General features: G+C 44.6%; 1 protein-coding gene across 1 annotated transcript; it reads left to right on the top strand.

The window, feature by feature from the left end:
• Positions 1 to 55,514: 55,514 nt before the first annotated feature.
• Positions 55,515 to 117,291, top strand: KCNJ16 (potassium inwardly rectifying channel subfamily J member 16). The gene is made up of 2 exons (XM_068978669.1): positions 55,515 to 55,528; positions 115,951 to 117,291. Exon 2 carries the CDS (start codon positions 116,050 to 116,052, stop codon positions 117,289 to 117,291), a length of 1,242 nt encoding a protein of 413 aa, XP_068834770.1. The 5' UTR covers positions 55,515 to 55,528; positions 115,951 to 116,049.
• Positions 117,292 to 144,179: the final 26,888 nt, after the last annotated feature.

Genomic DNA, 144,179 nt, shown 5'->3' with positions numbered 1-144,179 from the left:
ACATATATTTTATTTATTTATCAATTTATCCACTGCTTTCAATGTTCCATTATTCTTTCCTCATTCCAGTATTTATGAACCACTGATCTTGTGCTTTGCGCGCTGGGACTACAGTCATGAGCAGTGAAACAAGATCTTCGCTCTGGAGGAGGAAACGTTCTGGCCTGGAGGCACCATAAACAAGAACACAAATAATGCAAGGGCTGTGGATAAAACAGAGGAAAGGGATAGAGTGACTGACTCGTATTGGACAGGCTGTGCAGGACAGCATGGCCAGAGATGGCCTTTCTCAGAAGATACCATGTATACCAGTGTCTGCCAGGTGGAAAGAGCCCGAGTGAGCCTGGAGAGCCCCCATTGGCTGCGACGCCCGGGCCAGGCCCTCCGCGAGCGGGGCTCCAGGCCCTAGTGTGCTTCCGCGTGCATGCTAAGTTGCTCAGTCGTGTCCAACCCTTTGTGATCCTATGGACTGTAGCCTGCTGGGTTCCTCTGTCCATGGGATTCTCCAGGCAAGAATACTGGAGCGGGTTGCCATTTCCTTCTCCAGGGGATCTTCCCAACCCAGGGATCAAACCGGAGGCCCCTATGTCTCCTGTATTGGCAGGTGGGTTCTTTACCACTAGCGCCACCTGGGAAGCCCTAGACCCCCATCTAAATACTTGAAAGTTATAAATCAAGCTCACAAGCCATAATATAATATTTTATACAACCTTGACAAATAAGCCTCCCTAACAACCTGGAAGGCTTGCTTTGTATTTAAAATATCGTGGACTTTCTGGCATTCTTCCCTGGCACATGGAAGCTTGGGGAGAGCCAACCCCATCCCTGGTGTGTTCCTCATCTTCTCACCTGTGGCCCCCTCCCCAATCCCAGGAGCCCCCATGCTCACCTGTGGACCCCTCAGGCCATGCATCCAAGCTCTGTCTACACCCCCGCCGTCTGCCATCATCTGATCACTCCTTGAGCCAGGAGAGTACACGTCAATATTGTCAACCAACCTAACTTTACTGAGAGTCTCCCCTACAGCAAGAAGTTATGGCTCTAATGCTTGTGAGCCGTGACTGTGATTGGGATGTGTCAGAAAAAAGCAGAAAGTTCAGGGTGGGCAGTGAACATTCCTTCAGTGTTCAGTTCAGTTCAGTTCATTTCAATCTTCAGTCATGTCCGACTCCTTGTGACCTCATGAATCCCAGCACGCCAGGCCTCCCTGTCCATCACCAACTCCCGGAGTTCACCCAGACTCACGTCCATCGAGTCAGTGATGCCATCCAGCTATCTCATCCTCAGTCGTCCCCTTCTTCTCCTGCCCCCAATCCCTCCCAGCATCAAAGTCTTTTCCAATGAGTCAACTCTTTGCATGAGGTGGCCAAAGTATTGGAGTTTCAACTTTAGCATCATTTCTTCCAAAGAAATCCCAGAGCTGATCTCCTTCAGAATGGACTGGTAGGATCTCCTTGCAGTCCAAGGGACTCTCAAGAGTCTTCTCCAACACCACAGTGCAAAAGCATCAATTCTTCGGTGCTCTGCCTTCTTCACGGTCTAACTCTCACATCCATACATGACCACAGGAAAAACCATAGCCTTGACTACACGGACCTTAGTTGGCAAAGTAAAGTCTCTGCTTTTGAATATACTATCTAGGTTGGTCATAACTTTTCTTCCAAGGAGTAAGCATCTTTTAATTTCATGGCTGCAGTCACCATCTGCAGTGATTTTGGAGCTCAAAAAAATAAAGTCTGACACTGTTTCCACTGTTTCCCCATCTATTTCCCATGAAGTGATGGGACCGGATGCCATGATCTTCGTTTTCTGAATGTTGAGCGTTAAGCCAACTTTTTCACTCTCCACTTTCACTTTCATCAAGAGGCTTTTTAGTTCCTCTTCACTTTCTGCCATAAGGGTGGTATCATCTGCATATCTGAGGTTATTGATATTTCTCCCAGCAATCTTGATTCCAGCTTGTGTTTCTTCCAGTCCAGCATTTCTCATGATGTACTCTACATAGAAGTTAAACAAGCAGGGTGACAATATACAGCCTTGACGTACTCCTTTTCGTATTTGGAACCAGTCTGTTGTTCCATGTCCAGTTCTAACTGTTGCTTCCTGACCTGCATACTGATTTCTCAAGAGGCAGGTCAGGTGGTCTGGTATTCCCATCTCTTAAAGAATTTTCCACAGTTTATTGGGATCCACACAGTCAAAGGCTTTGGCATAGTCAATGAAGCATAAATAGATGTTTTTCTGGAACTCTCTTGCTTTTTCGATGATCTCGCGGATGTTGGCAATTTGATCTCTGGTTCCTCTGCCTTTTCTAAAACCAGCTTGAACATCAGGGAATTCACGGTTCATGTATTGCTGAAGCCTGGCCTGGAGAATTTTGAGCATTACTTTACTAGCCTGTGAGATGAGTGCAATTGTGCGGTAGTTTGAGCATTCTTTGGCATTGCCTTTCTTTGGAATTGGAATGAAAACTGACCTTTTCCAGTCCTGTGGCCACTGCTGAGTTTTCCAAATTTGCTGGCATATTGAGTGCAGCACTTTCACAGCATCATCTTCCAGGATTTGAAACAGCTCCACTGGAATTCCATCACCTCCACTAGCTTTGTTCGTAGTGATGCTTTCTAAAGCCCACTTGACTTCACATTCCAGGATATCTGGCTCTAGATTAATTAATAATCACACCATCATGATTATCTGGGTTGTGAAGATCTTTTTTGTACAGTAAGGTATTGAACATGATCTGCTGTTCTCCACATCTGTTTGTCTCATATGGACACTTCCATGTGTTACAAAGATGCTTGAGGACTTCAAGGCATACTTTCCAGTCAAACGCCTGGTATCATTCATCCCTGCTCCACCATCCTGGAAAGAAAGACCGCAACTCCAACAGCAGCTCCCTGGAGAGAGGAGAACCAGCTGTGGCTTATGGGTAAGCAGATGAAGCTCAGTGTTCAGTGGGTGGCAGAGCACGAAAGGGTTAGGAGCATGAAGACTGATTTGGGTCCTTAGCGTCCTGTATGCTGGTTGTGTGACTTTAGATGAGTTCATATCTTTACCTTTAGTTCCATCTAAGATATCCTCTAGTCAATGGTGATAATGACAGTATCATCACCCGGCATCATGGATGGAACGTAAACGAGGTGACATATACAGTGCATTTAACAGAAGGCCTTGCCCATCATTTATGGTCAAGAAACTTTGATTTGTTTTCATTGTTACTTCAACTACAGGACAACTACTTCTGCTATGATTATTTACTCAGGGCTGTGTGTGTCGCGTGTGCTAAGTCACTCAGTCCTGCCCAGCTCTTTGTGACCCCATGAACTGTCACCCTCCAGGCTCCTCTGTCCATGGGATTGTCCAGGCAAGAATGCTGGAGCGGGTTGCCAGGCCCTCCTCCGGGGGCTCTTCCTGACCCAGGCATCGAACCCGCATCTCTTACGTCTCCTGCCTTGGCAGGCGGGTTGTTTACCACCAGCACCACCAGGGAAGCCCATTACCCAGGGTTACGTTAAGCAATTGAGAGAACTTAAATATAGGTTTTCTGATTCAAAGACTTGTACCCTGGAAAGCCTTCAGCTATGCTCATTTCATAAAAAAATAAACATAAAGCATAAAACAAGAAAATCAAACAGCACCATTACTTGCAGACACCCACCATCATCCACAATCACAGTACGAAAGGGGGTGAGGTCAGGGCAGCGACATCTCGTCGTCTTGTAAAGGCAGAGCCATTTCCTTTCCTGTATGATCACACTCACTGTGGTGCTGGCCCCGGACCAGCAGCTGGAGGAAGCTCTTGACTGTTCACACAAATGGAGTGTGACAGCTTGGAAAATGTAGAACAATGGGCCGCTCAACCTAATTACAGCTTGGCTTTTGGCTTTAGGGCTAGAGGTTCTAAGTCTCTCTCTCTGCCCTTCTCTGCCCACCCCCCTCTCTTTTCTCCTCCGTCTCTGTCTCCCTCTGTCTCTTTCTCTGTGTGTCTCTCCCTCACACACACACAGAGGTACAGACACACACACAAAGACACACAGGCACACGTTAGACATGTGTGCAGTTTCCCCTGTATTCACCTCTTTGCTCTTGGACTCACCTTGTTGCCCTTCAACTATAGTAGATAACTATTCCTAATCAAAAGCTATACGCAAAATGCCAAGGTCACCTTAAACATCCTGCCGTGTTACACATGGCATGCAGTCAGGGAAGGTTCAGTGAGTTAGCGAATGGTACTGAGGTTGTTTTCCAGAAGAAAATACTTTGTTCTCAAGCTTTGTTACCCGGACTTTGTTCTGCTTCTTGGAAATCTTCTATCTGTGGTAAGAACTTTGAGTTCAGGAGAATGGAGGTCAAATTCTAGCTTTCCACAAGGGATTTCTGCAAGGTTCAATCTCTCCGACAAGGTTAATCATAATAAGAACACTGTTATTATTCTAGCAGGTTCAGCCTCTCGGAACCTGTCCTGTGCTATAAGGTAGACTCTCACAAAGAACTACCTTTGTCATTGTTAATATTTATTATTATGATTATTCCTTGAAATTAGGGCTGAGAGACTCTATGAAGTGTGTAGTGGCCTTTTTCAACCACTCAGAAGGAAAATGTTTGACCAAAAACATCTTAAAGAGCATGTTGTTGGTCGAGGTTTCTTAGGGAAAAAAGCCTGAGGCTGTGTGGGGTGGTTTCTTTGAGGAAGTCGTCTCAGACATGAGGAGGGGTGGACTAGAGAAGGTGAAGCAAGGCGGGTGGGGAAATGGCGTTGCCTCGTCCTTTCGTTGGCTGAGCAGTATTCCATTGTACACGGACACCACACCTCCTATATCCATTCCTCTGCTGATGGACACTTAGGCTGCTTCCCTGTCTTGGCTACTGTAAACAGTCTGCCATGGACATTGGGGTGCACATATCTTTTCCAAGTATAGTTTTCTCCAGATGTATGCCCAGGCCTGGGATTGCTGGGTCATATGGCAGCTCTATTTTCAGTCTTTTAAGGAACATCTGTACTGTTCTCTAGGCGGTTGGGCCAATTTCTGTACCCAGCAGCACTGTAGGAGGGTTTCTTTCTCTCTACACCCTGGAGAGCCACACCCTCTCCAGCAAAGAGTTGGGCACGACTGAGCGGCTCACACGTACATACATACGGCCTACTAAAATAACAGTGTCTCTCCTGTATCCCCTTTCTGTCTACCCGCCCAGTCCCCAACAACTGACCCCTTCCTGTGCCTGTTCCCCAGGCCCAAGTACAAGGGAAAGTGGTTCATCTGTATGGCTGACAAGTGACTTGTACCCAAAAAGATTTTTCTCTGTAGTTCTGTTTACTAGAAGTGCTATTAAAAGCAATGTGATAGAGCCAACACAACTGGTTGCAATCAAGAGCAGTTAAATAAAGGAATCTTCTTAAAAAAGCATCAAGGGAGGACTCAATAGTTTGCTAGGATGAGGTACGCTTAAAAATATTTTGTGTGTGTTTTTCTCCATGTTAAAATGCTCCTCATTTCAAAGGGAATGTCTTCCGTAGCTCTTGAGAATGTTTCTTCCGGTAAGCGCAAACCGGACCAACCAGCAAATTAACAAGGATGATATAAGTCTGTCCAGGAGCAGTTTTTTTCCCTTTCAGACGTTTTTGTCAAACAAATGTTTCATTTTTAGAATAATTTTAGATGGGCGAAGGTAGGACGGACGGTCTCCAGGCACCGCACTCCCAGTTGTCCTCTTATTTTAACACCTTCCACTTGCGTGTCCGTTTGTTACAATTAATGAAGCAACATTGCTACTTTATTAAAAACTGAAGTCGATACTTTACTCAGGGGTCTTCAGTTTTTCCCTAGAGTCCTTTTTTATTCCAGGATCCCATCAGGAGACCACATTACATTTAGTCATCGCGTCTTGCGAGGCAACTCTTGAGCCTGCCACTTTGTATCATCCTTTTTCATCCTGAGTAGCCCTTTAGAGCAGAGCGCCAATGATGGCTATGGATGGGGACGTGTGACTTTGCCTTCTGTGTATCCATAGGGAGTGCTACATCATGGGGATTCCCTGAGCATCAGGACCATTGAACCAGAGACTATAATCTCATAATGATGCATGAGGTTCCTTGACACACGAAGACTTGGAGTGGCTTCATTTTTTAATGTTTTTAAAGATTTTTTTTTTAACATGGACCATTTTAATAAGCCTTTATTTAGTTTGTCAGAATATTTCTTCTGTTTTCTGTTTTGGTTTTGAACCCCACCCAATGCACTGGAAGGTGGATTCATAACCACTGGGCCACAGAGAAGTCCCTCAGTGGCTTTGGAGAGTGGTCCCAGCCTTCCTTTCGGCCCCATGTCTTTTTGCCCCCACCCTTTTCTTGAATCCTGAGACTCAGATGTTCATGTTCGTCCCCATTCTGTGTATCCTTGACTCAGCGCTGGACTCCTCCTGACAAGCCCGTTTGGAGGGTCTTCCCCTCACCTCAGCACCTGTTAACAGCACTCCAACATTCACAGTTACCCCCTCTTATGAGCCTTCCTCACAGGCAGTCAACTTCCCTGTTGACTCAGCTCAGCACAGACCGTTTCTGGTTGGTTACCTGTTTGTTCTGTGTGCGTGCATGCTCATCTGACTCCTTTGTGACCCCCATGGACCGTAGCCCGCCAGGCCCCCCTGTCCATGGGATTCTCCAGGCAAAAATCCTGGAGTGGGTTGCCATTTCCTTCTCCAGGGGATATTCCTGACTCGGGGATCGAACCCGCCTCTCCTGAGGGTCCTGCATGGCAGGCGGGCTCTTGATCACTGAGCCGCCTGGGTCTCCCGCTTGTTCGGTCTAGACGCGTGGGTAATGACAGTGCTCAGAAATTTTCATCCTGTGCAGGCGCTTTCCACACGTTGCCTTGTTTAATCTTGGCGACAACCTTGGGAGGAGGTTCTGCAAAGTGACCTCACCCTACAGAAGATGAGGAGGCGCAGCATGTTTTTCTCTGTCCCGGGCCTCCTGAGTGGGAGAGCGGCGCCTGGAGACTCAGTCTCCCCTGCTCCTGATGAAGGCTGAGGCTGGGGCCTTATTCTTCTCGTTTCTGATTGAAGCACCACTTTTGGTCGCCTGTGAGCTGCTTATACCTGGGGTCCAGTTTATTCACGTCTCCATTCACAGGGCGCTCAGTTCCATACCTTACTTATGGAAGGCATTCCCTAAGAGCTTATTGAACTGGATTTCTTATATTAAAAACAAAAACAAAAACAAACCTGTCCTCTAAGCTTGAACCCAGCAGCTCTGAAAGTGAGCTGAAAGACATCTCATGGGAGGAGAAGAGCTAAAAATCCCTTCCCATTAAAGGGCCAATCCAAACTACCAGTGGACAGTCTCCAGGGTCTCTGGCTGCCCCAGGCTCCAGGGCTGAGGCCTGACTGAGAAAACACGCCCTGCCCAGGGACCATCCTTTGCCCACACTGGGAAAATGACAAGACGGGGTAGAATGCACTTTGCTCTGTGACTCAACAGACCTGGTGTCCAGCCTGCCAGACACTAACTCCGTGACCTCCTGGGAGTTTCCGAACCCCTCAGGGATCCAGCTTCCTCACCTGTAAAATGCGGGGGAAGGACCCCGGCCAAACTCAGAGGACCCCGCCAGCTCTCACATCCTGTGATTTTAGGTGCAGTTATGCAGGTCCTAGAAGCTGAGCTCATCCACACAGCCTTTTGGAAAAAAGGAAAGGAAAAAGGAAAAGAAAAACACTTCCATAAAAGTATTTATAGCACAGCCAGTGACTATGAATCATGGCATAATTAATTCTCTCTTATGCAGCTGCCTCGCTTTCTCTCTTGGTGGGGTCATTCCCGAGCCCACCCCAGCAGCAGCTTCATTGACAGATATAGCATCTTCCTTGTCATCTCTCCTGGAGTAAGTCCAGAGCCCAGACTGAGTTTCTGCCAGTGCCAGATTTCTGTAACTGTATGATTCTAATCTCCTCTGACTAACTGACAGACCTAGTTCCCAAAGGATGGAAGATAACTGTGATCTAGCTTGACTGCAACAAAGTTTGGAATTAACTTCCTCACATCAGTTTTGTCCATCAGTTTTGAGGATTGAGTGCTTTGCCGTTTAATTATGATTTGTCTAGAAAACTTGACCATGGGCTGGTTTGAGATTGCTCTGTGCCCATCCAGTAAAGTAAAATGTTAGTCGCTCAGTCTTCTCTAACTCTTTGTGACCCTATGGACTGTAGCCCTCTAGGTTCCTCTGTCCATGAGATGGTCCAGGCAAGAATACTAGAGTGGGTTGCCATTTCCTTCTCCAGGGATTCTTCCCAACCCAGGGATCAAACCAGACTTCTACCTTGCAGGCAGATTCTTGACTGTCTGAGCCACCAGGGAAGCCTGATTCTGTAGTGAAGAGATAATAAAAACCCTTTTCTGCAAATGGGTTCGACCCTCCCTGTCTTAAATCTGATTCTTCCTGGCACAGCTTTCCAATAACTTGTCTCCTCCCAGAAGAATTGTTTTCTCTAATCTCAGATCCCATCCCAGAATTCTTAAAATGGCATTTAGGGAACTGCCTGCAAGTTTTCCAGCGCAGTCTGGGTTAATCCATTTTTATCTGTCCAAGCTCATTTGTTTCTTAAAATGATAAACGTTCCAGGGCCATTTTAAAGCTTTTGCTTTTTAATCAAAAATCTTATTTTTCAGTAATGTGCTTTTGACGTACCCCTCCAGGGGAATGCTATATAAAATATACGACCACAGGGGTGGTGAATTTATCAGCTAGAAACAACATCATCCTTTTATCACCTGAGGTAGTAATAGAACATTATATGCTGCACTAAACGTCTAGACATTTCGGGATCACTCAGAAAATAATCGGCCTGCCATAAATGTTCCTGAGGAAGATAGCAGTGAGCCAGACAAGAAGTGCAATTCTTGGCAGAAATAACTGCTTTTCTAAAAGCAAGGTCCTTACCATCCACTTGACCCCAAATGGAACAGATTTAAAAACACTCAAGGATTTCCAGCTTAATCTGCCTGTTCACTGCCTTCAACCAATTCTGAGTCCTTAGCTTGCCCTTTGGAGAGCTGTGTCTTTGAATTCTATTTTTAATTTGTAAGCAGATAAAGCAGGAGATGCAGGTTCTATCCTTAGGTCAGGAGGATCCCCTGGAGGAGGAAATGGCAACCCTCTCCAGTATTCTTGCCTGATAAGAATACTGTCCCATGGACAGAGGCGGCTGGTGGGCTACAGTCCATGGAGTCCCAAAGAGTCTGACACAACTGAGCAACAACAACAAGCAGAGAGAGATATTCCTGCAGAAATGATACGGGAGCTCTTTCTTGTTTCAGTGATGATCACTTTCATGAGAAAAAAACAATCTTTTTTACTTTACATCATATGAAGTCCATTGCATACGTTTATAGAGAAATTTTGAGCCTCCATATGACAGCAGTTTAAGACTGGATCTTCTGAATTAACTGCAACTTTGTTTTGTATTCTTCGGAGGGAGTCTCCTCATCTGTAGCCAATCTGATGTCATAACACCGTTCAACACTGACGCCTGTAGAACATTGGAGAGAAGGCTACAGGGTGCCCAGATGCTGTGTGTAGAATTACAGAGGAGATGTTGGCATATGAGCATCCTTGCTGTCCCACTCAGCAGCTCAGCCCTCAGGGCCCTGCGTCAGGACCTGTGATGGCAGAGGGCTGGTGGGTCTCCATCTAGTCTGGGCAACTGTATTTTCCAAGCTTAGCATCTGATTCTCTGACAGGCAGCTGAACGGCAGAAGACAGTCCTGACAAGTTTTTGCCATACAAATTTGCCCTCCTAGTATCCTTAGCACAGTGAGAGAAGAAATCTGTGAGGGAAGAGCTGTGTTCAATGTAGCAATTTCTGGTTTCTGTTCACTACAGAAGTGAACCTCAAGTAGGACTCATTTTGCAACAAGATAAGCATTAATTTCAGGTTGGGTTTGCCTCATATGCTGGCTGACTCCAGCTTTTAGTCTCATGCAGTCGCTGTGATCTAAAGGGGAGACGTGACTGTTTTTCATCCGGGATGTGCTGCTGGCTCCTGTTGTCTTTCTCGAATGTATACTTTGTCTGTTTGGAGCAGGAGAAAATGAGAACAAAAACAGAGGAGAAATAGGGATGGATTTCCTTGTCTCGAAACCAAACCAAAACAAAAAGCTTCTAATTCTGAAATTAAACATGTCGAGTAAAACAACCTCTTCCTCTGCAGGACAGACACACGTGATTGGAAGCTGAACAGAACCATTCTCACGCTGTGTGCGGCCCCTGACAGAGAAGATGGACTTTGCCCCATTTATATCCCATCATTCTTTGAATTGGAGAAGGCAATGGCACCCCACTCCAATACTCTTGCCTGGAAAATCCCATGGACGGAGGAGCCTGGTGGGCTGCAGTCCATGGGGTCACTAAGAGTCAGACACAACTGAGCAACTTCACTTTGACTCTTCACTTTCATGCATTGGAGAAGGAAATGGCAATCCACTCCAGTATTCTTGCCTAGAGAATCCCAGGGATGGGGTGGGGGGGCTGGTGGGCTGCCGTCTATGGGGTCATGACTGAAGCAACTTAGCAGCAGCAGCAGCAGCAGCATTCTTTGAAATAATGCTTTTAGGTCTGTCTTTAATTTTATTAACCTCACATTGCTTTAAACAGTGCTTATTTTCAGTGGATTCCCTTTATTAAGTCAGAGCTTCATGAGGGACCATTCTCTAGAGGAAAGTGAAAGTTGCTCAGTCATGTCAGACTCTTTGCGACCCCATGCATGGACTACACAGTCCATGGAATTCCCCAGGCCAGAATACTGGAGTGGGTAGCCTTTCTCTTTTTCAGGGGATCTTCCCAACCCAGGGATCAAACCCAGGTCTCCTGCATTGAAGGCAGATTCTTTATCTGCTGAACCACAAGGGAAGCCCAGGAACACTGGAGTGGGTAGCCTATCCCATCTTCAGAGGATCTTCCCAACCCAGGAATCAAACCAGGTCTCCTGCATTGCAGGGAGATTCTTTACCAACTGACCTACCAAGGAAGCCCTTCTCTAGAGGAAAGTGAAAGTGAAGTTGCTCAATTGTGTCCGACTCTTTGCGACCCTGTGGACTGTAGCTGGCCAGGCTCCTCTGTCCATGGAATTTTCCAGGCAAGAGTAATGGAGTGGGTTGCCATTTCCTTCTGCAAAGGAGAAGGAAAAAATTCTTCCTTCTCTAGAGGAAAACAGTAGCAAATACTGCTGAAACCTGTATATTATAAGTGAGATCACGTGACTTGCTTGCAAACACTCAGGGCAAAAGGAAATTCCCCCTTTTTTTAAATTAACAGAGGACTGCCCAAATGAGTAATAAAAGCATGATAGAAAGAATCATCAGGGTTTTTCTAATCCATCCCCTCATTCTAAACAAGGTTAGAAGCATCTAAACATTCTTAGAGTGATTAAAATCTCCCCTGTATCAAATCTTTCAAGGAAGAAAATCCATTAAGCAGTACATTGTATAGAAAGACTGTAATCATAGATTATACCTTTATTTTTATTCTTACTTCCCACTTATAGAATATATAACCTTGGACAGTTATGCAATGTTTAGAAGTTTAAATATCTTTCCCCTCTCACTTTCACCTAAAAATGTCTCATTAATTGAAGTTGGTAATAAGTACTATATATATTATTACAGAGATTAAAAATGATAGCATGTATTGCTTATATGTGGAATCTAAAAAGAAGATGATAGAAATGAACTTATTTACAAAACAGAAATAGATTCAAGATGTAAAAAAATAAACATATGGCTACCAAAGGAAGGGAGGAGGGATAAATTAGGAGTTTGAGATTAAAATATACATAAGACTATATATACAGTAAGGTAGGGCTGTAAGGAAATTTTATAGGAGGAAAACAGGACTATGCTGAAGAAAAGGGACTGAGGTCTTAACTCCTCTCTGCAATTCTTGGGTGGTGAAACCAGTTAGACTGGACCTAGATGGTGCCCTCAGTGAAGGTGTCCGTCAGGAAGGGGAAAGTGGCACTGGGATCTGAATCATGGGAAGATGGGCATATTCATAAGTACATAAAAGTACATCCTAGATTTCATATCTTTGCAGACAAAGGTCTGTGTAGTCAAAGCTATGTTTTTTCCACTGGTCATGTATGTGAGAGCTCGACCAAAAAGAAGGCTGAGCACTGAAGAATTGATGCTTTTAAACTGTGGTGCTGGAGAAGACTCTTGAGAGTTCCGTGGACTGCAAGATCAAACCAGTCAATCCTAGAGGAAATCAATTCTGAGTATTCATTGGAAGGACTGATGCTGAAGCTGAAGCTCTAATACTTTAGTTACCAGATGTGAAGAGGCAACTGTTTGGAAAAGACCCTGATACTGGGAAAGATTGAAGGCAAAGGAGAAGGGGACAGCAGAGGATGAGATGGTTAGATAGCATCACCAACTTGATTGACATGAATCTGAGCAAACTGGGAGATAGTGGAGAACAGTGGAGCCTGGCCTGCTATAGTCCATGGGGTCACAAAGAATGAGACATAACTTAGCAACTGAACAACAGCAAGATTTAACATTTCTCCAGTGTTGTCTCAAATGTGCTAAAAACCAGTCAACCCTGGTTCTTTGCATAGAGAGCTTATATTCTTTACAGATTCTCCACAAATAAAGTAAAATTCCATTTCTAATTTCCCAAAGCCTGTTCTCTCTTCGCAGAGCAGACTAAGACTTATAAATCTTACCACTCGTCAGATTGTGTTCAGCTCCTGGACCATTGGCAACCGGCTTCCAGCTTATCTGGAGTGGGTTGAGCAGTGGAGAGGTTGCTCAAATCTGGTGTGGGAAATGGAAAAGATTCAGTCTGTGGTGGTCAAAAAAAATGGGAAATGATACTTTTCATATCGCTGAGAAAAACACTGGCCTTGTTCTTTGGCCTTTGGTTTCATAAATAAGCTTGCTATGGATCAAAATAGTGTTCAAGCCACAAATTCCCTTAGCATCATCTTTTCACTTTATTCTCAACATTTTAAAATTGAATGAGTTTTTGTTTAAGAGATTTCCTATGTAGAGCTGTTTTTTCCTCTCCTCCCTGTTTACCTCTGTCCCAGGTCATCCTTGAGGGCTCTCTTACAGAGGTTCTTTTGTTTTCATCAAGGAAACAATGGTTTTTTAAATAATTGATATTGGATAACTGATAGCCATTTGAAAAAAGATAAACTTGAGCTTATATTTCACAGCACATATCACAATAAGCTTTAAAGGCATCTGAGTTCTAAAGGCAAAAGCCAAACCCATACATAATCCTAGAGGAAAACATGAGGGAATTCTTTTATAACCAGAGTGCAGTGAAACTTTTTAAATTCTTTCTTTTTTATGCTTTCTTTTTCCAAAAAGTGGACAGAAGCTCTAAACATATGTTTCTCCAAAGAAGACATGCAGATGGCTAATAAACACGTGAAAAGATACTCAACGTCACTCAGTATTAGAGAAATGGGAATCAAAACTACAATGAGGTATCATCTCACACCAGTCAGAATGTGCGGTGCTGTGCTAAGTCACTTCAGCTGTGTCCAACTCTGTGTGACGCTATGGGCTGTAGCTCACCGGTTCCTCTGTCCATGGGATTCTCCAGACAAGAATACTGGAGTAGGTTGCCATTTCCTTCTCCGGGGGATCTTCTGTCCAGGGGATAATCCTTCCAGGATCAAACCTGCATCTCCTAGACCATCAGGCAGGCAAGGGACTTACTGCACCGGAATTCTCATCCACGTCTCAAAGTCAGCTTTTGAGAGAAACCACGTAAGAGGAAATGATTGATAAAATACCTTTAATGATAAAAATATATGTGTTTATATTCAGAACACATTTCTTCATCCTTAAATCTGTTCATTCATTTAATCACATTGGAGTCAACCTATCTACCAAGTGAAAGTTGCTGACTATCTGGGATTAAAAAATAATAATAATTTATGACTCCAAGGGGGCCCTAGTCTGGCAGCAATAGGCAAGTGAAAATAATATGCAAGTAAAAATAAATATACAGGATGAATCTTGCATGCCTTCAATAAGGAAAGCAAGGGAGACAAGGCAGGACATTAGGTGCTGTTTTGAGAGAAACAGACCCTCATTTTATGAATGTGGGTGCAGGGTGAGGGAAGGCCACTGGGCTAGTCTGGGGAGAGTGAAGAGAGCAACGCAGGTCTCTCTACTCTAGTCCAGTATTCCTCCTAGCTTCCCATATGGAAAAATGGAAAGAGGTGAATTCCTGACATTTTATGACTTAAACTATGTCCAGAATTGTATGTGATAAGGTGGTAGGTAACCAGTAACTTTTTGTTTCAAATGGATTTAGTTAACTGGAGAAAGAAGTAAGTGAGGAAATTATTTTTTCCACTTCTTAACCCACTTTCATGGGCCAAATTCAGCACTCTTAATATCAGTCTGTAAAAATAGCGAAAAACAAAGAAAGCAAATATAAAACTCAAATTCTATTTAGGTAGGTCCCTTGGACTGCAAGGAGATCCAACCAGTCCATTCTGAAGGAGATCAACCCTGGGATTTCTTTGGAAGGAATGATGCTAAAGCTGAAGTTCCAGTACTTTGGACACCTCATGCAAAGAGTTGACTCATTGGAAAAGACTCTGATGATGGGAGAGATGGGGGCAGGAGGAGAAGGGGACGACAGAGGATGAGATGGCTGGATGGCATCATGGACTCGATGGACATGAGTCTGAGTGAACTCCGGGAGATGGTGATGGACAGGGAGGCCTGGCGTGCTGCCATTCATGAGGTCTCAAAGAGTTGGACACGACTGAGCGACTGAAATGAACTGAACTGAACTGAGGTGCAATGAATTGGGAAGAAACAGGTGGTTTCCAAATAATTTTTTTTTAATTTTATTTAATATAGGAGTATAGTTTGTTAACAATGTTGCATTAATTTCATGTGTCCAGCAAAGTGATTCAGTGATACATATACATGTATCTATTCTTTTTCATCATCAGCTAAATGGACATGAGTTTGATCAACCTCCAGGAGATAGTGAAGGACAGGGAAGCCTTGCATGCTGCAGTCCACAGGGTTGCAGAGTCAGACAGGACTCAGCGACTGAACAACAATTCTTTTCTAGATTCTTATCCCATGTAGATTGTGACACAGGATTGAGCAGAGTTCCCTGTGCAATACAGTAAGTAGGTCCTTGGTGGTTATCTACTTTAAATGTAGCCATGTGTACCTGTACCAAGCGCTTTTTACTGTCTGGTTTCTCACCTTTGATCTTAGAGCATGACTGTACTATAGTTCAGACTTTCTCCCTTGAGCTGGACATGACACGTGATGAAACGCTTGGGATGGTGAATGTTTGGGAATTGATCATGGGTCATGGCTTGGCAATTGCTTGGCCCTGTGTCTTGAATAGCTTCGCCCTATGTCTTGAATAGCTTCTTACAAGGCAGAGCCAAAACGTTGCTTGGGGTCCTAAGTTGTCGTCTGAACAGGCAGAACGTGTCTTACTGTGGTTCAAATTCAAGTCCAGGGCCCTTTATTATTATTCTCTTCAAAAACAGAGCCTGCTCATACTGGTCCAGATCCCCTTGTATTTGTTTCAAGAGCAGTATCAGGTGACCCCCAATGATTTATTTGTTCATAAAGCAAATTAATGGAAATAAATTCTGATTCTCACTAGTCCAGTGAAGGCATTCTGGCAGTTGCATATTGGACCAGCTTGTGACTTCTGCTTTATTATGATGGTACCAGCATTTCATACGTAGGGACCATGGGCTTGCCTGCCCTGGTCTCCTAAATTAGAAAAGTTCAACAAATGCCTTATACACCTGCATCCCCTCAAATATTTATCTTCCTTAGCTTTCTAGCATCCTTTACATTTATCCCCTTCCATAATCCTCAAGCAATTACAAAATCCATTCACTATAATTACAATGCTCCATTATAATTTGATATATGCAACAATTAATATTCACCATCTGTAATCTTCCAAATGAATATTTGTTTATTTCAATACTTCAGCTGTGACATCTAAAAATGAAGGTGAATAATTTGACAAGGGCCTCAAAAGGCTTGAATATTTTCTTTCAGTTGAGAAGTGTATGACTTCTTAAAATATCTCAGCTCTTTATCTTTCATAGAACTTCTGTGAATGCCCTTATGGATTATTTTGTGAGACTATAAAGGGAAAAGATTTGGATTAAAAAACCCCTTGGCTGTTTTTAGAGAAATACTCAACAATCAGAAGATATGTTTTGAGTTTTTCTAAAAAGATTGCTATTCTGTGGTCCATGCAATTCCTAGTTCATAACTGAGGCTCCATCATCACCAACGAGAAGCGTCATCATATTTATCGAAGGAATCTAATATTATGCTACTTTGAGTCAGAGTTCTTGGTTGAAATTTGTTGTTGTTGTTGTTCAGTCACTAAATCGTGCCTGACTCTTTTTGATGCCATGGACTGCATTACACCAGGCTCCACTGTCCTCCACTACCTCCTGGAGTCTGCTCAAATTCATGTCCATTGAATTGGTGATGCTATCTAACCATCTCATCCTCTGTCATCCCCTTCTCTTCCTGGCTTCAATCTTCTCCAGCATCAGGATCTTTCCTAATGAGTCAGCTCTTTGCATCAGGTGGCCAAAATTTTGGAGCTTCAGCTTCAACCTCAGTCCCTCTGATGAATATTCAGGGTTGGTTTCCTTTAGGATTGACTGGTTTGATTTTCCTGCTGTCCAAGGGACTTTCAAGAGTCTTCTCCAGCACCACAATTCAAAAGCATTAATTCTTCAGCCCTCAGTCTTCTTTATGATTGAACTCTCACATCTGTACATAACTACTGGAAAAAACATAGCTTTGACTATAAGGACCTTTGTCATCAAAGTGATGCCTTTGCTTTTTAATACACTGTCTAGGTTTGTCATAGCTTTCTTTCCAAGGAGCAGCTGTCTTTTAATATCATGGCCTCAGTCATTATCTGGAGTAATGTTGGAGCCAAGAAAAGAAAATCAGTCACTGCTTTCACTTTTTCCTCTTTCTCTTGGTTGAAATAGAAACCAACAAATCATCTCTGGGTAACTTATGTGGAAAAAAGATAGTATATGAGCTCTGTAAAGTCTCTCAGATTCAAGCTGGAGAACCAGGCTGACACCAAAATCAAGGATGGAAAGTGTTTTCAATATGCCTTCAGTGAACCTCAAGACATCACTGTTCACCAGATGACCCTTTTTATAGCTACCTCTGGGGTCGAGCAGTGGTTTCAGCAGTATGTGAACTGAGAAATTCCAGATGTCCAAGCTGGATTTAGAAAAGGCAGAGGAACCAGACATCAAATTGCCAACATCCATTGGATCATAGAAAAAGCAAAAGAATTCCAGAAAAAAACATCTACTTCTGCTTAAATGACTAAAGCCTTTGATTGTGTGGATCATAGAAAACTGTGAAAAATTCTTAAAGAGATGGATATACCAGACCACCTGACCTGCCTCTATGCAGGTCAAGAAGCAACAGTTAGAACCAGACATGGAACAACAGACTGATTCCAAATTGGGAGAGGAGTACATCAAGGCTGTATATTGTCACCCTGCTTGTTTAACTTCTATGCAGAGTACATCATGAGAAATGCTGGATGGATGAAACATAAGCCGGAATCAAGATTGCTGGGAGAAATATCAATAACCTCAGATATGCAGATGACACCACCCTTATGGCAGAAAGTGAAGAGGAACTAAAAAGCCTCTTGATGAAAGTGCAAGAGGAGAGTGAAAAAGTTGGCTTAAAACTCAACATTCAGAAAACTAAGATCACAGCATCTGGTCCCATCACTTCATGGGAAATAGATGAGGAAACAATGGAAACAGTGGCAGACTTTATTTTTAGGGCCTCCAAAATCACTGCAGATGGTGATTGCAGCCATGAAATTAAAAGACGCTTACTCCTTGGAAGGAACGTTATGACCAACCTAGATAGCACATTCAAAAGCAGAGACATTACTTTGCCAACAAAGGTCCATCTGGTGAAGGCTATGGTTTTTCCAGTGGTCATGTATGGATGTGAGAGTTGGACTGTGAAGAAAGCTGAGTGCCAAAGAATTGATGCTTTTGAATTGTGGTGTTGGAGAAGACTCTTATGAGTCCCTTGGACTGCAAGGAGATCCAACCAGTCCATTCTAAAGGAGATCAACCCTGGGATTTCTTTGGAAGGAATGATGCTAAAGCTGAAACTCCAGTACTTCGGCCACCTCATGTGACAAGTTGACTCATTGGAAAAAGATTCTGATGCTGGGAGTGATTGAAAGCAGGAGGAAAAGGGGATGACAGAGGATGAGATGGCTGGACAGCATCACCGACTCAATGGACGTGAATTTGATTGAACTCCAGGAGTTGGTAATGGACAGGGAGGCCTGGCGTGCTGCAATTCATGGGGTTGCAAAGAGTTGGACACGACTGAGCGACTGAACTGAACTGAACTGACAAGGCATGGCTCACAGTTTCACTGAGCTAAACAAGGTTGTGGTCCATGTGATCAATTTGGTTAGTCTTCTGTGACTATGGTTTTCAGTCTGTCTGCCCTCTGATGGAGAAGAATAAGAGGCTTATTGAAGTCTCCTGATGAGAGATACTGACTGAGGGGGATACTGGGTCTTATTCTGATGGGCGGGGTCATGTTAAGTAAATGATTAATCCAATTTTCTGTTCATGGGTGGGGCTATGTTCACTCCCTGTTATTTGACCTGAGGTCAAACTATGGTGGATGTAATGAAGATAATGTCAACCTTCTTCAAAAGGTCCCACATACACATCGCCGCACTCAGTGCTCCCGACCCTGCAGCAGGCCATCGTTGACCTACACCTTCCCCAGAGACTCCTGGACACTCCTGGGCAACTCTGGGTCAGTCTCTTGTGGGGTCACTGCTCCTTTCCCCTGGGTCCTAGTGCACAAGTTTCTGTTTGTGCCCTCCAAGAGTCTGTTCCCCAGTCCTGTGTATGTCCTGGCTGCTCTATTGTGGGGTTAATGGAGACCTCCTCTAACAGGGCTTGTGCCATACCCAGGCCTGCTGCACCCAGAGCCCCTGTGGCAGGCCACTGCTGACCCACACCTCCTCAGGAGACACTCAGAAACAGTTCTGGCTCAGTCTTGTGGGTTGGGCATGAGTTTTGTGCCCTTCCCTGATCTGAGCAGCTCAGATGACCAGGTGCTTGTGGGGCACGCTGTCCCAGGAGGGCCGTGGTCTTACTCACCTCCCCGGTCCTGGCCGCTCAGTTTCCTGGGTGTAGCGCAAGAGCGCTGTCTCAGGTGTGCCATGTGTCTCCTCTGGGGAGCTGATCTCAGGCTGCGACCCTCCTGGCAGATGTCAACTGTCCAGGATCCCAGGAAGACATGGTTAGCAGCTTGCAGCCTGCTCACAGTTTGGTGGAGGATGCTGTCTCTGGGGCTGAGATTGCCCCTCGCCTTCCAGCTCTGGCTGTTGCCCACCTGCCTCTCTGCCTCCGGGTGGGCAGGGGCCAGTCTGCAGCTGGCTAGATATCCTTTGGGTTTCGCTCAGTCCTTTGTTTTGTGAGGGCCAGGCTGTGCATTAGGTTGTTAGATTAGAGCCTTTTGCAGGAAATTTCTCTTTTCTACAGTTGGGATTAAGTGTGTATTCTCTCTCTCTGTGTGTGTATGTGTTTCTGCTTGTTATGTTGCCCTCTGAGATTCCAAAACTCCCCACAGACCCACTGGTGAGAGGGTTTCCTGCTGTGTGGAAACTTCTCCTCCTTCACGATGGGTCTCCATCCCTAACTCTTTTGTCTCTCTTTTTGTCTTTTATATTTTGTCCTACCTCTTTTAGAAGATAATGGGCTGCCTTTCCAGGTGCCTGGTGTCCTCTGCCAGTGTTCAGAAGTTGTTTCGTGGAAGTTGCTCAGCATTCAAATGATCTTTTGATGAATTTGTGGGGGAGAAAGTGGTCTCCCTGTCCTTTCCTATCAAGTGGGCCTTAGGAAGCATCACTATGAACAAAGCTAGTGGAGGTGATGGAATTTATGTTGAGCTATTTCAAATCCTAAAAGATGATGCTGTGAAAGTCAATATGCCAGCAAATCTGGAAAACTCAACAGTGGCCACAAGACTGGAAAATGTTGGTTCTCATTCCAGTCCCAAAGAAAGGCAATGCAAATTATGTTCATAGCACTCATCTCATATGCTAGAAAAGAAATGCTCAAAATTCTTCAAGCCAGGCTTCAATAGTATGTGAACTATGAACTTCCAGATGTTCAAGCTGGATTTGGAAAAGGCAGAGGAACCAGAGATCAAATCACCAACATCCACTGAATCATCAAAAAAGCACAAGAGTTCCAGAAAGACATCTACTTTTGCTTTATTGACTACACAAAAGTCTTTGACTGAGTGGATCACAACAAACTATGAAAAATTCTTAAAGAGATGGGGATATCAGACCACCTGTCCTGCCTCCTGAGAAATCTGGATGCAGGTCAAGAAGCAACAGTTAGATCTGGACATGGAAAAACAGACTGGTTCCAAATTGGGAAAGGAGTACTTCAAGGGTGTATATTGTCACCCTGCTTATTTAACTTATATGCAGAGTACATCATGCAAAATGCCAGTCTGGATGAAGCAGAAGTTGGAATCAAGATTGCAGGGAGAAATATCAATAACCTCAGATATGCAGATGATACCACCCTTGAGACAGAAAGTGAAGAACTAAAGAGCCTCTTGATGAAAGTGAAAGAGGAGAGTGAAAAAGTTGGCTTAAAACTCAACATTCAGAAAACAAAGATCATGGCATCTGGTCCCATCACTTCGTGGAAAATAGATGGGAAAACAGTGGAAACAGTGACTTTATTTGGGGGGCACCAAAGTCACTGCAGATGGTGACTGCAGCCATGAAATTAAGTGACACTTGCTCCTTGGAAGAAAAGCTATGACCAACCTAGACAGTATATTAAAAAGCAGCGACATTACCAACAAAGGCCCATCTAATCAAAGCTATGGTTTTCCCAGTAGTCATGTATGAATGTGAGAGTTGGACTATAAAGAAAGCTGAGTGCCAAAGAATTGATGCTTTTGAACTGTGGTGTTGGAGAAGACTCTTGAGAGTCCCTTGGACTGCAAGGAGATCCAACCAGTCAATCCTAAAGGATTCTTTTGAGGGACTGATGCTGAAGCTGAAACTGCAATACTTTGGCCACCTGATGCAAAGAACTGACTCAGTGGAAAAGACTCTTATGCTGGGAAAGATTGAAAGCAAGAGGAGAAGGGGGTGGCAGAGGATGAGATGGTTGGATGGCATCACTGCTCAATGGACTTGTGTTTGAGCGAGCTCTGGGAGTTGGTGATGGACAGGGAGGCCTGGCGTGCTGCAGTCCATGCTGTCACAAAGAGTTGGACACGACTGAGTGACCTAACAGCAACAGCAACTGGATCCAGCAGCCCGGGACACTGGCAATTGCTCTATCTGAATTGCCTTTGGACTTTTACTGCTGTGCCATGGGCATCCCCATATTACACGGAAACTTTCTGATTTTCTGCCTGCATGTCTTTTATATTGGTTTTCCCCTCCAAGGTCAAATGCAGGCTTTCATGTTTCTGGATGCAGGGTTCTCACAATCTTACAAACTAAGTTCTAGCAATAAATAGATTAGGGGTCTTGAGAGAAGATTTATATTTAATACTGCAATAAAGGGGATGAGAACAGTTTTCTTCCCAAAGAGCCTTATTTGCTCCTTGGAAGCTATTGTTCTAAGTTCATTTTAATGACCTTATGTCTTAAGAGTCTCAGTTGTCAGGGACTAAAATGCTGTTCATTATGACTTGTCCTGGTGTTTTAGTTCCCTGAGATGAGTTTGTTTTTCATCAGAGGGAAGTGATACACTGAAAATAGATGCCTCCACAGAGATCATAATAAGTGAGCTCTTTCAAAGGGGAAATTGCTTTTGCCCGGAGAAATGTTCCCACCATTTTAGTATTTTTTTTTTATTGTTCTTTCACACCTTACTTCACATAGGAAGAAGTTTTCTTTAATTACCGTCATCAACTGAGAAGCTTATAGGAAGTGACTCAAAGGAAAAGGTGTAGACTCTTGTGAGCTGATAACATAGAAGCTGGTGGCCACGCAGGAAGACTTTCAATGGGGAAACACAATGTTCATTTTGTGCCAGCATTCCATGGCCTGTTACAGGCCACCGTATTCCCTTATATTTACACAATTTCACGAAATCACTTTCAAGTAAAGATTTCAGTCTGTTCAGTTCAGTCCAGTCACTCAGTCATGTCCAACTCTTTGTGACACCATGAATTGCAGCACACCAGGCCTCCCTGTCCATCACCAACTCCCAGAGTTCACTCAAACTCACGCCCATTGAGTCAGTGATGCCATCCAGCCATCTCATCCTCTGTCATCCCCTTCTCCTCCTGCCCCCAATCCCTCCCAGCATCAAAGTCTTTTCCAATGAGTCAACTCTTTGCATGAGGTGGCCAAAGTACTGGAGTTTCAGCTTTAGCATCATTCCTTCCAAAGAACACCCAGGGCTGATCTCCTTTAGAATGGACTGGTTGGACCTCCTTGCAGTCCAAGGGACTCTCAAGAGTCTTCTCCAACACCACAGTTCAAAAGCATCAATTCTTTGGCATTCTGCTTTCTTCACAGTCCAACTCTCACATCCATGCATGACCACTGAAAAAACCATAGCCTTGACTAGACGGACCTTTGTTGGCAAAGTAATGTCTGCTTTTGAATGTGCTGTCTAGGTCTGTACTACATGTGAATATAGATTACATATTCAGTGAGGTCAAACATTTCCATTTTATTTTATTCAAAAACTATATTTTATATTGGAGTATGGTTTTCCAGTAGTCATGTACGGATGAGAGTTGGACAGTAAAGAAGGCCGAGCACCAAAGAATTGATGCTTTTGAACTGCGGGGCTGGAAAAGACTCTTGAGAGTCCCTTGGACTGCAAGGAGATCAAACTAGTCAATCCTAAAGGAAGTCAGCCCTGACTATTCATTGGAAGGATTGATGCTGCAGCTGAAATTCCAATACTTTGACCACCTGATATGAAGACCTAACTCATTGGAAAAGACCCTGATGCTGGGAAAGATTAAGGGCAGGAGGAAAAGGGGACGGCAGAGGATGAGACAGTTGGATGGCATCACTGACTCAACGGACATGAATATGAGCAAACTCCAGGTCCAGTGGAGGTCAAGGGAGCCCAGCATGCTACAGTGCATGGGGTCACAAAGAGTCAGGCATGACTTAGTGACTAGACAATAACAACCAAAACACAAAACTGTTGTCTAATGGAGAGTTGTCTCACACCCTAAGGAGTGACAGCACAAAGAGATTCCATTGAAAATACTTTCTATGTGTGCTAGTTAAATGCTTCAAATTTGAGATTTTTTCCCCCCTTTTCCCCCCAGTGATTTATTATCTTTTTATATTAGAAGTATCTTTCCAATTAAACAAGACCTAATTTAATTTTTTCAAGAATAATTTACCTTAATCTATCTTTCATGTGGTCACAGAGTCAGTCAACAGATATGTATAGATTTCTGAGCACCTGTGAGACGCTGGTCAGTGTTGGAGACATCTTTGTGAACACGTTTGACATGTGTGTTTCTTCCTGCCTTTCGGATACATCACACTCATTGTGAGAAATCACAAACCTCCATGTGGGGGGGCCACTTTGAAGTTCTGCACAAAAGCAACACAGGACTCCAAAGATTTAAAAAATCATTTCCTTTTATCACAAAGGGAAGAGCTCACACTTTCCTCTCTATTTTGTGAAGAGGAAATGGGAGTTTGAGTAAATCTTAAGTCTTCTTTTTTTTTTTTTTTCAAAACATGGATCATAAAGCAAAAACACACACAAGGAACAAAGAACAAAACCCACAATAATAGAAACAACAACAACAACAAAAAAAAAAAACACCTAGGAGTCTTCCGGCTCAGTCTAAGGCAATAACCTATGTGACAGCTAACAGTGACGATCATTCTATATATTCTCTTCCTATTAATAAAAGAAACACAAAGAAGAAGAAAAAACAGTCATCATCTGGCTTCCTTTGGATGACTGTGACCATATTAAAAAAAAAACAAACTTGAGAAAAGAATAGTTATCTCCTTACTTGATTCATACATGCAGTCATTTTTATTTTCGTAAATACAAAACAAAAGGCTTTCCCCTATAAAATTTTGGATTGTTACTAAATTATCAGATAGTCTCTTCTACTCTACTTCACTGTTGGTGACTATTGCACCTGTGGTCCCAATATCGGCATAAGGCCATGTTCCAAAGGTAAATAACAATAATATTGAGTTGATGCATGCTTTTGAACAGCCATATTCTAAAAAGACAATTTTTTCCAAAACAAGTTTGTTCATCGTGCTTTCTATTTTTAATTTGCACTTAACGCTCCGTTTCAGTCCCCACCATCCATGTGGTCTGTGTTTACTCGCCTCCCTTAAGACAGGTCTGTTTCCTTTTCTGCTTTATGGAAACCTTCACCATCTGTTCCTGATGCCATAATAGCCTGCCCTGAGGTTTAGGGTTACAGCAATACTGACAAATTTGATGGGGAAGAGAGATGGCAAAAAAAAAAAAAAGTAAAGAAGAAAAAAGAGGGACTGCAGCCAATTGAAATTCAAGTTAATTAATGGAAAACTTTCAGGTTAGCAAAGCATTTTTATGGCACACTGTAAAACAAAGTTTACATTTTCTAAAAATGTATTTATTACTGTATCTACTGTTAATATGATTAAGTCCTTTTTTATTTGCAGAGTGCTTCATCTCTGAGAGGTTTATGTTATCATCACATCCATAAGTGGGATCAGTTTAGAGAAAAAAGCATTAAGATCATTTTACGTTAATAATAAACCAACTCAGTGGAAACATCTCACCAAGAAAATATATAGCATTTGTTATTGGGGAAAAGCAAATTTCAGCCATAGTGAGATACTATTTCATATTTATAGAATGGTTATAGAAGGGAATGGCAACCCACTCCAGTATCCTTACCTGGGAAATCCCATGGACAGAGGAGCCTGGCAGGCTACAGTCCATGTGGTCTCAAGGAGTTGGACACGACTGAGAAACTAACTCTTTTTTACCATACAAAACAGAATTTTTACTTCTAGATATCTACCCAAGAGAAATGAAACTGTATGGTCACTCCAAAACATGTATATTCCTAGCAGCATTACTCCTAATAAGCCAAAACTGGAAGCAATTCAAATTGTTTACTAACTACCGGAAGGCTAAGTAAAATAGGTTTCCATACAATAAGATACTATTGGGCAATTAGATTAAACTTCTGATACACTTTCCAATGTGGTGAACCTGAAAGCGTTGTACTAAATGAAATCAAGCAGGCAGAAAAGTCTACATATTGAATGATTCCATTTGTATGGAAATATAAGTACACAAATACAGAGAGACAGAAAAAAAATAGTGGCTACTTTGGGCTTAACTCTAAAGAGGCTCGAGGGATCTTATTAGGATGATGAAATGCTCTAAATCAGGGTTAGAGTGGCAGATGCACCGTTCGGTACATTTACTGAAAACCCTTGAATCGCACACTTGTAATGGGGTTGAGCACCAGCGTGGGTTTCTCTGCAGGTGTTCTGACACCATCTGAAGGTTGGAAAGAGAGATTTGCCCTCATCTAGCAAAGAGAATTGCCAGAATTTGGTCGATTTTGTGTCTCTGTATGTGCCATTTGCTCCCACCAGGAGACCTTTATGGCCAATAAAAATGGGAAGTAGACCATTCCTGGAGCTTGGGTTCTATATTTTCCTGCCCCAAAGGGTGACATAAAAACTGCATTAACCTTAGGTTTTATACCCTTCAGGTGTCCCTAAGAGGGTGTGGTGCAGAATGATGCGGGGCTCCTGAAAAGGAGAGCAGCTGGCCCCAGCGTCCTGTGGTCAGGTGTGGCCAGGAGGAAACAAGACCCCTGGCAGGTAAAGCTCACTGGAGGCCACATGAGCAATAAGTACAGCAGAGAAGCGTGCGGAGTCGCCAGAGTGGGTGAACAAAGGATTTCGATGTGTATCCTGCCATACTGCATGGAAACTTCATGTGCGACTATTCACTTGAAATTTTGAAAATTAGAATCTTTCTTCTTTTTCACTATTTATTAGAGCAACAACTTTGGGGCCCCTGTCTCTGTGATGTGGGCTTCCTCCGTGGCTCAGTAGTAAAGAATCGCCTGCAATTTTAGGAGCTACAGAAGACACGGGTTTGATCCATGGGTCGGGAAGATCCCTTGGAGGAGGGCATGGCAATTCTTACCTGGAGAATCCCAACAGGGGAGCCTGGTGGGTACAGTCCTTAAGGTTGACTTAGCATGCACACATATCTCTGTGATATGTGAGCGCTAAAACAGCAATATCATGCATGGTCTTCCATGAATAAACATCACTTTGGTGTTGGGTCTCCCAGAGAAATGGGTCTTCCTCTAGGTGGACAGATGCAAAGGGTGTTGAATATTGTCTTCAGTGATTGGCTGTTCGGTGCACAGGCACAGATAAATAGCTGCAATAAAACAGGAAAGCAAATGCCAGCAACCAGAGGTGTCGAGAGTGGTAGTTCCTAACGCTTTTCCATGTGGTGTTTCTAGATGGGTTGCATTCAGTTCAGAAGAGAAATGAAAACAGCTTCATAGTCCTATTCTAGCCCCCCACTTCTCAGTGTAGTCTCAGAGCCTCACCTGGAAGCTTGTTGAAGAATGTAGCCCTCGCCCCCCCACAACCCCTTCCAAGACCCACTGAATCAGTTTCTGCATTTTTAATAAGATCCCAGGCTTCTCCTGTGTGTCCCACAGTTGAGGAAGCAGCAGGCTGGGCTATATATTTAGATGCCCCCGATGTGGGATCCTGACACGTGGGTTTTCAACAGACTCCCCCAAGGGCTCTGTGTTCCAGTCATCCGGAGAAGGCAGGGACCCCTGGAGACCTGGGGCATTACAGAGGCCCTGCAGTGGGTCAGAGAGGGGGCTGGATCTGGGTCTGCTGGTGGGTCGAGGGTGGATGGAAAGAGTTGTGGGGCATGACCAAAGGCACTGAGGCAGCACCACACGTGCTCAGTAAGATGAGCTCTCATCCACGCTCCCCACATCTCGATGGCCCTTTTTCTGGTTTCCTATAAATATTTAGACACACCCATACGTACACACATATCCCCTTCTCCTGGATTTCCCTCCCATTTAAGTCCTCACAGAGCACGGAATGGGTTCCCCTGTGCTATGCAGCAGGTTCACAGTAGTAGATCTTGATTTTAAATACTGTGTGTGTGTACCCGTTGGTTGCTCAGTCATGACTATTTGCGAGACCATGAACTGTAGCTCATCAGGCTCCTCTGTCCATGGGAATTCTCCAGGCAAGAATACTGGAGTGGGTTGCCATGCCCTCCTCCAGGGGGTCTTCCTGACCCAGGAATCTAGCCCACATCTCCTGCACTGGCAGGGGATTCTTCACCAGCTTAGCCACCAGGGAAGCCCCTCTTAAAGAGTACCTTGCAGCAACCAACCAGCATTTTTGTTGAGTGTAACGTTCTTTAAAGGTTTATTTAAAAACATAATAAACAAGCAAGCAAGCCATAAAACAACAATACAGACTAAACATTTAGTACTGTCCACCTTGAATTTGGAAAAAGAAAGTCTAAGACACACCAGTTTTCCTAAGTAAAGGTAATTTCCAAATACAATGGGTGCATTTTGCATCAGAAGGCCTGTTGGAATTCACAGCCTATTCTGACTTTCCATTGCCTACATCGGCCAGTAAGAGCAGCTGGAAATAACACGGGCACCGCTGGAAATAGGCAGTTCTTGGATAGATACTCAAACGTGTTCAGTTTTGTCTTTGGTATGAGACTTTCTGGGCTTCCCTGGTGGCTCAGTGGTAAAGAACCCACCTGCCAATGCAGGAGATCCAGGCTCGATCCCTGGGTTGGGAAGATCCCCTGGAGAAGGAAACGGCAACCCACTTCAGTACTCTTGCCTGGGAAATCCCATGGACAGGGGAGCCTGGTGGGCTACAGTCCATGGGGTTGCAAAGAGTCAGACACAACTTAGCAACTCAACAACAACAATAAATGAGAGTATCTGCTCTTAATCGAAACAAACCTGTGATGAGTTATCCTTACTGGAAATTCTGTTCTTCTATCATTTCTACCTTGAACCTCATGTGAGAAATCTTATGAAAAAGGCTCACAGTGCCCTCGTTGAAAGTTTGCAAGCCTCTTTGCTTGCAAGGCATGGTCTCTATAGACTGCCCCGCTATCTGACAGAAACCTGGCCTGGGACTTGCCCTTTCACTTATTGCAGGGGCAACACCGAAACCGCTATCAGGTGCTGATGATTTCTGAACCAGACGAAAACAACCGAGAGACGCGCACACAGATTTCTGCGCTGTCATCTCCTTCCTGGCGATTTATTCACTGAGAGGCACTGTTTGTTTTCAAAGGCGGAGCCGTTAGAGAAGGTCCAGACTCATCTTTGCAATTTCTTAAGATCCTATCAACAGATCGAGTAGTGAGCTGACCTAATTTTCCAGGCAAGGGTTACCCAATAGGTCAGTCGGCTAATTCCAGATTTTGATGTACTGTGAAAAAGCGTGGTCATCAGATGGAGAAGGCGGTGGGGGCGGAGAGCTGCCCTTTAAGAAGGAGATAGCTGACTGGTGACATCACCGTTGGCCCGGCCTTGCTTGCCTTTGAGGGCTGAAGTTTCATAAATTATCACAGATCCATGTTTGTGCAGCATGGGCTATGTAGAGGCAGGAAGATATGATGCACTTTGTGGGAATTACTAGTACTAGGAAAGAATTTACAAAAAGAAAAGAAAGATATTTTGGTTTAAATGAGTCTATAAAATCTTCATATCGATCCATTTCATTTTATTTTAGGGAGGAGGAGTATTGTCTGATAAAAAAATCATTCTTATTTTCATTTATTTTTTAAATTAGCTTTTATTGGAGATAGGAAACAGCAACCCACTCCAGTATTCTTGGGAAATCCCATGGACAGAGGAGCCTGGCTGGTGGACTACAGTCCATAGCGTCTGTAAGAGTTGGACTCAACTATGCGTGTACAAACCTATAGCCCAATACAGTAGAGCACCCTATAGAGATACCTTAATTTATCCCACCATTCTCTTAATGCTGGGCATTCGTATTATTGCAAAAACTTCGTATTCTAGTAAAACTTTTTCATCAAACGGCTCTGTGGTTAAAATTGTGTCTGCGCTTCCAAAATTGCCCTTAGAATAGCTTCCTAGAAGTAGAATTTCTAGGTTCAACGCTGTAAACATTTGTAAGGCTTCCTATTCTTTTGCCTCCTGTGAGGAGTGTGAATTGGTGTGGCACTTGTGGAATGAAGTTTGGCAAAGCCTCACTGATGCCTCCCTAAGATCTCACTGGTTCCAAGGATGAGCCTTTGTAAAGGGAAACAGAGAGAGGTGCATGGACTTCATGTTAGGGACAAAAGCCGCCTCCCTGAATTCATTTTATGTGCATACAGCTTATTACAGAAGTTTAATTTTTTCCAAGTTATTATTCATGTGCACGTCTTCTGTTTAAGTTCTCATTTGCATATTGGCCCCTTTTCTTTTTAAACAATTCTTTATTTACATGCGTTGCTGTGCTGGGGTCTTCACTGGTGCCTGCTAGCTTTCTCTAGTTGCAGCAGGCCGGGCCCCCTCTCTCTCGTGGTGCACAGGCTGCTCGCTGCGGTGGCCTCTCTGCTGCTGAGCACAGGCTCTCGGCGCTCAGGCTCAGCAGCTCTGGCACAGGGGCTTCGCTGCCCCTTGGCACCTGGGATCTCCCTGGAGTGGAGATCAAACCTGCGTCCCCTGCACTGGCAGGCGGGATTTCAACCCCTGGCCCACCAGGGGAGTCCCCTTTTTCCTTTTCTTTCTTTCCTTTTTCTCTTTTACCATTTTGCCTTTTCCGCTTCAGTTTTGCTTCCATCATCCATAGTTTAGGTAGTAAAAATCTGGGAGCACGGGTTCTATAATCAGACAACCCAGGGCCATATTCTGACTCTGCCACTTCTAGCCTTGCGACCTAATTTAAGTTTCCCATATTTCTCAACTTCTGTATTTTGGAAATGGAGTGTGTAGGAATGTGTACATAGTGTGGCTTTGAGAAAAGTATGGAAAACACTTTTCACGTTCCATAACACACAGTGAATGTTCAATGAATACCACCTGTGACAGTGATGGGCAAGGCACAATTCTGTTATTACTTAAATGTTCATTATTCATCTGGTGATCAAATGTAGCTTCACCTGAATTTTCCTTTAACTTTATCTTGACTTAATTAAAAGTTCCCCAGATGCTGTTTTGGTGTAAGTTATGAAGACATGCTCTGAACTGATGTATATTTTCCAAGTAGTCAGCCAATGATTGCAGTAGCCTTTACTAAGAAGTACATTCCTTCCCCATTAGTTTGTGCTGTGACCTTTACCAACTATTTTGCTTTAATACATTTTAGGATCTGCCTCTAGTGTCTTAAATTTATCTGCTGGTTTATTGTGGCCTCTTCATCACTGATTTAATTATTGTGACTTCATAACAAATTTGGGTGGTGGTAGTTTAGTCTCTAAGTCATGTCCAACTCTTGCAAACCCATGGACTGTAGCCCACCAGCCTCCTCTGTCCATGGGATTTCTCAGGCAAGAATACTCTGGAGTGGGTTACCATTTCCTTCTCCAGGGGATCTTCCCCACCCAGGGATCGAACTTGTGTCTCTTGCATCCCCTATGTTAGCAGGTGGATTCTTTACAACTGCACCACTTGGGAAGCCCTTATAATAATTTTAACACCAAATAATACTTGGCATTGCTCTAATTTCCCATTTTTCCCCTGGAATTAATTTTTTCTCCCAGGTGTATTGTATTGTCATGTTTTCTATTTCCAAAAAGAATTATTGTTACTTGAATTTGGATCGTGTACTTATTGACCCCAGAATATTTTATCTGGGCCTTCCATGTACCAGACACTCTGTAAGGCTCTCAGAAAGTTTTAGAGAAAGATTAAGCCACAGCTCAAAACATTGAGAATCTTCTAGTCTATAAGGAGAGAAAAACCTGTACAAATAGGATTGTAGTCCACGATGGTGGGTGTTACAATAAAAATAGCTTAGGAACAAATGGCTGGCATACAATTTACAGCCGTTTTATGGGGGCAGTCCTTCTAGAAGAGCTGATGATTAAACTAAGCATAGAACTGAGGAGGAGAAGAGGGCAACAGAGGATGAGATGGATAGATAGCATCACCAGCTCAGTGGACATGAGTTTGAGCAAACTGCAGGAGATGGTGAAGGACAGGGAAGCCTGACCTGCTGCAGTCCATGGGGTTGCAGAGTCAGACACAACTTAACAACTGAACAACGATAAGAACGCATAGAAAGATGGACAAGAGCTTTCTAGGTTTGCAGAACAGCAAAGGACGTCGTGAGGTCTGAACCTGAGATCTGCCCATGGAGATGTGAGGAAACAGCCTGTTACTCTCTGTGAAGCTGGGGCTCTAGAAAGCCCCCACACGTCCACTTGAGTTCAGAGTCTGCTCAGAGTGGTCTGCTGGCTCCCTACAAGATGCACCACAGTCCCCAGTGTGGGTTAGCAGGCTTTCCAGAGGGAGCCAGTGATGGAGTGGTAAGACGCACTCTGGTTTTTCTCTAAGCTTCCATCTCACATGAGTTTATCCTCCAATATTTGGTGATCATGTGGTCTGCCTGAAGGGGAGAGACTTCATGAATACTGTGTCAGCAGAATATTGGCGTCAGAATTTCATAGTTATCTGGGTTCTCAGGGGCTGACTGGGCTGGACATCAGACTGAGATTCTGATAAAAGGAGATAAGGAGCGGGGAATGGTCAAAGCAGGAACCACGCTTTGTTTAGCCTGAATCAGAAGCAACAGGAGAAATTTAAAGAAGGAGCTAACACCGGAAGTCTTGAGCCTGCAAATAGGTAAGCCAAAACTTTAAACTCCAATAATGTGTAATAATAATAAAAATATTTTTCCTACTTATTGTATTAGTGTTGTCAGCTTTAGTCTAGATGCTTCTGTCATAAGTATGTTGTTTATAAAATTGTCTTTAAAATGTGTATTAACACCTCATGCGAAGAGTTGACTCATTGGAAAAGACTCTTGATGCTGGGAGGGATTGGGGGCAGGAGAAGGGGACGACAGAGGTTGAGATGGCTGGATGGCATCACTGACTCGATGGACGTGAGTTTGAGTGAACTCCGGGAGTTGGTGATGGACAGGGAGGCCTGGCATGCTGCGATTCATGGTGTCGCAAAGAGTCAGACACGACTGAGCGACTGAACTGAACTGAACTGATGATCATTCACTGTATAATATTTTATTTAATGGTAAGCTCTATTGCAATTAATAATCATTCTGAATCTTTTCATTTTATACATAAGGAATCTGAGGCTTAGAGAGAGGAAGTGATTTATTCAAGTGACATAGTTGGTCGAGGTTTGGGGCAAAAATATCCTTTTGGAAATACGGGACTGACATATACAAGTCTAATGATATTTTGAAACTACTGGACTGTGGAACTCATTCCCTGATTCTAATTATTTTCATGATAATCATCAATAAAGAAGTTGATTAATCCTGTTATCTGAGCTAAGTTGCTACACACATCTGTGAGCAGAGTAGATATTAAAACGGTTAATTCCTAAAGACCATGACTTTACAGATGATACAGAGGAAAAATGTATTTGGAAGATAAGAGATAATTTCTTAAGTCAAAAGGAAACAGAGCCTGAATATTTTACCTAAAATCCTCAAACCAAACTCAAAATCATTCTTAATTGACAACCTACATTTTCTTGAATGAGAGTTCAAATTTTATCTCAAGACACCCTTTAATAAATTTCTGATCATGTATTAGCCCATGAAGGGGGAGTGCCCACAATGTTACATTTAGTCACCTCTGTTGCAGATGAGTTTTGCAAGAGGGAATGAGTGGAATAGCATTTAAAGAATCAGAGGAGAAGATGCCAGCCCAAGTAAGTGCGGCCTGGGGAGCTCTCTGTTCATTTGTTTTGGTAAGACTTACCATTGGTAAGCTCCAGATGATGGATGCGAGGATTCCTCCCAAGGCTCTCAGATGATAATATCTTTCGTCCAGATGCATTTTCATCCTCATATTGCAGAAGACCTAGTAATGCTGTGCTGATGACGAGCAGAGCTCAGGTGGTTCACCTTTCTGTAGCCTCTGAATGTGTTTCTCATTAGGCAAAAGACTTGGAGATCCCTGCTCCCTCTAAGTCACTGAGACTGGCTTACCTGAGGCAAATCCATGATGCTTTTTCCTGACAGGCATCACGGCAGTGGTAGGAGGCAGCCTCTGTGGGGTGTTGCCTTTACCTGGCCGATAGCATAATTCATCAGCTATTAGGACATTTACGATGCATTCTAAGTTTTTACTGCCAGAATTGCCAAGACATGCATGTGCAGAAGCTAAATAAACCTTTTTTTATATGACTCTCACTGCCTTTGGGAATACTATAGCCTTGACTTATAATTCAGCAAATAAATTTTATTTTGTAATTGGAGAATGTTTGAAATGTGGCTCCATAATATCCCTCCATTCAAATGTTGGCTTCCCAGGTGGCTCAGATGGTAAACAATGTGCTTGCAAGGCAGAGGATCTGGGTTTGATCGGTGGGCCAAGAAGATCCCCTGGAGAAGGGAATGGAAACCCACTCCACTATTCTTGCCTGGAGAAGCCCATGGACCAAGGAGGCTGGCTGTTTACAGTCCATGGGGTTGCAAAGAGTTGGACGTGACTGAGAAGCTACCTCTAACACTAAACAGAATTCAGAAACTAACTTATGTCAAAGACTAAACACTCAGTTATTACTTAAACAACTCAACTGTTGTTCACTGAAATGTGTAAAGACAGATTCACCTTGGGTTTTTGTTTCTCTTTCTCAGCTGTGTCTCTAGAATCCTTTCTTTTTCAGAGGCAGATCCCTAATGTTGAGGATCCCTTTCCTGGGATGGGGGCAGGGACTGGGAATTAGATTTGTGGACTTTTTCCTCTTAACATGAGCTACTCTGGCCTTGGCGACAATTTTCGTTTTCTGGAATTCCTGCAAAACTGGGAATGATTGACTTTGAAAACTAGACTATCCAATTTAATTATTTTGCTCCTAATGCAATGAGAAATGTTATTGAAGATATACCAACCTAGATTCTAAGTACAATTGAATCATTTAATTAAAAAAAATTCTTTGAATATATCTAATCTCATGACAACCATTGATTTCAATGCCATTCTTTCTTTCTGTTTTGAGTCCTGAGGCTGACTTCATAGGTCTTCAAAGCACCTTCATGTTGAATAGGGTTGATAAAGAATCAAGGTCAGGTTTAACCAGCTAGAAAATGTGGATTCCCTTGTCACAGTGTGTCCATGCCAAGGTCAGAAGCTGTATTTCTGTCTGTGTGCAGAGGTCATGGAGGAGCTGGGAACAGGCTACAGAAGGCCAGTCAAGGGCAAGCACGTTTACTGCTAGCAAACAGGAAGGCCGCAGCTTTTCCTTCATGGTGTAGTCGAGTCAACAGGATCAGGCTGAGGAAGTAATTCAGATCTCCTACCTACCTCCTGATAAAGGAAAGTTGCAAAATAACATATGCCATATTCTCCTTAGGGACAAGGCATTCGTTCATGTGAAGGACAACCAGAGGGGATTTATTGGTCCATTTGTATATTTACCTAAAAAGCCAGTATGGAATGCCCCTTGTCCGTCAGTGACATAAAGGGTTAGGGAGACCGAAGGGTCAATGGTGGATTCCAGCGTGATGGAGACAGGGCTGACCTCAAAGGTAAGAGGAGTTATGTTTTATTCAGCAGGAACGCTGAGGACTTCAAGCTCGGGAGGCAGTATATTGAGGGACCCTGAGAGAACTGCTCTGAGGAGGTTGGGGAAGAAGCCAGGTTAGATAGAAGTTTTGCAACAAGGGGCAGGTACCCTGAAAGTGAGAAGGTTATTGTTAATTAAAGAAAACCAGAGAGCTCAAGGTAAGGAATTTAGTGCTGTACTATGGACGGGAAGATGCAAGACTCTGGGCTCACTGAAATCATTCCTTTGATATTTCATCTCAGCTCTCTGGGGCCTGTATCCTGTGTTTTCACATCTTGCATTTCCTGGGCGGGGGGCGTGGGGGGCGTGGGGTGGGGCTCACCATGAAGAGTGGCTGCAGTCCGATGGCTGCTGGACGGCAGATATACGCTTTCCTTCCTGAGTTCCCTCAGGGCTTGCCAGCTCCCCATCCATGGTTGCTGCCGTTGCTGATGACTCTGACGTCCTTTATTTACCAATATGGCAGGAAATATCCCATCCTGGCTTCCCTGATGGCTCAGTTGGTAAACGCAGTGCACGAGATTCCAGTTCGATCCCTGGGTCAGGAAGATCCGCTGGAGAAGGGATAGGCTGCCCACTCTAGTATTCTTTCAGCTTGTAAAGAATCCGCCTGCAGTGTGCGAGGCCTGGGTTTGATCCCTGGGTTGGGAAGATCTGCTGGAGAAGGGATAGGCTGCCCACTCCAGTATTCTTGGGCTTCCCTTGTGGCTCAGCTTGTAAAGAATCTGCCTGCAGTGTGCGAGGCCTGGGTTTGATCCCTGGGTTGGGAAGATCTGCTGGAGAAGGGATAGGCTGCCCACTCCAGTATTCTTGGGCTTCCCTTGTGGCTCAGCTTGTAAAGAATCTGCCTGCAGTGTGCGAGGCCTGGGTTTGATCCCTGGGTTGGGAAGATCCGCTGGAGAAGGGATAGGCTGCCCACTCCAGTATTCTTGGGCTTCCCTTGTGGCTCAGCTTGTAAAGAATCCGCCTGCAGTGTGCGAGACCTGGGTTCGATCCCTAAGTTGGGAAGATCTGCTGGAGAAGGGAAAGGCTGCCCACTCCAGTATTCTGGCTTGGAGAATTCCATGGAGTGTAGAGTCTGTGGGATCACAAAGAGTCAGATAACACTGAGTGACTTTCACTTTCATTCCATTTTTCAGGGCTTTGAGCAGTTCACAGCATGGTGAGGAAGAGAGTCGTGCTTATAAACAATTATCATTGGCAGTCATCAGTGTGATAGGAGACCCTGAATGATGTGCTGGGGAAGAACATATTTTGCCTGGGAAGGAGGGGACGGTTTATTGAGGATGTACAAATCTCTTGTAAGTCAATGGTACAATATATGTAGCTGTTATGGACTTCATAAACTTTCTCAACTAGACAAATACATGGACCCATTTCCACACTAAAGACACATTCTGCCTCCTATGGATGGCCCTTTGATTGACTGAGTCAGGAGTAGGATGGAGTGGCCGAGACTTTGTGGGGCTGCTGAGCTGTCTGCGGGGGTCTCCTGCGTTGTGGTCTCCAGTGGTCACAGTGGATTCTGTGGGATCAGTGGGAGCAGGAAGCAAGAAGAGGGTGAGGGAGGAGAGTGAAAAAGCTGGTGGAGACTCAGTTCAAAAGCCTAAGGTCATGGCATCTGGTCCCATCACTTCATGGCAGATAGAAGGGGAAGCAATGGAGACAGTGACAGATTTTCTTTCCTTGAGCTCCAAAATCACTGCCAATGGTGACCACAGCCGTAAAAAGAAAGAAACATGGGCAGCGTATGCAAAGCAAAGACATCACTTTGGCAATAAAGGTCCATATAGTCAAAGTTGTGGTTTTTCCTGTAGTCACGTACAGATGTAAGAGTTGGACCATAAAGAAGGCTGAGCACTGAAGATCTGATGCTCTCAGATTGTGGTGCTGGAGGAGACTCTTGAGAGTCTCTTGAAGAGTAAGGGGATCCAACCAGCCCACCCTAAAGGAAATCAGTCCTGAATATTCATTGGAAGGACGGATGCTGAAGCTCCAATACTTTGGCCACCTGATGTGACAAGCCGACTCATTGGCAAAGTCCCTGATGCTGGGAAAGATTGAAGGCAGCAGCAGAAGGGGATGACAGAGGGTGAGATGGTAGGATGGCATCACCAGCTAAAAGGACGTATTGAAGGCGAAAGTAAAGGAAAACAAGATGAAAAAATTTACTTGGAAAGTGAGAAAGCGGACAATTTTTCCAGCGTGGAGCAGACTCTGTTTCCTTGGTCCTCCCAGCTCTTGCTCCCTCCCCCCATTTTTCTGTTTGTTTGTTTGCTTCTGATTATTTGTGGAGCCCATCTTTCTGGAATGCCATGGATCAGAGTACTGTGAGAAAGTAGAAAATAAAATTGAAAGGCCAGAATGAGACCAGATTGCACCTACTAAATGGTAGCTTGGGACAAAACTGTGTCTTTGGTCGTCTGGCATTTCCCTTGGAAGATCTCCAGTAACAGATTTTGGAGACAGAACTGGGGAGGGGAAGAATTACTAAAGGGCTCTTGTGTGCTTTAATGCATGAATATATGAGTCCTTTGTATTTTAAAAATAGCTTTGAACATATGGATTTCAGAATATTATAAGAAATACTGTCACATCCTGCATGCATGCTCAGTTGCTTCAGTTGCGACTCTGCAACCCCATGGACGGTAGCCCACCAGGCTCCTCTCTCCATGGGATTCTCCAGGCAAGAACACTGGAGTGGGCTGCTGTGCCCTCCTCCAGGGGACCTTCCTGACCCAGAGATGGCACCCTGATTTCTTATGTCTCCTGCCTTGGCAGGCTGGATCTTTAACACTAAAGCGCCACTTTGGAAGCCCACCACATCTTACTGAACCCAAATAATGACTTTGACTTGTAACGTAAATGTGCTCCTTACTTTCAAGGTGATAAGTTGTGTTTTGAACTGCTAGGATAATTGAAGTTGCTAAGCCTTTAAGGTTTTTCATAACAGTGACTGTTATTTTTGTTTAATGATTAGGAAACATGCCCCATGACAATGCAAATCAGGTTGTCTAGGGCAGTCTGCCATGACCCTTCATATGCTTTTCAGTAAAGGCAATTCATTAAAAGGATAATCACATTTTGTTTATTCAGAAATAAACTCATAAATCAGAAACATATTCTGCTGATTTTCTTCCACAAAATTTGGTCATTTCACCCATGATAATAATAGCAAAAGTGGCACAGCCTAGAAAATAGACTGTTAAAGAAAACATTCTAGTAAGATTTAAAATGTGGGATGGCTGTTGTTAGAATGGAAATGAGCCTCTGCAGGGGCAGGGAAGGGAGGGACCAAAAAGACCTTAAACCTAAAACACAGTAAAGGAGTGCATGAAATGGAGGGAACTCCTTCAGTAGATTTTGAAATGACGGTAATCCAACTCTTTCCAGCCTCACAATTCTTTGTCTTTGCGGAGATCTTGTCAAGTTCTTGAATTTCAACTTGCTCCTTGTAGTGGCCAGTGAAAATCCCACGGAAACAGTTTGTGACTTTCTCTTTCCACCACCCCAGCGTGGTTTGGGCGCTCGGAATGTCTAGAAACTTCCAGATCGGCATCAGTTTCATGGGCTCAGTTGTTTCAGGAACTCAGCAGAGTCGCTCTGACCGCCAGGAAGTTAGCCTGGCTGTTTTCTCTCGAGGACCTTGAAAATCATGTCTGGGACCAAGGAAGCTCTCTGCTAACACTCAGAGGAAAACAAGTATTTTCATGAAATGGGGAGAATTCAAGGAAGAAAAGTGCCTAACGCAACATCTAGCTCCACAGCATGCACGGCGAGGATGAGGCTAGGACGAGCATTTGGACGTGTGTCAATTCCTAATTCCTTGCTTCCAGGATAATGAACCTTCACTCAAGAGTTGGGCTCTGCTGGTTTGTGTTTCTCTCCCTGAAGAATACCTGTAAGACATCCGTTTTCATTCAAGAAGAGATCTCGCATTTAAAGACACTGAGTTCCCTTGTGATTGGCCCCAAGAACCACAGGCTAAAGTGTGTGTACTAGCAAAAGTCATGATAAAGAGACCCCAGGCTCCTGTCTAGCCACGTGACACTGAGGTTCCCTTCAAGGCTCCTATTTTTATTTGTAAAACAGGACTGATAATTTTGTGTTGACTCCTGAGGTCACACGGATTAAATATGATAACATGCTTCAAACACTTTATATACTGCCAGGCCTTTAGCAAATGCTGCACAGAACACAGCTGCTATTAATAGCTCCAGAGGGTTGTTTTCAAGTGATTTTTTTCCTCCTGCAGTGATTCTCTTTCAAATAGTTGGTAGAAAAGGATTTTTATCTGTTTTGGGGGAAAATCAGAGCATATAGAACAAATCTACTTTTTAATTCCTTTGTTATGATGTACGCTTCCCCTCAGCAAGTATCTAGAACAAGAACAATTTAGATGCAGTAAAAAGGGTCCTCATTCTCAAATGGTCATCTGACTAAAGACCAAAAGAACAGGACACGATGTGTGTAATTGTTTCCCTTGGCTTGTTGGGCTTCCCTGATGGCTCAAGCAGTAACGAATCTGCTTGCAGTGCAAGAGACAGGGGTTCAATCCCTGGGTCAGGAAGATCCCCTGGAGGAGGGCATGGCAACCCACTCCAGTATTCTGGCCTGGAGAATCCCATGGACAGAGGAGCCTGGTGGGCTACAATCCATGGGGTCGCACAGAGTCAGACATGACTGAGCATGCAGGCTTATCTTTTTCTTCCCTCAGTTTACTAGGCTTCATGGTAAATTCCCATTACTAGAATTGCATTATTAGCATATAGTGCGGCCCATGGGGTCGCGAAGAGTCAGACACGACTGAGCAACTTCCCTTTCACTTTTCACTTTCATGCATTGGAGAAGGAAATGGCAACCCACCCCAGTGTTCTTGCCTGGAGAATCCCAGGGACAGGGGAGCCTGGTGGGCTGCCATCTAAGGGGTCACGCAGAGTCGGACACGACTGAAGTGACTTAGCGGCAGCTTTATGTTAGAGAGCTCTGAAGAGAACCCTGCTTCCTAGAAAGTGGGCCCCGTGGCCTTTTACCAATAGCATAAAGATGTCACCATCTGAGCTCTACAATTTCAAGTGATTTTATTTTACGACTTTTAAATGCCCACCGAGTCCTGCTTGATGTAGTGGTACTGATTTCTTCTACACATAGAGCAGGTGCTGCTTTTTGGAAGTTGGAAGGATAACAAGATTAGATTTTCCAGCCCACCTGTAGCACGCAGATGCCGTTCCTGGGGTTTAGGGAGTTGCAGTCAGTTTCTGGCACCGCCACTTTGCTGCGTGTGGCACTTGTTCAGACAATTCTCAGGTTTCACTGAGCTTATGATTTTCCATCTGGTTGTTTTGGAATAACTCCCCTTTGTTCACTGACCAACCCAACAAATAGTAAACCGTGAGGAACAAAAATATTCAGGATCCGGGTGCCAGGATGGCTGTGTTTCTGTGACAGAATTTGGCTTCATTTTTAGAAATAACACACATTTTTTCCACCCCTCCGAATACTACCATCATCATCTCATCCTGAGTTGGGACAAGCTAAGGGAGCAGGTCCATGTGTAAATTCTATTCTCTACTCACTACCATTTGTGTGTGTGTCTTCACTTGCTAAATTGTATCCAACTCTTTGCAACCCCATGGACTATAAAATGCCAGTCTTCCCTCAAACACAAATAATTTCCAACTCACTGTGTTGAGAGACCATATTATTTGTTGCAGGTGAAAATCCCACTCCTGAATTAGACTGTATACACTTAGAGCTCTGTTTACAGAGAGAATTGATTGGCATGTTCTAGGCCAGCAATATTACCGAATATCTGAATCACATATTACACAGCTACCTTTCTGGTAAAGTAATTTGACTTGGTTTATTCAAATCTGTTACAACACTAAAAACTGTATGATAATCAGGTTGTATGTTAAAAAGAAAGTAAGAGAGAAGGAGGTGACTAAAGCTCTAGCTTAAGCTCCTTGAATAATACGTTCCAAATAAATGTCTGGACGATATCATGGAATGTTCACGGAATTTCTAGACTGGAAGAAATCTTAGATTTTACTTTAGTCATCTTCATTTTATAGATGAAAAACAGAGGAAGGAAAGTTAAATGACATCCCAAGGTCACAGTTTAGTAAGTGGCAAAGTTGGGACCACAGGCTAGAGCTCTCAATTGTAAGACCAGTGGTTTTCAAAATATATAATCCGAGTGTGTCTTCAACATTTTCCATTTAATTGTATTTAATATACATCTACTGTTTCCCACACTGATATGTTCATGCATCTCATTTGAACGCTCTGTATAGCCCAGACATGTCAATTGCTTGATGAGATTGAATAAAATGACCCAGAATCTACCTTTTATTATATTTCAGAAATCACTTCTGCAATAGTTATTTTTTACATTTTACTGACAATAACTGTGCATTTGTGTTGTCAACAGTAGTATGCTATTTCTTGCTCTTTTTATGTTCAAATTACTTCCATTTGGGGGTTTCAGCTGGCTGTTCCCACCTCCGGACCCGTCTCATGTTTTGTCTCCTCTTCCCCGGGGACCTGGACAGCCCATCACCTGTCACAGGTTTAGAGCTGATCGGACAGGAGTATTTGCGACTGCTTACTGCTCTCTGCTCTCCTCCAGGTCCTGAGACCGGAGCAGAGCCAAATAAGTGAACTTGATACAGTACTGCCTGGCCCCATATGCTGCCCAGCTCAGTCTCGGCTTCTTGAATTCCTAGGGTCCACTCATCCTGCGGCGCTCTCTCTTTACCTAAGTCATCCCAGGTGGTATTACAGGCAGGCCATGACGCTGTATTCCAATAGCTGGGTTATGCTGGAAATTACAATCATATGAGAGAAATCTCCTATGTAGAATGACACAATGGGAACCCAGAAAGGGTAGGGCATTAGAAATGTGAGTTCCCACTTTAAAAATAATCTGAGTTTTTAAATGTAACGTGTTTCTCTTCTTTGCTTAAAACTTCAGAAATCTAGCGGGGAATGCTGGGAATGCTTGGACAGTTAGACAACAGTGAAGTCTCAGGCTTTGATAATCTCTCATCTCTATGGGAAAAAAAATGAAAGAAGCATGACTCACAGTCATTGATAGTTTACAAAGAATTGTACCATCCTACTCCGAGAAAGCAAAATATACTGGTTCCGTAAAGGGAATGGAAATATTTGTCTTCAAAGAAGTATAGACAAAGGGGTTTAATACCTTTAAAGAAACAGTGTTCTCCTATGAAGTATCTGCCTGTTTCTTTTTCACTCACACTGTAAGCACTGAGTCGTAAGGACTGGACCGCCAAGGAAGTCCCTGGTGATGAAATTTTTGTTTTATGCCTCAGTCCTATTTTCTTCGTAAGTCCTAGCTTTGGGGTTTATTATTATTATTTTGGCAGATTACGGTGATTTTTAAGAACATGCGTGTCATGTTGGAGCAGAGCTAACTGCTACACTGTGGAGGGGGGCTGAACTGCGCCAGCACCCTCTTGCCTTGTTGTTCCCCTGCTGTTCCCTGTGAAGAAGGATCTGCTCTCGACCCTCACCATCAGCACGAACATCTCTCCGTGTTACTTCCTCTTCGTGTCTGAACTTGTCCTCTGGCCATGCCATTCCTCATGGCCCCGCGGCTTCACTGCCCCAGGGTGGACCTCACCAGTTGGCAATGCCTCAGACTCTGAGATGGGCTTTCCAAAGACCAAATGGACTCTTTTCTTGCCTTTTCAAAGAGAGCCACACAGGAAGGAAAACAAGAAATTCAACTTTTAAGCTGGGCTATTCATGGCCTTTGCTAAATCCTGGCAGAGAACCCTGGCTTTTCATTACGATTCATCTCACTGATTTCCAAATGGAATAATGAACCGGCCTTTTGATTAAGGCCATAGCCAAGCCAAGTGGGGTTGCCCAGGTCAGTAAGTGCTGCTGCTATCTGATGAGTGAGAATCGGGTCACTTTTCAGTATGCACTGGGGAGCTCTGTGTTTTCTTGCAGTGGACTCCATTCTGTGAGAATCGGCTCAAGGGGCGGGAGGAGTCCAGTCCTGCCTTCTCTCTTCAGCTAGCATAGTCTATGCCTCTCTGCTCTGTGGGTGGTCGGAGACAGATAGACGGGCTCAGGAACCAGAAGTGGGGTGTTTGGTATCCTTATTTCCTGCCTTCTGGAGAGTCCGCCATCACACCAGCTCCAGAACATTCTATTCCCCAACTGAACTTACTTACCAAGCAGAAATAGGGTCACAGATGTAGAAAACAAACTTGTGGTTATGAAGAAAGAAAGGGAGGTGGGGAGAGATACACTGGGAGATTGGGATTGGCTGGTACATATGACTAGATATAACAGAAAATAAGGACCTACAGCACAGGGGACTCTACCCAGTGGTCTGTAATGATCCACCTGGGAATGCATTTTAAAAAGAGGGCTATATAGACGTGTATAACTTATTCTCTTTTCTGAATAGCAGAAACTAACACAACATTATAAATCAACTACACTCCAGTAAAAATCAATTATAAAAAAATCACCCCCCACAGAAAGGAACATTCTTTTCCTATAAACAACAGGAGTATGATTTCATTAGTTTCTTAGATTTTCAACTGAAGCCAACACACACTCATGCACACACACACACACACACACACTCATGCACGCAAACATATATACTATGATGCTTCTTTTTTCTACCAACCCCCACTCCCTCAAGCCTGGAGGAGGAAATGGCAACCCACTCCCATATTCTGGCCTGGAAAATCCCAAGACAGAGGAGCCTGATGGGCTACAGTCCATGGGGTCGAAAGAGTCAGACACGACTGAGTGACTAACACACACACACACACACACACACACTCCCTACAGATATCATTTTGCATAAGACTGGAGGATAGATTTATTTAAACTCTGTTCTAAATTATTAGGAAATATAACCATTTTTAACACTGAATCTATTAAAATGCTTTCTGGATAAATAATATAATGCTTTCAGTTCAGTTCAGTTCAGTTGCTCAGTTGTGTTTGACTCTTTGTGACCCCATGGACTGCAGCACACCAGGCCTCCTTATCCATTACCAACTCCCAGACTTTTCCCAAACTCATGTCCATTGAGTCAGTGATGCCATCCAACCATCTCATCCTCTGTAGTCCTCTTCTCTTCCTGCCTTCAATCTGTCCCAGCCTCAGGGCCTTTTCCAGTGAGTCAGCTCTTTGCATCAGGTGGCCAAAGTATTGGAGTTTCAGCTTGACATCAGTCTTTCCAATGAACACCCAGGACTGATCTCCTTTAGGATGGACTGGTTGGATCTCCTTGCAGTCCAAGGGACTCTCAAGAGTCTTCTCCAACACCACAGTTCAAAAGCATCAATTATTCAGTGCTCAGCTTTCTTTATGGTCCAACTCTCATGTCCATACATGACTACTGGAAAAACCATAGCCTTGACTAGACAGACCTTTGGTGGAAAAGTGATGTCTCTGCTTTTTAATATGCTGTCTAGGTTGGTCATAATTTTCCTTCCAAGGAGCAAGCGTCTTTTAATTTCATGTCTGCAATCACCATCTGCAGTGATTTTGGAGCCCCCGAAATTAAAGTCTGCCACTGTTTCCACTGTTTCCCCATCTATTTGCCATGAAGTGATGGGACCAGATGCCATGATCTTCGTTTTCTGAATGTTGAGCTTTAAGCCAGCGTTTTCACTCTCTGCCTTCACTTTCATCAAGAGGCTCTTCAGTTCTTCTTCACTTTCTGCCATAACGTGCTGTCATCTGCATGTCTGAGCATATAATGCTTTAGTTTGAGTTAAATTTACTATACAGTTCCTGTAATTTATAAATTATTGAAATGAATGCATTATATTTACTTACTTGGATATTACTAAATGTCATCCTTGAAGATATTATTTTGTGTTCAGTCTTGAAATCATGTCCGACTCTTTGCGACCCCATGATCTGCAACAGCACAGGCTTTCTTATCCTCCTCGGTCTCCTGGAGTTTGCTCAGATTCATGTCCACTGAGTCAGTGATGTTAGCTAATCATCTCATCCTCTGCTGCCCCCTTCTTCTTTTGCTTCAATCTTTCCCAGTGTTAGGGTCTTTTCCAATGAGTCGGCTTTTCGCTTCAGGGGGCCAAAGAATCGGAGGTTCAGTTTCAGCATTAGTCTTTCCAATGAATTTTATTATAGTTTTAGACTATATCATAGTCTTTGGAGTTTTAGGACCCAGTTCCAACCCTGTAGGGGACAGTTTCCCCCACCAATAAGGGGTGATTCTCCAGTCACTGATTGGGTGTCTTATCATTCAGCTCGATTTTGAAATGATGTTAGCATCAGATTCTGCAGGTTAAGTGTTCAGCCCTACAAGACTGGCCCCCTTGCTCCTCGGACACCAGTTATGAGCCCAGGTTGTTAACTGTGTTTCTGACCACCAACTAGCTCCATATTGTAGATTCCAACAACCCCGCTCTGACTCAGAACATCAACCGCGGGTCCAGGTTGTCACCTGTACTTCTGGCCAACTGGCTATCAATCAGAAATTCCCACAACCTTTTCCTCGGGTTTGATTGATTTGCTAGAGTGGTTCATAGAACTCAGAGAAACAGGACTTACTAAATCACCCATTTATTAGAAAAAGACATAACTCAGGAACAGACAGAAGAGAGGCACAGGGCAGAAAAGGTGCAGGGTTTCCATCCCCCACAGGTGAACCACTACCCCAGGCCTGATACACACTCATCAGCTTTGAAGCTCTCTGAACCCCATCCTTTTGGGTTCCTATGGATGCTTCATTCTGTGGTCATGACTGGTTAAATCATTGGCCTGTGGTGGTAGGGATTTGACCTCTGGCCCCTCTCTCCTCCCCAGAGATTCAAGACGGTGGAACCGGTAGTCTCAACCTCTAATCACAGTTGGTTACCTTGATAACCAAAACTCCAACCCTCACCAATTTAGGTTACCTGCAGGCTTTCCAAAAGCTATGTTGTTAGCATAATAAAGAAAACTTTATTGCTCTTATCACAGGAAATTCCAGGCTTTTAGGAGTTGTGTGCCCGGAAGAGATCTTATAAATCCCAACATCACTCTTAGACTGAACTTTTTGCACATCTAATTCCTTACATTATTAACTTTTTTAAAAAGAAAAAATGGTAGTGGGTTAAGGATTGTGATGAGATAGTATATAACTTGTTAGATATATACCATTTAAATATCTTCAGTTCAGTTAAGTTGCTCCGTTGTGTCCAACTCTTTGTGACCCCATGGACTGCAGCACACCACGCCTCCCTGTCCATCACAAACTTCTGGAGTTTACTCAGACACATATCCATTGAGTCAGTGGTGCCATCCAACCATCTCATCCTTTGTCATTCCCTTCTCCCACCTTCAATCTTTACCAGCATCAGGGTCTTTTTCAATGAGTCAATTCTTCCCATCAGGTGGCCAAAGTATTGGAGTTTCAGGTTCAACATCAGTCCTTCCAATGAACACCCAGGACTGGTCTCCTTTAGAGTGGACTGGTTGGATCTCCTTGCAGTCCAAGGGGCTCTCAAGAGTCATCTCCAACACCACAGTGCAAAAGCATCAATTCCTCGGTGCTCAGCTTTCTTTATAGTACAACTTTCACATCCATACATGACTACTGGAAAAACCATAGCCTTGACTAGATGGACCTTTGTTGGCAAAGTAATGTGTCTGCTTTTCAATATGCTATCTAGGTTGTTCATAACTTTTCTGCCAAGGAGCAAGTATCTTTTAATTTCATGCCTGCAGTTACCATCTCCAATGATTTTGGAGCCCCCCAAAATGAAATCTGTCACTGTTACCATTGCTTTCTCATCTATTCACCAAGAAATGATGGGACTGGATGCCATGATCTTAGTTTTCTGAATGTTGAGTTTTAAGCCAACTTTTTCACTCTCCTCTTTCACTTTCACCAAGAGGCTCTTTAGTTCCTCTTCACTTTCTGCCATAAGGGTGGTGTCATCTGCATATTGGAGGTTATTGAGATTTCTCCTGGCAATCAGATAGATTGTTAGAGGTAAACAATATCATCCAGGTATCTTGTTTGTGTTCATGCTAAGTTGCTTCAGTCCTGTCAGACTGTGTGGGACCCTGTAGACTGTAGCCCACCGGGCTCCTCTGGCCGCAGGATTCTCCAGGCAAGAACACTGGAGTGGGTTGCCATTTTGTCCTCCAGAGGATTTTCCCAACACAGGGATCCCACCCAGGTCTCCTGCATTGGCAGGCAGTTGCTTAACCACTGCGCTACCAGGGAAGTCAGTGTAAAAGGGTACCCACTACCTGAATCTGCTCAGTAAGTATTTCTTATTGGGCTTATTGGACTGGCAGCTCAGTCGGTAAAGAAACTGTCTGCTGTGTAGGAGACCTGGGTTCAATCCCTGGGTCAGGAAAATCCCCTGGGGATCTATACTGGGAACCCACTCCAGTATTCTTGCTTGGGAAATCTTACGGACAGAAGAGCTTGGTGGGCTACAGTCCATGGAATCTCAAAGAATCTGAAACGGCTTAGCAACTAAACCACCACCATTTCTTGTTACTGTCATTTTGATTCTGATGATTATTGCCATGGTAAAAATACACAGCTAGAAAATTTCAGGGGAAAAAAGTTATCTTCAGTGTTATTTTTTTAAATTGTGAAGCCATTCTTTATTGTTGTCTGTCTTACAGTGTCTTTTGTTTCTTCTTCTTTGTTTGTTTATTCATTTTTGGACCATGAAGCATGTAGGCTCTAGTTCCCCAGGAGGGCCTGAACCCAGGAGCCCTGCGTGGCAAAGTCACCAGGGAAGTCCCTTCTCTTCAGTTTTAGAGCAATGCTTTTAGTCGCTCATACAGAATCTAACAGGCTGGAGTAGATATCACCTTCATTAAATCAATTCATTTGAAAAGACACTGACATGGATGTATTTCATTCCCATTCTGTACAAATCACTGCCTTTAGGAAATTAAGGTTTTATCCTTTTTGAAATAATCGTTTATTGAAATATTGTGCCTTATGTTAAAAAATGCTAAAATGGATTTCTCCTTGGAATAATAAATTCAAGTTGATTATTTTTCCCTCACCCCCCTCTCTCCACCCCCCAGTTATTGTCACATACGCTCTGGAAGATTTGGAACATAGAGAAGTACACAGAATGTTAGTTTTTTTTTTAAGGAGGAAATGGAGGAGAGGAAGGCAGGAAGGAATCAAGGAGGCAAGGCTGTCTGGCAGGCAAAGCATGGGTGAGCAGAAACTTACTTTGAGTCAGAGTTGTAGCTCTCCTCACAACACGAGGCATTTTGATTTGTGGTTTGTGGGACTAGCTGTGTGAACTTTATCTTTACAAGAGGAAAAATCCCGTTTGCATAAGCAAAGGCATCACATTTCAGTCCTATTCCCTCTGGAGATTCAGAGGCTCTCAAGTTCTCCCACTTCCATAGACAAGCATCGGCTCTGTCAGGCTTCTCCGCAGCCCGCACAGGGCAAGTTAGGAACACGTGACTCTCGTAGACAAAACAAGAAGGTAGACAGACTCACGGGAAATGTCTAGATTTTGAAAAGTACCTGATGTGGAAAAAAATTAAGAGAGACATAGGAATGGAAAATTCCTTTGCTGGCTTCCTGTTCTCTTTCCTGCTAAGGTGGGATTAGTTACCAGCTGTCAAAAGAAATATCACTTTTAATTCTTATTTAGGGGGGAAGGAAAGCATTAGAGGAAAATATGTCTTGGAGGAGAGGGAGGCTGGGAGGACCTCCCTTTTGACAATCTGTCTCTGTAGCTTGAAACAATACAAATGGGAACTTAAGGAGAGCAGAGACAGTTATGTTGCCATATGAAAATTGAAGACAGCTGAGGATGTTGTGTAGGTAAATGGTTCTCTTTCTAATGTTTCCTAATGAGATAATCTAAGAGGTAATGAAGCTAGTGAGGAGTCTGGGGCTTCAAGTACTCAGGTAATTATCTCAGTCTTCCCTTGGACAGATAAAAAGTTCCTAAAAGAAGTATGGTCTTTAGAAGAAGGGCATCTTATGAAATCCAATCAACCAACTTTAATGCAACCCCCAATCCCATAAGGCTTCCTGGAGAATTGTTGCTGAATCACTAAGTCGTGTCTGACTCTTTGCGACCCCATGGACTACAGCACGCCAGGCCCCTCTGTCCTCCACTGTCTCCAGGAGTTTGCTCAAATCCATGTCCACTGAGTCCGTGTTGCTATCTAACCATCTCCTGCTTTTTGGTAGATAAGCACCTCTTCCAGAGAAGCCGAAGCTCCGATACTTTGGCCACCTAATGCAAAGAACCAATTCATTTGAAAAGACCCTGAGGCTGGGAAAGATTGAGGGCAGGAGGAGAAGGGGACGACAGAGGATGAGATGGTTGGATAGCATCACCGACTCAATGGACGTGAGTTTGAGCCAACTCTGGGAGTTGGTGAAGGATGGGGAAGCCTGGTGTGCTGTACTCCATGAGGTCGCAAAGAGCTGGACACAATTTAGTGACTGAACAACAAGTGTTTGGGCACACCTTCAAATGGCATGCTGGAGAGTCTACAAATCTGTCTCAGAGCACAGTTCCAGTTGATACCAACAGCTCAGAGTAAATCCTATCAGTAAACACAGGTGGAGATAGACTGTGGAGTACCAGAAGCCCAGCACCTGTCTCACCAGGTCTTCTTCACCCGCCTTTGTGGGATGTCAGGAATCCCATGATTACTAATGCATTCTTTTGCTTTACGACGAGAGCTCCTTGACAGTGATTAAAAAGCAAGATTCAAAACTGTGAATATAATTGAATCTCAATTTTTTACTTAAAAGCACAGTGGGGAAGAGCGGGAATAACTTTGCCAAAAGAAACTGAGGCTGCTGAATTATTTTTATCAGCTGTTTCACATTCTTATTCATAGCATCTACGGTAAACATACATAACTTAAATATCTGAGAGAGATTCTCAGAGGTGTTCTCCTGCTCCCCCTCCCCGGCTCTGAGAAGAACCTGTTAGCATGATTCATTCAATGTATTGAGCTCATCTGAATGATAGTCAGTTACATCATTCCTGTTTAAATCTCTTGCTGCCATAGTGTGCGTCAGCTTATAAAATGCTGAACTGGATTGCACCTTGAGGAAGCAAGTTCGAGTTAACCTTTTTTTTTTTTTTTCCTTTGCCTCTCATCGTGTAGGGCTTGTTAGTGTCAGTTACTCAGTCATGCCCAACTCTGCGACCCTATGGACTGCAGCCCACCAGGCTCCTCTGTCCATGAGATTTTCCAGGCAAGGATACTGGAGTGCATTGCCATTTCCTTCTCCAGGGGATCTTCCCCACCCAGGGATCGAACCTGGGTCTCCTCCAGTGCAGGCAGATGCTTTACCGAGTGAGCCACAAGGGAAGCCCCATCATGTAGGGCTTGGAGCATGGCAAAACTGAGAGTCCTTCAGGTGGAAATGAGACACAGTGAAGGAAGATGTTGGGAGTTGGGATGATAAAAAGAGGGAAAAGACCCAGGCAGGATCCAGTAATTATGATGCTGGGTGAGTTCAAACAGGCAGCAAGAGAGTCTTGGACTTTCAGAGACACTGAAGATTTGTCCATTTGGAGATGGACAAAGATAGGCCAGCTCAGTCAGACAGCTGAAGAAAAGGGCCAAGAACTACAATCAATCGCTCAAAATGGTTTGGTCTCCAAATATGGTATACTTGCTACCTTTTAAAAAAAAGCCTTCATGCCTAAGCACCTGTTGTGTTGCAGTGTTCTCCTAGACTCTCTGTTGGATTCAACAGTGGCTACATTTCAGTCAATTCTGACCCATGAGTGTATAACACTTGGTGGAGGAAATGAGACATGCGACATAGAGATCAAAGGCAGAAAGCCTTTAAAAAGTTTGTCTTTTTTTCAAAATCACTTAAAAATAAGTTATGAATCAATGCAGTAGGCAAGCATAGACTGAGTCAAAGGAACCTTGAAGGAAAAAATGTTCTTTCAAAAAAAGATTATTTTATAGAGCAGTTTTAGATTTACAGTACCATTGAGGGACTGCAAGGAGATCCAACCAGTCCTTTCTGAACGAGATCAGCCCTGGGATTTCTTTGGAAGGAATGATGCTGAAGCTGAAACGCCAGTACTTTGGCCACCTCATGCGAAGAGTTGACTCATTGGAAAAGCCTCTGATGCTGGGAGGGATTGGGGGCAGGAGGAGAAGGGGACGACCGAGGATGAGATGCCTGGATGGCATCACTGACTCGATGCGCATGAGTCTGAGGGAACTCTGGGAGTTGGTGATGGACAGGGAGGCCTGGCGTGCTGCGATTCATGGGGTCGCGAAGAGTCAGACATGACTGAGCGACTGAACTGAACTGAACTGAACATTGAGGGAAGACACGGAAGGATATGGGGCTTCCCAGGTGGCTCAGTGGTAAAGAACCTGCCTGCCAATGCAAGAGACTTAAGTTCAGTCTCTAGGTCAGAAAGATCCCCTGGAGAAGGAAATGGCAACCCACTCCAGTATTCTTGCCTGGAGAATCCCATGGACGGAAGAGCCTGGTGGCTACAGTCCGCGGGGTCACAAAAAATCAGACACGACTGAAGCCACTTAGCACGCGTGCACATGACGCTATACATCCAGCATTGTTAAATCATACAGAGAATTTTCACGGCTCCAAAAACCCTCTGGGCTTTGCCTGTTTATCTCTCCCTCCCTCTGCCCCTCACCAACCCCTGATCTTTTATTACCTCCATAATTTTAGCTTTTTCGGAATGCCGTGTACTTGGAATCACACTTTATGCAGGCTTTTCAGATTACCTTCTTTCACCTAGTAACATGCATTTAAGGTTTCCCTGTGTATTTTCAGGGCTTGGTAGTTCGTTTCTTTTTAGAACTGCATAATATTCCACTGTCTGGATGTAGCACTGTTTATTCACCTACTGAAGGATGTCTTGATTCCTTCTAAGTTTTGGCACTTATGAATAAAACTTCCATAAATACTCTGTGTACAGGTTTTTGCGTGGACTTAGGTTTTCAACTCTTGGTCTCAGTAAAGACCAAGGAACATGATTGCTGGGTTGGATGTAAAAAAGATAAGGTTTTAAATTCTAGAATTTCAGTTAACTTGGAGTTAACTATGTGTTCATCATTAACCAGGAAAGAGGAACATCATCTTTGAAGAATGCAAATTGCATAGTTTAACTAGCTCGGGGCTCTGCAAACATTTTTTTCTGCAAAGGGCCAGATGCTAAATATGGGAAGTTTTGAGGACCACCTGGTCTCTGCTGAGACTCCGAGGGTCACTGAATTCTGCTGCCATAGGGTGAGTACGGTCATGGATGACTTGTAAATGAATGGAAGAGTGGGACTATTTCAAACAAAAAAAACTTTATGGATACTGAAGTTTGAATTTCATGTAACTTTACATCACAAAATATTACCCCTCTAGTAATCTTCTCTCTGCCACTTAAAAATGTAAAAACTATTCTTAGCTCCCAGGTCTTACGAAAGCAGAAGTAAGGCCGAACAAACAAAAACAGTTCGTCCATGACAGAGCTAGAGTAGGACCAACTCGATTCTATGCTTCGAGTGTCGGACGGTGTATAGGGTTTGTGTGGTGTATCTTCTTTTTAGAGTCTGTCTTCTTTTTAGGCCATGACTAAAATCACTGGACAGCAACAAAGTACAGATTATTGACGAAGGTATCAGCGTTCTTCCACTTGAGTAATGAACCCTTTCATCATCTTGTCATTTGTCAAATCTTAAAACAGGCTTTTTTTAAAAAAAATTTGCCTCAGTTTCTCTCTGTGTTTCTGGGAGGACTGCAGTTCCCCAAAGCTGAACTTCAAGACGTTTAGTTTTCCGTTTAAGGTGGATTTAGGAAGCATAGAATGTAACAGGGAAGCCGATCCAGATGATAATTTTACTTGGCTTTGGCAACTGTTTTTCTGCTTACATGTGAGCATGGGCGTGCCTGGTGTTCTGGGAATTTACTTCAAACAAAGGGCCGAGGCGGCGGCGATGGTCTGACTCGGGCTCCGGAGCCCGTCCAGGTCCCCATCTTGGCTCCTCGTCTCCTGCAGGGTCTTTCCTATGCCGTGCATGTTTGGTTGCCTCATCTCCTCGGCAGTCAGCCAGACAAAGCCACCTTCCCCAAGACTGTCCTTGTAGAGAGAGTCGTGTGTGTTCTGTTCAGTCCTTTCCTATGGACCACTAATAAAAAAAAAATCCCAGCTCCCCGTCCAGGAACAGAGCAGAGTAACCGATAACATTCACTAAGCAATCAGTCTGCCCCGCAACGGAAGTGGCCTCCATGTGTGTGGGCATGCAGACATCTCTCCAGTCTTCAGATTTCTCGGCAGAAAGGCTCACCTCCAGGTCCACTGCCTCCCTGACATGTATGGGTGATTAAAAAGATATGTCCCTTGAAGGCTTTAAGCTCGTCTACTGGGTCACTGTGTAACAGGTTGCAGATCACGCGCTCCTATCAGAATGGCCAAACCTGATGGAGAGCTCTCAGGCTTGGAACACCGAGTACCAGCCTGAGTAGGAGCTGCGGTTGTAGTTGTTATTATTATTATTATTTCCACTTTATAGATGAGGAGACTGGGATACAGAGCTGTCAGGCGGCTCCCAATGTCACAAAGCCAGTAAGAGTCCCAACACTGAAATCCAATCTTGCCTCCTCAAGTGTTCACGCTGTTAAAAATGCAAACACCTAGAGTTTGTCATACAAAGTGAAGTAAGTCAGAAAGAGGAAAAGGTATTGTCTATTAATGCATAGGTATGGAATCTAGCAAGACGGCTCTGATGAACCCATTTGCAGGGCAGGAGGAGACACACACAGAGAATAGGCTTGCAGACACAGCAGGGGAAGGAGAGGGTGGGAGGAATTGAGAGAGTAGCTCTGATACACACACATTTACGCGTGTAAAGCGGGAAGCTGCTGGGTAGCCCAGGAAGCTCAACTGGGTGCTCTGTGATGACCTAGACAGGTGGGATGGGGAGGGGGGAGGGAGGTTTAAGAGGGAGAGGATAATGTGTGCACACAGCTGACTCACCTTGCTGTACAGCAGAAACTGATACAACATTGCAAAGCAACTATACTCCAATTTTTTTAATTAAAAATATTTTTTTTTAATTAAAAAAATGCAAACACACACCCAACAACACCCCAACAGCAACTCTGGTAGGAACTTAGGCACAGCCCCTCAAATTTGGAGGGTTAACCAAACTGGACAGGGCTTCCAGACCCCTGCCTACCAGTGCTCTTCCGAGGAAAGGAAAATGCTGGTTTCCGGCCAGCACAAGCCTCCCTTGGCAACACTCTGCATACAGCCCCGCCCTCCGCCTCCCGCCCCCAGGCTCTGAAGAGCTGGGATTGTTATTTCTTCCCTTTCTTGTGGCTGACTTTTACCTTTTCTGGACCTTTCTCTTGACTCTACCAGCTCGTCACGTATTATTCAATTTTCTGACTCTCGATCAGTCCGCTTGACCCCATGACCGCCTCAAAATTTCATCTCACCCCCGAGGACTGATTGCTGGGGCAGAGGGACCATCAGATTGTACGTTCTAGACTTGAACAACAGCCTGTATTTTCTTTATCATCTCTGTCTTAAACGCTGATACTTCTTTTAAAGATTTTGTTGTTGTTACTGTTGTGGATGGTTTTTAAAGTCTTTACTGAATTGCTACAATATGCTTCTCTTTGCTGTTTTGCTGTTCTGGCCACGAAGCATGTCTTAGCTCCCCAGCCAGAGCTGGAGCCCCTACCTGCTGTGCTGGAGGGTGAAGTCTTAACCACTGGGCCACCTGGGAAGTCCTTTAAACTCTGACTCTTGAGGTTGTGGGCAGGAGAAACCTCCGGCCTCAGTCTCTTTCTTCTGTTTCTCGAGGCTATTTGACTGTGGATGCCTCTGCTTTGGGAGCTTGTGTGCACGTGTGCGTCTCTTTGTGACCCCATGGACTGTAGCCCACCAGGCCCCTCTGTGCATGGGGTTTCCCAGGCAAGAACACTGGAACGGGTTGCCATTGCCTTCTCCAGGGGATCCTCCCAACCCAGAGGTCGAGCCTGCATCTCCTGTTTTGCAGGCAGATTCTTTCCCACTGAGGCACCCGGGAAGCCACAGTTGGAATCGCGCTGCACAGGGTAGATGACCACCGAAAGCACGCAGAGTAAAGGGACGAGTGGCTGCTTAGCCATTGCAGGTTGTCCCGTCTCCGTTTTCATCGGCATCCCGTCTCAACTCTGACCTGCTCAGATGTATGCAAAGAACTCTGACAAAAGAAGCTTCTTTGCATTGCTCAGAGTCTGAAAACTGAGCCTCCGATAGCCCTGTTTGTAAATATTTGAGTCACTTACAGGCATTGCTGAACATAATTCTGGCCCAGGAAATCTTCCTCCTTTGTGTTCCAGAGCAAGTGAACAGTGAGTCAGGGGACACCTGGGTGACCTTCTCCCCGAACCTCCTCCAGGGGTGCAGGGGCGGGGCCCCAGCCGTGATCTCAGCTGACCGGTTGGCACCGGCTTCCTAAGATGCCAAGGGCTACCTATGCATGTTCCCAGGGTGGAACTGTAGGAACAAGCCAGTGTCAATGGTTAACCCAGGTTCTTGGGGCCTGGAGCTTTTCTTGCCGGTATTATTAACTAAAGAACATTTTCACTCTTGCCCAGCTGTGAGTTCCTAGCTCCTAGATCCTGCGTTGGGAGAAAGGACACAGGTAAGCCTGGCTCTGTTTTTGTCCTTATTCAAAGTCATTCGGTCTGCGTTTGCTCACGCTGCCCTCTGATCAGAAAGCAGCAAAGCTCTGTATCCAGCGATGTCAATATCAGTGTGGAATGAGATGCAATTAAGACAATTTAATTCCCTATGTGAGGGCTTTAAGTAGGCATCTTATGAAACTTTGGTAAAACATAGTCTCAAATTGGTCTATAAAGAGCTTATGAAAGAGACCTTATGTTCCATTATATATGTAGATATCTAAAAGTGACTTCTTCAGATCCTGTATTTAATAGCAGATGGAGTATTCCATAAGTTCTATCAAAAGAAAATCATGGCATCCATATATATGTACACATTTATGAATATATGGCTTCAATGAAATGTACATTTAAGCATCCCCTGAAAATACTTCAAGAAAGCAGGTTGATTATTTTCTGAGGATTGTATATGAGAGGATATAAAAACATCCATTTCTCTAGACTGATTTTAACATAGCTTCTAAATAGAGAGTTTCCATTGTAATTTCTATTTCTCCTGTGTGTTCACCTTAATTTCTCTAAAGCTTTTTCTCTTGTCCATTAAAATCTGAGACCTCTTGTCTTTGAGTATTTATTCAGAAAACTATGGACTTATCAATTCTTGCTCTCTGGACACCATGAATTTTTTAACATGTAAAATCAAATTGTTTCCCTTGTTGCTGGATGGAAGTGTATAAGTGGAAAACAAGAACTGTCTTATAAATCCAATGGATTTTGGTCATTTGCATCATATTCTTATATGGTTATAGGAATTGAGAGGTCTTTAGGGAAATGGGACTGGAGTGTTTCTTCCAAACATCTACCCACTCCAGCTATAAGAGACAGCCCTTAAAGAAGAAAAACATATTGATGCCCTTTTGCCACTTTACTTTGGAAAATGTAGACCAACCGCTCTCGGTCAGATTTTAACCAACAAAGTGACTTGAAGTCCTTATGCCACAGCTCTTTTGTTCAATACCACTGTAGAGTTCCGGAAATTAAGCCAAAAATAAGTACAAAAGTGAACAGGGTCCAGAGTTCAGTTCAATTCAAAAAAAGAAGGGAGAGACAGAAAGAGAGACAGAGACAGTGGGGAAACCAGGGTAACTAACAGGTGCAATTCTGTGTTTTTTTAGAACACGTGAGCATCTGCGATAAATCCAAGACATTAGTCCCATGCAAAATAAGACCATGGCAACATCTGAAACTGGACAGAAAGACTGAAGTGGGAGGGGCCCTCAAGTTGCTATTTCAATGCACTTCCCCAAATAAGTATATTTTTAATTGCACAAGAACAAGAGTTTTCAAGGACATTGAAAAGTATGGTTTTTTTTTTTTTTTTTCCATTATACATGTGAGTGGTGAGTCCACATCAAGATTTGGATATAAATTAGCTGAAAGAAATTAGCGAAAAGCATAGTTTGGGGGAAAACAATAGTTATATAAAGAACGAATACTTAGAGTAAATATTTATAACCAGGAGAATCCAAGGATTTAGTTGAATTGTTTATTTTCTGAATTTGTAAAAGCTATCACTTAGCGGACGGTTTAGCTTTTATACTCCATGAATTTATCCTAGAGCACCTTATGTTACTTTCTTTTTCTAGGAAAAGTGGCCTCAAATCTAACTTTAGGAACAGTAGATGGAAAATGTCACTATTTCGGGCATCACATGGACTATAAATATTTCTATGGCAGCATGGGGAAATGGGCATTCACATGCTTACTATGTTCTGGGTGATTAAATCCTATATTCATTGGCTTTTCACTTCAAGTTTGGAAGGATCTACTGTCTTCATTTTATAGATGGAGATCTAGGTTTTCCACTCTAGCTGTGTAATCTGGGGAGAGCCACGTAACTTCTTCAGGTCTCAGATTCAAACTCCCTCCTGTCTGAATTCCAAGATACACATGCTTCCCATTACCAGATGACCTCCCACCTTTTCCTAGTGTGACGTTACCCACAGTTATTAGGCTGATGCAACTGCAAAGAGGAACTGTCTCTAAAGATATCCTGCATGAGGCCACTGTCTGCAGAGTGGCTGAGGACGCGCATGGGCGACCGGCACCCGCTCTGCAACGAATGAGTGAGTGATGTTTTCTCCACGGATATCAGTTTCAACAAACTGGTGGGCTACCTGTCATCGCGCCTCCATCCCTCTACGTAGCAGAAACCTTAACCCTCAAGAATCTACCCAATTCTTTTCATAAGGTGATGACTGACACTGTTCTTTTCCAGGCATTTATGTCACATTCATAAATGCATTTCTTCCAGAATGGAGGGCATCTTGCTGTTTGTCTTTCCTGCTAGTATCATTCTTTTGGATAATGGGAAATAAATATGTTAATGTCCTAAAGAAGACAATGACATATATTTTGTGAGAAAAATGAAAACTCTAGAATTCTAATTTTTTTCTTGCCACCACAGTCTCAAATTCTTCACCTCTGTAAGACAGTGACATGGAAATAAATGGGTCATCTGATCATTTCCCTGACTGGATTGTTACTGCACTTACAAAATAAATCCAATTTTCTGTAATTTATTCATTGATTGATCCTCTCAACAAATATTTACTAAATATGAAAACATGTGAAAGAATGAGGGTTCAGTGGGAGATTGCTTGTTGCAATGAAGCCATTTCCTTAGGAATGTAGGAAAAACAGTTTGCCATTGAGTGATATAATACTTCATGTATTTAACAAATATTTGTTGATTGACTACTCCGAGCCAGGCAGTGATTAGACTTCAAACATATACTAATACAAAGAAAAAGACAAAAGTTTCTGCCTTCAGAAGTCTCATATTTTAGTAGCTGTCTGGGAAGATGGTCAATAAGTGAAATACATTGAACGTTAATGGTGATGTCTTAAAGAAGAAAACATAATACAGAAAGAAATCAGGGGCGGGGGTGGAAGAGTAGAGATTGTGTTAGTTATTTTAGAACAACAAGCATTTGTTATCTCAGTGTTGGTGTTGGTCAGGAAGCCAGTTTATCTGGGTCCTTGGGACCAGCGTCACCCCTGCTGCAGTCAGTCCAGTGGGACTGCAGGCGTCGCCAGCCTTGCCCAAGCAGGGTTCTCCTCCAAGCCTAGTCACACGGTCCCTGGCAGAACTTGGCCCCTCTGGGGCAGCCGGCGGGGGGCTCAGTCTCTATGGCTTGTTGGCTCGAGTCCTCCTCCAGTTCCTGGTCTCTCCATAAGACAGCGCCCAGCATGGCAGCTGCTTTCCATTAGCTCAAGTGAGGGAGTGAGCAAGACAGAAGACAGAGGCTTTCTCCAGCCTCGTCTTGGACGTGACAGCCCCTCAGCTTGGCCACGTTCTATTGAATGAGTCACTTCTTCCAGCCAGCCCTCAAGGGGAGGGATTTCACAAAAGCCTGAAGGAGGCGGGGGTCACAGGCGGCCAGCGCCAAAGCTGCTTGCCACAGGTTTACATGTTTAAGTAGGACAGCCCGAGAGAGCTTCACTGAGGAGGTGATGTTTGGTCAAAGAACTCGAGGTGGTGAGGAATCGAGCGGGTGGATACCTTGGAGCAGAGCAGGCCTGTGCAAGCTCTGACGTGCTGGGCCTGTTTGAGAAGCAACAAGACCAGCGTGGCTGAAGTAAAGTTGCAAACGGAAGAGGGGTCCTGGGGCAAATCATCTACGTGCCAGGGTTGTTTTCCAAGACGGAGAGGATTCTGCAAGCGAGATATGGCTGAGATTTTCTTGTTTGAGATCTTATAAAAGACCAGGGTAGGTATAGATTTCAACAGTTAGACAGGGAGCCAGAATACTGTGTATGGCAGGTAGGCAATGGTGCTAAACAAAATACAGGGGTGGCAGTGAGGGTGGCTGAAGCCCTGCTTCCTGCAACTTGACGGACGGAAACTGCCACCGTGCTCGCCAACTGAGACTCGCAAGGAGTGCCCCGTCCCATCAACAGAAACTCATGCCAGCTGTTGCCAACAGATGGGAAACTACAAGGCAATTGTAGATTTCTTGGGGAGTAAACCAACCCTCGGAGAAGGCAATGGCACCCCACTCCAGTCCTCTTGCCTGGAAAATCCCATGGATGGAGGAGCCTGGTAGGCTGTAGTCCATGGGTCGCGAAGAGTCAGACAACTGAACGACTTCACTTTCACTTTTCACTTTCATGCATTGGAGAAGGAAATGGTAACCCACTCCAGTGTTCTTGCCTGGAGAACCCCAGGGACGGGGGAGCCTGGTGGGCTGCCGTCTATAGGGTCGCACAGAGTCGGACACGACTGAAGTGACTTAGCAAGCAAGGAAGCAAGCAAACCAACCCTGAACATTCACTGGAAGGAGTGACACTGAAGCTTCTGAAGCCCTAATACTTTGGCCACCTGTTGCAGAGAGCCAACTCACTGGAAAAGACCCTGATGCTGGGAAAGATTGAAGGCAGGAGGAGAAGGGGACAAAGAGGATGAGATGGTTGGATGTGGCATCACTGACTCAATGGACATGAATTTGAGTGTACTCCAGGAGATAGTGACGGACAGGGAAGTCTAGAGTGTTGCAGTCCATGGGGTCGCAAAGAGTCAGACACGATTTAGCGACTGAGCAATACGTTTGTTTCCAGTTCAAGTTTCTAGGCCAAAGAGCTCCGCTTTGGGGGAAAGAAAGGCTTGTCTGGACCGTGTAATGATCGCACTGGAGGACCCCTCTGCATGCTCATCTGCATCCCGCTTTCCTAGGAAGCCAGCGTCAGAGGAGAAGTCTTTTTCATCATTTTTAGGTGTGTGCACCCTTGAGTTTGGAGCTGTTTACACATACGGGGTGGATGAGTGGATGACTTGACTTTTCTTATAGCTGTTTTTCAGTAAAGGAGATGGGATCAATTCTTTTCCTCCTGTCCTTCCAGGGGCTTTCTACTCTAAGATCAAGGATTCAGATGCCCCATGCATATAGTAATTTAAAGAGGCTTTGACTTTTAAAGATTTCTCTGGCTCCATATTCACTGTCTTTCAAAAAGAGACTTGAAACTGTCCACAGATGCAAGGGAAAACTGAAAAAAAAGTCAATAATCTGAGCAAGAAAGAGCCAGCCCCCAGAATAGGTTTACCCAAAAGTTCCACATAAAGAAGGTGATTTTTCTGTTAACAATGTCGAGAAATATCACCTCAAGTTCTGATTTTATTTAAACTCTGTGAGTATAATTTTAAAGACTTCAAATGGTTGCAGGGCTTTAGATTATTGTCCATAAGATTTATTCTTTTAACTCAAAAAGAAATATTCAGTTTTTCTTTTTTTTAAAGAAAAAAACTATCTTCCAGCAAACATGACCAAAACCATATTTCATCATGATGAATTTTCATTTTTCATTCTATTCTATCTTAAATTAGAACCATGTTCCCATGCAATCAATAATCATTTATTGGGTCTGTTACCAAGATGACAAAGACCTGGTCCCTATCTTCAGTCTGGCAGAAAAAGGCAGATCTGTAAATAATTAAGGGTAATTCAATGACCTAGTACCACGATAACGTAAGATACAATTAGCACACTGACGAAGTGAACTTTTTTTCATGGAAGCAATACGGTGATAGACCAATGGCCTGTCGCTCCTGTCCTGGGTATGCTTTTGGAATTCAGAACTTGTGCGTGCTGGAATACTGTTTTCTCTATGAACTCTTTTACAAGACTTTTTTTTCCAGAGCTTAGCCTGACAATTATTTCAGAATTATTGCTTTCTTTCCACTATAGTTTGGTAACTGTATAAGGGTTATCCCAAAACAATAGAACCGATATGATACACACACACACGTACACACACATGCACACACACACATATATACATATAAAGAGAGAGAGAGGGAGATGTAGGAAGAAATTTAATGCAAGTTTGGGGTCATATGATTGTGAGGGCTGGCAAGTCTGAAATCTGTAAGGTGGGCTGGCACTCTGGAAATTAAGAGTTAATATTTCAGTCCCGAGTCCCAAATTTTCAGGGCAGACCAGCAGGCAGCTGGTCTGGTGGACTATGTGGCAGCCTCAAGGCAGAATTTCTTCTGTTGCTTCTTTGGAAACCTCACGGTTTACTCTTAACGTCTTCACCTGATGAGACAAAGCCCAGCCTCACTGTGGAAGGCCATCTGGTTGCTCAAAGTCTACAGACTGGAAAGGTGGACCACATCTAGCAACCACATTCACAACAACATCCAGAGGGTGTTTGGTCAAACTGGGTGCCGTGGCCTGGCCAGACTGGCACAGGAAATCATCCCTCCCAGGAGCACAGGGAGCCTTCACCCGGCTTGCATTTTCCCATGTAGCTATCAGACATTCTAAGTTTGCAGCTTTAGTTTCTCTAAAAGGAAATTAACTACATTTTACTTGTTATGCTTTTAAAATTCCACAAAATGGATATGCCTAACAATGCCATCATTTGTGTATAGAAGCATCCAGTATTCGACACAGCACTTTCAGGGCTACCATTTTTTAATAAGGCAATCTAGATGAAGACAAACATTTCTTTTTCTTTTAATTGAGACAAAGAACAAATGTACTTTATTTAAGAGACACCCCAGCCTCCTAATGGCATTGTCTCTTTTTCCATTAACTTCATTTTCCCTACCGTGTATTTCAGCTATTGTATATTATCGCCTAGATTTTTGTGCAGTCTAATTTTCTTTTTATAAAAAATTATTGGAGTAGAGTTGATTCACAATGTTGTGTTGGTTTCAGGTGGACAGCAGAGTGATTTAGTTACACAAATACATGTATTCCTTCTTCTTCAGATTCTTTTCCCATATAGGTCATCACAGGCCGCTGAGTAGAGTTTCTTGAGCTGTACAGTAGGTCCTTGTTGGCTATCTATACATAGCCGTGTAGAGAGCAGTGTGTGGGTGGCTTCTGATTTACTGCCTCCCCCCCCCCCGCCATGCTTCCACTCCTATACCTGTAAGTCTGTTTCTGTTTCATAAATAAGTTCATTTGCATCATCTTAAAAATTGGAGTGCACATATAAGTGACAACATGCGATATTTGTCTCTTTCTCTCTGGTTTACTTCACTTAGTATCATAATCTCCAGGTCCATTTCTGTGCTGCAAATGGTATTATTTCATTCTTTTTTATAGCTAAGTACAGGTAGTTTGTGGGCTTCCCCGGTGGCTCAGGAGAAAAGAATCCGCCTGCCAAGGCGGGACACTTGGTTCAATCCTTGGGTCGAGAAGATCCCTGAAGAAGGAAGTGGCAACCCACTCCAGTATTCTTGCCTGGAAAAATCTCACGGGCAGAGGAACCTGGCAGACTACATCCATGGGGTCGCAAAGAATCGGACATAGCTTAGCAACTAAACAACGATGTGTAGTTTATTTTTCGTATGTATGAGTCCTGCCCCCAAAGGACTCTGTCCACAGGAGCAGCAGCATCTTGGGAGCAATGAGGGGCCACAAGATAAGCAGGATGTATCTTTGAAGCATTCATTTAACTCAGCTTTTTCATAGAGAATAGATGAAGGAAATCATTTAACTGATAAGCCTGGTTAAAAAATTATCTTTGTAATGCAGCATGTATTTTAAAGAAAAACCTTAAGACTGGAATACTGTGAGTTTGGGCCCAGTCCTCTGGGTTATATTTTCAGATGTCCTAGGATTTTAGGCGTCGGGATAAGGGTCGTATACTCATTTCTCTTTTGCTTTTGTTTTTTTAATGAACAATTTTGAGAAGCACTATAAAAGGGGAATTTTTGTGAGGTTAAATACATGGGATAGGTTGGTACTCAGTTGGTTAAAGGGCTCTGCCCACCTTCACCCCCAACAAAAACAGCTCCTCACCCACAAAGTTGGCAGTCTTCTCACAACTGTGTACTTATTTCACGTGAGATTGTCCTAAACAGTAGTTTTCAGGACATTCTGTCTCTACTTCAGGAAAATAATCCAAAGTAACCAGCTTCCCTGGTGGCTCAGTGGTAAAGAATCTGTCTGCAATGCAAGAGACCTGAGTTTGATCCCTGGGTTGGGGAGATCCCCTGGAGAAGCGAATGGCTACCCACTCCAGGGAGTTTTCTTGCCTGGAGAATTCCATGGACAGAGGAGACTGGCGGGCTACAATCCATGGGGTTGCAGAGTCGGACACGACTGAGAGACTAACACTTTCAACCTCAAGGCACGTGCTTAATGGCCAGATCACCCCCCGCCCCCTGCCTACAAAACGTCCAATAGATCTCTGATTCGAAGTTCTGTGTGGAAGCCGCTGCCTTGAGTCTGCTGAGGAAGGACTTAAGACTGACGCATGCATGCTCAGTCACTTCAGTCATGCCCAGCTCTGAAACCCCATGGGCGGTAGCCCACCAGGCTCCTCTTCCACTGGATTCTCCAGGCAAGAATACTGGAGCGGGTTGCCATGCCCTCCTCCAGGGATCAAACCCGCATCTCTTGTGCCTCCTGCTTTGGCTGTTTACCACTGGCACCAGCTGGGAATACCAATGAGACTGGTCAACTTGCATTTACCTGAAAGACACACTCAGCTATCCTGATGAAGTATGAGGTTATTAACTGACCTTTAACGCTCTCATCATGTACCACTGAGTTCTATTTATAGATGGCACAAGAAAATATTTCCCTGGACATGCAATTAAAATTTGAGAAGATGCCGGAGTCTTAGAGGCTGTGTGTGACACACCAGGATTGCCACACCGAGAAGCCTGGTCCTTTTGTTCAGGTCAGGACTGAGTCAGCTTGTGGGTGGTTGGAGAACACTCAGGGAGAAAGTAGCGTGGCTAATTTGAGCAGATGACCTAAGACTTATGAGTTGCACATATTTAAATTTAGGCTTTGTGGGAAGGGAAGGCGTTGCACTTCCTTATGACTAAAATTTTTATTTAACTGTATCAGATAACAATATTGAGTTGGAGATAAGATTACAGCGTTTACACCAGAAGTTTAAAAGCTAAAGAAACAGTCAGAGAAACAAATCTGAATCTGAAGGGAAACCATAAACAAGCCGCCCCAAACCAAACCCAACAGAAGCAAAACATGCTGTGATTTCTGCTCACAGCAGGGCTCAGAACACTTTGGTCTACGCCTTCTGGTGCTGCAGCGGGATATTCCGTGTGGGCTTTTCCTAAACATCTGTGTCACCCCGTTCCCGTTCTTTGTGGGCATACAGAGTGGACCCTGCCTCTGCAGTCGTGCCTGGAGTTTTATGTGGGGAAAAGTGACTGTGTTAATTACGCACAGAGTAGAACCGTGATAACTCTGCCTGGGTCTGGTCACTGCCGCCACTCAGGAGACAGAGCATCTTTTACTCTTTGGCTTCGCAGGTTGAACAAACAGTATCTCTGTTCTTCCAAGTGGGTGTGCGGTACTCATTCCACTGGGCACTAGGGTATACCAGAATAAGCCCATCAGCTCTTTGCCATATTGGGAAAGACAAAAACAAAGCCTCTCCAAGGAGCACAAGGGCAGCAAAATCAACTTTACTGGGAAATTGAGGGAAGTGTCACAGTGGACGTAATTCAAATACTTGTGTTTCAGTGTAAAGAAAAAGGGAATGCCTGCCTGGCTTCCTTTTGCCTTACAGACTTCAAGCAGAATGTTTCCTGTGGCCCACGATAACCTGAAACGATGCAGGAAATTCAGCTCTGGAATGTGTGGCCCCAGGTTCGCTAAACTGATACAATCCAAACCCACCACCCCTGACAGCTGCCGTTTAGAATACAGACCAGCCCTGTGACGGAGTGGTGGGATGGGTGTGGGAGGCCCAGGAGGGCAGGGACACACGTGTACTTGCGGCTGATTCAAGTTGTCCTATGGCAGAAACTGATACAACACTGAAAAGTAATTATGATTGGCTTAGTTGCTAAGTCATGTCAGACTCTTTTGCGACCCCACGGACTGTAGCCCTCCAGGCTCCCCTGTCCAGGGGATTCTCTGGGAAAGAATGCTGGAGCGGGTTGCCATTCTCTTCTCCAGGGGATCTTCCTGACCCAGGAATCGAAGGGAAGCCCACTCCAATTTAAAGTAAATCAACAAGAGAAAAACAAACCAAGACGTGACTGAAGCATAGTTCTTATCTCCAAATAGCTGACTGCGTGGTGACGGAGAGGCCTCGGTCCCTCCGATGCCTGTCTCAGCAGAAGCACTCGTGTGATAGAGCCCGAGCTCAAAGTGAGCCCAGCACGCACAGACAGGCTCTGGGCCTGCCGCGTGGCCAGCAGCTTCGCGGAGCCTTGCTTTGGCCGTTTGATGGTAGATCACCTCTATGTTTTAGAAGGGAAAACTGGAAAACAAACGATATTACAAATGGTATTCCCTGGGATCCTCTCATCTCCATCTTATTTCACCTGGGTGAACGGTGGTGCTAACTGGTCAGCAGCCCCATCCCCACATGGACCCAGCCCTCTTCCTTCTCATGATGCCTGCCCGTTTCAGACGCCGACCATTTTCCCACAGGAATGAGGTTTGTCTTGCTCAAGTATGACTTGCTCCTCTTTTACCTGAGGGGGGAAAACCCAGAGCTATTAAGAAATTCCTGGAACTTCCCTGGTGGCCCAGGGGTTAAGGATCTGCCTGTCAACACAGGGGACATGGGTTCAACCCCTGGTCCGGGACAGTCCCATATGCCGAAGGGCAGCTAAGCCGGTGCTCCACGACTGCTGAAGCCCCCGACCCCTGGCGGCTGGTGCTGGCCCACAGGAGGAACCCCCCAGCAAGGAGCCAGCGCCTGCAACGAAGGGTAGCCCGGCTTCCCGAAGCCAGAAAAAGCCCGCACGCAGCAACGAAGACCCAGTGCCGCCTAAAGAAAACGACTGACTAAATAAATAAAAGAGATGCCTCGGCTGGTGGCAAAATTGCTTGACCATGGATGATAAAGGGAAAAAAAAGCACTGAATAGGAAATAGTTATGCCTATAAAAATGCTATGCCCAAACTGTATCATAAAAACCACGTTTATCATCACGATCCTAAATGGGTTCTCTCTACTGTTTGATTAGATTATGTTTGATATACTCTTTCAGCTTAACCTTAGGCCTGTGTCTCTTCTTTGATGCTGCCTAGTAGGGTGGATTTGGTGTTTTACAAAGACTTCATGTTTTCTCTGTATCATGAGAACAGGTGGCTTCATCCGTTCTCGGAAGGGTTTGTGTCCACAGCCCAGGCTTTCTATTACAAAAGTCGAGGAAAGCGGATGTTTCTGCTGAGTTTCCCAAAGAGGGGAAACTTCTGCAATGTTTCGCCTGCCAAGAGCAGAGGAGCATGTGTCATTTCACAGTGGAAACAGTACTTTCAATTTACTCCCTGCTTTCTTCTCTTCTTTGTTTTTAGTTTAATTTTTTATTAACGTGATGACAATGTTGTGTTTGCTGTAGGTGTACAGAATTTGGTTCACTTACACATATATCTATTTATCTTTGGATTCTTTTCCTGTATAGGTTATTACAGAATGCTGAGAAGACCTCCCTTGCTATACAGTAAATCCTTGTTGATTATCTGTCTTATATGTACCAATATTGGTATATACATGACTCTGAAAAATGTTCTTGGAGCATAGTTCCTTTACAGCACTGTGATAGCTTCCACAGTTAAGCTAAAAGAGTTAATTCACTTTACTCACTGATTTTTATTTAACAATAAAAAGACAGGGTGTTAACTACGTGTGTGCATTGTTCTGAGGGCTTTACAAGCGTTCATTCTTCTACCCCCATGAGAAAGCTCGTTTTTACAGAGAAGAAAACAGGGGCCCAGAGAGGCCATGAAATGTCCCCAAGGTCACACAGCTATTAGTAGTAAATGGAATAGCTGACTTCGGACCAGGCAGCTTTTCTTTCTCTATAGGATGTGTTTTTAACCACTAATCCATGTGCTCTGAAGAACCTCAGTTCAGTTCTGTTCAGTCGCTCAGTCGTGTCCAACTCTTTGCGACCCCATGAACCGCAGCACGCCAGGCCTGCCTGTCCATCACCAACTCCTGGAGTTCACTCAAACTCATGTCCATCGAGTCAGTGATGCCATCCAGCCATCTCATCCTCTGTCGTCCCCTTCTCCTCCTGCCCCCAATCCCTCCCAGCATCAGAGTCTTTTCCAATGAGTCAACTCTTCGCATGAGGTGGCCAAAGTACTGGAGTTTTAGCTTCAGCATCAGTCCGTTCTCCATAAATTTGTATCTGTGTGCTTACTAGGAAAGCTAAATAATATTAACACGTAATTAGGATTGTTCACCTAACATTCGAGAAACCTTTGCACACAACTCAAAGAGAAACCCTGAGAAATGTGCGGGCACGGAAACGACGGAGTCAAACGCTGCCCTCCGGACCCTCTTCTCTGGTCTCTGTTTATTGGCTGCTTTGAAGAATTCTGTTTTGCCTGCCAAGCATTAAATTGTACTTTCTCTATCAAAGACATTCAAAGGATAGAAAAACGGCAAATCAGAAACAGAAAAGAAGGTATCTGTACTCTATTTAACGGGCGGAACCCCAGCCGCACCGGCCCACGGATTTGTCATTTTCATCAAAAGTTAATAAACACAAAAAGAATTTTAGCACCATAAATCAACAAGGATTTCACTCCACTGAGCAAGTATAATATCCAATCTAAGGAAAGTAATATTTCATTGATGGGGAAAAATACAGTCGTTCTTTATGTTCCTAATGACAAATGGAAGTCTGCAGCTTTAATACCAAATATTGAACTAATACCAAACAGGTCATTTGTCTGAGGGAAAAAAAAACATAAATAAAAGTAGAGCCCAGTGGGCCTTGACAGATTTCTTAGTTTACAGTTTGAAGTCTCTAATTATTCAGTATAAGATAGACCCCTTTCTTTTTTTTTGCCAGTGAATATTAACTTCAATAGTTAGAAGTTACTGCTCATGGTATGCAAATATTTCCAATGGGAGTTTTCATGGAAAAAGTAGAAGCTGCCTTTAGTTTTCACTCTTGCATTACAATTATTGCATTGGCCAAAATGTTTGTTTGGGATTTTTCCACAGTATGTTACAGAAATACCCAAATGGAATTTTTAGCCAATGCAATAATTAAGAATAACAGTTATATGAAGTCACCTGTGTTGACCACTTACTGCAGAGCAAATCCTACATTTCACTGGTTCTTCCAGTCATTACAGATGAAGTCAAATTTATATTTTGAAAAAGAGCAGCTGATAGAGACAAAGATCAGTGTAATAGAATTGTGTTTTTAATAGTAAAATATTTTCAGTAGTCCCTGAATGAATATATATATATATATGTATATTTTAAAGAAAGCTGGTAGTATTACATTTTTACTCTTCAAAATGAATTACATGAAAATGTGCTGTGCTACTGGAAAACAGCTTGTCCTGTGCTAAGTCGCTTCAGTCATGTCCAACTCTTTGCGACCCCATGAATGGCATCCCGCCAGGCTCCTCTGTCTATGGGGCTCTCCAGGCAAGAACAGTGGGGTGGGCTGCCAGGCCCTCCTCCAGGGGGGCTCCCCGACCCGGGTCGCTCACATCTCTGGCGTTGGCAGGCAGGTTCTTTCCCGCTAGCACCTCCAATAATTAATCATTTTCTGGCACTCATCACAAGAACGTCTGTTGAAGAAATAGGATGTTCACGTTTTAAGCTGAAAAGAGAACCACTATTGGACACGTTTGGCAGCTGCCCAACCCTTAGGACCTTTTAGTGCACTCGTCTTAAAGACCCTGAGCTCCTAAAAGTTCCAATAAGCCTCTTTGTCGTGCGTGGCATTTCCTTTTACGTAGTCTCAGCTTTTAAACTAAAGACCAGATCCTTCACTTGCCTCTTTTTGTTTTTCTTGTTTTGTTTGTTTTTACTCTTTTCCTGATTCGATCCCTAACGAAAATAACAAAGAGATCTGTGGTAGCACGCCAAAGTTTAGAAAAACCTCTTACAACAATGATCACGTTTTATCTTCAAAACAACTCTGTGAGATCAATGAGAATAAAGGAGCAGAATTCTTTTATTTTTTTATTTTTTGACATTAAAAAAAAATTAGTTTTAATTGGAGGATAAACGCTTTACAATATTGGGTTGGCTTCTGCCATGCATCAGCTCGAGTCAGCCAGAGGGATACACGTGTCCCCTCCCTCCTGAACCTCCCTCCCACCTCCCGCACCTCTAGGTGGTCAGAGACCACCTGTTGAGCTCTCTCTGCTACACAGCGCCCCCCTCCGGCTGTCTCTCTTACATATGTTCCTGTAAGCGCTTCCGGGCTGCTCTCAGCTCGCCCACCCTCTCCTTCCCCCACCTTGTCCGCAAGTGTCTTCTCTGTCTGCAGCTCTACTTCTGCCCTGCAGATAGATTCGTCGGTGCCATCTGCCTAGATTTCATGTGTATGCTTTGATATAAGAAATTTGTTTTCCTCTTTTTGACTTACTTCGCTCTGTATAATACATTCTGGATTCATCCATGTCATTAGAACTGTCTCACATGCCTTCCTTTTTATGGCTGAGTAACATTAGCTGTAGAATTCTTAAGAATAGTGGTGGAAACAGTAAGGATCAGGTCGGTCACGTGATACAAGGCAGACAAGGCAACCCACATCCCAGGGTGTCACCTCCATATCCACGTCCCTTTTGAGCACCATGTGTCTCCTCCTCCTCCATCTCTGCGGGAGAGAAGTCTTCAGAGGATGACAGCTACCTTCTCAGTGGGCAGTCAGTTTGTACCATAGAATCAGACAGACCTCGATTTTAATCCAGATTCTGCCCCGATGCCTTTTGTGACTTATGCTTGAGGTTCTCCAAGTGTGGACTGGCTCTAACAGAGCTCGGATCAGGTGAGAACGTCTTGTTTGTTGTTGTTTTTCAGTAGCTGACGCTTTGTGAACCGGGAGACTGCAGCGCACCAGGCTTCCCCGTCCTCCACATCTCCCGGAGTTTGCTCAGACTCATGTCCATTGAGTCAGTGATGCCATCTGACCATCTCATTCTCTGCCATCCCCTTCTCCACCCGCCTTCAATCTTTTCCAGCATCAGGGTCTTTTCCAATGAGTCAGCTCTTTACATCACATGGCCATATTCCTGGAGCTTCGGCTTCAGCCTCAGTCCTTCCAATGAACACCCAGGACTGATCTCTTTTAGGATGGACTGGTTGGATCTCCTTGCTGTCCAAGGGACTCTCAAGAGTCTTCTCTGGCATCACACTTCGAACGCATCGGTAAAACAGACCTTGTGAAAGACGCAAACTCTCAGGCTCCATCTCAGCTCCTCCGAGTCTGTCGGCAGCCAGGGTTCTTGGCCTCCTGAATCAATAGAAGTTGAGGCTGGACAGGAAGCTCAGGTGGGGCTGCAGCGGGAGGGAGTGAGAACCAGCACCAGGCACCCTTGCCCACTCGCTCCCCAAGGTGGGCCGGTTCCTTATTTGAGGTGATGGGTAGGAGTGTGTCCAGGGATCAAGTCAGGGTGGTTGAGGTGTTTGGCCCAGCCCCTGGAGTGGTGCTGTGCGCAGGAGACACTCACGGTTTTGCATCTGGATCTCCAGAGGGGCCAGCTGGGGGTCTGGTCTCTTTGTATCCCTGCAGTCCAGACTTTGCCCTCACTGCCCACGCTCACTGTTGATTTTAGTTCTGTGCAGGTTCTTGTATTCTGTTGCTGGGGAAGACGTGCGTCCAGCAGCGAGCGCTGCAGCAGACGGTCCCCATCGGCTTTGGGGAGGGAGCCCAGTGCATCTAAAAAAGACTCCAGGTGATCCCACCCACAGTCAGGTTTGGAAATCAGCAGAATATGTGGGCCGAGGCACTTCACCACCATCAGACTTGTGTTTCTCTTTAAATTGGTCAGTGATGGCTGTGATACACAGCTCTTAAGAGTCTCTGTGTCTGTGAGTGTGTTAGTCACTCAGTCGTGTCCGACTCTTTGGGATCTCATGGACTGTAGGCCGCCAGGCTCCTTTGTCCGTGGGATTCTCCAGGCAAGAACACTGGAGTGGGTTGCCATTCTCTTCTCCAGGGGATCTTCCTGGCCCAGGGATGGAACCCAGGTCTCCCGCATTGCAGGCAGATTCTGTACCGTCTCAGCCACCAGTGAAGGCTTTATGAGTCTGGGGGCAACGGACAGGAAACAGCAAGCACAGAGCGAACTGGCGCTTTGGAAATGCAGACATTCCCAGGGGACTGGACTTCATTAAAAAGGTTAATTCTATGCATGACTCATCGAGTGAATCTGGTCCTCTGTGAGAACAGAAGCAAAGTGGCAGCCTCTGCTGGACACAGCATCATTTCTAAACCTGGAAGACGGGACCACTTCTAACTTATGAATAAACTGGATGGTCCTTTGTGACTGTATTCGAAGTCATTAGTGGCTGCCGTGAAAAGAAATCAAAGGAAGTCAAGTGTTTTTTTTTATTTTTGTTTTTGTTTTTTTCTTACTTGGGACTTTAGTAAAAGCTCAGAGAGGCACGCTCTCTGTGTCACCAGCATTTTATTGTTCATGGGATTCTGGCAGTTCTGTCATCATACCTTTGCCCAATGGCCAATTTTAGTTCCATGTTCTTGAATTACTTAAAATGTATAGATTTTAATATGGTTCAGTAAAAGTCTTCAGTTTTTTTAACAAGTATTTGCTGAATACATATGTGTGTGTATATATATATTTGCTGAATCCCTGGTAGCTCAGATGGTAAAGAATCTGCCTGCAACACAGGAGACCCAGATTTGATCTGGACACTCTTCTGGAGAAGGAAATGGCAACCACTCCAGCATTCTTGCCTGGAGAATCCCCATGGACAGAGGAGCCTGTTGGGCTACAGTCCACGGGGTCGAAAAGAATCAGATACACCTGAGTGAATAAGCACACGTATTACATATTCATCTCTATTAATATTTGCTGGATCATATATGAATTGTTATGAATCATGTATGTACATATATGCATAAACACACATGTATACATGTTTGCTGAATCACTATGCTACACCATTTTTTAAAAATTTATTTATTTGGCTGCACCAGGCCTTAGTTGCAGCAGGCAGGATTTTTAGCTGCAGCATTTGACCTCTTAGTTGCTGCCTGTGGGATCTAGCTCCCTGACCAGGGATCAAACCCAGGCCCCCTGCACTGGGCGTGTGGAGTCTTAGCCACTGAACTACCAGGGAAGTCCCCAAAGTCTTCAGTTGAAAATAAACTACAAATTCAATTTGAAAACTCAGTGATGAAAAATGATAGCCTTGTGTCTATCAAAAAGTCTGAAAGTTGCTCTTCTGTAGCTACATATATATATATGTATGTATGTATGTATGTACGGAGTGTAGTGGAGAAGGCAATGGCAGCCCACTCCAGTGTTCTTGCCTGGAGAATCCCAGGGATGGGGGAGCCTGCTGGGCTGCCATCTCTGGGGTCGCACAGAGTTGGACACGACTGAAGCGCCTTAGCAGCAGCAGCAGCAGCAGCATGGAGTGTAGAGGTATGAACAGGCAGAACTTCTGAGTCCTCTAACCTCTTCATGGACCCGCAATAGTTGAGAGCACTTGTTAAAGACCTCAGAAGGGTTCTGTAACAGGAACTGGGTATTGAAGCCATGTCATTTGGCCACCTAAATATTTGTGTCTAGATGGAACTATGAACCTTGCATAATTTGTACATGAATTTTAGCCACCAGCAATGAGACCTCATGCCTGCTTTCACTGAACCCTCCCTATGCCCAGATTCCTGAAGTTGGAAGAGAAAGTGAGAGTGAAATCTCTCAGTCGTGTCTGACTCTTTGTTGACCCCATGCACCAGGCTCCTCCGTCCATGGGATTCTCCAGGCAAGAGTACTGGAGTGGGTTGCCATTTCCTTCTCCAGGGGATCTTCCTGACCCAGGGATTGAACACAGGTCTCCCACCTTGCAGGCAGATGATTTACCCTCTGAGACACCAGGGAAGCTTTCCCTGGTGGCTCAGATGGGTTCAATCCTTGGGTCAGGAAGATCTCCTGGAGAAGGGAATGGCAACCTACTCCAGTATTCTTGCCTCCCCCTCACTCCCTAAAAAAAAAAAAAACGGGCTCTAAGTTGGAAGAGAAACAACCACCTAAAGCCATGGGTTTTTGTTTGTTTGCTCCCAGAGTTCCTAAAGCTGGGATTTTTGACTGGGAGGAGACCGTGAGAAAACAAAACAAACACATGCTTTATGTTACTAAGGTGTAAACCTACAGGGTTTCCATGATTGCGGTAGTTTGTAACCGGAGGGGACGCTAATACATAAACTAACTTCACTAGGAGGAAGGGAAAATATTGAGCTGTAAACTAGGCTTGCCACCAAGTGTAACATTTTTCCCGAAGGTTACCCACATCTCTGTTTACCAAATCTATATGTAGATAAAACATTAAAAGCTAGTTACTTCAATATTTACAGAGAACACACGGCTCTAACTCTGTTTAGAATCTCTAGTTCTATCACACTCCAGAAAAAGGCAGAATGTGATGTTCTTAGCACTCTCTAACCTTGGCAGTAACTGTCTCCATCATCCAACATCTAGTGCTGATGTCCTGGGGAAGCTTTAAGCTGAGAGCTCTGACCGGGACTGGAAGGGTCCACTTCGGTCCAGTTTCAGCTGCCTCTTTGCACAGCAGGAAAGCTGTTCCGTCATGTGCTCAAGCATTTATTTTTTTAGGCTCCACCTTGAATTTAATCACACACTTATCTGCCAAAGTATTTGTGCTGGTAAAACAGGGTGACTGGATCCAGGCAGATCCTGCTGATTCTGCTTCTGTCCAAAGGGTCAGTGGCAAAAAGGCTGATGATGGTGATTTTATAATTGAATGGGGGTAATTGTTCTGGGTTTTTTGTTTTCCCCTTGAAAGAAAATGCTGCAGGCTTGAAAGCTCTAAGATAAGGGGGAAAGTTTACCGCAAAACACTATGTGCTTTCTCACAAACCTCCAGCTAGTAGAAAACAGGTCATCTTTGTTACACTCTGGCTGGGTGAAATTGACACAACACGTGGGTAATTGAGGCCAGTGGAAACCTTTGGAATTTATTTTCCCAGGTACTTTTCTTTTCTGGGCTGAATTATGGACCTCATTCTTACTTACATGCTGAGTTTAATTCTTGGGTTCATTTAGCATATTTGTCTGTTAAAGATACTTAAAAGCCCATGGTTGTCACTGAGAATGATCAAATTCTTCAGTCTCTCTTCAATGATCTGTAGTTTATCTACCTAAGTGACCAGGAATGTATAAAGTACCACGCAATTTTGCTGAGTTTGTCAAACAGAGAATCTGAAAAATGGACATGTCCTCCATTTCATTTGCCTTGATGGCCAGGAATGTAACCAAAACGTTTCAGAAATACTGTTTTGCAGGTTTATGGCTACTGAAAAAAGACTCTAAGTCCTTAGCCAGGCAGGTAAAAGTTTTGCCATTTGGGATCCAAATTCATGTCTTGGACCTCGCTGCCACCATTTCTCTTTTCCACTTGACAAAAATGCGGTGCTATTTCCTCCCATCTGGAGTATGTAAGCCCCCTCCCTCTTATTTGAACAGAAGTCTCAAAGTTAGAACCAAGTCCACTTTTCCCTGGTTGCTCCGTGGTACAGAATCCACCCACCTGCAGGAGACATGGATTCCATCCCTGAGTCAGGAAGATCCCCGGATGAGGAAATGACCACCCACTCCAGGGTTCTTGCCTGGGAAATCCCATGGACAGAGGAGCCTAGTTTGCGATAGCAAAAAGGTTGGACATGACTGAGGCAACTTACATCCACCTTTTACAGGATACCTTTCCAACTGAAATAAACCAACAAGGAGCTCCTTTCGAATTCATGCTGGTTTCCATCTCTTCTGCTTACCCACCATCCTCCATGACAGTTTCCCACTCAGGTGACTATGGAAACATAACTGAAATAAAAATACAAGTTAAGTGATTATTTCCTATTTGTTACATCTTGTCTTCGAAACCGCTTCAGTCAAGTCACTTCAGTCATGTTCGACTCTGTGTGACCCCATAGATGGCAGCCCACCAGGGTCTGCCATCCCTGGGATTCTCCAGGCAAGAACACTGGAGTGGGTTGCCATTTCCTTCTCCAATGCATGGAAGTGAAAAGTAAAAGTGAAGTCGCTTAGTCGTGTCTGCCTCTTAGGGACCCCACAGAGTGCAGCCTACCACTTACCAACTTCCTGTGGACTGGCATCACGTCTTATACATCATAAATTTGCAAGTAGCCTACTTATTATTGACCTCTTGAACTCGTTAATCAGTAGGAATTAAAAAGAGGAATTCCAGGGAGGCTTTACAGAGGGGTTATGCTGCAGCAGGATCGGGTGGGTAAAGTGACCTTGCTCCATCTCTGTGGGGGCTTAATGGGGGCAGACTGGTGGGTCAGGCGGAAGGGTGGCTTGGGTGGTTAGCCCACCTCCTTCCTGGTGCCGTGTGTAGGGATCACGTGTAGTACCCTGCTTTGCTTCCAACACCTCAGAAGTGGCAGCTGGTTTTTATTCAGGCTTTTTGTAACTTGCTCATAATTTGCCCCAACTCTGCCTGCACTGGATCGTTTGTAGCCCTTTATAGTTTCTTTGTATCTGTTGCTCAGGGAGACGTGCGTTCATGCCCAGGCACCGCGGCAAAGGCTTCCAGGTCCCAGGTCTCAGCCTGTCTCATAGTGACCACCTGCTGCTGCTGCTGCTGAGTCACTTCAGTCGTGTCTGACTCTGTGCGACCCCATAAATGGCAGCCCACCAGGGTCCCCCGTCCCTGGGATTCTCCAGGCAGGAACACTGGAGTGGGCGGCCATTTCCTAGCAGCTAGGTTGAAATCATTGAACTTACTCGTCTAACAAGCTGCCAAGATTGAACGGTAGCAGCAGATTCCTCAGAGAGGAAGAGACAGACGGAGAAAGTCCTGAAAGTAGCAGATTCCTCAGAGAGGAAGAGACAGACGGAGAAAGTCCTGAAGGACACAGGAGACGCTCTCAGATCCCAGTGTGGATGTTGATCAGCTCGCGCGACTCCCTTCGCTGGGTGGCTTCACACAACAGAAGCGGACTCTCTCTCAGCTCCGACGCCGGAAGTCTGGAGTCGCGGCTGCGCTCCTTCCCCCGCCCCACAGGAAGCTCCTCCCCTCCCGCGTCCAGCTTCCGGTGGCCCCGGGCGCTCCGGGGTTCGTGGCCGCGTCTCACGGGCTGCCCAGGCGTCTTCGCTCTGCGTGTGGTCCTTCTTTGAAGGCCAACTTTCACACCGGGTGAGGGCCGGCTCTGGTGACCTCATCTTCACTCCATTACATCTGGGAAGACTCTGTTTCCAAATCAAGTGCTATTATTGACAGGTACCAGAGGCTAAACTTCAGAATCTCTCTCCGGGAGGTCACACTTCAGTCCATCAAAGGCAATGACAGAACGAAATGAGAGGCTCCAGACTTTCCTCAGATAAGAGTTGCTGTTTAGTTGCTCAGTGGTGTCTGACTCTTTGTGATCTCCTGGACTGTGGCCCGCCAGGCTCCTCTGTCCATGGGATTTCCTGGAGAAGAATCCTGGAGTGGGTTGCCATTTCCTTCTCCAGGGGATCTTCTTGACCCAAGGGTTGAAGCTGCATCTCCTGCATTGGCAGGCAGGTTCTTTACCACTGAGCCACCAGGGAAGCCCCAGAAAAGAGTAGAGAAACACGAAAGGAAGAGTGGTTTTACTTTCTTTTTCTAGACTCTTTCTACTATTATGCTTTTAGTCGATGTTGGCCAGTATGGAATGGTAAGCTGGAATGAGGTGGAAGCGTTTGTTTTCCTGCTTAAAGTTCTGACTCTCATCACTCTGAAGGTTCGCCCTGACTGTTGGCATTCGATTAATCATCAGTAAGTAGGTAACATTAACACTGTCCTTAAACAACATGAAAAAATGCATTTCACAAAGAGGAAAGGAAAGACGACATAGAAAAGGGAAAATAAAAGGAACATTTAAGTGTGGGTTAAGGAAAGGTGGAAGGCATGAAGTGTTCTCTGAAGTAGTTATCCTGTAAACATGAAGAAAATTGGGATTCGGGTCTTGACACAGTAACTCATGACTCAGATTTTCTTCCATAACTTTTCTCGTGGGCCCCAGACAGCTGCCCTGCTTCTGAAGCTCCGTTTGTATTTTCCAGACTTCCTAGCTTAAAAACAAAACAAAACAAAAAAACAATAGTAACATTTGCATTTACTTAAGGCTTGTTGGGGTGGGATCAAGCTGAATACAGAAGTAACCTTCACAGAGTATCTGCCGGGAAAAACAGGCTCAAATATTTTGGCCAACCTTGTTGTTTGGTCCTTATTTTTCAGGGCAACAATAGCACCTTTAAGTATTGTATGGAAGCTGCAGTTTCATGAAACACATATGTGTAAAGTGGTTTTCCCACATTTCATTTGTCACCAGGTTGTGCTGATTGTTTTGAGAGGTTGAGTAAACAAACGAAGGCCAGTATCTTATGCAACAGAACACCTCTGACCACTGAGTTCTGTAGCAAACAGCCCTGAAAAACACATTTTTGTAGCAATGGAGCCACAATGGTCAAGAATCGGTCATTGACTTCCTACGTCCCCATTTTTTTCCCGTACTTCTAACTTAGAACCAACCAGAGGACTGCTCATCGCAGAAGACACCTCATTCCAGTTAACCTGATTTCAGCTTCTCAAGCCCACAGCCCTGGATCAGAGCATACCTGAAGCCGTTTTGTGTTTGTTTTAAGCTGTAGTTCTTTCCCACGCTTCTGCCTCGGTTTGAGGCTCTGCCAAACATGAGTGATGGTCACAGACTAGCTTGCTAAAGCAAACTGTGAATGACAGTCCCTGCTTGTTCTCATCTCATCTTTATTGCTACAGTATTTATTGCTATTTCTATATGTTGTTGTTGTTTGGTTGCTAAGTCATGTCCGGCTCTTTGCGACCCTATGGACTGTAGCCCACCAGGCTCCTCTGTCCATGGGATTCTCCAGGCAAGCACACGGGAGTGGGTTGCCATTTCCTTCTCCAGGGGATCTTCCCGACCCAAGGACTGAACCTGCGTCTCCTGCATTAGCAGGTAGATTACTTTACCGCTGCGTCAACTGGGAAGCCAAACCTTTAAATGACAGGATGAGCCCTGCCCAAGATTAGATAATCACGTAGGGCCACCGGACATTCAGTGGAGTGCCAGTAATTTTAAAAGCCGGACGGGCTGCTGGAACTGGTTCAAACTTGGGTCAAGACTCCTTTGACCTGGTTCAGATGGATGATAATTCAGCATTTCTCATAGTTCTCTTTCCAGGTCGTTGCAGCAAAGCTACCACTCCATGTGCTTCCTGCACACAATCCGAATGGGGGGGTCATTTTCTTTGGGAAATGACTTCACCTGTGATGAATTTAAGTTTAATATATCTTTGAGTTGGTCTATTTTGCCTTTATTAACTGAAAAGTACATGATCTTTGAATTTTTAGTAGGCTTCAGTTCTTATCCTTCTGTTGAATTTTATTCATAGTGAGAGTCGTCTGTTCTTTGGAAGTCTACGATATGGTTAAGTTTTATTCAAAAACTGCTAGTGACATTAGTACCTATCTTATGGGTCGCCTAAGCGTGGAAGCCTTTTCTGTAAAGTTGCTACCAAAGTTTTAGTACTCATATGTATGTAGCCTATGTGCACTGGGCTTCCCAGGTGGTGCTAGTGGTAAAGAATCCAGTTGCCAGTGCAGGAGCCACAAAAAACGTGGGTTCGATCCCTGGGTCGGGAAGAACTCCTGGAGTAGGAAGTGGCAACCCACTCCGGTACTCTTGCCTGGAGAATCCCATGAGCAGAGGGGCCTGGCGGGCTACAGTCCATGGGGTCGCAAAGAGCTGACATGACTGAAGTGACCCAGCACAGCACAGCACTCATACATGCAATACATAGAAGTCACTCGGTCACGTCCCGCTCTTTGCAACCCCATGGACTGTTTGGTTCAAGGAATTCTCCAGGCTAGAATCCTGGAGTGGGTTGCCTTTCCCTTCTCCAGGGGATCTTCCCGACCCAGGCATCAAACCTGGATCTCCTGTATTGCAGGTGGATTCTTTACCAGTTGGGCCACCAGGGAAGCCCCTATTAATCAAAAATAATGGCTCATATTTCCTAAGGGAATAATCTCATGTGACAGCACAGAACATTTGGAGCAAAGATTTATAGACTGTTGGTGACTGGCTAGTTTTCCAGATTGTGTTAGCCATCAGACAAGCGTGGATACCTAACAATTAAGCATTATGTCATGTGGAGAATAAAGGCAATTCTCATCATAAATCAGTTGATATCTACTTGCTCTTCTGAAAAATATGTCTCTCAGACCTGGGATAATTTGGGGTTAGGGAGGCAGGGCTGTGTTTAACCTAAAGGCTTTCAATGACCTGTGCAGATTGAGCAGTTAATAGCTAGCCACTTGGTTAAGGTTTTTTGATATCAACTTGCCTTTTTAAGTAATTTTTATTGGACTACAGTTGATTTACAACACTGTTAGTTTCTACTGCCCAGTGACATGAATCGCCCATCCATATCCGTGTATCCCCTCCCTTTCGGGCTTCTTCCCAATGTGGTCACTAGAGTGGATTAAGCAGAGCTCCTGGTGCTACATGGTATGTTCTCATTAGTTACGTATTGTATGTGGTTGTTTTTGTTGTTCAGTCACTAAGTTGTGTCTGACTCTTTGTGACCCCCACGGACTGCAGCAAGCCAAGTTTCCTTGTCCTTCGCTATCTCCCGGGGTTTGCTCAAATTCATGCCCATTGAGCCAGTGATGCTGTCTAACCAGCTCATCTTCTGCCGCCCCCTTCTTCTCTTGCCTTCAATCTTCCCCAGCATCAGGGTCTTTTCCCAAGGAGTCGGCTCTTCCCATCAGCTGGCCAAAGTATTGGAGTTTCAGCAATAGTCCTTCCAATGAATATTCAGGGTTGATTTCCTTTAGGATTGACTGGTTTGATCTCCTTGCTGTCCAAACGACTCTCGAGAGTCTTCTCCAGCACAATGTAAAAGCATCAGTTCTTCTGCACTCAGCCTTCTTTATTGTCCAACTCTCATATCTGTCCATGGCGACTTGAAAAACCATAGATTTGATCAATAGTGTATATATGTCAACCCCAATCTCCCAACTCCCCTCTTTTCCTCTCGGTATCCATACATTTGTTTTCTACATCTGTATCTCTCTCTGCTTTGCTAACTTGCCTTTTTGGAGTAGAGACAAATCTACATTTGTCGATCGCACTCCAGAGGTGTGGCAAGGTACATGACCCAGCCAGCGGAAGAAGGCAGGGTGCTCTTTATCTTCTTTTGCATCCTATGACAGTCAGAGAAAATACCTGACATGGGGAAATGCTCCTTTTGCAGACATGACCTGTGTACAAGTTTAATTTCTGAATCAAACAAAGGAAAAATTCCTGGGCATTTTACGTGCATTTTTCTTAATATGATCACAGAATTGGAGTTAGCCATTTAATCCTGAACGAGACATGACCTCACTGGGGTTTGTTCCCCGACTAAATTTCGGATTTCCACACCAGGACGCGTCAAATTGCCTGTACGCTCCCATTCCATTGCTGATGTCAGGGGCTTGTTTGAGGGTGGGGGCGTGGCGGGGTGCTGCCTAACAAATGTTTTCGGAACAAGCATTTGTGGGAAGTTCACTGTTTTTGTCATAAAGTCCATTTAGTGGTCAATCTGGAAACCCAGGCTGGAATAAGTTACCTTGTTAAAATTCTTCAATCCCAAAGCATTGGTTTTTCTTGGTGAATTTCACTGAAAACTAGAGACACAGCTCTTTACAGGGTAGAGGGGGTCCCAAACAGGAGCATGTCAAACAGGGTTTCTAAATGCACATTTTCAACCAGATTGTTTGTTTGTTTGTTTGTTTGTTTGTTTTTTTATTAAATTTTAAAATCTTTAATTCTTACATGTGTTCCCAAACATGAAACCCCCTCCCACCTCCCTCCCCATAACATCTCTGTGGGTGATCCCCATGCACCAGCCCCAATCATGCTGTATCCTGCGTCAGACATAGACTGGCGATTCAATTCTTACATGATAGTATACATGATAGAATGCCATTCTCCCAAATCATCCCGCCCTCTCCCTCTCTCTCTGAGTCCAAAAGTCCGTTATACACAGCTGTGTCTTTTTTCCTGTCTTGCATACAGGGTCATCATTGCCATCTTTCTAAATTCCATATATATGTGTTAGTATACTGTATTGGTGTTTTTCTTTCTGGCTTACTTCACTCTGTATAATCGGCTCCAGTTTCATCCATCTCATCAGAACTGATTCAAATGAATTCTTTTTAACGGCTGAGTAATACTCCATCGTGTATATGTACCAAAGCTTCCTTATCCATTCATCTGCTGATGGACATCTAGGTTGTTTCCATGTCCTGGCTATTATAAACAGTGCTGCGATGAACATTGGGGTACATGTGTCTCTTTCAATTCTGGTTTCCTCGGTGTGTATACCCAGCAGTGGGATTGCTGGGAAGGACATCCCTGTATTTGTTGTACCAGTCAGGATGGTTACAAATTACTTTTCTTTTATCAACGCAATTTTCCAATTCAGCTTTCTCACAATAAAAGAAAAACAGTGAATTAGATATACTGATGCAACTTTGCAGGCAGATTCTTTACCTTCTGAACCACTAGAGAAGCAACTTATTCTAAATACGACGTCTTTTTATAGCATGTTCTGTAGCTTCCTAACAAAGGCTACCACGTGAAAACATGTCAGATTCCTGATGGAACATTCCCAAGGATGAACCCTCAACACAGCACCGCAATAGCATAGTTTCTAACTTCCCTACGTTGATGGTTTCAAATATTTTCCATCCTCTTTAAATCTCAGATCCTGTCTTCTGTACCCACTGTCCACCCCCTTATGGAACCAGGAAATAAAGTCACCAGCTTCTTGCCATCCACCCTGCAGACCTGACTGCAACCGTACCTACCTTTCCTTTGAGATCTTCCTTGACTCTCCCCCAACCCCTCCCTGAGCAATCCTCTTTCTCTTCCCTCTCCCTCCCTGAAAAACTTCTGCTTCTTGGGGACTCCAACCCCCAAATCCCCCTTGAGTCTGTTCCTTGGCTTCTTCCCCTTGCTGTGCTTCTTGTTCAGTTGCTAAGTTGTATCTGACTCTTTGTGACGCCATGGACTCATCACGCCAGGCTTGCCTGTCCTCCTCAATCTCTCAGAGTTTGCTCAGACTCATGTCCATTGAGTTGATGATGCCATCCAACCATCTCATCCCCTGTCACCTTCTTCTCCTCCTGCCTTCAATCTTTCCCAGCATCAGGGTCATTTCTAATGAGTTGGCTCTTCACATCAAGTGGCCAAAGTACTGGAGCTTCAGCTTCAGCGTCAGTCCTGCCAATAAATATTCAGTGTTGATTTCCTTTAGGATGGACTGGTTTGATCTCCTTGCAGTCCAAGGGGCTCTCAGGAGTCTCCTCCAGCACTGTGATTTGAAAAATCAGTTCTTCACTGCTGTCTTCTCTGTGGCCCAACTCTCACATCCATGTGTGACTACTGGAAAACCCACAGCTTTGACTATGCGAATCTTTGCAAACTGGCGTCTCTGCTTTTTAATATACTGCCTAGGTTTGTCATAGCTCTTTTTCCAAGAAGCAAGCGTCTTTTAATTTCATGGCTGCAGTCACTGTCCACAGTGATTTTGGAGCCCAAGAAAATAGGATCTTCCTCACTTTCCTCCCTATCTGTAGTCTGGCCAATCCAATCTCACCATTGCTGCCAGAACACATGCTCTTAAATCCTAATCAAATTGTCTTACTCCCCTGATCAAAGCCCTAGCATCCTGCCTGAGAATAACTGAAATTCTTGGACCTGACTTGCCAGATGCAGTTCACCACTCCAGCTCTGCCTCATGCTTCTCCACATCCTAGAACTGGCCATCAGGCCAGATAAACACTTTGACTTTCCCTGCTAACTCCTGTTCTGTGTTAAGAGACTTTGTTTCCACCAGTTGCCTTCAGGATGAACAGAAGAAGGGTGTAAATTATACACTTGGGAAGGAGTGACTCACAAGTAACTACTGCAGTGTGGATTCCGTAAAGAATGGTCCCAAGCACACCCACAGCTTTAAAGAAGGCAGCTGTCTACCGGAGAGTGAGGAAGGAACCACATGAAAAGAAGTGTATTCATTTGCAGAATTTTAAGTTAAATATTTATAGAGTTTTCTTAATTTGTGATAAGGACTTCATAAGGGTTTACTGAATTATAGGGAAACATTTAAAACTTTTTTTTTTTTTTTGGTGGAAAGGAAAATTAGCCTGCTTTTCTTTTGAAAAAAATTTTTTTTTTAAATTTTATATTGGAGTATAGCTGATTAGCAATGTTGTGATAGTTTCAGGTGAACAGTGAAGGGACTCAGCCAAACACATACATTTTTCCATCCTCCCCCAAACTCCCCTCCCATCCAGGCTGCCGCATAACACTGAGCAGAGTTCCCTGTGCTGGGCAATAGGTCCTTGTTGGTTATCCATTTTAAGTAGAGCAGTGTGTACATGTCCATCCCAAATTCCCTAACTATCCCTTCCTCCTACCCTTATCCTTTGCCCCCTGCAGTCATACTTTTTTTCTCTAAGTCTGTGATTCTCTTTTATAAATAAGTCTATTTGTATCATTTATTTTTAGATTTCCAATCTAAGGAATATCATATGGTGTTTCTCCTTCTCTGACTTACTTCAGAACAAAACAGTTAAAACTTTAAATCACTTTTTGTACTCTCCTCTTAAGAAGCCAGCCATTTAAAATTCAGTTTTTCATTCCATTTAAGAAAATGACAACTTTAATTAGTGGTATCTAACCATTGCTTAGTGATACATATATAATTTAATATATATCAGCTTTGCCCAATTCTATTTCCAGTACAGACACTAAAGGCTAACTTTTTTTTTTCTGACCCAAATATTAGAATCTCATGGCTTTTTCTGGGACTTTGTCTTTCTCTGCCTCCATATCCTCATTCCCAGTAGTTGAGAAGTTGAATTTTGATGAAATTGGATCTTCAAAGTGGAATTTTGGGTGGAATCTGAGCAGACTCTGGACTTTCCAAATAACATCGCAGTAACTGTGACTTAAGATACATCACATTTTAAAAGAGAAGCTTAGAGACGAGCAACTAGGACCTTGAACAGATCCTAAGACAGAGCTTATGACCCAGGGCTCTGATGGAGCAGAGCCTTGTCAGTGCCCAGGAGCCGGTGTGCACCCTCTTACCTCCCCCTGCTCTGACACATCCCATCAGCAGCTGGGCATCAGCAAGGGTTGCAGTCTATACCACAGAGCTAGGCAAACTGTGTACAAAACTGAAATAGAGTCACTGATTTAGAAATATATAGAAAGCTCCATGGGGTTGCAAAGAGTTGGACATGACTGATCGACTGAACTGAACTGAAAAGCTCCTTGAAAAAAAAGCTATGACTAACCTAGACAGCACGTTAGAAAGCAGAGATGTCACTTTGCTAACAAAGGTCCATCATGTCAAAGCTATGGTTTTTCCAGTGGTCATGAATAGATGTGAGAGTTGGACTATAAAGAAAGCTGAGCACTGAAAAATTGATGCTTTTGAACTGTGGTGTTGGAGAAGACTCTTGAGAGTCCCTTGGACTGCAAGGAGATCTAACCAGGCCATCCTAAAGGAGATCAGTCCTGGGTGTTCATTGGAAGGACTGATGCTGAAGCTGAAACTCCAATACCTTGGCTACTTCATGTGAAGAGCTGACTCATTGGAAAAGACCCTGATGCTGGGAGGGATTGGGGGCAGGAGGAGAAGGGGATGACAGAGGATGAGATGGCTGGATGGCATCACCGACTCAATGCACATGAGTTTAAGCAAACTCTGGGAGATCGTGAAGGACAGGGAAGCCTATTGTACTGCAGTCCATGGGGTTGCAAAGGATCGAACACGACTCAGCGACTGAACAAGGTGAAAAACAAACATGGTTTCCAGAGGTGAAAGGCGTGGGGGAAATAAAGTAGGAGATTGGTATTGACATATACACAGTGCTATACGTGAAGTAGATAACTGTATAGCGTATTATACAGTATGTATATTTACTCATTATTCAGTATAGGTTCCCAATACAGTCTATAGGAGAAAAGAACATAGAGAAAGAAAGATACACGTATCTGACTCACTTTGCCATGCACCTAAAATGAATACAACATTGTAAATCAATTGTGCTACAGTAAAAAATTTAAAAAAAAAGAAAGAAATTGGCGAACTCTACGATCAGTGCTTCTTTTCCCCTTGGAGAACCTATCATTAAAACTTGCCTGCATACACCTGCTCATGAACAAGCTGGATATCCCAGCAGTCTTGGTTGACACCTGCTCTCTTGGTGACTCACCATTTTATTACTGGTCCCAACCCTCTTCACTTTCAAACCTGACAAGTTAAATCATCAGTCTGCGTATCAGGATCCTAGGAGGTTTTGGAGGGTTTTCCCTGAAGGATGTGAAATCTGACTTGGAAGGCAAGCAGTAAGTGTGAGATTCTTATCATGTTTGTCGAAAGAACTGGCTATTGGGAGTAGAAGGGGACAGGAACGTCCTGTGAGAGCCACGGAAGACAAATGTTTTTCTGAGTTTAAGGAAGGATGTCCTCATTGAGAGAGGTGAGTCATCACAGAACAGGAAGTGAGCATGAGCTTTGGTCCTTGTCAACGGTGATGTCCCCGCAGAGACCGAGGGCCGCCTTAAGGGGCAGTTGTAAGGTGGGCTCACGGGCTTCTGAGGGTTTAAGATGACCTCTCCCAGGTGGCTCAGTGGTGATGAGCCTGCCTGCCAGTGCAGGCGATGTGACTGCAATCCCTCCGTAGGGAAGATCCCCTGGAGAAGGAAACAGCAATGCAGTCCAGTCTTCTTACCTGGGAAATCCCATGGACAGAGGAGCCTGCTGGGCTGTATAGTCCACAGGTTTGCAAAAGAGTTGGACACGACAAAGAAACTAAACAAAAACAACAACTCTCCTGACAGCACCCAACTTGGTCACGGGGCAGTTCCTACAGGGTCTCTGCCTGGGAATGTGTGTGTTTGGTAGATGGTACAACAACCAGCAGGAGAAGTGATTCATTCCAGTTCAGGGGAAGAAAAAAAATCCAAGTAGAACTTTGTGTGGCACCTCATTAAGTTTTTAAATAGGACAGTGATCACTGATTTGAGAGGAAGTCCTTGCCAATCCATTGACCGCTGATTGATCTCAGTCCAGATGCTGAAATCGATTACCGTCAGCTACTCCACTTTGGTACGGTTTGGCCAGGGAGAGGAAAATGAGTCCGTGAGTTGTAAATAAGCTGAGCATGTAGGTAATGGACGAGACTTCCCTGCGTGGCTGGAGAGGAATGCCCTGTTTAGCAGTGAGAGGTTCAGACACTTCCTCTGTCCTCCTTCACCCTCAGGACTGTTAGAGCAGCAGGAAGCTCTCCGGCCAGCAAAAGTGACTCCTGAGAAGTTTGTCTGGGTCTGTCCAAAGCTATGGTTTCAGCAGGAACTGAAGCTGTGCCAAACAATGTAGGATTTTCCCTTCGGTATGGAAAATAATGTTAAATAATTCTGCCCATTACCTAGTGTCTACATTTGTTTTGTTGTTTTTTAGTTGCGGAGCCTTTTGTGACCCCCTGGACTGTAGTCTGCCAGGCTCGTCTGTCCATGGGATTTCCCAGGCAAGAGTACTGGAGTGGGTTGCCGTTTCCTCCTCCAGGGGATCTTCCTGACTGAGGGTTTAAACCCACGTCTCCTGCATTGGCAGGAGGATTCTTGGATTCTTTACCACTGAGCCACCAGGATTAGGCTGTGATTAATTTGTAGATGAATGTTAGAGCTATTTTAACTAATTTTTACTGAGAAGCTGTTAAAAGGTTTTATATTTTTATAGTTTATATGGTTTTATACAATGATATAAATGATGTTTTATTTAAGATGGAATTAAGCAAAGTATTTTGCATACTGTAGGAAAAAATGGGAGATAAAAAGATTTTTTAAAAACTTGATTACTCACTTTTCACCCACATATGGTTGGTAATGAAACTTGCCTAAAGCAGACACTGTTATTGGTCCAATAATAGTATTTCATTCTTTCCTCTTGATTCTACAATGAAACCATGAGAGCAAATAGGACTGCCCTGATGCCTCAGTGGTAAAGAATCTGCCTGCCAATGCAGGAGACACAGGTTCGATCCCTAGGTCAGGAAGATCCCCTGGAGGAGGGCATGGCAACCCACTCCGGTATTCTTGCCTGGAGAATCCCATGGACAGAGGAGGCTGTCGGGCTACAGCCCGTGGGGTCGCAAAGAGCTAGCAACTGAATGACACCAGATTGTAACTGTGGTTACTTTGGGGGAATTACTAGGTGGTCTGGTGGTTAGGACTTGGTGCTTCCACTGCTGGGGGCTGAGTGCAATCGCGGGTTGGGAAACCACAATCTCCCAGGCTGTGCGGCATGGCAATCTGGGGGGTTAAGCAGACTGATGCGGCAAGTGGAAGTGTGTACATGCACATTCTCATCCGCTCAATCTGTGCCTTTTGTTTGGTGCATTTAAGAACCTGCCTGTCAATGCAGGGGACGTAAGGGAAGCAGGTTCGATCCCTGGGTCGGGAAGATCCCCTGGAGGAGGGCATGGCAACCCACTCTAGTATTCTTGCCTGGAGAATCCCATGGACAGAGGAGCCTGGTAGGCTACAGTCCATGGGCTCGCACAGAATCAGACACATCTGAAGCGACTTGGCACACACAATCCATTTACATTTAAAGTAGTTATCTCTCTGTATGACCCTGTTACCATTTTCTTAGTAGTTTTGGGTTTATTCTTTGTAAGTCTTCTCATTCTCTTGTGTTTAAGACACCTTCTGTAAGACTCTCAAAAGAAATACTTTTTTTTTAAAAAAGACTTTTTTGATGTGGACCGTTTTGTTAAAGGTCGTTATTGAATTTGTCACAACATTGCTTCTGTTTTGTATTTTGCTTTCTTGTCTGGGAGGCACAAAGGATCTCAGTTCCCAGCCAGGGATCGGTCCCACACCCCCTGCACTGGAAGGTGAAGTCTTCACCCTGGATGGCCAGGGACGTCCCAAGAAGTGCTTATTTTTAATAAAAGTGATGCACGAGAGTCATTGGAAGGCATTTACTTAATAAAAATCACTAAGCTGACAGCATCTTATATGGCAAACTGTCTATCTCTCCTGTTAGAACAAGAAAACTCCCTGAAAAATAACCCTCTCCTAAGCCCCACCTTCCTTCCCAGCCCACCACCCCCGTTTTCTACTCCATTTGACAGCAGAGCTCCTCACAAAGCAGACGCATGTGACCTCCACTTCCTCTCACTCCTGATCTAATTAGGCATTTGTCTCCGAGACTCTGCTGAGACATCTTTCATCAGAGCTACCAGACGTCTCCAAGCAGCGTCCCACAGTCAGCTCTTAGTCCCCGTCCAGACTTCTCACTAGCCTCCGGCCAGAGGGTCAATGCCTTTCTCTTGTGTTATTGTCTCCTCCTCATACCACCTCTCACGGGTTTTTTTTTTTTTCTACTGCAAGAAATTCTCCTTTTGAGTCTCTCCTGTTGGCTCATCCTCATCTTCCCAACTTCAGATTGACTCATCTGAGACCTCAGCCACTGGACGCTTGCTCTTTTCTAACTGCCCTCATTCCTTGTGTGGTCTCATCCATGTTCCTGGTAGTAAATGCTGCAAATGTACTCGTAACTTCCAATCCTACACCTTCCTGAAATTAGAGAAGAATACACGTGCGTTGTCTACTTGACCTCATTTCGTTGCCGGTGTATCCAATTACCTCGATAAAACCTCGGCTGCAGAGTCCCCACTTCAAAATTCCTTTTCCCACTTCCATCATCTTACTAATTAGTACTAGCATCCACTTGATTTCTTGAAAATGGCCACATTTTCATGACTAGTTCATTCCAAATTGTAAGACTTCCCAATAGGTGAATAAATGGACGCTGAGTAAGACTTATTCTCTCATATCCCAAACTAAGAACAAAGAGATAAGCCAGAAAATAAAACTGGGTTCTCAGAAAAACAATCTAAATGCTGTCCTGGAAACCATTACTGAGGTTGCCAGTGGTCTTCTGGGGCACACATGTCCTTGGAACCCAAGTGAATGCTCTTTGCCTTGCATGTACGATTGCACAGTGAGACAGGGTGTGTGTTTGCACGAAAAATCCTTACAGCGACAATCTAGGGCACTCGCACTTAAGAAGAACACACTTGGAAGAAGTTGTTCAAGTCCTGGAGCTGTTAGTGAGAAAAAAAAAAAAAATCCCTCCTCTGGGACTATGAGATGTTTAAGGGCAATTCTGGGTTGTTTTGTGAATGGGGGAGAGCCTTGTTAAATAAGTTTAAAAGACAAAGATATCGATGGGCAGGAAGGGAGGGTATTTCTTCTGGACTCTTTCTTTCTGGAAGTCACCATTGGCAAGACTGTGTACTATGGGTAGGCATGGGAACAAGGGAAAGAAAGTGTTGATTCACTGGAGGCGAGCAGAGAACTCAGTGGCCTTTGTGTCTGCTGAATGAGTCCGGAAAGGCAAGGGAGAGCCAGATTCCCCGGTGGGCTTTCTCATCTCCATGGCGGTGGGCGCCGATGGCTGCAGAGAGAGCTCGGAGGAGCAGAGCAGAAAGAACCCCCAAACGCCAGCCACCGCGCTCCCATAAGACGTGCAGGACACGGGGTCTGAGCTGACCTGCACCACCGGTCACTAAGGTGAGACTACATAGTGGGTTCCAGAGGGAACCAGGCTTGAACGAGTTGCTCTTCTGCTCTCGGAAGCTCATTCCCTTTGGGGTGGGCACCTTGCGATGCTTCCTTTGGTTCCGTGGCTGTGCTTTATTGCTGTCCAGTCTAGGGCTAGAAGTAGTCTTGCTTTCCTTCCTATAATCTCTGGCGAGAGCTGAATCAAGCAGATTAGAAAGCAAGCAGCGTGTTTAGATCAGGGAAGTAACCATCAGAGAGAGCATGATGACTCATCCAGCCTAACATGGCTTATTGACGTGGGGCAATGTGGCAAAGAATGAGTCCTCAATTCCCTGTGGAAACAGTCTTTCATGAAACGCTCTTTCGTGTGTCTGCCTCACTCTTCCCCTGCCCCAAGTGACAACAGAGCGTCGCTGAGGTTTCGAGACTGTGTGCTAAGATCTGCTGCTGTTGATTTGGCGTTTATCATGACTTTACAGCTGCTAATACAGACAGGAATACTGTAAAGACTCATTAGGGGAAAAAAAAAAAACAAAATTGCTGAACGGTAACATCGATAAATAGCAAGCTCTCCGGGCATTGACGTCTGATAGGGTAGGAAAGCCCTGGGCTTTTACACTTCTCATGTTCTTCTTCTGCTTGTTCTTGTCTTTTGGTTTGCAACCTGGAGGGTTGCCATGGAGTCAATAACATTGGTTAATAGCTCATGGCTTCAGATTTTGTTTCTGGTGAAGTGAGCAAAGGCTGGTATGCATGTAACTTGTTTACCTGGAAATTCCAATGTTGGACAGATGCAGGTCTCCGGGTTTAGCCATGTTGTCATTACTGTTTAGTCACCGAGTCATGTCTGACTCTTTGTAGCCCACCCGGTTCCTCTGTTGGTGGGATTCTCCAGCCAAGAATACTGGAGTGGGCTGCCATGCCCTCCTCCAGGGGGTCTTCCTTCTCCTGCACTGCAGGCAGATTCTTTACCACCGAGCCACCTGAGAAGCCCAGGTTTAACCATAAATACGTCTTAGTTATGAAACTCTTGAAGCTTTTCATTTTCTTTCGATATGCCCCAGTTTTAAGTCTTTTATTGACTTTGTTACATTATTGCTTCTCTTGTTTATACTATGGGTTTTTGGCCGCAAGCCATGTGGGACCTTAACTCCCCAACCAGGGGCTGAACCTTCACTCCGTGCACTGGAAGAAGTCTTAACCACTGGAGTGCCAAGGACGTTCCTAAGCTTTCCTTTTCAAAAGCCCTTCCCCCTCCTTTATCTTCCGGTGAGCCTAGAAATCGTTCTGAGAATTCAGATGGGCCCGGGGAATATCCCTAGAGGTCCTGAAAGCCCATAACCCTCATGGTACAGCCTGCCCTTCCCACGTGATTCCACTTCAATCTGCCTCCTTCTCAAAAGCCTTTCATAACCTCTCTCTCTCTTAGATATCACTTAATCTCCTTCTGCATGATACCTGGCACACACAGTGAGCACAAACTCAATGGAGACAATTATTATTAGCTTCATTTTAGAGAAGAGGAAAACTCTGATACAGACAGTGATAGTCAGTTATTAGCTAAGCTTAAAGTCGTATCTCAACTCTGAGGCTCCACTCCGAGGAACGTACATCTTATTCTCAGGTTTGAGAAAATTACCAGCCAGTTGCAATTTTGCAGTAAGGAAGGCCGAATACCTGTGATGTCCAAGTTGTGGCAGTTTTTTAGATCAATTTTTATTGGCATATAGTTGCTTTACAATGCTGTGTTAGTTTCTGCTGTTCAGCAAGGTGAATCAGACACGCATATACACAGACCCCCTCTTGTTGGGATTTCCTCCTGTTTAGGTCACCTCAGAGCACAGTAGATTTCACTGAGCTATATAGTAGATTCTCATTTGTTGTCTATTTCATGTTGGTATCATTCAGTTGCTCAGTTGTGTCCAACTCTTTGTGAACCCATGGACTGCAGCACACTAGGCTTCCCTGTCCTCCGCTGTATCCCAGAGTTTGCTCAAACTCATGTCCATAGAGTCAATGATGCCATCCAACCATCTCATCCTCTGTTGCCCCCTTCTTCTCCTGCCCTCAATCTTTCCCAGCATCAGGGTCTTTTCCAAGGAGTCAGCTCTTCCAACAAGTCAGCTTTTCAGACCAGGTGGCTGACGTATTGGAGCTTCAGCATCAATCCTTCCAGTGAATATTAGGGGTTGCTTTCCTTAGGATTTGCTGGCTTGATCTTGTGTCAATAATGTATATGTGTCAGTTCCAACCTCCCAGTTCATTCCACCTCCACCCCTCGGTCCTGGCAGTTTGCACCAGCCTCGACCCGCTACTCACATGATGTTCCGATCAGCAGTATTCCACTGGCCGCTTCCAGACGCCCACATTCCATGGCTGGGCTGCGCCTCTCTGATGAGGCCAAGCTCTTCAGTGGTGCAGCTGGGGTCCAGGGAGGTATGCAGGAGGGGCTGGCATGAGGGGTGATGAGAGTCAAGAGGAAGGTCAAGGGTCAAGAGGGTCAAGTGTACAGGCCAGGGTCGTTCTGTGTGCATGTGATTTAATAAAGACAAATCAGCCATTTCACATTTTGATCTTTTTAAAAATCAAAACGGCTGCCCCTCGGGGGTAGAGACGCAGACGTAGAGAACAGACAGGGAGTGGGAGGGGGGTACAAACTGGGAGAGTGGCACTGACAGGCACGCCACCGTGTGTAAAGAGGGAGCTAGTGGGAAGCTGCTGAGTGGCCCGGGGGGCTCAGCTCAGTGCTCTGTGGCGACCCAGAGCAGTGGCACTGGGGGGCGGTGGGGCGGGAGGCCCCAGAGGGAGGAGACATGTGTCCACATAGATGATTCGTGCTGTACTTCAGAAACTAACACAATACTGTAAGGCAGTTATTCTCCAAAAAAAAAAAAACAAAAACATCAAAAGCATCTACCCCCATCATGACCACCGTGACTGCTTCCAATCAGCCAAGGCAAAATTCCTGTTTTGGTCCAGGTGAAAGCCACTGACATTTGGGGCACACCTATCATTTTTGACCTGATTTCATTCCCATCAGTATCCTTTTAAAGGGGCGGGGATGAAAAAGAGGTAAGATAACTGGTCAGAATTCCCATAGGTAAGTGGTAGAGATGAGATCCCCATAGAAATCAGCCAGACTCCAAAAATCAAATCTAAGTGATTCAGATAAAGACACTCACTTGTTTGTATTACATAAATAATATAAATGGAATAACAGGTTGTGAACGGTACCTGATAAAGACTTTCTGGGACTCAAACCATCAAAACCTGAAGTTGGTTTCCCTGCAAGAGCCCTCACATTTGCATTGAAGGAAAGCCTGGAACCAGCTTCCCTCATGGCTCAGCCATAAGGAACCACCTGCCAATACAAGAGCCTCTGGTTCCATCCCTGGGAGGGGAGGATGTCCCGGAGGAGGAAATGGCAACCCACCCCAGTGTCCTTGTCTGGAGAGTCCCATGGACAGAGGAGCCTGGCAGGGTACACAGTCCATGGGGTCACGAAGGGTCAGACAGGACTTAGCAAGGAGACAGCAAATAAGCAGCCTGGAACACAAGACTACCAGATCCAGAAGCATCTCCTGCCTTTGGAGCTTCCCTGTCAGCCATTCTTCTGGGCTTCTAATTTTTCTCTTAAGAAAAATCTATGATTTGGCCTGGGATTTTTTTTTAAAATTTAGGACACACACAGAAATGCAAAATAAAAGTAAAAACAGATCAGCTAAAACGCTGACGCAATGAACAAGGGCATAAGCAGTACCAAAACACGGGCCAGTTTGATCTTTCCTATTGGCATGAAAGTATGGCTCATAATTATTAGAAATTTAAAAGTAGACCCAACTGTTTTTACTTTAATGAGAAGATGAGGTCTTTCTTACACTTCATTTTTAATCCTCTTGGACTGTCTTTCACCATTGTTCATTTCATAAAGTTGTTCATTTCATGAAGTGCTATTTACTAGTTAGTGAAAAACACCATAAAAACCTTTAAATCTTTGTATAAAAAGAAGCCTTCAGAGTTGCCTAGTTCAACTTGCTAACAAATTCAGGAAATTCTTCTGTATATATATTCTTCAAGTGGTCATCCATTTTCTGAATCAGTAGCCTCGCTCTTCACCAGATTGTTACAGATTCTAAAACGGATGGTGACTGCGGCCATGAAATTAAAAGATGCTTGCTCCTTGGAAGAAAAAGCTATGACAAACCTTGACAACAAGTTAAAAAGCAGAGATAGCACTTTACTGACAAAATTCTGTATAGTCAAAGCTGTGGCTTTCCCAGTAGTCACGTACAGATGTAAGAGTTGGACCATAAGGAAGGCTGAGTGCCAAAGAACTTGATGCTTTCAAATTGTGGTGCTGGAGAAGACTCCTGAGAGTCCCTTGGACTGCACGGAGATCAAACCAGTCAATCCTAAAGGAAATAGTCCTGAATATTCATTGGAAGGACTGATGCTGAAGGTGAAGCTCCAATACTTTGACCACCTGATGGGGAAAACTGACATTGGAAAAGACCCTGATGCTGGGAAAGACTGAGGGCAGGAGGAGAAGGGGAGGCAGAGGATGAGATGGTTGGATGGCATCACTGACTCAATGGACATGAATCTGAGAAACTTCGGGAGACAGTGAAGGACAAGGAAGCCTGGTGTGCCACAGTCCACGGGTTCACAAAAAGTTGGACATGACTTAGCCACTGAACAACAGCAAAGTGGCTCTGAGTCCACGAGTGAATGTCTCCTGCTTCTTCCTCTCTTCTCCGAGGTCTCCTGTACCAGTTCTTCACTGCTGCCATGTCTTCTCCTGAAAAGCAGAACATCCAGAATTGAACATTAGACTTCAGTGACGGAATCTCTCCAGTTCAACAAACTTTTATTACTTTCACAGAAAGTTCTTTGTGGATGAAAATCTGTTTTTGTTGACTCTTGGCCTTGATTTTCTGGGAAAGATTTTTCAGCTTGTTGGCCACCCCTCCTTTCCTCTCTGTTCCTCTTTGCTGACCTCCTGAGCTTGGGGATGGATCAGCTTTCAGTGGATTCATCTGCCTAGATTGCCCTCCTGTGAATTTTCACGGTGCCTGGGGCTTAGGGGATTGGACCCCATGCACACGCCCATCAGCTGCTTGTTCTGAGATGGGTCAATCCCGACTGCTCCTGAGTGGCTCAAAAACACGTCCCAAAGAACTCAGCCAAGTACCCAGTGCTGTTCTGAACAAGCTCCCCAGTCCTAGTGACTGAGCCCCCTCTTTTTTTTTTTTTTTTTGATGAGATCAAATCCAAAGAACCACCTTCACCCTTCTTCTGCCGACAACTCCTTTCCTCATTAAAGCTTAGAACTTTATCTCTGGAAGGAGCTGACTTTCTTATAGTCCTTTTCCCCTCAGCGTTGGCTTTCTTTTTGACTCCAGATAAATCTACCAAACTAGTTAAGCTTTAATTGTTTATCACTTGCATGCATGCAACTCTGCAAACCTATGGGCTGTAAGCCTGCCAAGATCCTGCCATGGGACTCTCCAGGCAAGAATACTGGAGTGGGTTGCCATGCCCTCCTCCAGGGGATCTTCCTGACCCAGGAATCAAACCCGAGTCTCCTGCACTGCAGGCAGATTCTTTACCGATGAGCCACCAGGGAAGCCCCTCTTCATCCCTTGCCAACTATCATGTCTAGAATGGGTAAGCAAAGCCATAATCTATAGCGCAGGTGGTGGCGGCGGTTTAGCTGCTAAATCGTGTCTGCCTCTTGAGAGCCCTGGACTGTAGCCCGCCAGGCTCCTCTGTCCATGGGATTATCCAGGCAAGAATACTGGAGTGGATTGTCGTTTCCTTCTCCAGGGGATCTTCCCGACCCAGGAATTGCCTCTTGAATTGCAGGCAAATTCTTTACCGACTGAGCTATGAAGGAAGCCCAGTTAACTACATTCAATATATGTGATAAAATATAATAGGAAGGAATATGAAAAAATATATACCCCAATCCCCAATTTATCCCTCCCCTATACACACTGTTATATATAGAATGATAGCTGTAAAGACCTACTGTACAGCGCAGGGATCTACTCAATACTCTGTAATGACCTATATGGGAAAAGAATCTAGAAAAGAGTGGGTACATGTGTACGTATAACGGGTTCACTTTGCTGTACAGCAGAAAGTAACACAACATTGTAAATCAACTGCACTCCAGTAAGTTTTTGTTAAAAAAAAAAATGTGTGTGTGTATATATATATAATGGAATCACTTTGCTGTGCAGCAGAAATTAACACGGAGAAGGCAATGGCACCCCACTCCAGTACTCTTGCCTGGAAAATCCCATGGACGGAGGAGCCTGGTAGGCTGCAGTCCATGGGGTCGCCAAGAGTCGGACACGACTGAGCGACTTCACTTTCAATTTTCACTTTCATACATTGGAGAAGGAAATGGCAGCCCACTCCAGTGTTCTTGCTTGGAGAATCCCAGGGACGGGGGAGCCTGGTGGGCTGCCGTCTATGGGGTCGTACAGAGTCGGACACAACTGAAGTGACTTAGCAGTACCAGTAGCAGAAATTAACACATTATAAATCAACTGTACTCCAATAAAATAAATGTTAAAAAATTCTTCATCCTCAAAATGGGGATGGTATTAATACCTAGTTCACAGGCTTTGGAAGGAAGTTAAACAAATTCACAGAGGTAAAGTGCGGGCACATAAGAAGCATTTCTGTTCACGCTAGGGATAGTATGCAACCCTTGTCCGTCCGCAGTCTGGTGCCCCATCCTGAAGCCCAGCTCCACACACAGGTTCAGTTGCTTTTATCCATACCTGTTTGATGTGAGCGATCACCTTCCTCGGTGTCTACCTGCTGCCCACACTCACCTTTCTTTTTTTTTGCATTTTATTTTATTTTATTTTTTTTTAATTTTAAAATCTTTACTTCTTACGTGTGTTCCCAAACATGAAACCCCCTCCCACCTCCCTCCCCATAACATCTCTGTGGGTCACCTTTCTTTTTAAAGTGTGTATTGTTTGTGTTCATCTGTTTCTGGCTGTGCTGGGTCTTTGCTGCCGCCCGGACTCTTCTCTAACTGCAGTGAGTGGGGGCTGCTCCCTGGGTGCAGGGCGGCTTCTCAGGGCCATGGGTTCTCTGGTTTCGGAGCTCCGGCTCCAGGGCACGGGGCTACAGTAGTTGCGGCGTGCAGGCTTAGCTGTGATGCAGAATGTGGGATCCTCCCGGACCAGGGATCGAACTGTGACTGCTGCGATGGCAGGCGGACTCTTGTCCATTGGACCACCAGGGAAGTCCAGCTTCTCCTGAACTGCCCAGCTCTGTATTTCCCTATCCTTGTCGGCCTCTCACTATGTGGCTAAGACATGAACACGAAAGCCCTCTGAGTCCTTCCCCCCACACTACCCTCCCTCAGCCCCGCTGAATCCCTGTCCGTCCACAGTCACTGGGGGGCCTCCCTCCAAGCACAGCCGGTGTTCCACGCCAGTGGACAATCCCAAATCCTTGACCACTGACCTTTGGGCTCTGGCCATCCTATTGCCTCTCAGTCCACACACATTAGATTTGGTTCTTAGAACGGCATCACTAAATATGTGCTTCTCTCTAAATATGTGCTCCCAACCATGGGACTGACCCTCGGAGCTCCCCAGGCCCACAGGCTGCAGCTGTGAGCATAGCCAGCCGTATTCCACCTCCAGCTGCTGCGTCAGGCTTAATGATGACCTCTGAGGCTGCAAGGCTCAGAACATGGCAGTCCTCCATGCACAGGGCTGTAAGGTGAATCTCCGCAGTGGAAGAGGCACTCCTTCCCCTCTAAAAACATCTGGACTGGAACATAGTACATTCTTCCCTCGGGGGCACTTCTTTTGCACTGAAGATGGAAATGTGATTTCTCTCATCCCACCCTTAGATTGCTTTGTATTGTTTTATGAAATGGGCAGTCAGATGTGGCCATGAGTCTCAGGGAAAAATCAAGTGCGTTATGGACTTGAAGGTCCTTGAGGCCCGTGGTGTATGCGGCGTGCAGCGCAAACCATGTGGGGAGGACAGGAGGGGGTGGAGAGGCAGCAGAGAGCAGCAAGGTCAAGGGCAGGTCACAGCTGGCTTCTATTGGGGTTTGCGTGGGAAAGGCCAGACGGCTTTGTATTGGCGAGCTCAAATGACTTAGGAGAACTCTGGGTGATAAGGGTGGTTCCAAGTTGCTTCATATCTGGCCCTGGGATGAGAAGGCAGAGGAATATTACCTTCGGGGGTTTGTAGCCATCTAGAGGAGACGTGGTCCTGGGTGGGTGCGTTAGTTTGTGTATCGGAGTTGTGCTCCCTGCTGAGTTCCTTTCTATCTCTTTTAAGAATTGTCTATCCCTCCCTGGTGGCTCAGATGGTAAAGAATTTCCCTGCAATGCAGGGGACCAGGGTTCAATCCCTGGGTCAGAAAGATCCCCTGGAAAAGGGCATGGCAACCCTCTCTAGCATTCTTGCCTGGAGAATCCCCATGGACAGAAGAGCCTGGCGGGCTACACTCCATGGGGCTGCACAGAGTCAGACATGCCTGAAACAACTGACCACACACATGGGCTCAACAGATGGACCTAATAGCCAAACGTCTGGGCTTCCCTGGTGGCACAGTGGTAAACAATCCACCTGCCAATGCAGGAGACACGGGTTCGATCCCTGACCTGGGAAGATCCCATGTGGTGCAGAGCAATTAAGCCCCTGTGCCACAACTATTGAGCCTGTGCTCTGGAGCCTGGGAGCCTCAACTCCTGAAGCTCACGTGCCCTAGAGCCCGCACTTTGCCACAAGAGTAGCCACCACGATGAGAAGCGCACAAACCACCCCAAGGAGGAGCCTCCACCTGCCGCAGCTACAGAGAAGCCTGCCCTGCGCAGCAGCGAAGACCCAGCACTTAGGAAAAACAAGAGTCACGCTTCTGGTTGCAGAAGGAACTGATGCCCAAACCAGCCTGTGTCCCTTGGACCCGAGCAGCAGGAAGCTTTACCCTCTTCCCTCTCCTCAGGGCGCTCTGTGACGTCACCCATATGGGATTACTTTCCCTTTGTGTTCACACACTGCGGCTCAATTCCAAAGGGAGTCCAGAAGCAACAGGCCTTCCCTCCAACCCACCCGCGGGCCCTGTCATCTCACAACTGGGAACATTCTTCTCCGTGGAAAGGCATCGCCCAGTCTGCTCTCATGGGTGGCCTTACCCCACCCCCAACACAGTGCTGGGCTTCCTCTGCCCTCCTCCCTTGCTGGCCCTCTTTCCATTCTGAGTGCTTCCGTCAGGTGGCTTTGCTGGTTGACCGTCCCTGAGGCTTGTGTGCACATCAAGGGCTGATCTTATCAGTGGAGTGGCTAGACATAGCTCAGGAAAGCACAAAAAACAACCTCAGATGCTCAAGTATTTTCCCACAACCTGCGTGCTTAGAGTTACAGGAATAGCATTGTCATTGTTGTTCAACAGCTCAGTCGTGTCTGACTCTTTGTGACCCCATAGACTGCGGCACACCAACTATTGGCCATCTGTCCAATAGGTCCATCTATTGGCTATCTCCTGGAGCTTGCTCAACCTCATGTCCCTGGAGTCAGTGATGCCATCCAACCATCTCATCCTCTGTCACCTGCTTCTCCTCCTGCTTTCAATCTTTCCCAGCATCAGGGTCTTTTCCAATGAGTATCAGGTGGCCAAAGTATTGGACTTTCAGCTTCAGCATCAATTCTTCCAATGAATATTCAGGGTTGACTTCCTTTAGGATTGACTGGTTTGATCTCCTTGCTGTCCAACGGGCTCTCAGAAGTCTTCTCCAGTACCACAATTTGAAAGCATTAGTTCTTCAGCACTCAGCCTTCTTTGTGGTCAACTCTCACATCCATACATGACTATTGGAAAAACCATAGCTTTGACTATGCAGACCTTTGTTGGCAAAATGGTGTCTTGGCTTTTAATAGGAATAGCACACTTAATTCTAGGAAACCTGCTTCAAGCCTTGTATACAAAGGATCTGTACACCCAAGATGATGACATTCACTCTCATATACCACCTAGAACCTAGCTTTGGAGACCTGGGCTGCAATCCTTTCTTTCACTTTCAACCTCTATGATGGGTAGTGAACAACTCCATTTCTCTAAGGTTTAGTTTGTTAATTTGCAAACCAAAAGAAGGTATAATAAAACAGGAATTTGGGACTTGCTCTTAGGACTAGGAAAGAGTGCCCCAGAACTGAGGACCCTCGAGAAGAGACCCAGCAGGTTGGAGGAGCCGGTGTCACTGGCAGTGGAGGCTGGGAGCGCCTTGAAGGACTTGATGAGCATCGCATGGGGCCTGTGGGTGGGGCTTCCTTGGATGCATCACTCAACCACCTGCCATCACCTATTAGAGGGCTGAGATTTTGATTAATGCTGTTCTATTGAGCTGACAGTAAAGTCTCCTTGTGGAGATGGAATGGGGGTATATGCCTACACATATGGTGTTGCTTCATGACAGAGTGTTCTTAGATTCAGATGACAAGGATAGAGGTCATGCATGGCCCTGCAGGGGACAGGAGGTGGATGCCAGCTAGGCCTGATGGCACAGACATAGATGTTGGGTCTCAGCCCTGGGACCCAGAACCTAAGAAGCAAATGACAGCTCTTGGTTGGTGGTACTGGGGAGTGGAATTCACAAGATTGTGGTGCCAGGTAGCCAAATCCAAATGACTAAGAGAGCAAATATCCCCTCAACCTATTGCATCTACTCTCTTGAATGTGGGTGTGGAAGCTGGCATGAGTATATTCACAAGCTGTTGAATATACTCATGTCTTTGAGGGCAGGCTTCTGATTTTTTTCAAGGGCATCCAGTCTATTTTTCTATGGGAAATTTGCATGAGGCTTGGGAGTTTAAATTGTCAATGATATTTACATTTCTCAGTTAAAAAACCAATAATTCTTCCTCTGGTCCTAGATTCTATGAAGGGGAAACAGTTATTTTAGTTTATAGCATATTCTTTCTGTTAAGATTTTAAACTTCTGCAGTACCGCCAAGGCTCATCAATTGAATGAATTTTTCAGAAATGTTATCTCCCTTACATGGATGCAAGCTGGCATTTTGATTAAGTCAAAGCCAAAAGTTATTTTGTTACCAGAGAAAAGATGCTCTTCATCACCTCCTCCAGTCAGCCTCAAATGAAAGACAGCTACAGTTACATAGTTATGAATGATTTTTAATAAAATCAGTAGCTAAAAATTGTGGAATTTTCAAAACATATTGGAAATCTCTCTCCACGTCGCTGTGCTGTGTACTTTCTTGGCTAAAAATGAATTTTGATTTGGATGAGGGGGATCTATGTATTTGTTCAAGCCTAGTACCTCTTGAATTTCCACAGATTATTTGCTGGATGAATTAGCCCAAGGAATTAAAAATAAAAATTTATAAACCACCTTTTGCTCCACTACCCAGAATGTTCCCCTTGATTACATCCTGCCTCTCTGATAGCTTGAATTCAGGGAACAGAAAGTCATTTTACAAGCCAGCAATGTACAGAAATGGGGCATGCTTTTCGGAGCCTGTGATTTATTCCAAGCCAAATGCAAATCGATTTCTCACTTCTTTCCTCCTGTGGTTTATTTACGCCACCATCTTTCTTCGTTTGCCTAGAAAATCAAGTATTAAGTACAAAAGTCAACCCCTGAGGAGGTGCCTTTTGTGGCTTAAATGCTGGGAGAGGTCTCAAACCTAAACACCTTTCTTTTGGATCTACAACATGACGCCACCTTCATATTCTGAACTCTAGTTGCGGCGTGGGGGTCCAGTTGCTCTTCGGCACGTGGAATCTTAGTTCCCTGAACAGGAATCAAACCCACGTCCCTTGCCTTGCAAAGCAGATTCTTAGCCAGTGGACCAACAGAGAAGTCCCTCAGGGGCCTGTCTTGACAGAGCTTGTGGGGTGTCCTTGGCAAGATTGATATCAGCTCAAGGGCAGTAATCATCCTCATAATCCTTGGGAATATTCCCCCCGTGCCAACCTAGTTAAAGGTTGATTGCATTGAAGAATACACAGAGGCTGTTTTCATTACCTTTCCAGCTCCTTACAGGCATTGGTAGGATAGAGCCTTTTACAGGGCAGAGGAAAGACTGACTTTACATCTTACCTGGAGATTTAAGGGGAAAATGCACCCATCTGCTTTAGACTCAACTCCCCAGTGTTCAACCCAGTGACTATTCCCACCCAAGAAATGCTAGGAACATATCACTTCTTCTTCTTCTTTTTTATTGGGTATAGTTGTCTTGGGGCTTCCCAGGTGGCACTAGTGGTAAAGAATCCGCCTGCCAATGCAGGAGACAAAGGGGACCCAAGTTCAGTGCCTGGGTAGGGAAGATCTCTTAGAGTAGGAAATGGCAGCCCACTTCAGCATTCCTGCCTGGAGAATCCCATGGACAGAGGAGCCTGGTGGGTTACAATCCATAGGGTTGCAGAGTCTGACACAACTGAAGCAACTTAACATGCATAGTTGCTTTACAATGTTGTGTTAGTTTCTGCTGTACAATGAAGCAAATAGCCATATGCATACTTAGATCTGCTTCTTTATGGTTCTCCCTCCCACCTACCCCCATCCCACCCATCTAGGTTGCCGAATCAAAGACAACACAAACAGATGGAGAGATGGCACCATGTTCTTTACTTGGAAGAATCAATATAGTGAAAATGACTATACTATCCAAAGCAATCTACAGAGTCAATGTAATCCCTATCAAATTACCAATGGCATTTTTCATAGAATTAGAACAAAAACGTGTACAATTTGTATGGAAATGCAACAGATCCCAAATAGCCAAAACAATCTTGAGAAAGAAAAACAAAAATGGAGCTGGAGGAATCACTTCTCCTTTTAAGCTAAGTATTGCTAATCTCTAGTGGCTCAGATGGTAAAGAATCTGCCTGTAATGCAGGAGACCCAGGTTTGATCCCTGGGTTGGGGAGATTCCCCCTTATACCCTTCAGAGAAGTATTCTTGCATGGAGAATTTCATGGACAGAGGTGTCTGATGGACTACAGTCCACGGGGTTGCAGAGAGTCGGACACAACTGAGCGATTAACATAACATTGCTAACCTGGGTCTCCCCTGTTTGTACAGGCATTCACAGGTAGTGAAATCTAACCTTCCACCTTAGGTAGGGTGATTTCTTCTTCTTCTGTAGCACTCTAGTGGAAACTGAAGCACAATCAGAGGAGAAGTAGAGGAAATGAAATACATGGAAACTCAAGAGTCTATCAAACGCACTAACTTCTGCCAGCTACCTAAATCTTCTGTTTTCTGTAGTGAGTGGCAATGCTTTTTTGCCAAGTGTCTTTGAAAAGACTCAGGCTAATAGAAAACTAATCTTATGTGACAAGCAACACACAGCTTAAGGTATTGTCTCCATGGCCTGTCTATCCAAATCTTCCTAGAGAAATCATTTGTCTTTTATTTGAAGACCATCTCCATCTGACTGTATCCACAAAGGAAAACAGGAACTGAAATAAGAGCCAATCACAGTTGCTTTGTTTTCCTTCCCAGTAAAGATGTCCTGAGTTTTCATTTTGACAGCTGAGAACAGACACTCAATCATTTAAAGGTCAAAGACACAGTAGGTGCTATCCAAGGAGTTCCTGGTCCATGCGCAAATGACATTTTTGAGTTCAATGATACCCAGAAGATTGAACAGATTAATAAACAGACTCTCTGTAAGTGTAAAAAAAAAAAAAAAAAGAAGAAGAAGATAATTTGCAGATGATTCTCACAAAATGGGAATATAACCACAGAGAGATAAGACATGGTTTCTGGTTGGAATTCCATGCATACCAAGCTTGGAGAAGGTCAAGCATGACAGCACACACACTTCCCATAACACCTGTTTCCTTTGGAACAGGCAGTTAGGTTCTACCAATGCAGCTCCCAAATCAGGCTACATGGGAGCCATCCTAGGTCGGTCACAGATGACCTGCTGTTTAAAAAGCAATGTGAGTGACTAGTAGGAAATGGGTTCTATTCTGAGTGATACTTGTGATTCTTCTGGGCTACTCTGGCATGGCTCCTGGAAGGCTGTGGGCATGCTAAGTCATTTCATTCGTGTCCAACTTTGTGACCCTAGGGACTGTAGTTTGCCAGGCTCTTCTGTCCATGGGATCCCCTAGGCAAGAATACTGGAGCGGCTTGCCATTTGCTACTCCAGGGGATCTTCCCGACCCAGGGATCAAACTCACGTGTCTTTCGTCTCCTGTGTTGGCAGGCCAGGTCTTTACCATTGAGCTACATAGGAAGCCTTGAAAGTTTTATCAAGGCAATTATGTGCTAGGAGGGAACTTTTAAACAAACATGGAAATTGACAATCTAACCATTCTTAGAAAAAGAGAAATGGCAGATAAGTCTCAACCTCTCACTCTTTTTTATTAATTTTATTGGAGTATTGCTGATTTACAAAGCTGTGTTTCAGGTGGACAGCAGAGTGATTCAGTTATACACACATCCATTCTTTTTCAGATTCTTTTCCTCTATAGGTTTTACAGGCTGTAGAGTAGTGTTCCTGTGCTATACTGTAAGTTTGCATTGGTTATCTATTTTATCGACAGTGGTGTATGTATGTTAACCCCAAACTGCTAATTTATCCCTATGCCCATCCCATGTTTTCCCTTTGGTAACCACATATTTGTTTCTGAAATCTGTAAGTCTGTTTCCATTTTGTAAATAATTTCATTTAAATCCCTTTTAATTAGATTCCACATATAAGCAACATCTGTCTTTGTCTGTCTGACTTACTTTACTTAGTTACGATCATCTCTAGGTCCATGCTCCACTCTTTCTCTCTCCTCATTTGGATCGATACTTGAATGGACTGTAGCCATAGTTACGAGCACTGCAGTTAACTCCTCATTAAATACCAGGGACTGTGAAAGCAGGTTTGGGGACATAGCTCGTTTACTCCTCCTAGCAAGCTGTGAGCTGCCGCTTTTCGCGAGGGCAGGCAGAGGCTCAGGGACTAACAGGCAGAAGTGCACAGTCTTGCTCGAGATCAAGCCTCTGGGCTCAGTGTCATGTCTGTTAGAACCCAGCATCTCGGTTCTTGAAATTTCAAGACAGTAGATCTCAGTCGTGAGACTATGTGACGGTCCACGAGGGAGCTGAGCAGGGGATGGAAGCAGAGTGATGGGGGTGGGACCCGGAGATCTGCAGGCATAACAAGCTTCCCTAGAATCTCAGAAGCAGGTGGATAATAGACTACACTTTAAAGAACACACGTCTCCATCTCTGCTTTGCAAATGGGTTCATCTGTACCATTTTTCTATTAATAGAGTCCACATATATGCATTGATATATGATGTTTGTTTTTCTCTAGTGGGATTGGTGTATATACAGTACTACATATACAATAGGTAACTTAAGAACCTAGCATATAGCTCAGGAAACCCTACTCAAAGCTTTGTAGTGACCTAAAATGGAAGGAAACCCAAAAAAGAGGGGATATACATAACCGTGTAGCTGATTCACTTGCTGTACAGTAGGAACTGAGATGACATTGTCATCAACTATACTCCAATAAACATTGAAATGCAAAAGCGAACAAAGAAACAGCCCTCATACCCTTCTGTTTGTAGGGGTATTTGAAGGAGATTTTAGATTCCTGGAGATGAGTTATGAAGAACTGGTTAGGGCCAGCTCTTTAGGCCAATCAACAAGGAGATCAAACCAGTCAATCAATCCTAAAGGAAATCAATCCTGGAAGGACTGATGCTGAAGCTGAAGCTTCAATACTTTGGCCATCTGATGCGAAGAGCCAACTTGTTGGAAAAGACCCTGATGCCGGGAAAGACTGAAGGCAGAGGACAAGAGGGTGGCAGAGGGTGAGATGGTTGGATATGGACATAAATTTGAGCAAACTCCGAGAGATAGTGCAGGACAGAGGGGCTTGGCCTGCTGTAGCTTATGGGCTTGCAAAGAGTCAGACAGGGCTCAGTGAGTGAACCACAGCATCATAAGTATCTAACTGCCTTCTTCAAATTCACCTGTCTCAAAAGGCCATTTCCTTGTGTCTTGAAGATTCATTGACATAGACCTTAAAGTAGTCAAGTTGAAAAATGGCACAATGGTTAACATTTTCTTTCCAAAGCGATTGTTAATATTAGGATGAAAGACGATCCTTTAAACAGACTTGAGTATACCAGCCAAGCAGTGCAGGCATCGGCAGTTTAGTAGGTTTTGGAATGGGGAAGGGAGAGAAGGCGGCACTGAGGGAGAGGAACCACTTCAGATGCCTGTTGAACTTGAACTCTGCTGTGTATAGCCCTGATCTGTGGCCAGCTGCTTTCACGGTTTCTCCAGCAGCCAAATCTGACCCAACTCTCTCTTCCCCCACTTCCTTGTTTTAAATGAGATCTGGTTTTACTTAGATGAATTAAATGTCACTATATTTGTTTCTGTGAATTGTTCCAGCAAAAGTTACAGCATCAGTGTCTGACTTTGAACGTCTGTAATGCTGTCAGCCTCTCTGGGCTATTTATAGTTGCTTTTTTAGAAGTTCTAATAAATGGTTTTAGACAGCGATTGGTTTCCTTTCTCTATAAGGAGCCTCAGAATCGGGATGCTTCAAAGTACCAGCTGAAAATACCTATTGATTTTTTTTTTTTTTTTGCAGAAGGAATGCATGTTCATTGTAAAATTTTAGAAAGTGTAGCTAGACAAATTAGAAGGAAAAAAGGGAGAAAAAGTATATCATACCAGAGAGGGTCACAACCCATATTTTCTTTATATCATTTTGTCTTTTCTCCATGTTTAAATGTATTTAAACTTAAAAAAATTATATTGTACAAGATGTTTTATAGTTCTCTTTCATTTTTTTCCACCAAACAATATGTTTTCTATTTTTTCTGTCATGCTTCTACTCTATCACATTTAATGGCTACATTAAAAGTAATGAGTCATGATACAATTGTAGCATTACCTATGAAACAAGCCCACATTTATTAGATAGTAAGCCATATCCAAAATCTGCTACTACAAAGAGCCCTACAAATGAGCTGTGTCTCTCTGTTCATCATTCATGATGGTTTCTTCAGGATAAACTGTTACCGGTGAAATTGCTAGATCTGAAACTGTGCCAGATTCACATTCTGTTGTCACACGCAGCCAACTCACTTCCAGAAACAGTTCAAATTATACACACACACACATATACATGGGCTTCCCAGGTGGTGCTAGTAGTAAAGAATCTGCCCGCCAATGCAAGAGATGCAGGAGACAGGGGTTCCATCCCTGCGTCAGGAAGATCCCCTGCAGGAGGGCATGGCAAGCCACTCCAGCGTTCTTGCCCGTAGAAGCCCATGGACAGAGGAGTCTGGTGGCCTATAGTCCATGGGTCCTAAAGAGTTGGGCACAACTGAAGCCACTGAGCGGAGAGGGCAATAGTGACCCACTCCAGTACTCTTGCCTGGAAGTCCCATGGGTGGAAGAGCCTGGTGGGCTGCAGTCCATGGGGTTACTAAGAGTTGGACACGACTGAGCGACTTCACTTTCACTCTTTACTTTCATGCATTGGAGAAGGACATGGCAACCCATTCCAGTGTTCTTGCCTGGAGAATCCCCGGGATGGAGGAGCCTGGTGGGCTGCTGTCTATGCGGTCGCACAGAGTTGGATACGACTGACGCAACTTAGCAGCAGCAGCAGAAGCAACTGAGCACACTCATGCATATGCGTGTGTGTGTGTGTGTGTGTGTGTGTGTGTGTGTGTGTGTTTATGCTGTGGTTTATTTGTTAAGTCATGTCTAACTCTTTTGCCATCCCATGGACTATAGCCTACCAGGCTCCTCTGTCCATGGGATTCTCTAGGCAAGAATACTGGAGTGGGCTGCTGTTTCCTTCTCCAGGAGATCTTCCCAACCCAAGGGTTGAACTCACATCTCCTGCATGTCCTGCATTAGTAGGTGGATTTTTTAACAATGCACCACCTGGGAAACCCCTATATTTTATCTTTGAAATAAAAATATAATAGCATGTGTGGAGAACCACATTTCTAATCATTCAATCATCTTTTTAACAAGTTCTAGTAAACACTTTTTAGTGCCAGACATTTTTTGTTTTTTGATCTCCATATCTCCGCCCTCTAACTTCACTGCTGGAGGACTGTATTGTGGAGCTTGGACCATACCCCATTGTAACGGGAGAAGGGTTGTTTACATTTCAGGATAATCACGCTGGATGAAAGTGACAAGAGATGAAGGTCATCGTGGAAACCAGGTAAACCCAGGTTCTTACCTAATCAGGAAAGCTTGAATTCAGCAACAAAAAACACAGATGAGTTCCTGTGGTGGTAGGTTCTTGTGAGAACCAAGAACCAAGAACAAAGGACACTGCAGCCAGCCTACAGCTAGCAATAGTGAGAGCCTTAATAAGGAGAATGATGCAAACAGACAAAAGAGGGCAAGGGGCCTGTGCTGAGAGCATCGTCACCCACAGCAGGAGCCAGGAGGACTGAGGGTCTCTCAGCCCTGGTGCCAACTCCTGGGCCTGACCTGCTCTGCTCCGCTTGGGAAACAGCGCCGCCCCTGGGGCTCCAGCCACTCTCCAGATCCCTCACTCATCTTGCTTTCTCTGTGGTATTTACTCCACACTCTCCGTGATCGTCTCCTTTTATTATTTATCAATGCCCAACTCACAAATGCAAAGGTGGGTGCATGCATACATGCTAAGTTGCTTCAGTCACGTGTGTCTCTTTGTGACCCTATGGACCGTAGCCCACCATGTTCTTCTGTCCATGGGATTCTCCAGGCGAGAACAGTGGAGTGGGTTGTCATGCCCTCCTCCAAGGGATCTTCCTGACCCAGGGACCGAACCCCAGTCCCTTGTGTCTCTTGCACGGGAGGCTCTGTACGATTTGTGTGCCACCTGGGAAGCACCACAAAGGTGCCTGGCTCATTCTTGAAGGTGGGTAGGTCAAGCACGGAGCAGAAGTTCAATTTTTTTAAAAAAAGTAATTCAAAAAAATGCAAAATAAGAAAAAAATACAAATTTTCCACTGGAGAGTTTTAGAGACCACTGGGGAAGGACTTTCCTTATACAACAAGGGGAAATTGAACTGTGGTCTCTCAAAGAGACATTAAGATCTCATGATATCCATGAGAATCTGGGTCCAACTCAAGGTAAACTCTAAGCAACAAGGGCTGACACCCAACCAAGATGGGATGACAGGTTTATTTTCAAGATAAAAACAATAAATACCTTCAGAGATGCCTCAGCAATGCGGGTACATAGCATTTAAAACAGAAGACAGCATGATAAGCTGTTTGAGAATTAACTTGTTAACATTGCTGAGCTTGTCAGTCTTGTTTCCTTTAGGTTGGTTCCTCAGAGTAAATAGCAATAAAATTCTTAAACTGAGCTGTAAGTATATGTACCATGTACATAGGTGTGTGTGTCTGTGTGTGTGAATGTTGAGAACAAGGTCTAGGGGATTTTCTATTTGGCAGTAGTTGTGAACTGATGCTTCTGAATGGTGGTATTGGAGAAGGTGCTTGAGAGTCCCTTGGACTGCAAGGAGATCCAACCAGTCCATCCTAAAGAGATCAGTCCTGGGTGTTCACTGGAAGAACTGATGTTGAAGCTGAAACTCCAATACTTTGGCCACCTGATGTGAAGAGCTGACTCATTTGAAAAGACCCTGATGCTGGGAAAGATTGGGGGCAGGAGAAGGGGATGACAGAGGATGAGATGGTTGGATGGTATCACTGACTCAATGGACATGAGTTTGAGCAAGCTCTGGGAGTTAGTGATGGACAGAAGAACCTGGCAGGCTACAGTTCATGGGGTCACAACGAGTCAGACATGACTGAGTGACTGAACTGAACTGAATAGTTGTGAAAGATGAAAGGAAATGACTCGGCCCCTAGGGTTTTGGGGAAGTGGCGGAAGAACAGAGAAATGGCCCAGGTGGCTTAGCGGTAGGAAGCAGTGATGACATCCACGTCTCTTGGGGACCATGCGTCGTCTGCCTTGCTGTTGTTTACTCGCTCAGTTGTGTCTTTGCGACCCCATGGACCGCAGCCCACCAGGCTCCTCTGTCCATGGGATTCTCCAGGCAAGAATACTGGAGTGGGTTGCCATTTCCTCCTCCGGGGATCTTTCCAACTCAGGGATGGACCCCAAGTCTCCTGCATTGCAGGCAGATTCTCTACCATCTGAGCCATGAGGGAAGCCCAAAGGAAAAGTGGGCTGAAAAAAAGGATCTCCAGATAAGCTAATAGAGATATCATCTGGATTAGATTTTGCATGTTCCCAGCATCTCCCTTCTCAGCTTCTCCTTAAGTTTGCTGATAACATATTATAACAGATGTTATAATATATATGTATTTATATATTTAATATATATATTTAACATGTATGTTATCAGTGAACTTAAGGAGATGCTGAATATGAAACCCCCTCTATTCAGCATAAAAGTTTGTAAATTGATTCAGAAAGAGAAGCTGTAAGATTCCATCTGGGAAGAGGTAAAATCCATGGTTACTGAGAAGCTGGACCGGGGTTGGAGGGGTAGGGGGAGGAGGGGAGAGGGCACAGAGGCGGAATGGAAGCTCAGTATGTAGCCACGGCTACCCTGGGGGATGTGAGAGCAGCTGAGAAGGAACCATGAAATGGTGTGGGTGTGTCAGCAAGGGAGACACTGAAATCAGGCAGACAGGGGGTACGTGGGGGAGGGCAAGCAGCGTCTTGCAGGCAGTGGGTGAAGCAGACATTCAGTGACTGAGTGTCAGGCCCTCCTAAGAGCACCTGAGTGTCTTGTTGATGATTCCAGGCAAGGTCAGGCTCAGGCTTAATTCCAAGGCAAGAAGTTGTGGGATAGAGTTTGTGCAAAATAGCTTCTTGGGTTCTCTCCTAACTCATTAACATCTCTCTTTCTTGCCTCTTCACCAACCAGAGCCCACCTACGTGCCCCTGGATCACACCTCTCCTGAACTCCCTCTCCCCTCTGCAACTCCCCCCCCCCACCCCCGACTCCTACGAGCAGATCCTCAAAGACCATGACCTTCATGGAGAATTCAGGCCACTATTTCTAATCTCTACCCTGTCAACTCTCACGTTTCCACTAAAATTTACCCCATCTAATGGTTTTGCCAGGAAAGTAACTTGACTCTGGACAACTTCATGAAAGTCACTTACGTGGGAAGGAAAGGGCTTGCTCATCTCAAAGGCCACAGATGTGAATAAGTGAATTTTATCAAAGATATTTTAGACTTTTATTGGTTCTGCCTCTCCAATTATACAGATATGATTACTGTTGCTATTCATATATTTATATTAAGTAGATGCTAGTGACTGGATCAAATTTTATTACAAAAGTGACAGAGGATTGTAAAGTCTAAGCCACTGTGTTATACACTCAATGTGCTATTGAGAAGCTTAGGCCTGAAGAACTATTTACAGAGCATTCTGCCTGGTAAACGACTGAGTTTGAGAGTATATAGCAAAATGGCAGAACTGCTTTAAAACTGGTGAGCCTGACTGACGCGCTTCTGTGCGTTGAGAATAGGGGACAGATATGCAGGCTGCTCCTTCCTTTTGCTGAAAATATTCCCTGTCATTTCTATGTGCATGCTCTGAAGCTCAGTCGAGTCCAACTCTTTGTGACCCCACGAACTGTAGCCTGCCAGGCTCCTCTCTCCATAGGATGTCTCAGGCAAGAGTCCTGGAGTGGGTCGCCATTTCCTCCTCCAGGGGATCTTCTCGACCCAGGGATGGAAGCCCTGTCTCCTGTGCCTTGGAAGGTGGATTCTTTACCACTGTGCCAACTTCTGTAGCCCATGCACTTTATTGGTAAAGGTTTCTCCCTGAATTCACACCAAGATCTGAAAAACCTGGGGCCTAACAGCAGATGTCACTAGTCAGAGCAGATCAAGGAACTTTAATGTCTTGACTTAGCACAATGAGCAAGGTTGGAGAAAAGTTGTTATCAAGGTTGGATCTCCTCACCCTTCTAACTTTCTTTCTCTCACCTATGTGTCAGCAGTTCCCTCCTAAGTTTCTTTGTAAATTGCTATGAACTTGGATGCTGTTTTCAGGGAGATCCACCCTCCTCACTGTGTGTTGCCTCCTACTCAAGCCACATCTATAAAAGAACTCCACGTCAGGATAAAGCCCATGTAACATTGAAGAGCCTTTCCTATCTCTCTCATTAATCGCCAGGCAAGGTAGTTTGAAACTGGTGTAGAAATGGGGACCTTAGATCTAGCATTTGTTTTTGAACTTTATAGCCCACCATTTTGTTATTTCAGTGATCAAATTTCCATTTTTATTTTTTTAAAAAAAGGAGTTTTGCAGGCAATGAAATGGCCACCGTTAGTTTTAGGAGACCAAGGAATAAAGCACGCAAAAAGAAAATACAGGCAGGAGCACTGCAGATAGCTTGCTCTCTTCAGTGGTTTGTTGCTCAGTTGTGTCCAACTTATTGAGACTCCATAGGTTGTGGTCCCCCAGGCTTCTCTGTTCAGGGGGTTTTCCAGGCAAGAATACTGGAGTGGGCTGCCATTTCCTCCTCCACGGTACTTTCCCGACCCAGGGATCGAACCCGAGTCTCTTGTGTCTCCTGCATTGGCAGGTGGACCCTTTACCACTAGCACACCTGGGAAGCCCTGAAAATAATTTTTCATGATGGAATTGATGGGGACAAGATGATTTTGAAAGCATTCAGGTCATTTTAAAGCCCAGTTTTAATTCTGAGGAAAACAAATGTTAACTATCGAAACGTTCAGTCAGTCAGCAAACCTTATCCTCTGTTCTTTATCCATAAACTACTAGAAAAGTGCTCAAGTTAACACAACATATGAAACAAGAGACTAAAAATAAAAAACACCTACGTTGTTTCTAGCCATTTGGACAACAGGGCCTTTGTAAACATCTTAGCACATGGTGCAGGCTGAAAAATGGTAAACACTAAATACATCAGTTTGGCTACGATCTAACATTTAGCTTAAAAGAAATTTCCTTTTAGGAAATGTGTCATTCACATGGTGGGAAAATTGAAGGATAGATTAATAAACTGTACACATTTAAACAGAATCTGAACGCTTTTCTCTGGATAAGTTGAAATGAATGATCAGGATAATAAACCACAGTAGAAGACCTGATGGTTTCGGGAACAGAATTTTCACAGCTGTTAACCTGTATCCCTCACATTGTCACATTATGCAGAAATAATTTTTCCACAGATTCACATTTGCTCACTTGTAGCTTGTATTAATTGAAACTTCATTCACCAATTAGCATACTGTGGAAGGTATTTTTAAAAAGGGCTTGTTTATAACAGTTGTTGGCACTACTGAAACTCCGAGCGATGCCAAGTAAATGCCATTTCAAAGGAAAAACTCTCTCCCTCTGGCAGCAGGAAAGAGCAGAGTGTCTCACAGCGGCTCTCAATTTACGACTCTCACGATGGGTGCAGTTCCCTGGAAGGAACTGGGTTAGAAGGGAGCATGGATGAAGAGAAGAGCCCTGTCTCTGAACTGGCTTCTTAATCTGCAGTCCTGTGGGCCTCTGATGAGACTGTCGCATTCTCATGGCTCTAAGGATCAGAGGAGGGAGTAGGAACTGGCAACCTCGAATAGCTTCCTGTCTGTAAGATGTCCATCCGAGGCACATCAGACAAATCTACACAGAACCCCGTATCCTGTGGGCAACCTTTGTGGAAATATATATATGTTTTAATTTAAATGTATTTTTAATTGGAGGATAACTGCTTTGCAATATTGTGTTGGTTTCAGCTGTATCTCAGCATGAATCGGCCGGAGGTACACCCATGACTCTCCTTCCGGACCCCCCTCCCACCTCCAGCCCCAGCTCACCCTCTAGGTTGTCACAAGGCATGGGGTATTTTACCTCCAACATTTCAGGATGTGTTTGCTCAGCCATGGGCCATATCCTGAAAGTATGTGGCTGTCTCCCCAAAATGCAGTTCAAGAGCTGACCAAAGACACATGACTAATCAAGGCAGATCTGAAGGCTGATGGATCAAGCCGCCAGAAGCAGACGGATGGATGGGGAGAACTTGGACATGCCTCCCAGGACATTTTGGCTGTAGACAGAGTGTCCATCCTCACAATGGGCCACCGGACAAAGTGCTTATTGTAAAGTGGGCCTGGTCCCTGGAGAAGAAGAAAAATGATGCCTGTTGACTTGGGAGGTGGGGGGTGGATTAACTCGTTCCTCCCTTTCACAGTGGATAAATACTTGGTGATTAATTTCTTTGGTTGGTTTCAAGGTGGAGGTGTCTCAATGTCTAGAATAGTATTTATTCCTGTGAAATTTTTTATGCAACAGGATCCTCTAGTGCAACGTCTCCCCCTTCCTCCACTCTCCCCTACCTGGCACAGGTAGATGATGTGGAAAACAGGTTCTAGAAACTACTGAACATTAGCCCTGGGCCCCAGGGACTTGGCGTTTTTGGCAGAGAAATAACTAAAGACCATTCAATATTGAATTATTCAAACTTACTTTCAGACTTGAGCTGGGAAGCCGTTGACCTATATTGAAGATGCTGAAAGCAATAATAACTGTATGTATCAATATAACTTGATCTTTTAAAGACCGAATGAATTTGGAGGGAGGAAAACGCCTTTGCTCAGGCAGGGGTGTGAAAACCTTAGGAACACGGTGAAGAGCCGGGGGAGAGGGCCCAACCACGGCACGCTCCCTTTAAGAGGGAAGCAAGAGGAGCGGCCTTGGCAAATCTTCGGCTTCTATTCAGAAAGAGAAGAGCTTCCAGTGTCAGAGGAGAAAAGGAAAGAAAGACAGTAGAAGTAAAAAAAAAAAGGATGGATGTTTTGAAACAAAGGCAGGAGCAATTTTATACTTTATTGAAAGCTTACCTGGGAGTGGTTTTAACTCCTCTAGGGTTAAGAAAGATTTTTTTTTTTTTTTTCCTCCTCTCAAAACTAGAGGAGGAGGCTAGGGTAAAGCAGTTGAGTCTGAAATAGCATCCTTGTCAGCTCTGTTCTGTCCTGGGAAATACACAAGGAAGAAATACCTCCGTGGAAGAGACAGGAGGCTGCACGCACAGAGGGCAGGGACCATCTATGGTACAAGCTGTACGTAAGTTTCGTTGTAACAGTAGCATAGAAACCCCTCTTTCCTTAAGTTACTTTTTACTGGAGCACAGTTGCTTCACATTGCTGTGTTAGATTCTACTGTCCAGCAGAAGGAATCAGTCACAAGTGTACACATATCCTCTCCCTTCTGGCTTCCTTCCCCCTCAGGTCACTACAGTGCATTAGGCAGATGTGGTCATCAGTTATCTATTTTATACACCATAGCAATTGCGTATGTGCGTCAACCCCAGTCTCCCAATTCCTCCCTGCTCACCAACCTTCGGAACACAGAAACTCTTAATTGCCTCCTTTTTCTAAGGAAAACCATCTGACTTAAACAGAAAGCCTCTAAGATGGCTGGACAAATACCTGAATTCTATTTTGCCTTTTTACATTATAGATTGTTTTGTTTTCTAAATGTCCTCAGGCCAGAAGCGTCTACAAAATGAAGACAATTTTTTTTCTTCTTTTTTTAACGTTGGGTCAGCAGAGGCCGTGAGGCCTCATTTGGGATAATCACAGTGTTTGCTGAAGCCTTATGCATATATAAAAATGTTATTTTCTCTAATTGCATATTTTGTTCCTGTAATGACTGAGCTGGATTCTAAACTGAAATGAGTGATCGATACTTAATGTCTCTGCCGTTCAGATGAAGTCTGAGCTGTTTCAGACGGCATCAAATTGCTTCGAATTGGGCCAATTGCTCTAAAGACGGAAATTGAAAGCTAAAGAAGCGTGTGGAATTTTCTGTTTTTCAGATTTGAAGTGAAAAAACCCAAGCTCGCAAATAGCCGCGCTCCTAGGACCCTTGCTTCCCCAGCGGTCGCCCGGATATACCCCCAAGGGCACTGGCGAGCATGAGCTACTACGGCAGCAGCTACCCCATCGTCAGCGTGGACCCCAAGTGCCCGGGGTACACCCCGGAGCACCTTCTGGCCGAGAAGCGCAGAGCGAGGCGGCGCCTGCTGCACAAGGACGGCAGCTGCAACGTGTACTTCAAGCACATTTTCGGGGAGTGGGGCAGCTACGTGGTGGACATCTTCACCACCCTCGTGGACACCAAGTGGCGCCACATGTTCGTGATCTTCTCGCTGTCCTACGTCCTCTCCTGGCTGACCTTCGGCTTGGTCTTCTGGCTCATAGCCTTCCAGCACGGCGACCTGCAGAACGGCGGCCCGGACGCCACGCCTTGCGTGGACAACGTCCACTCCTTCACTGCGGCGTTCCTCTTCTCCCTGGAGACCCAGACCACCATCGGCTACGGCTACCGCTGCGTCACCGAGGAGTGCCCGGTGGCCGTGCTCACGGTCATCCTGCAGTCCGTCCTGAGCTGCGTCATCAACACCTTCATCATCGGGGCGGCCCTGGCCAAGATGGCCACGGCCAGGAAGCGGGCGCAGACCATCCGGTTCAGCTACTTCGCGCTGGTCGGCATGAGGGACGGCAAGCTCTGCCTCATGTGGCGCATCGGGGACTTCCGCCCCAACCACGTGGTGGAGGGCACGGTCCGCGCGCAGCTGCTGCGCTACGCGGAGGACGGCGAGGGGCGCGTGACCATGCTCTTCAAGGACCTGAGGCTGCTCAACGACCAGATCATCCTCGTCACCCCGGTGACCGTCGTGCACGAGATCGACCGCGACAGCCCCCTCTACGCGCTCGACCGGAAGGCCGTGGCCAGGGATAACTTTGAGATCCTGGTGACGTTCATCTACACCGGGGACTCCACCGGGACGTCCCACCAGTCCCGGAGCTCGTACGTCCCCCGGGAAATCCTCTGGGGCCACAGGTTTCACGACGTCCTGGAAGTGAAGAGGAAGTACTACAAAGTGAACTGCCTGCAGTTCGAGGGCAGCGTGGAGGTCTACGCCCCCTTCTGCAGCGCCAAGCAGCTCGACTGGAAAGACCAGCAGCGCAACGGCGTGGAGAAGGCCCCGCCCGACGCCAAGGTCAGAAGAAGGTCGTTCAGCGCCGTGGCCATTGTCAGCAGCTCGGAAAACCCAGAGGAGGCCACCCCCTCTGCCCCCGAGGAATGTAAGGAAGCCCCGTACCAGAAGGCCCTGCTGACTTTAAATAGGATTTCCGTGGAATCCCAAATGTAGTCCTGAATCTTAACGGTGACGGCTACCTACCACCCAGCGTTTCTTTCTCTCTAGCCAATCACCGTAAGGCAAGTAGTTATATATAAACAGAGCTTTTGAAGAATGTGACACCTATCTTTGATGGTGATGAAAGATAAATAGAGCAGGTTAAGCTTGATAAAAGATATCTAAACATTACATTATATACAACTGTTTAATTTTTTTTTTTTTTTTTTTTTGGCTAGCAACTATTGTATTTAGGGAGGCTACCAAGAAGCCTAATTGATTAAATTTCATCTCTTTTAATTATTCCATACACTTGTATTATCAGTTGGAAGTATAATATTTCAGTAATAAGGAACAAAGATAGGCTACGAGGACAAATAATAATTGAGAGTAGAAAGGAAAATAGCACGGACGATAAAATGTTAAACATATCCAAATTGATAGTGTAATGAGCTGCCTATAAAAACCTTATGTCTTACAATCAAGATGTGCAAGGAGCGCCTTCAGAAACGTGTGGTGTTGAGCTGTTTCACTGTGAACTCACCCGACCCATTTGAGTCATCGTGTTTACCCCTCCCAGGGTCTTGGTATCAGCTGGCAGAGAATGTGTCTATAAGAAGTAACCTATCACCAAATTCTGACGGGCCTATGTGCCACTTGCCAGGGAATGATCAAACAGGGCTAGCAGTTACTATTTATCTCATCCGTAAGGCAGAAGAAACGTTGGCATTACTTTTCAGAGAAAGATTTCTCTCTCAAACGCCCTGGGTGATTGACTCTAAGGAGTGGCTCTACGTTGAAGAGCAGAAGTAAGGCAACCACGAGTCTTGTCAGGTCGGTGACGAGGGGGCTTCTTCCACCCACCTGCACCCACCTTCTCTGAGGACAGGAGGACAGACTGGGATCGCAGAGGTGGGCTGAAGAGTTGGAGAGCCATAAACAGTCTCAGACTCTCCGAGAGAAAGCACGTCCCTGTATCTTGAAAGACTGGAGCTCTGGTTACACATGGGATGGGGCCTTTTTTATTTTTATTTTTTGGGCAGTTGGGTGGGGCGTTATAAGTCTTCATTTTTGCCTACGAGCAATTATGTATATTTTCTATCTTGGTCACTTTAGGAAACAGAAACAACTTAAACTCTGGATTTTAAGAAACCCTTCCTTGGAACTTGGAACCATCATTTAAATGAAGGATTTTGTGAAATATAATTAAGGTGAATCACCTTAATTTTGAATGCACATTTTGAAGCAGATCAGCTAAGTGCTTCGGAATTGGTTAAATTGTAGGGCAGGAGATAACTGTGTACACTCTATTTCCATGTTAAGAGATGTTGATCATGATTACTTTAAACACAAACCTGATCACCTAGGAATGAAGAGTCACTCTAAGCTTTATCAACTGAAGAATTATCAGCTACCTTCAGAATTATCTGTGTGATTTTTTTCCATTGTTGCTGAGCTGACATTAAATATATGCCACAGTTCTCTTTTTGTTTATTTTATATAAATATAAATATGTATACACATAGTTTTTGCTTTTTTCTGGAAAATTCCCCCCTCTCTTTAAATTAAAGCGCATAAGTAAATTTTACTGAATCAGAGTACTAGATTACCAATAGAAGTGAAATATATGGGTACATAGCTATTTTTCTTTTGTTTTCTTTTCCTCCCTCCCTTCCTTCTCTCCTTTTCCTCCTTCTTTCTTTTGCCTATGAGCAATAAAGTCATTTTATAAATGCACACATGCAAATCTTTTATTCCTGCTGTTGTATGGATAAAAGATCTCTGAAGGTCACAGGTTGCAAAATTGTCCTGGAGCTTAATGTCAGAGAGCAAAATCATGCAATTTATTTTTCTCATCTTGCTTCAGAAATGCAAAATCCATTTTTTAAATTGCACATGCCCTATCGAGTTGGATTTCAGAGTGGCAATTACTCAGCTAAATTAGAGTACTGCCATCTACCAAGTAGAAAACCACCTCCAGAACAACGAGCAGACTTGCCCCTCTCCCCTTTTATAGCTTGCTTCACACCAGGCTAGTTCTGTTCACTTTACTTTCTGGATGCTGCCTGTCCTGATTTTGCATGGATGTCCAATAAATACATTCTGTCCAGCAAACCCTCTTACCCAGACTAGATGTATTAATATGACCAGCATCCTGTGTAATACATATCTCTCATTTTCTGTTCAGATTGGTAACACATTTTAATGCCCCAATGAGCTGCTGCTACTGCTGCTAAGTCGCTTCAGTCATGTCTGACTCTGTGCTACCCCGTGGACTGCAACCTACCAGGCTCCTCCGTCCATGGGATTTTCCAGGCAAGAGTACTGGAGTGGGTTGCCAATGCCTTCTCCTGTAGCCCCAATGAGTTACTTTATCATAAAGATCTTAAAGTTTACGATCTTTATCATAAAGCCCCAATAAGTTACTTTATGATAAAGATCTTAAAATTGTGTAAAAAGTGTGTGCCTAGGCTGGTGGGAACTCTGTGGATGTGGTCAGCACTGGGACAAGGCACCAAACATGAAATTCCTGTTCCTTTGAATTAGGATGTGTGCAGAATTAGAAACCATTTTTATGGGTTTCTAACAGCTTGCAGAACAGCTCTATTCAAATGAATGGTTAAGTGCTCCTGTAAGCATGAAAGAAACCAGTCTTCAAAATAGCATTTCTAGTTTGAAACACTCTGTCAGTGATGAGAATTTTCTTTTTTCTGGCATGCCTCTTCCCCTGAAAAAATGACATTATTCAGTAGACCTAATTAGACAGAAAATAGATCGTGGCATCAAGGCTCTGCTGTCGTATGCATCTCAGCCTGGGAGGAGGGAACACAGGAGGAGAGAAAGAAAAGCTCTTTCCTGTGCCGCCGACTGGGTGCTCTCTGCAGATGCACCTAATCCCCACGCAAGAACAGCGGGGTGGATATTTTCAATTTCTATATCATCAAATATCCCCTTCTTGACTACTTCTTGACTGACAAATTTCTAACTGGGATAACCAAGTGCCTAGGTTAAAACAGAAAATTCCAACTGCGTTTCCCAGTCTCTCCTGCAGTCGAGGGTGGGATGGAGGGCGTGCTTCTGTGACGTAGTTCTGGTTCCTGAGAGGTCAGCAGGACTCTCTGATTGTGACCTTTGAGCTCACTGGGACTTCCCTGGCCATCCAGTGGTCAGGACTTTGCCTTCCAGCACAGGGTTCTGCAGGTTCAATCCCTGGTCAGGGAGAGTCAAGGCCAAAAAAATAAGTAAATAAACTTTAAAAAGATGCAATATTGTCACAAATTCAATAAAAACTTAAAAATGGTCCACATCAAAAGAAAATCTTTAAAAAAAACACAGATAGCTTTTTGCCAGTGTCTGTCTTAGCTGTCAAGTGCCCTGTCTCCCTCGTGCATTCATCCTCCTCACCCGGACCTCAGTCATGGTAGATGGAGCTCCTGCAGCCGTCTCCTGAGCATGAGGATCAGGGATATTCCTTACAAGGGAAACTGGCCAAGTAGGAAAGCATGTGAGCCTAGATAGCACACCTCCGGACTTGTGTAGAGATGACAATAAGTGCAATTTCTGAGAGTAATTTTAAAGGAAATCAACCTTTAATATTCGCTGGAAAGACAGATGCTGAAGCTGAAGCTCCAACACTTTGGTCACATGATTTAAAGAGTCAACTCATTTGAAAAGACCCTAGTGCTGGGAAAGATTGGAGGCAGGAGGAGGAGGGGGTGACAGAGGATGAGATGGTTAGATGGCATCACTGACCTGATGGACGTGAGTTTGAGCAAGCTCTGGGAGATAGTGAAAGATAGGGAAGCCTGGTGTGCTGCAGTCCATGGGGTCACAAAAAGTCGGGTACAACTTAGTGACTGAACGACTATGCAACTCAGAGTAAGCCACAGATCGAGAGGGACGGGCTTCCCTGGTGACTCAGATGGTGAAGAGTCTGCCTGCAATGCAGGATACCTGGGTTCCATCCCAGGTCAGGAAGACATCCTGGAGAAGGAAATGGCAACCGACTCTAGTGTTCTTGCCTGGAGCATTCCATAGACACAGGAGCCTGGCGGGTTACAGTTTATGGGGTCACAAAGAGTTGGACATGACTGAGCAACTCACACTAGGGGGAATTCTCCAGGAAGCAAAGGCTCGGAAGGAAAAATAAATCGGATGTACAAGTTACATCCAACTTGGACTTGGAGATGACCTTTGATGGAGTGGGTCTCTGTGGAAACCACAGATTTTCTGGAAGGGTTGAGGAAATGCCACTATGATTGTTAAACAAATACAGAAGGATTGTTCTGGGCCTGGGATGCCCCGGAGACACCGAGGACTCAGTGACCTCGGTGGGAGAGTGAGCCTGGCTCTGGTGGGCTGCCCTTCCTCTCCTGCTGCCCCTTCTGCAGATTAGGTTCTGCGTTTGAATGGGGGCCTCACTAGGGATGGTGAAGTCTATGGAGACCCAGGCTGGCAAGTGCTGTGCAGCTTGGGCAGAAAAGCAAAACTCCCCCAAGGCCGTGTTTAAGAATCCTCGGCAAAAACGAACGAGAACCTCTGTATAGCAGAGGAAGCGCCCCTTGCTGCTCTGCAGTGACCCGAACGGGAAAGCGGTCCGAAAGGGACGGGATATATGGATATAGATGTGTGTGTAGATATGGGTACCGTCGGTTCATTTCGCTGTGCAGTAGAAACTAACACGGCTTTGTAAAGCAGTGGTCCACCAATACGAATTTAATTTAAAAAAGAGCTCCTGGCAAGGTCAGACTACATCAATTCATCTACACGAACTCTAAGTATATATACCAAGAAACCCAGACCCTGGTTTTAAATATTTTATTTCGTTTCTTCAGAGTTGGCCAGGATATGTGTCGAGCGGATTCTCTGGACCACTCTTATTTAAGTGATTAGGCACTCATTCTATTCAGTTTCAAATATTCTACTAGTTCCATCTATTAAAAGCACTGATTCTTCTGTTTCAAATGTTCTGCAAGGCATGTATATAAACACCTGGGCTTTTTGTTTGTTTGTTTTGAACTTTTACTTTTGATTAGGGTATAGCCAATTAACAACAGTGATAGTTTCAGGTGGACAGTGAAGGGACTCAGCCACGCTTACACGTGTATCCCTTCTCCCCCAAGCTCCGCTCCCATCCAGGCTGCCACGTAACACTGAGCAGAGTCCCCTGTGCTGGACAGCCGGTCCCTGTCAGTTCTGCAATTTAAACAGAGCAGTGTGTCCATGTCCATCCCAAACTCCCTAACTATCCTTTATCCCCAGCAACTGTAAGCTCCTTCTCTAAGTCTCCGAGTCTGCTCCTGTTTTCTAAGTCAGCTCATTTGTATCGTTTCTAGATTCTGCACATAAGGGGTATCATATGACACTTCTCCATCTGACTTCACGCAGTAGGATGATCTCTAGGTCCATCCATGTTGCTGAAAATGGCATTATTTCATTCTTCCCAGTGGCTGAGCGATTGTCTGTACGACGTCTTATTTATCCATTTCTCTGTCAATGGATATTTAGGTTTCTTCCGCGTCTCGGCCATCATACAGTGCTGCATTGAACACTGGGGTGTGTGTACCTTTTAGGATGTTTTTCTCTGGATGTCTGCCCGGGAGTCCCCAGAACTTTTTTAAAAGGAAGCTTCACCTGTGGACTTTTGGAATCCCCACCTCTACACCTGGGGCACTCTCTAAATCACACGGTATTAGCTGTTCAGTCCTGTCCGACTCTTTACAACCCCATGGACCGTAGCCTGCCAGGCTCCTCTGTCCGTGGGATTCTCCAGGCAAAAATACTGGAGTGGGTTGCCATTTCCTCTTCCAGGGGATCTTCCCGACCCAGGGATTGAACCCAGGTGTCCTGCATTGCAGGCGGATTCTTTACCATCTGAGCCACCAGGGAAGCCGGCTAAATCACAAAACCCTGCCCCAATCCTGCACTGGCTGCGGCCAACCTCTTTCTCTCCTTCTACTTTCGCTTTTAAGGGAGCGGGATGCAAACCCTTGGGCCCTACACACAGAAGGCAGGGAGGGGTCACACAGCCCGCCCGACAGCCGGGGCAGCAGGGAGGCGCTTGGCAAACTCTCTGTGAAGGCCTCCAGGGAGGGCAGAGCTTTAAAAATAAAAGTTAGTAACTGGGGCGCAGTTCAGATCCAAGTGTGGGCAGAGTGCAAGCCCGGCGGCCTCCGGGGACGCTCTCCCAAAGAGACGACATCTTCCTGCAGCTCGGACACCATCGTTCGCCCGCATCCCTGCATCGCTTCGGAAGCTTTTCTGCAGTAAGAGAAGCCCCATGTCGGAGAGAATTCGCAGGCTCCTTTTTCACGGCTATTAGTTTACTAAAGCAACTTCATGCAGTCCTCTGAGGGCAGTGTGGTTGGGTCATGAGATCTGGCTGGGGGCAAACAACGTCTTGCTCCATCAGGTCGCCCCGGTTCCTTTCCTCCGGGGATATCCAGGCTTGCGGTCTGGGATCTTTTGTGCCAAGTCGGGAGACTTAAGTCAACATGGCTGAATATTTCAAAGTTCAATAGACTCTGAGTTGCTGAGCACCTACCAGGGAACATTTAAAGTTAAATAAACGCTTGCTGTTTGGTCTCATTGATTCACTTCATTTGCTAAACACTGCAAACTAAAGGAACAGTGGATCGAGAGTCTGTCTGTTATCCCAAGAAAAAGCCGCTGGACTGAGATTGAGAGGCTTCTCAATAATTAAGGTAACCGGAGCTGGGTGATCTCTGCTGTCAGGCTCTTGATGGAAGCCCTGGAGAGTTTGCCGGCCACAGAGAGACAGGTTAATCATTTAAAGTTTTCAGCAAGCCCGGTGGATGAAAACCCAAACAGATAGATTAAGTCTTGCTAAATTACGCAGCCAAAGAATGCTTTTTCCTCTGTTCTCTCATTTACTGCTGGGGCCTATAAAAGCTTCTTAATCACGAGCTAAGTAACTTGAACTTGAAACAGAAACAGTCCCCAGAGGTTCAGACCCTGCAAAAACGTCTTTACAGAGACTGATCAGAAAGCTTCCAATTTCCACGTAAAATACTTGAGTCACATGCGCTGCACACTGTGGTTCAAGGCTCTTTATTTGAATTAGAAGCACATGTTGGAGATCAGTTATTTACTGTGCACTGTGCCGCCCGTTGATTGCATCTGATACCAGCTTGCCTGGGAAGGCAGGCTGGCCACGGGGCAGGGCTAAGGCAAGAGGGGAGCCTCTGCCAGCCACTGCCGATTCCAGACTCAAGGGTTTCTAAAATACTAGAGGGACCTCAGCTCATCGAGTCAGAATCCATCTTACATAGGAGGAAAAGTTAAGTTCTCTTATAGAGATGAAACCATGGAAGTGCAGCCGAAAAAAACCCCACAAATACCGAGGACCAGTGCTCTCCACAATCCTCAGAGGCGATGGTTGGTCCTGATGCTGCTGGAGGTTGAGACATTTCCTTCTGTAATCATTCAACCAGAAAATCCATCCTTTTGCTATCTCTGTTAAGTGTTGATGTTGTTGTAAGTCATGTCCAACTCGTTGTGACCCCACACACTATAGCCCACCAGGTTCCTGTATCCATGGGGTTCTCCAGGCAAGAAGACTGGAGTGGGTTGCCATTCCTCCTCCAGGGGATCTTCCCGACCCAGGGATCCAACCTGGGTCTCCTGCATTATAGGCTGATGCTTCACCATCTGAGCCACCAGGGAAGCCCCCAGTGTCTGAAAGTGAACTATTATAACCCAGATAAGCCTCTGTGAATTGAACTTGGAGAAACTTGGTCTGTGATGGGCTGGTGGGCACCGGGAATGTGCAGAGCCCCCAGGGGACTGGCAACCACACTTCAGGTGCCAGGCAGGTGTTCTTCTCTAAGCTGTGACATCCTGTGTGGGGGATCATGGACTTTCAATCAGATGGACGTGGGCTCAGAGTCCAGGTGTACCCCGTGCCGCCTCTGTGAACTTGGGCAACTCCCTCGTTGTCTCTGAGCCTCCCTTTCTCTGTGAGTATAAATAGATATGATGCTACTGACCTTGTGGGGTAGCTGTGAACAATTTATCAGGATCCTCACACACACATACCCTGATAACCTCTTCACATGTGTATGCGTGTGTGTGCATGTGTGTTCAAAGATACACACATGCACACAACTCTGTGGCTTATAGGAGTTGCTCAGTCAACGGATATTCTGTTTTTCTCCACATATATCCGTCACAGGAGCATGTTTCAAAGGCACTTGAAAGTGAAAGCATTGTTGGCTGTGAGATTATACTGTTTTAGTAAGGATCACAAAGTAATTTTTTCCCCTAAATATTCATGCTTTCATTGTGACGTGTAGGTTGATGGCTGAGGTCAACTTTCTGAACGTGTTCTCTTCCAGCTCCCCACAGTAATTGGTTTTAGTCCCATCACTGCCACTAACAAAGCTGTGCAATTTAGGGAGATTACTCAACCTCCCTGGTTCACTGTTTCCAGACATTTCTGGTTTGAAGTTTGCTTTATATTTTTTCATCATTCTTTGAAGCCACAAGACATGATGATTGTCCCCTCACTCTACTTTTACCCTTGATTTTTTGTTTGGTTGTTTCTTGGGGTTTTTTATGCTTTTTTCATTGATGTGTGTATTTGACTACAATTATTTCTATTTTATAATTGCTGAACTATCTCAGTTTAAAAATTGAGAAAAATTCCTCATTCATGTTATTTTCTGCTTCTTTTCAAATCTTTCCTTAATGACTAGCTAACTATGATGTAATTGAATAGTCTTCATGATAATCAATAACTCGTTAACAATAGTAATATCTGTTGAACTTAGTTTGCGGATCTCACATTACTGTACTTTTTAAAACTGGACTTACTTGAAATGGCAAAAGTTCAGGCATTTAAAATGACACATCTGAATTCATAAAAAAATGAAATATTGCTTTTGCAATTACAAAGGCCGGAAGTGAGTAGTGGCATAAAAAACGTAGTCACTAAAATAGAGCACTGTGATTCTGATGAGGGCAGCCTGAATTTATAACTAACAAAGGGCATCAAATATGCTACTAAGTTTCGAGACGCTAAATGCTTGATTGATGGAAGCTAGGGGCAACGTTCCCCAAGGATGCTGTCGGCCCTTAGTGTTTTTATTCAGAGGTGCATCTGCAGACCGGTGACTTGTGCAGTGAACGACTTGGGCAACTGCACCTGGACAGCCTGAGTTTCATTTCCATGTGGGAAAAAGTGGCTGCTTTTTTTAAATATGCTCCCAATGAGTACATAACTGCCTATGATTGCCCCGCCTAGATTCCCAGACCCCAGTCGTCTGCTGGTCCCTGAGCTCTGAGGAGAGATGGTCTAATCTCAGTTCCAATTATAAAATCAACGGACAGCACATTGCAGTGTTTTGGAGTTTCTTTCCAGCATTCCATCTGGCGTGGAACCCAGAGAGATAGCAGTTTATGAAGAGCAAATCTGGACCCCAACTGTAAACCAAAGTTTCCAAAATGGCTTTTTCATTCTTACATTATAAATAAACATCAGAGTAGGCATGAAAGACTAAACCCTTGAGAGCTGCATTAGATTCATCAAACAGCATAAGGCATGGTTTATCCGTCTCCAGAAATGTAACTTGCTACTATCCAGGCTGCCAGGTTTTGTTTTTTTTTTAAGTTACTTCTTTGTTTTTAATTTTATTTATTTGTTTAGTTTTGGCCGTGCTGGGTCTTAGTTGCTCCACGGGCTTTCCTCTAGCTGTGATGAGAGGGGGCTCCTCTCTAGTTGTGGTGGTGGGCTTCTCGCTGCAGTGGCCCCTCTTGTTGCAGAGCACGGGCTCTGGGGCGCTCAGGCTTCAGTACTTGCGGCACGTGGGCTCAGTAGTTTGGCTCCCGGCCTCAAGAGCACAGGCTCAGTACTTACAGCGCACAAGCTTGGTTGCTCCGTGGCATCTGCGATCTTCCCAGATCAGGGACCGAATCAGGGTCCCCTGAATTGGCAGGCGGAGTCTTTACCGCTGAGCTGCCAGGGAAACCCAGCTGTCTCAGTCAACAAAGGATCTGTATACCTACTTGTGCAAACTGGGGACTCCTAGGGTTGGGGATTGGAAGAAAGCAAAATATCAGATTGTGGCAGGCAGAGGGAAGAAGGTGAAAAACAGAAACAAAAGCTCCTTCTCGTTTCACCAGAGGCTAGGGCTATGTGTTGGTCTCGAGGCACGTTATAATGATAATAACTGCGGCGTTAATAATAGCAATTATGTCACAGCCTCCAGTAATTGCCGCTCTACCAGGAGGCTGAGGGTTTTTGGTCCCCACTGCGCCACCTTGTGGTGACAAGAGGACCCATGCTTTTTCCCGTGAAGTAAATCCGTTGCGCGTTTATTTCCCCCCACGGCTAAGGGATGACATTTGGAAGCATAGCTTGGGAAGCACGTTGCCAGAGAAGCCTAGAAACAAAATCTCATGGGCATTGTTCAAGTCAAACATCGCACAGGCGTAAAAGGAACAAATTTAACAGTGGTCTAAGGATGAGTTCCACCGGCCAGGTTTTCCCTCTGCTATCTAGGCATGGATTTTACAAACTAGATGAAATCAGGGTTCATTTAGATGTCATTCTCAATTTACGAATATAGACCTGGAAGTCTGGGTCATCTCCATGGAGAATCTAACAAATAATTTAGCACTCTATTTATAGCATGAGACAGTAGCCAGCCATTTAGGGATCAACGACCAATACTGTATTAGTATACCTGGAAACATTTTTAAGAAACTTGGTTTTAGTAACACGAGTACAGATTTGCTTTTATACATATATATATATATATTATCAGAGATTTGCTGTGTAAATAGATATCTCATCTCAACTTTGTATGCATGTCAAAAAGTTGTGATATTGATTTAAAGGATTTTTCCGTTTTCTGAATTCCATGTGTGGCCGCATCCGGATGTGAGAAACAGAACAGCTGAGCACTGGTCGCCTTCTCACACAGCGACTAAGCGATGCATCTTGTCCTCGGTTTGGGTGTGGACTGGCCACGGTTTCTCGTTGTTAGCGCTTGCTTCAAGCATATAGTGTTTCATCAGGGACGAAGGGAGCAGAAGAAAGTGGAGCCCCAGCCATCCTCTCACCGTAGACAGCGTGTGTGCGGAGAGTGAGAGAGCGGAGCAGACTCTCGGAGCACCGACAGATGCGGAATGGAGCGGAGCAGGCGCGCCGCCCTGCTCACGAGGGCTCCCAGCCCCTCCATCCCTCCCTCGGCCCGCCTCCTCCTCTCTGCATCTGTGAACTTCTCTGTCTCCATCTCTCGTCGTCTGGGCCTCTCCTCCCGGTCTTCCCGGGCATCTCTTGTCACACTCTCTAATTCACATACCTGAGACCTAGAAGGGGGGCGGGTCTGGCATCGAAGCCCGGCTCGCTGGGTCACTAGCAGGGCGCCCGCTGGCCAACTTCAGTCACCCCTCAGCCTCCCAGGGGACCTGCTCCCGGGACCCCCCAGCTGCCAAAACCGACCGGTGCTCAAGCTCCTCACATCACAGAGCAGGGCACGGGCCGCCCTCCACCTCCGTGGACCCCACATCCCCTCGCATACCCTGAGGACGGGCTGCCCCTGTGGGTGTGGAAACAGCAGGCACAAAGGCAGACGGTGCTCAGGCTCAGACACAGTTTCCTTATCTGTGGAAGGGGCATGAGAGTTCTCGCCTCGTCGAGGTGTAGGGACAACCAAGCGGTGGGTTCCATGCAAAGGCACTCAGACAGTAGCACACAGGGACGCTGGTCCGAGCTTGGAGGCGCCTCTGTGCTCATACTCTGAATGAGGCATCTCTTCTCCGTGTTCAAATCGCTGCCATTGAAAGACTGCAATGCTGCCTCATTCAGGAGTGAAAAGACACCACGAATTAGAGATGCACCTCATAGAAGTTTGAAACTGTCTATCCATCCATCTCTCTGTCCCATCTCTCTCTCTCTATCATCTATCAATCATCCACGTAGCTATCTGTCCATCCATCTATCCGTTCTGTCTAGTGATCGATCCATCTACCTATCTGCCTACTTTCCAGGTCTAGAATTATTGCAGCCAGTGAGATAAGAGTTTTCAGTCACAGTACCTGATTTTCCTGAAATTCATTAATTCATGGCTTCCCACATTGAGTGTTTATCTTGTGTCTGGTCATTCACAGACACTGTGAAGGCAACTAACCAGAAAAATAATCTTGCCCTTTTGGAAGAACTACCTAGTGGGAGAGACAGGAAGTAAAGAAACAATTTAAGGCCAGGCACAGTTAAGGGCTGTGCAAAAAAATAAAGGTGTGTATTCCTGCAAAGACTGGGGGATGTCATTTCAGGTAGGGCCATTGGGGAAGGCCTCTCAGTTGAAGCAATGTTTTCTCAGAAGCCTAGAACAGAGAAAACAATCCCAGTGGATCCCTGGGGAAATAGAGTTCCAAACCAGTGCAAAAACGCTAGAGCAGAAACAAGGTTGAGAACCTGGGGATAGCAGCAAAAATGAAGAGCTCAGTTTTGCGTTCCAGATAGCTCTTTGATTCTCAGGGGGGGACAGTGGGTAGGAGGTTGTGTATCCATGAGTCTGGAGTTGGGGGAGAAGGTCAGAGCTGAGGGCATATACCCAGATACCTCTGCGTGGATCTGTAGGGAGAGGTTCAAGCTTGCAAGAGCTCTCCCAAAGGCTGGATAGAGGGTGGGGAACAGGGAACCAGAGCCAGGGACGCTGAAATATTGGGAGCCAGAGACACAGCAGACACCCATTCAAGGGGCATGAGAAAGCCATCCAAGAGGTCTCAGAAAAGACGGAGAAGAGTGGTGACCGAAGAGCCAAGCAGAGAAAAGGAAGCGATAAGAGGCTGACTGTGCATGCGGCTTAGACCCCAGGGGTGAGAGGACAGAGTCGCCCCTGGACTTGAGCACCTGCCTGGAGTCAACACCTGACTCGAGGAGGTTCAGCGGAGAACAAGGGGTGAGAGATGAAGGACCGCGCTGGAAAAAGCTTGATGGAAAAGGGAGAAGGTCAGTGGGAGAGTCAATGCTGGAGGGAAAGGCAGGGTCAAGGCAAGCTTTCCGCTGTGTCTTTCTTTCTTTTGTTTGCGGGAGGTCGTTGAGCATGTTTATGAGCAGATGGGAAGGATCTTGTAGAGAGGAAAAAACAGATGATGTAGGAGAGAGAGGAGATAATTAAAGAACTGGAGTCCTTGACTAGATGGGAGGGAGTGGCAGCTAGACTACAGGTGGAGGGCGGGCGGCTCGGGAGCCAGAGGCACAGGCTGGGAGGCCACGAAGCCAGGTCCAGGGGGAGGGGCGGGCTTCACACTCGGCCAGAGGGAGCGGCTGATGGCGAAGACATTCTCTTCTCTGTTTCCCTTTATTTTCCAGGGTGATGGCAAGCCAGAGGATCAGATGAAAGGGAAAGTTATTTGAGATTTGAGTGGAGATCAAAAATCAATACTCTGGCCACCTGATGCGAAGAGCTGACTCATTTGAAAAAACCCTGATGCTGGGAAAGATTGAGGGCGGGAGGAGAAGGGGACAACAGAGGATGAGATGGTTGGATGGCATCACTGACTCAATGGGCCTGAGTTTGAGAAAACTCCGGCAGCTGGTGATGGACAGGGAGGCCTGTTGTATGGCAGTCCATGGAGTCACAAAGAGTCAGACAGGACTGCACAACTGAGCTGAGCTGAATTGAGAAAATCCTCATCTCATACACCACCGGTGTGAATGGACTAGGAAAATAGAATAGGATTGAGAGTGGCCCCAAAGTCCCTTCTAAGGTTCAGTTCAGTTCAGTCCAGTCGCTCAGTCACGTCCAACTCTTCGTGACCCCATGAATCACAGCACGCCAGGCCTCCCTGTCCATCACCAACTCCCAGAGTTCACTCAAACTCAAATCCATCAAGTCGGTGATGCCATCCAGCCATCTCATCCTCTGTTGTCCCCTTCTCCTCCTGCCCCCAATTCCTCCCAGCACCTGAGTCTTTTCCAACGAGTCAACTCTTCGCATGAGGTAGCCAAAGTATTGGAGTTTCAGCCTCAGCATCAGTCCTTCCAAAGAACACCCAAGACTGATCTCCTTCGGAATGGACTGGTTGGATCTCCTTGCAGTCCAAGGGACTCTCAAGAGTCTTCTCCAACACCACAGTCCAAAAGCATCAATTCTTCAGTGCTCAGCTTTCTTCACAGTCCAAGTCTCACATCCATACATGACCACAGGAAAAACCGTAGCCTTGACTAGACGGACCTTTGTTGACAAAGTAATGTCTCTGCTTTTGAATATGCTATCTAGGTTGGCCATAACTTTCCTTCCAAGGATTAAGTGTCTTTTAATTTCATGGCTGCAATCACCATCTGCAGTGATTTTGGAGCACCCCAAAATAAAGTCTGACACTGTTTCTACTGTTTCCTATTTATTCCCATGAAGTGATGGGACCAGATGCCATGATCTTCATTTTCTGAATGTTGAGCTTTAAGCCAACTTTTTCACTTTCCTCTTTCATTTTCATCAAGAGGCTTTTGAGTTCCTCTTCACTTTCTGCCATAAGGCTGGTGTCATCTGCATATCTGAGGTTATTGATATTTCTCCCGGCAATCTTGATTCCACCTTGTGCTTCTCCCAGCCCAGCATTTCTCATGATGTACTCTGCATATAAGTTAAATAAGCAGGGTGACAATATATCCTCCTTTTCCTATTTGGAACCAGTCTGCTGTTCCATGCCCAGGTGTAACTATTGTTTCCTGACCTGCATACAGATTTCTGAAGAGGCAGGTCAGGTGGTCTGGTATTCCCTTCTCTTTCAGAATGTTCCAGAGTTTATTGTGATCCACACAGTGAAAAGCTTTGGTATAGTCAATAAAGCAGAAATAGATGTGTGTTTTTCTGGAACTCTCTTGCTTTTTCCATGATCCAGCAGATGTTGGCAATTTGATCTCTGGTTCCTCTGCCTTTTCTAAAGCCAGATTGACCATCTGGAAGTTCATGGTTCACGTACTGCTGAAGCCTGGCTTGGAGAGTTTTGAGCATTACTTTACTAGCGTGTGAGGTGAGTGCAATTGTGCGGTAGTTTGAGCATTCTTTGGCATTGCCTTTCTTTGGGATTGGAATGAAAACTGACCTTTTCCAGTCCTGTGGCCACTGCTGAGTTTTCCAAATTTGCTGGCATATTGAGTGCAGCACTTTCACAGCATCATCTTTCAGGATTTGAAATAGCTCTACTGGAATTCCATCACCTCCACTAGCTTTGTTCATAGTGATGCTTCCTAAGGCCCACTTGACTTCACATTCCAAGATATCTGGCTCTAGATGAGTGATCACACCATCGTGATTATCTGGGTCATGAAGATCTTTTTTGTACAGTTCTTCTAAGGTTAGTGATCATACATTCAGAGTAACACCAGCCAGTCTGATTGCATTTTTCTTCATCTAGAACATTTATCATCAAGCTGAGTTCCTAAGAATTTATCCATTTTAAAGTCCAGCTTTCCAAATTCGTGTGCATTCTTTTTGGAGGGGTGCATGAGAGCGGTACAGAGTGTGCCTGCCGTTGCAGGAGATGCCAGAGATGAGAGTGTGATCCCTGGGTCAGGAAGATTCGGTGGAGAAGGAAATGGCAGCCCACTCCAATATCTTTGCCTGGAGAAGCCCATGGACAGAGGCACCCAGTGGGCTATAGTCCATGGCATAGCAGATAGTCGGACACATCTGAGTGACTGGCCATGCGCATATACACTCACATGATTCAATAACAGAGAAAACCGAGCCAATCAGCTATTGACACATGGACTCCAGCATTTAGAAATTAGCACTAGATCACCATTTTGGCTCAAGAAGAACATCTGACCACACCCACCTGTCCATGGGATTTCCCAGACCAGAACACTGCAGTGGGTTGCCATTCCCTCCTCCAGGGGATTTTCCCCACCCAGGGATCGAACCCACGTTTCTTGTGTCTCATTGAGAGGCAGATTCTTTACCTCTAGCACCACCTGTGAAGTCCTGTGGCTTTCTGTATACCGCTGCTATAGACTTCCTTCCCATCCACCCACCTTCCTTTCCATAGCCAGCTTTTGCGGGGAAGGGCAGGGAGAAATCATCATAGCTTTGTTGCTGCCTTCATTTGGGATATATTCTTTGAAATCCTTTTGTTTCTTTCTTCTTTCTTTTGTGTGTGTGTGTGTGTGTGTGTGTGTGTGCGTGCGCACGTGCGCATCAGTCGTTCAGTTGTGTCCAGCTCTTCAAGACCCCATGGATGTAGTCCACCAGGCTCTTCTGTCCATGGGATTCTCCAGGCAACAATACTGAAGTGGGTCGCCATGCCTTTCTCCAGGGGTTCTTCCTGATCCAGGGATCAAACCCAGGTCTCCTGCACTGCACGTGGATTCTTTACCGTCTCAGCCACCAGGGAAGCCCTGATTTTTAAAACTAAACGTTTTACTTTGTATTGGAATATAGCTGATTAAAAACGTTGTGATAGCTTCACGTGGCCAACCAAGGCAGTTAGCCACACACACACATCCTTCCTGCCCTGAACCCTCCTCCATCCAGGCTGCCACATGACACTGAGCAGAGCCCCCTATGCTCTACAGTAGGAATATCCTTTTAAAACAAAGTTTTTGTTTTTTAAAAAATGCAACTTCTTAGTTTATTTTTCACATTTTTAAAAATTCGCCTTATAGAGCACACAGTTAATGAAAGTTAAAATCAAATGGGGCTATTTGCAACCAATTTATTAGAACATAAAAGCTAAATAAGTTCATTGAAAGTGTTCTAAGGAGAGAGTGATGGAGTCAGGTCTGATAATAGATTTTTCTGAGAATAAATGAAACAGTTGTAAAGCCATGCTTGAGTGTATATTAGTGTATAGGTGACCGTATTGATTCCTGGGGCGTGTGCAATGTGTTATCTTAAAAGTATTGAAAAATGTTGTAAATGAAATTCTATTTTAATGTATATTTCATGGTTATTGTAAATTTAATTGTGATGTTTGAATGAGGGGAGTGTTTAGCTTTAGCTTACCGTAAAGGGCCTTCTCAGGTGCCCTATTGGTAAAGAATCCACCTGCCAATGCAGGAGATACAAGAGACATGGGTCAATCCCTGGGTCGGGAAGATCCCCTGGAGGAGGAAATGGTAGCCCACTCCAGTATTCTTGCCTGGAGAATCTCATGGACAGAGGAGCCTGGCGGGCTACAGTCCACGGGGTCACCGAGCCACGCATGACTGAGCCTCTGAGTATACACACACACACAAATTGCCATTTACTGGGTCACTAAAATAAATCATTGATTTTTTGTTCTTTATCACACTCTACAGACAACAAAGTTTTCCAAAAATTTGCTGGTGTGCTTGTTTACAAAGGAAACACTCTTGAAAACATCCTTTTTGTGCTCTGATTACTTGCAATGATGGTTGCCAGACTATTTAGTCTTTTTAAGAGTGCGTATGAAGTAAATCCATATTCCTGTAAGAACATTGTGTTGAAGAGACACAGGATTGGTGTTTGTAAACTCGTGTGCAATGTGAAGAAAGAAGGTAGTATCCCTAAGTTAGTATTTTCTATACTGAAAGCTATGATAAGAATATTAATTATAGTAACACCTCTAGATCAGCCTTCAGAGATCATCAGCTTAAAGTAACGGCAAAAACAAAGAGAAGAAATAGTATAGTTAAGCCATATGACTGTCAGAACTGAGACTACCCAGTTCACGGAGAACCAAGGTAATGACTCATATTTTTATTATAATCGTTTAAAGGATATGACTTCTGGGGGACTTAAATCCATGCAGGGGTTTTAAAAACTGACTATAACAATTTTATTTCTGATAGATCAAATTGGTAAGAGATCCAATAAAATACAATTTATGCCATTTTAGTTTGACCAAAGAGATCATAGAAAAATAACTCTAGACAGAACTTTGCTCAACTCCTTCTTCAGGGTTAAAAAGAGAATTAATTTGCCATGAAATTTTGAATGAATATTTAACCCCAATGATCACTCAGATCCCTCTTTCAAATAAAATATTTTGATGTTAAATATAATGGATTCGGGGGGAATCCAATATGAAGGTAATTCATATTATCATTTTCATTTCATTAGAGTAAATTCTGGAACTCAAAATCTCATTAGGATGGAATGAGTTGCCTTTATTTCAATATTTGACAGATTTTCTTCCTAGATTTCCTCATGACATGCAGCCATTTATTACATTTAAAATCTCATCATCTTCCTCTTTGATTTTTTCCCCTCTGTTATGTTTCTCTGCAATTGACTCCTAGCAGCAGTTATTAAAAATCTACCCACCTATACCACACAATCTGAACAGCAAATTGTTCTATATGTAAGTATAGCCGTTAATCCTACTATGTAATTGTGTTATAAAAAATATATTGTCTGCCTATCAGAAACAAGCTCACTGGAAATCAGTATTTTCAGGAAGATTTTCACATGTTAGAGTCTGATTTACAGGGTCTGCCTATGGGTTTAGCATTTCATGTTGTCAATAATGAAACAAAAAATGGAAAGAACAGGGGTAGGGGATTCATGATGAAATGGGCAGCAGTTTCTCTTCCTCTTAAAGAAAACATTGAAATGAGCAGAAGTCCAAAAACCCTTATGTCTTCAATATTGAGCTTTTGATATTAAAGGAAATTTAACTCTTACCCAACAGGTTAAATTAGACTTGTAGGCACATTCAGTGGACTCAGGGAGAAGAGACCAAACCTCAAGTAATTCCTAGAAATATTGAGGAGGAATAAGTTTTTAGGTAACTTTGCACTTCAGTTCCTAGAGGAAATGTACCAGAATTTGCAAAACAATGCAATTTTTTCAATTATTTGTAATTTTGGATGTTTTTCAATCACTACACACTGTTAATTGCAACATTTAATGATCGCTAATGAGGTAGAATTAAAAATTGGTGGAATTGAAGCAACCCAAAGGTAAATAATTACCTGGTGGTTTCACAGACTCCCAGACCCCTTTATAGCAGGGGTCCCCAACCTCCAGGCCACGGACTGGTACCACCTGTGAGACCAGAGTGGCATTAGATCAGAAATCACGTGCACAATAAATGAACCATCCAGAAACCATCCTGCACCCCTGCCCACCCCCCATCCTTGAAAAAAAAACGTCTTTCATGAAACCAGTCCCCCTTGCAAAAACTGCTTTATAGAACAGCACACTTGTAAAAGTCTAGCTATAGGTTTGCAAACATCAAGAAAATTAGCAATGTTGAAAAATAGGTCAAAACGTATTCAATCTCTGTGGAATCAATTTTGTTTTTTAAAAAATACTGTTTTTTTTTTTTTTTTACAGTCATTACTGTATTTCTTACCCTACGGTTCATGCTTTATGGTTTGTCTGTGGTTTTCTTGGCCATAACCATGTGGGATCTTAGCTTCCAGACCGGGGACAGAACCCTCGCCTGGTGCACTGACAGGTCTTGAAGTCTTAACCACTGCCCCGCCAGGGAAGGCCCTCTGTGGAATCAGTTTTGACAGTCATTGATTTTAAGGCTTGATATTAACCTTAATTCTATTTTACAAATCCACTTGGAAGCCACTTAATTGTAATATGTAAGTTAATTTGATCAACATATATCAATGATAATTAGTTTGAACAGAAAAATGTGATGGTTGAAAACATATTTCACCAGCGTTAGATAGTTAATCCGAAATAAATCTACAAATATTTCATCTTCACTTTAACAAGAAGGCCTCAACGGTCAAACAAACCCTTCAGTTACATTTATTCAGCCTAGAATCAGAGGGGCGGGAATAGCATACCTGTCTTTCCGACTCAGCATGGTCTTAGCCCGGGCCAGTGGTCAGCAGACTTTTCCCACTCAAGGGCCTAATAGTGAGCAGTTTCGGTTTTGTGGGCCACATATGATCTCTGTCTCATCCACTCAACTCTGCGTTACAGCACGGAAACAATCAGAGACACTGTGTAAGCAAGTAAGCATGGCTCTGTTTCCACACAACATTATAAATCCAGGAATTGGAATTTTATGAAATATGCAAGGGTCAGACTTCCCAAGTGGTACAGTGGATGGGAATCTGCCTGCCAATGCAGGGGACATGGGGTCAATCCCTGGCCCGGGAAGGTCCACGTAACTGACTCAGCAATTAAAAACCATGTGCCACAACCACTGGGCCTGTGCCCTGGAGCCCCCCAGCCTAGAACCTGCACTCTGCGGCCAAAGAGGAATCTGCGTGCTGCTGCGACTGGTAGCCCCCTGCTCGCTGCACCTAGAGAAAGCCTGTGTGCAGCAACAAGGGCCCAGCACACACGCACATCAAACGCCACAAACTCGTCTTTTCCCCCCTACTATTTAAGGGCATGAAAATACTCTTAGCTCACAGGCTGTATAGACCACGAGCCACATCTGGTCTGCGGGCTCTGGTTTGCAGATCCTTGTTCTATGACCACGGAAAGGATGACCCTCTTGATTTAAAATATTAGACAGACCCAGGTTTCAGAGAATAGCGTTATTTCCTACAGGTCTTCTAATATAAGGGAATTCTCGTAACAAGTGTGAATCGCTGCTCTGGGTCATTTTCTTGCTGCAGATAATTTCCCATGAAAAATGTTCAAACTTATATTGTTTCTCATGAACAAAAGAAGGAGGATATGCTTGGGAGAAAACTCATTTCAGGGTTGGCCTTGTCTGGCGCCAGGGAAGTCCCTCCATAAAAGAATTTTGGAAGAATTGTGTTTTTTGTTTTTTTTTTTTTTCCACACAGCACTATATTTATGGAGCTCCATCATTTATGAAACAGACTCCTGTTTCTTTAAGACTCTTGTCACAGAAAGCAGAAGAGCAGTCACCTGGACAGTGGGCCTGTGACTCTCAGGAACCCTAGGACTCTTCCTGCAGCGCCCACGGCTGGGGCATCAGTGGTGCCCACCCTCTGGGCTCTGTCTCCATCCTGAGCATCTGACCACAAGGACCACGCTCACGTGGTCCTGACCTCTTTGCCTCTGGCCCCGGGGGAGTCTGTTGACTTGGCTGTTGTTGTCAGAAGAATTGGTTTTCAAAGACAAACCTTCCGGTGATGTTATCTCTGCGTATGTTCTCCTGGGTTGCTACTTTTTCCCATTTTAATTCAATTCATGGAGAACTTCTAAGACTGAATTCTCTTGAATCAATTATATTCAAAAGTTCCCAAGACCAGCTCTTTGCAATCTCTGCATATCTCAGATGAGCCAGGAAACGCCATGGAGATTTTCCTGGAGGAGTTGGTGTGCAGACTGCAGGGAAGGAGGGAAGCGGGGAGGAGGAGAGGGCGGCCCTGGCAGGGTAGCCCTCCGGCTCTTGCTGCATGAACACAGGCCACCAGATGCAGCCACAGCCAAGGGCAAGAGTGGGGCTTCGCCCATCAGCGTGACGACAGGCGTCCTTGCTCTCCAGCTGATGGAAAATTCCTGCAGGAGAAAGAGAAGAGAAGAAAGGAAAAGAGGCGGGAAACCAGTTATGAGACCTGAGCTGAGAGCGGGAGAGGCTGACCCCCCAGCCCTGCCCACTTTCTACTGGTTCCCGTAGATCCCTCACTGGAAGCTCGGTTTGCAACAGTACACTCGCTCATCTAAGGAAGCCCCCACCGCAGGGCTGGGGCAGAGGACGGGTAGGCACCTGCCACACTTTGCGCTCTTTGAAGCATTTGCTCTCATCTATAAAGGAAATAAACACAGCATCCTCTTCTCCCCAGACGCTTCCCTGGCGGCACAGTGGTGAGGAACCCACCTGCCAATGCAGGAGACGTGAGTTGGATCCCTGGTCGGGAAGATCCCCTGGAGAAGGAAATGACAACCCACTCCAGTATTCTGGCCTGGGAAATCTCATGGACAGAGGAGCCTGGCCGGCCACAGTGTATAGGGTTGCAAAGAGTCAAACACACTTAGAGACGAAAAACAACAAATTTTTCCCAAAATACTTTTCCCTTGTTAGAAAATCCTCTTCTTATATTTTGTAGAAAGAGGGCAGAGTGTGATTGATGAAAAGTGATATTATCAGAAGTAGTTTTTTTTTTTTTAAGTCACTGCTAAGACTTTTATCTGCCCATAATTCTTTCTGAAGCCAAGTTCCCTGGCTATTCAAACCATCTTCTTGCCTAGCAAGTTAAGTTTGGGACAAAGCACTTATTTTTCTAGTACTTTCAGGCAGAATCAAACCATCACAAACCAATCACGGAAGGCTGCTCCCTACAGCCCAATACAGTGAATTTTCCCATGATACAGTGAAACTTTTAGATGCTTCAGAAAGAAAACTCACCAGCAGGTACATCTCTCTGTCTAGAGATCCTTTCTACCAGAAGGTGCCAACAGGTTCTCTAGGGAGAAGGTTTTTCGACCAGAAGCTTTAGTTATGAGAGTTGCCATTGTTGTTCCTTGCAAGGAAGAGAATAAAAGTGTAATCACAGGAGGTCATGTGTAAATTTATGCTGTTTTTACTGGCACTTAACCCTTTTCCTTCCAGGAATTGTTAGGCTTCTTAGCAGTCATAGATCAGTCCTTGGGTATGTTCTCACCCAGGGTGACTGGTTGACGGTAAGATCCCTCCGTTGTCCAACAGAATGGAAGTCAGATCATGTAACTGACTCCCTGGAAATTACGTAAGAGTAATAAATACCTTGGTATTTGCACAGAAAGGAAATTATGCCATTCACTTAACTCAGAGTCTCTCTCAAAATCAAGCCTGTGAGAAAATTTTTTTCTTGGTCTTAGAGGGTCTTCAGAGGAGTTAGGGGTGAATTCTTGGGTCAGAGAGACCTCCAGTTCTTACGTGGCTTCAAACGGGCTGCAGGTCAGATAGCTCCAGATGGAGAAGGGGAAGCGGGCTCAGGAGATCCGAGAAAGGACAGAACGTCCATCAGGGCCTAGGGTTCTTTCTTGTTTTCTTGTCTTTTCTTTCTGTTTGTGGTTTGATGTCATGGCCTGTAAGTCCACTCACAGAGCAGGCTTTCCCTAATGGAGGAATAATTTCAGAAATGATTTTTTTTTTTGTGGACTGGACTGTCTCACCTGCAGAAGCCGGTTGACGTTTTAGATGCTCGAGCGTGTTGGTGCCTTGGCAGCACGTTACCTTGTAGATTATGCTCTGTGAGGCGGCCGGTAGAGCTGGAACTGCAGAGATGAACCAAGTACTTCGTTAGGACAGGCAGACAGTGCTGAGTGCTATGCCTTGATTACTGACTATGTCTGGGTCCCTGCCTCCCAGCTCCCTTTCTTGGTAGGATCTGAAATAAGGCACAGACCATCGAGAAAAGGAAAGTGAACCAAGACAAGCAATGCAGGAGGGAAGAAGACAGAGCATAGAAAGGGGTGAACTAATTTCTGTGCTTAATTCACTTAGGGAAGAGCACTGATTCATTCCGAGCCCAGGATTAAAGAGGCTTGCATAAATTTCAATTATACTGCTCGGATCTTGAAACTGCGGACATGGCATTGCTGACTAAGTCTTTGTGCTAAATGATGCTTTGACCTGGCAAATGTTCAGATCACTTCTGCAAGAAGATGCAAATAGCCTTTTCATGATTGTCTTCTCCTCTCAGAAAACTGCTCAAGACATGTATACTCCACTAGTGTCCTATGGAAATACTGAAGCTGGTTACCCTCAGAGCTGCATAGATCGCTGCTGGAAAATACTGAGAGAGTTGCTACTTTCTGCTTTGAAGTTTTCATATTTTAATGCCTAAGAAATATGGGTGCAATGGTGAGTAGATGCTTCCTTAAAATTGCAAACTGGAAAATATAACTGAACTCTGAACACGGTGAAACAAGAATCATGACAGCAAGTCTCTGAGAAGCAGAGCCTCAATGCTGACTACAGCTCTTCTGTCAGAATGAAGCAACTACCAGTCAAAATTGAGCCGTCTCCAACCTCTAAGGGGTTTCTTGGCTGTGTCATCGTTCGGCCAACAGATGCAACCCTATGTGTGTACGTGTGAGTGCAAGCGTCTGCGTTTTATAGATACTCTGATTTTGCTTTCTGCCAATTCATTTTTTAAGTATATTCCTTCCTTTGCCTAATTCTGCACTGAGGAGGCACTGCATTTTTCTGTAAAATAATAGACATTAAGAGCAATAGCATGGGGTTTGCCCTTTCCTCCATGTGGGAAATATATTATTGTGTTTCAAGGATCTTCCTTTCAGAAGCATGACTGCATGTGTTAGCACAGATGAGAGGGTTCATCTCAGTAAATAGGACAGCTAGATCTCCTAACTGATTTTTTTTCCCCGCAAGTTGACTTAACAGGTACACTGTGAGTCCTCACATATTTCAGTTTTCATGCAGGGAAATGACAATCAGGTTACAAAAGAACTTTATTTATAATGTATAACTGACAAGTTCCTGCCTGGCTGAAACGTGGTGACTCAGTTATGCAAGCCCTGTAAAAGAATAGATTTGGGTATAAGTACAAGTTTTGAAATGAGATCTTCTTTGCTGAAAAGAAGATCAGAAGCTGAAACTGATGTGCCTGAATGTAAGCCTGTTGTAAATTCAGAGGCCTTCTTCTGCTAACCACAGAAGCTGTTTTCTAAAATGCTTGTTCACAGTGATAATTCATCTGAATTTCTTTAATATTTGAAAATTCACATGCAGAAGAAGCAATATCTAGATTTGGTCCTAATTAGTACATTAAAACATCTAAGCAAACACCTATCCAACGAGTAATGCCATAACTTGGATTTTCTTTAATCATATACTATAATATAATAATAATATAATTTTTTCTTTAATCATATAATGCTATTAATGTTACTTTTCTCTTACCATTTGGCATTCATGTTATTGGCAATAGTAGGATACAAGCATTTTATTTTTGCATAGTCGTGATACACGTTTTATTTATTTGCAACTGATACACAGGGGCTGTGGCTGTTAAAACAAAACTTTATCAAAAGCCTGGAGCCAAATATCATCTGAGGTCGTAGGCCTTCAGTATAGAAACTGGTCAATGAAGAAGGATTGAATTGAATCCTCAGACACTGATCAAATTTATTTTTAAAATGGAAAAATAAAAATCCTCCCACAGCAGGAAAAGTGGGCCAAACATTTGGAGTTAGGTTCTGTATAAGGATAAAAAGGCCAAACTTTATATACTACAGTCAGGGTAGAAATTTGGAGGGAATTAGTAAGTGCCTGTGAAAAATACAGGTCCTATTCTAGGATCTCTCAATTTTTCTGAGGAGAGATGCTATAAAAAGTTATATTCTGCAGAAAGTGGAGGAGGAGGTCCTGGATTTGAAATCAGCAGGTCAGAAGCCATCCTGGCAGGTTCCACTCACACAACGAGCTCTCTTAAAATGGGATTTCTATACCTCTGTTTTTAATGAATTAAAATTGGAACTTGGTAAATCATATTAAAAAAAAAAAAAAACGAACAGAAGAGCCCGTGGTAGGACTGTAGCCATAAGCGGCGGAGGAAGAAATGGCCGATGACGGCTCCCCCAGGCCTGCTCACGCCTCTTATCTTTCCTCTCCCTCATCTGTGTGCAGAATGCAGAGTCCACTCGTCCTGCTTGCCTTAAGGGTCTAAAATCTGGCTCAGACTTCATGTTCAATTCTCATATCCCTTTATTCCATGAATTTCTACAAACGCTGACCACCAACTGGAAAAATTCATGTTACTCACTTATCGAATGTCAATTTCTCTTTCCAGATATAGCTGTAACATTCTCCTGAGTGCATCAGACACTTACCTTTTCATGGCTTTAGCGCATAATCAGGCACTGCCATTGACTACTATGTTATTTAAAGGCTTCTTACGAAAAGGGGGGCTTCCCGAATATCTCTTTTAAATCTCTTATTCCTCAAACCAAGTTACTTTCCCATCTTATAGCAGCAGTGGCAGTCTAAACTACCACGATCTAAGTGATTGCTACAGGTCAGGTGTTTCATGTATATTATTTCTAATTCTCTAACAGTCACTCACAGCTAGCTAGATCAGTGTTGCAGATCGTATCAGGCTGACCGAAAGCCCGAAACCTCTCCCCAGTGTGCAATGCTAGCACCACTGTCAAGGTCATAACTTAGAATATCCTTGAAATTCAATGCAATGGAATTTGATCTGAAATAATTGCAATTAAAAAAAAAGAGTTGTAAAAGGTCATAAACTTTAAGTAACTCTACATTTAGACACATATTCTAAGAAAACAGCAAGAAATGAAGATAAATGTTAGTCTACAAAGATAGTTAATGCATCATTGTGAGCATAAAACAAAAATGAATGTAGAAGTATCAGAGTAGGTGATTCATCAAAGTATGGTTCAGACACACTATGGAAATAAAATATATGCAAACATTAAAATATATTCTCTCGAATGGTTTTTGATTGTATGACAAGTCAGATACAACTCTTGGTTGTATCTGACTCTTTGCAACTCTGTGAATTATAGACCGCCAGGCTCCTCTCTCTGTCCATGCGATTCTTCAGGAAAGAATACTGGAGTGAGTTGCCATTTCCTTCCCCAGGGGATCTTCCCAGCTCAGGGACTGAACCCGTGTCTTCTGCACCTCTTGCCCTGGCAGATGGATTCTTTACCACTGTGCTACCTGGGAAGCTCTGGTATATGACAAATGCTTACATATAAAAAGTATGGTACTCATTTTTCAAAAAGTATGGCACAATTGATTTAAAATTATGAAAAAATAAAGATTAAAAAATTAGAAAAAAAACTATAAGACAAAGTGTAAGAAATAACCAAAGTATTTATAACGGTGGGAATGTGGACTTATTTTATGTCCCTACATTCTTCTGTATTTGTAATGCTTATATTGTACCTTTTTCACAATGGGCATATATTACTCTGATAATTAAAACAAAAACACCTAAATACACACTACACTTAAAAACCCACACACATAAGCTGTTAAAACCCATAACCCCAAACCTCGATATTCAGGTATGTATGCGCCTTTCTTTCAAAAATATCTTT

This window comes from Capricornis sumatraensis, chromosome 8 (genome assembly GCF_032405125.1).
Source record: "Capricornis sumatraensis isolate serow.1 chromosome 8, serow.2, whole genome shotgun sequence".
Classification (NCBI taxonomy): domain Eukaryota; kingdom Metazoa; phylum Chordata; class Mammalia; order Artiodactyla; family Bovidae; genus Capricornis; species Capricornis sumatraensis.
This window is presented reverse-complemented; position numbering and strand designations above follow the sequence as displayed.

What these genes read in the sequence shown, in the direction of transcription:
- KCNJ16 (XM_068978669.1), top strand. Translation starts at nt 116,050, where the DNA reads ATGAGCTACTACGGCAGCAGCTACCCCATCGTCAGCGTGGACCCCAAG.